The following is a 131,223-nucleotide window of genomic DNA, read 5'->3' on the forward strand; positions in this document are numbered from 1 at the left end:
GCAGCTGAGAATGGTATAAATCTACTTGATTTTGTCTCAAGAAAAAGAATAGACTAAATCAGGGCTGCTTGTTCAGCCAACCATCAGTAGATTGCTTGGACAATTTACCAAGCCAGAAGCCAGCTGTGACCTGGGTGAGCCATTTGGGGGTGGCAGCCTCTGCCCAACTCACAGTTTCACAGAAGGCCCTCTCATATGGTGCATGCATCTTGGCTTCTCGGACTGGAGAAGGACCAGAGCCATTTGGGGAGGATGGTGGTTGGGAACAGGCTGCTGCCAGTGCAGTTTGTCTGCTCAGAGCTCATTCCCTGCTCAGGTCTGAGGATTACCTGGAAAAAAGGAGAGCCAAGAACACTTGGTGTGAAATACAAGGGTATCAGCAGCATACACCTGAGTCTGCAGCAGGAGGAGGTGACTGAGACGCTGTTCCTGGACTCAATATTTCCATGCTGAGACACCTGGCCACCCATAAGCTTTGGGTTTGGTGGTCCATAACTGGCCTACAGGATCATCCTACAGCTATTTCCCTTTAAAGATTCACCAATAAAGCTAGAAGTAGTTTGGGAAATATGCTGAACCTTGGCACTGATCCACCGTTTCAAAATGTGTGGAAATCATTAGATGAAATGACCTCTTGAGGTCATTTTCAGCCTCACACTGCAGAGGTTTCTGTGAAATAGTGGAATAATTTCAGTCACCTTTGGAATATCAGCAGGACTAAAAATGGAAGAGCAAATAATAGTTAAAAAATGGTGTCGATTTGGTATCCATTACTGACATAGAAAGTTCATGAGGCTTTTCTATTTGTGCTACACCTAATAGAAAGTTAATGCAGGTTTGAAAGAGATGGTGTTAATTATGCCATTTGAGAATTATACAACCCCTCATCTGTAGTGAAAACTTCTGGCAAATAGCTAAACTATGTAAAATTGTATTATTTGAGAATTACACACAGAGTAATTTGGGAGGAAGGTTGTGACAGGTACAACTACTTGCCTTGTCTCCTCACAAAGGATGAGACACCTAATTCTTCTCAAATGCCAGAACTGGTCAAGGATTTCTGAAAGAATAATATTCCCTAAAACATTATTATAAATCTGAATCCCTAAAGTTCCTCCTGCCAGGGAAGAAAAGAAATGAAAGTTTCTGCATATGATATCTCACTGACATGTACTGAATTTCAAGCTGCAGGGCAAGCAATCTTCTGTGGAAAGGCCCAATTTTAATGCTTCAGGACTTCACAGCTGTGAAAGGCACATCCTTACACTAACATATAGGGCTGGTTTAAGGCACATTTTTGCTTGGGACCTGGTACTTGTGTTTATCAGAGAAATCCTCTGGAATAGCAATGCCTGGCACAGCCTCATCCACTGAAGGAGGGCACTGAGCTGGTTGAGACCCCACCACAAGCACTATCTGAAGTTGAATTCCTACCTTCAAGCCTCAGCAGAGCATGGCGGGGGTGGGGGGGAGCACCCCTGGTGCAGGGTGGTGCTTTCATCCAGCCCTAATTATTAAATTGCAGAATATGCTGCCACGTTTATTTATCCAGCCCTCACCCTTACAACGATAAGAAATCAAAGTGTTTGAACATGGTGAGTAGGAATGTAAGCTGTTTACATAATCACTGTTTGCATTCTGTTAGAGGTGACAAAATCGTCAAGAAAAAAAAAATTGTCAGTGTTGATAAAGAGCATATCAGTAAACAGCAGATTAAGGAGGACACAGAGAGCCTTACAGCCCAATTATACATAATTTGCCATGGACATGGTTTGAGAAAGAAATGCACACAACGACTTAGAGAAAATTGCTTAGCTTGGCCACATCCTTATTAACAAAACAACAGTGCCTGAGGGCAAATTGCCCTTGAAAAATAACTCCTGGGAATAATAGCGTGTCCTCACCCATTGCCTTGCAATGAAGAAGAGACCTTTCCTCCCACTACGCACCCCCTCTAAGGCATGCCACAGCCTGAGCCTCTTCAAAATTTACCTGACCCCCATGCTTGCCCACAGCTGCTTAGACATGTCCCCAGTCCCTTGGAGAGACAGGGTCTGCTCCGATCTATTATGGGATTCCAACAGTTCATTTTGGGGGATCTATGCGGTGATTTACTTCTGCCTTACCACCAGGGTGCGGTGGATTTGGGTGGCTGCAATACCTCTCCCAACCCTGGTCTGCTCTTTAACCCAGTGAGCTTTCTTGTATCCTCCCCAAAGTCTCATTCCCACCCTGTCCTGCACTCATGCATTGGCTGCAAGCATGGAGGCAAATCAAATTGTCAGAAAAGTGGATGTATGAGCCTACCAGCAGCCTCAGCAAAATGTTTCTATGGCTGTATTTTATCCCATCATTCATGGAAAAGGTTCATTTTGTTCCACCACACCTTCAGCAATGGCCCCATAGGGCATTTTGTTGATCATATTTCAGAGTGACAGTCAGCTTACAGCAAGTTTTCAAAATCAGAGAGTATCGAGGAGGATAAGGATGGTGACTTGTTGTGCATTGTTCTCTTGTAATGAGAAAGGGATTTTAGAAAGCTTTTAAACTTCATTAAACTAACATGAATATTAAGAACAGACCGCCATAAAATATATCCTAAGACTGAAAGGTGCAATGTCTCTTCTTGTGGATTATCCCTTCCTAGAAAAATGAACTATGATCCATTGCCTAACAAATCTTAAACTTAATAGCAAGTAACAGTAACACAGAAAAGGACCTGTGATGAATAATGAACTGAACTCAACTGTTCAAAGTGTCATATGGAAGACATGGGTGGTAAATACAATCCTTCACGTGGCATTGTTAGAACCTTTGGCAGAGTAATAATTCTGGTATCAGACTCCACATTTTATTAAATAGATGAGTGTAATAAGACTTTGACTTATTTTTACACATCAGGTGGATGGAATATCGTCACTGGACATTTAGACAAATGTCTCCTGGCCTGAGATCAGTGTCTGGACTGCATGACCTTTTGTGCCCGGCATTTCCACAGCTTGATTCTTCCCAGCACGTACCTTGATTTTTAAGGCAATTCTCTTTGTACCGCATTCAAATTCCAGCTGCAAGCTCTTTGTTTTGTTGGCCATATGCTTTCAAGCACAGAGCAGTCTACTGTTCTTGACAAGCTGGAAGGCTCCAGGGACACCCTGCTGGAGCAACGCAAAGAAGAAATACTGGGAAGGTGAGAGAAGAGGGAGGGAGGGATGTGACATGACAGCTCTCTGGCTTGGTGGAAGTGTTACAAATACCACCAAAGTAGAGCCAGATCCTCAGTGTCTTTGAGCTCTGCTAATGATGGGTGAAGTTTGCAAACTCAGCACAAAGGTACTATGTAATGTATATTTACGGTATCATGGCCATAGCTAGGGTTTAATGAGAATTTCAGTGTGGGAGGAGATACCATGAACAGATGGAAAGGCAGCAGCAAGCCACAAGACATATTGGTGAGGCGTGCGGGCCAACTGGGCGCTGACCAAGCCCAGCTGTCCCTCTCTCTGGTCTAGTCTGTTCGGGAGAAAAAGAGGCAGAGCTTCAAGTAACACTCCCGGTGCATGAATTTCTGGTTAGTGTTGATGTAGTGCGACCCTTTTTCCAGTGCCTGTCTTGCCCGTGACAAAGATGCCATCTCCTTCTCACTAGTTCCACCATTCGCAGCCTGCACCAGGAGGCAGCCAACTCCTTTTTCCTTTCCTTGTCAGATCAGCATGGGCAAGCCCATCTCAAGGAGAAAAAAAAGTGAAGCTAGGGAGGAGACGCTAAAAGGTGCCTGCTGTCCCCTAGCCATGATGACTTCTCAGCTGTTCTGGGACTGTAAGGTTATCAGACAGAGGTCACACCTTTGTACGTGCTTTTTCCTGTTGCCAGCCTGATGTCTCATACAATTGTTACACAATTGTTGTATACAACACATAGAGGAGCATACGGTAGGGAGTTGTCTCCAGCTTGGCCAGTCAGCTCTACAATGTCCCTGGAGATCTGGGGAGGCAGGTATATGCTCTAGGACTTTGAAGGGATCTACCAGTCTCTAAACTGATAGACCCTACAGCACAGTAAAACACTCAACATCTCAGAGATGCACAATTTTTTGTTTATTTATTTATTTTTATCTCTACATAAAACAGAGCCAGGTTCAGCCAGTCACCTCCATATGACAACTAGTAAATATTATATCATGGAACCAAGTCCTCTGCCAAGACCAAGAAACTTTGCTGTCTGCTGGTTCACAACACAAGGTATCCCTCAGCTGCCTTGCAAGACAGCTTGCAAGCCTTGTCAGACAATACCCATTTTCCGTAGTGATTGCCAGCTGTCTCCGTGTGTGGTGTCAGATCAGATGTGGGTTTTTGGCCAGGGAGATAGAGGACAATAGATTCACACAAGGATGAATTGGTCTTCAGGTAGGGCTAAGTAACTTTCCTTTATTAATTAGTCAAATGATACAGCTTCATGAGTACCACTTCTGTCACTGGTATTAATTTCAGAGTGGCTTGGTTTGGTTTACCCTAAGCCTTTTCCTGATCAAATCATGCCGGACAGAAAACCACCACATTAACACTAAATTGAGTGCACTTGGAAAGAAGTTTGCTTGTATTTAGCTGTGCTGGTCTAAGTTAATGTCTGGTTGATTAAAATGATCTACTGTCAAAACCATAAAATTAAGATTCTTACCAAAATCTCACAAGATGTTGAAATTTTTTTCTTTATGAGCAATGACTGGTAGTAGCCTGGAGGTATCCTCTTTTGAGAGCATTTTAGAAAGCTGCCGTTTCCAACCCTAGGAAAAGCTAGTATGCCAAAACTTTTGCTTGCTTGGTTTTTGTTTCATTTTGTGTTTTACCATATCATGGAGTCTATGAAGAGGTACAGCTTCTCCTTACAAGCGTGCCTCTCGTATGCTAGGACACTGGAGCTACAACAACATTACCTCATTAGTATAACATTACACTACAAACACAGAACAAAACTCTCAACGCTGCTAGTATCGGGACTAATGGTCGAGCAGCCTTTTCAACCATGCAGCTTTTAACTTGCTCTTTTTTTTTTTGTTTGTTTGTTTCTACCTGGGGCCTGCTCAAAATAAAACAAACTGACCATGTACCAGGACTTAGGAGTAAGCTCGGTAACTTCTGAGTTAAGTTATGTAGATACAGGGGAGGGGCACCCAAATGGTGTAAGGATGATCCTTTTTCTATCTGAAAATGTAGATTTAAGAGAAGCAGGAAAGTGCAAAGGCTGAATCATAAGGCGAGAGCTCAAAGACACCAACATAAGAGACAGTTTTAATTCTGGCTTTTCCACTCTTTGAATTCTTAAATTTGCATTTCTGAAAATATTCTTGTAACGTGGTATTCTTCGCATGCAGTTGCCTAGGCTGAGAAGCAAGTAAGAGCTTTGCCTTCTGTGCAACCATATTACCCTGCAGGTTATTTCCAGGGATGGTGTTTTTGGCTTGACTTCACTGACCTCTGCCCCTTGAGCAGATGCCGTAGTTGTGAGGCATCATCTAGATGTGGCTCAGCACCAGCAGTGTTTCAGAGGTGTTTTCAGAGGTGTCTGCTGGCAGATGTTTGGTGAGAGCATTGATTTCCATCCATACCTGCATCTGGAAGACCTCCCCTGAGCAGGCTATTTGCACGTCCATTTCTCACCTCTTCCAGCCTTCATCCCAAAGCCTTAGCACAAATAATTGATCCTTCTCACAGCTGAGGATTCAGCTTTGTTTCAACCTCATCCTTCCTAAAGCACTTATTTCCAAGTAAAACACTGCTCATTTTTGGGATGGCCTCCATCATGCCGTACAAAGCCACGTTCCCTCCGATGTCCCCTCACACCACATGGCACCTGCCTCACCCTGCTCTGTCCTCCTGGTGCACGTCAGCCCCCAAGGAGGCAGGCACGGCACCTTGCCTGTGCAGACTGCCTGTGACCACAGAGGTCCAAATGGGCATTTGCAGCTCTTCTTTCCAGGAATTTGGAGCCGGTTGCTATAGTGATAAACAAGTTGGCTTATTAGGGAGAGGAACAAAGCACTAGAGAAAATGATTTCAAAATGGCCTACGTGCATACATAAACATGCAATCTCATCCTTCATTATCAGCTCAGGCAGCTGGTTTCTCATTTTGGGAACAGCGCAGACCCCCTATGTGTTATTTTAGCAAGTCCAGCCTGGTCTCCACTGCCCGTCCCTTCTGACACACTCAAATCTCGTGTGTGAGTGTGGGGTCCTTTACTTCTAAGTTGGAGAACAAAATTTCTTGGTGGACAGTGTAGGGAAATGCGGTCTCTTAAAGAAAGTGTGAGGTGATCTAATAAGGCTGGAATAACTCTAAAGGACCAGATGAGGACAGAAGAAATGTCTTTGCTGCATCCTCTTCTGCTAACTTCTTTTTTTTTTTTTTGCCTCTTGCTGATGTCAAGATCCCTCTAAGCAGACAGGGAGAGGTGATCTGTGCCTGTCAGACAGCAAAACTTTACATTATCTGTAGGAAGTCTGGCTTAAGCTCTGGTCTTCCGGGCCTTTGCTGAAGTATAATAAACCTGATCTCATTTACATGCCCAGATAGTGCCAAGATCAGGCTCGCGCCCTTGAACGTACCGTAGACAGCGTACATTCATCTCCTGCGAGATGCGGCCCCGGTGCTCTTTTTTGGCTAATCGCACATTTTGATTGACTGAGTGGTGCCAAAAGGTGCAAGAAACCACACTACGCATATTTAATTTAGATAGGCAGGCTGGCCTTACTGCCTGCTGTGATTTGAGTCAGCTCGTATCTGGCTTTGCCTATCACAGAAACTAAGCTGAGGAGCCACCTTTGCATGCCAGCGCTGATTACCCATTTTCAGTTATCACCAGTTGGTGCTGCTGAAAGGAAAACCTCAAAACATTCTGAAGAAATGAACTGTCCTTGGGCTTGATCTTTTCAATTACAAACATATGAAATAGGAACTCTTTCTCTACAGTGTTTTATCCACGAGTTAAAAATAATTGCACATTTTGATATGTTTATCCAACTGGTTTTGCTTCTGTTCCTGAAGGACCGTAATAGTTCCATCAGCCACAGAACCTACAAAACAATCAATTTTAATAGCTTTTTTTTTTTTTTTTCAAATGCTATCTATAACTCTGACTGTCTTTCCAATATCTGAAGAACAGTCTGTAATGCTGTAGTTAGCTTGAACAAATCCCAGCATTCAAAAACCACGGGGAAATTCAAATGTTTTGAGCAAGGAGAGGGTCTGAGCACATCCAGCTGGGAGGCTGGGGGGTCCTAGCAGAAGCTGTGGCTGAGCTGCCCAGTGGGAGGGTGACTCAGGGTGGTAAGAGAGAGTAAAACAAAAAGAAATGAATTGTTTTAGAGCCAGTAGAGCCGTACATGGAGATAGAAACTCTCATGTCATGCCTGTCTTTTTCTACGGATGTTGGAAAGACTCAAACCAATGAAAAAGAAAATAAACAGGGGCACACAATCACAGGCTAGCAATGCAATCAATCCCTTATGACTGTGTCCAGCCTGCACAAGACAGAAGAATCTGAAATGTGCTCTAATTTGAAAGAAAGGAAGAAAAAACAGCTTCTGTGTGTTCCTGTAGAATAAAAATTCTTGTGTATGACCAGGTATATGGATACTTACACATACACGCTGCTTTCTAGCACTGTCAAGCATTCCTCTGCCAGAGCCAGGCACCCTCCGCTGGTAAGAACCGTGCACAAAACTGGAGTTTTTGTTTTGTTTTGGTTTATTTGATTGTTTTTTGAAGACAAATGAAAAATTGTGTGACAAATCCTGACACATCTCTGACAAAAATCTTTGGAGAACGGGGGCAGCAATCAGCAATCTCATAATAGATGAGCCAAGCAATAAAGTACTGCAAACAAACAGCGCTGGACTAGATCCTAAAGAGAAACACCTGCCCACACACCATCATACAACCCGGAATATGCACTGTACTGCATACTGTGTGTGAAGCCATAGGAACAACCCGAGTCACACGGTGATTGGTACCATCCATCACAAGTTAGAAACTTGTCCTTTGTTTCCGAGTTGCACCTGAGGCCCCAAATCAAATGTGACAATTTTTATAATAGCCGGAGCTAAGGTGTTTTGCAGAAAAAAACTATGTTTGTGGATGTTTGTCCACACAAATGGAATGGTTATTTGATTGGGTTCCTCCAGTGTCCAAAGGAAGAACATTTTTCTTTGCTCATCAAAAAGCAGCAGTTTAATAAATAGCAGTTGGCTTGTACACAGTGTCTTATTATCATTTACCTCCCCATCTAATGCAATCTACACCTAAAGCCAGCAGAGAATGATGTTGCTTTATTTGATATCACACCTGACGCGCTCGAATCATGACCTCCGAGTCTGTTCTGTGGCACATGGAAACACCTTGCAGCAGCTCCGGAGTGAAAATACAGCTGTAGTAATTTGTTACCCAACAGCCGAGTATCTGGAATCATTATGCTACAGATCCCGTGCGCAGTTAGGAGCAGTAAATGCTATGTTAGCAAGCACACACAAACATGTAGTTACCAGCTTCCAGGGACGCAATTAAAGAGGCGGGATAACGCCACGCAGTTCACCAGGGTATCTCCCTGGTGCTGGGTTAGTTTGTGCTCCTTCCTAAACCGCCGCAATTACACCCAGCTATTCTTATTGCTACCTTTATCAAGGTTTTATAGCCACAAACTATTAGCCATCCTCTCCAGGCTAAGCTCTGAATACGGACTCAAAGTCCACCAAAGACTATTTTTGGCCGAAAAAAGGCTGCAGGCTCTGCGAAGAGCGCTAATTAAACACCTTCATTTGTAACCCTTAGTTTCCACGTTCTGCCCCAGCAGTTTTTTAGGGTGCTGATGCAGTAACACAGTGGCTGGAAGTTACGAGCCTTGAATTCCCTTTTCCAACAGACTCCCCGCTTCCAAAGGAGCACAAACAGCAGCTCGCTGGCATGTGGCTTTCACACATACGTTGCGTTACTTGAATGAATCTCTCTGTAAGCAGGACCGTACTATAAATGAGAAAACAAGGGTATGTTCATTCACTGGGGAGAGATGTTATTTAGATTATTGTCCTCTAGATAAACTGCATCAGCACAAAATGGGCAACTGTAATTTCATGTCTGAGATGCGTTTGGTTGGGATATATCGAACTATTTGTGGCTGCTGCATTGTTCCATGTTATTTCATTAATCACATAACAAGCCTTCCACTTCCCGACTGAACATGCTAACTCCAATTACCTCTCAGCTACACAGATGTTTCCTCATTTAGATATTCAGTGCGTGGCCGTGTGTCACCCCCACTTTCCCAAGCATTTCAGCTTGTATTACATCACTTCGACGTCCTTCCTGTGGGCGAGCCCTCTGGGTTAATATGTCCTTTTGGGTAACAAATTGATCGCTACAGAGATATGAGTGATAGATGGACGCAGCATCTACATTATCTGCGCTGGTAATACACATGCAAATGTGAAGGATGCATATAAGGCAGAAATGAAAGGAGCAGTTTGAGACAAGGAGGCTGATGTGAAGACACTATCAATTTCTCTAGCCCACACCGTTCCCACTGATAAGTCAGTGCTTCGGCGATGAATCACCCTGCTTCTGATCTCAAATCGCCCAGAAGTTGGTGAGCCCACAGTTTGGTCTATAAAGGGGTAAATGTTTTAGTCAGGGAATCGAGGAGGGTTCCCCCGTTTGTAAATACTTGCTCTGTGCCCCCGTGTTTTTGTGCAAGACGAAGGCTGAAGCGTTCAGCTCCAGTTGCAAGCAGGTCTTCAAGCTGCAACAGCAGCGAGTGCTGCAAAATGCACGGGGAACTTCCTCGCTGAGGGATTATTCCCGGGGGCTTTAGATCATGCATTTCAGGCGTACTACGGCACTCGGTGAATGCCTTTTATTCAAGCTAAGTGCAGAAAGGTGGGCTCTTAGCAAATTCCCGTACACGAAAGATTTACAGAGGGGCTCTCACGTCATTCCGAGCTCTTCGGAGATGAGGCAAAGGAAAAGACGGGGGAGAAAGGAGCGAAACGGGATTCAGAAAGGTGCCGGCAGCAGGTGCTGCCCCCTGCTCCCGGTACCCCCTCTCCGAGCGGCAAGGGCCCGGGGGTGCCGCCGAGAGGGCTCCGGGCCACGGCCGTCGGGGGGACCCGAGGGGGATCTGGAGCAGGAACCGGCGCCTTATGCACAACTCGGGGCTCCTGCCGAGCTCCGACCCGCTCTGCCCCTGGAAGGAGAAGGAGAAGGAGAAAGAGAGGGAGAAATAAAATGAATTAGGCGGGCCCAGCCCGCTGGAGGGGGAAACGCCGCCGGCGGGGGGCTCGGGGCCGTCGGGGGGCGGCGGCAGAAGTTGGCGGGGGGCTGCGAGGGGTCCGGGGGGAGCCGCAGCCCCCCGGGGGGAGCCCGGTGCCCCGCCTCGGAGCCCGGGGGGCGGCCGGCGGAGCGGAGCGGGGCGGAGCGGGGCGGGAGCCCCCCCGGAGCCGCCCGCGGGGACCCTCCCTCCGCTGCCTCCCCGCCGCCTCCCCGCCCCGTCAGAGCCGCCCGGGGAAGCGGCGGAGGAGCAGCCTCGCTCCCCGGAGCCCCCCGGAGCCGCGGCGATGCTGAGGGAGGAGGAGGAGGAGGAGGAAGGGCGCTGGTAGAGGGGCGGCGGCGGCGGGGCCGCGCTGCTGCCCCCGTCGGGGGGCACCGGGGGTCTTCGAGGGGCAGCGGGGGGAGACCGGGGGGCACCGGGGGAGCGCAGAGGGGGGACACCGGCGACCCCCCGAGCCCCTCGGGGCGCCGAGCGGTGGGTTTTGGGGGCGGCCATGCGCTGAGCGCCCCCGCTGCCGTCCATGGGGCGGCGCTGAGTGGGGGGGGCGCGGGGGGCTGCAGCATGAAGTCCCTGCTCTTCGGCCGCTTCCTCCTGCTGCTGCCCTGGGTGCTGGTGGTCATCATCGTGCTGGACATCGACAGCAGCCGCCCGCCGCTGCCCCCGCGGGCCGGAGCCGGGGCTGATGGCGGGGTGGGGGGGTCCGGTGTGGGTGTGCGCGGCCCCGAGGCGGCGCTGCCCACCATCTACGCCATCACGCCCACCTACAGCCGCCCGGTGCAGAAGGCCGAGCTGACCCGGCTGGCCAACACCCTCCGGCAGGTGTCGCGGCTCCACTGGATCCTGGTGGAGGACGCGGCGGCCCGCAGCGAGCTGGTGAGCCGCTTCGTGGCGGCGGCCGGGCTGCCTTGCACCCACCTGCACGTCCCCACGCCCCGGCGCTACAAGAGGCCGGGGCTGCCCCGGGCCACCGAGCAGCGCAACGCCGGCCTGGCCTGGCTGCGGCAGCGCCACCAGCACCTGCCCCCCCCGCAGCCCGGGGTGCTCTTCTTCGCCGACGACGACAACACCTACAGCCTGGAGCTCTTCCACGAGGTGCGTAGGGCTCCCCTCGGGCAGCGTCCCCCCCCTAAAAATCTCCTCCCTCCTTCCCCCAGCCCTCTGCCCCAACCCCGACGCCCCGCGCCGCCGCGGTTTTGGGGCACCCCGCCAACTTGCGGAGGGGTTTTCTGCTCCTCCCGGCAAGTTTCGGGTCCCCCAGGCTGTGCTCTCGCTGCCCGGAGCCAAAAAACTGCTCCAGGGCCAGGCACCGAGCTGCCCCGTCCATCCTCCGGGGCCGTCCCCTGCCGCCCCGACTTCCCTGAGCCCCCCGACCCTAAAAGCAGCCCCTACGAGCAGCAGCAGGCTGTCCCCGTAAGGACTAACCAGCCCTTCGGCAGGCTCTTTCATAAAGAGATGTGCTTTCAGCCCCCCGGTGAAGGGCTTTGCTCCTTCTCGGTGGGAACTGGCGAGGATCTGGGGGAGGTGATCCGGCTTTCTGTCTCATTTCCCCTGGCAGGAAGGAGGGATGCTTAATAATAATTAATGGATGTAAAGCAGCAGCAGGATGAGCACTCGCATCTCCCGTGACATTTGGGGAGGGTAACCTTGGCAGGATGGCGTGGGAAGGGGACGGGACAGGAGGCTGGCAGGCAGGTGGGGAAGGTGAAGGGCTCGGGACGGATCCTGACCCCTGCCTCTCACCGGCAGGCGGTGCGGTGTAGAGCAGCGTGCAGCCCCGATCTGCACTTCACAGGCATCGTGCTCCCTCAGATGTTTTCCCCTTGGTAGGCTAAGAGGATCGTGGCGCACAGAAATGTGAAGCACGGGAAATTCCCCAGAGCGGATTATTTTAGAAATGCTTATGTTGGCTTGTGTTTAGATTTGTAGCGGATCCGCTTCCACTGTCTGCGTGTCGACAGGTACGAGGTCCCGTTGAGCAGAGATGCCCTAGTTCCTTTCCCAGTTTGGCATTCGGCATCGAAACTGCTGATTGGGGGACCTCTGCCTGGGGGCTAAGCCCCTGCTGTGCTTGATTTCCTTAAGATCTCACAGCTGTGCTTGGGGTGTTATGAGGTGGAGTAATCCCATATACTGATCTTCAGTGGGATGGGAGTGCCCATCTCTGCTCGGAGATGTGAAACTAACCTCATTCTTTCTAAGGGACTCTGTGAATTGATTCAGAAAATGCACTTTCACACCACAAGTAGTGTGAGAGAAAATACCTGGAGGTGAATCTCTACTTTTTTTGGAGTGCAAGTGTTTAAGGCAAACTAAAGGAACAGTATTGCATGTCACCTGAGTGGCCCACAGCTATTGGGGTCTGTGTCAGATTTATTCTTTTATTATTCCCTGTACTGTTGTTCTAATTGTTGTGGATGATGAAATGAAAAGGTACAAGTGGTCTCTCGGTCACAGAATGCATGAAGGCAAAGGAATAAATGTCTGAAGGGCTAACCTTAGAAATTACCTGTGCTCCCTCCTGCTGGCAGGAGCAGTAACCTCACACCTGCAGCTGCGCAGCCCCACGGCCTCTCTTTGACCAGGGTTCAGCCGCTGTGCAGGAGGTGTTTGTTATGAATCCTGCGAATGAATGAGCTCTCCTTGTGAGAGGTAGCAGCTGGAAAGCTCCAGTGCAGGAGCAGAGGAAGAGCTCCTGCTCCAGCTATCACTGTCTCCTGGCAGTGCCGACAGGCAGTGTGTAGGGCAGGTCTCTGGGATGCCCCTGACAGTAACTCCAGGAATGAATGTCTTGTCAGCCTGGCCAAGTTAACCAAAGTCTTCTGGCAGCATTTGCTGGCTGGATGTGCCTTTCTGACAAGTGGGAGGTTACATTTGGAGGGAGCTAGTAGCCTTGTTTTCAGTCTAGGCACTGATTGAAATTTTATTTCTTGTCTTTAAAAAAAAAAAAAAAAAAAAAAAAAAAAGAAAAAAGGATAAAAACAACTTCTCTGTGGTTACGGATTCTGGCTTGACAGCTCTGTAGTAAATCCTGCTCTCTCCTTCAGGGATTGATTGATTTATGGGGGTAAACTGTGCTTCTCTTCTCCAAGCACAAAAAGAGCAACTTCAGAACGTGTTGCATGCAGAAGGACTCCAGCAGTAACTCCGTCGTGGAAGTGGTGTAAAGAAGCCTGGGAGGGAGGTGTTTTCTGCGTGCTCTTGGTTACCTTACCAGGTGGATTCTCCAGATGGGCAGTTGCCTAATCCCGAGGTCTGATTAACTGTAGTCTGCTTACCTGGGAGAGCAGTGTAAACGTGGAGCAAGGAGAGAGGATCTCTGACTGTTGGTCCCACCTGTGTTGGCTGGGTGGCCTCCAGCTGGGTTGGTGTCAGGTGTGTGTTTCACTCACAGGTCTCCTCGTTTATATATGTAGTCAGAAAGGGGCAGGGGATGTGCCAGCCGGCTGCTGGTCGGTGTCACCATCTGCAGTAAATCTGGTGCTTTTATAATGGTTTATTTTGTAGGACGTACAATGGCGTGTGTGTGTGTAGCTTAGTGTTTGACTGGCAAAAGTACTTCCTTGCTGTCAGGCTGGAGGGGGGCTGAACATGTTTAGTTGCAGCTGGTATCTTTCCACTGCTACTGTATTCCCTGCTGGCTCAGCTCGGGCTAATCCTCATGAAAAGGCTTTGGGGAAAGGAGCAATTGGCTCAGGGGTTGTAAAATTACTTGAAGAGCTAAGTGTGGCTACGGTTATGATCAAGAAATATTTCCAGGAGTGGAGGTGTGGCTTCTTTAAGTTATCCCCAGCTCTTTTCACCTGAGGGTGTAATGGTGCTCAGGTGAAAAACCTTTTACTTCAGTGCTGCTGGGTCTGGTGTATTGTTTTGTCATTTATTCTTTTGGGATCCAGGCCTCAAAACTGATTTATTTTTTTTCCTGGCTCAGATATGGTGTTTGCCTGGAGGTGTCCAACTGCATCTCTCCATCAGAAAAGCAGACCACTTTCTGAAAATGTCTTTTATCAATTGAACCTCAGCCTGGGTTCTTAAAGCTTCTGAGGGGCCTGAAATCCCAAATTCAGTATCTGATAGGCTATACAGATGTTCCTACATGAGTCATCATAACTTCTATTTTTTACTGTAGGCTGTGCTTTTTGGAGTGACTCTGTTATGGTTTGTTGTCTTTGTGCTTCATCTTATTCCTGAATGCAAGTTATTGTAATATTGTGACTGATGCCTAGCAACTGCAGTTCTGTATTTTTAGACTTCCAGAAAGAAAATCTTAGATAAGGCTGGCATTCCACCTTCATAGAGGATTTTTTTTTTAAACGAGATCAACCTGAGCACTGGAAACTGAAGGCAGACATTGCTGAAATTCCACTTCCCTTCCCTCTTCACATCCTTCATGTGTTTGTGGGTCTCAGTTGTTTTCTCTGCCCGCATTTTGAGTAGTTGGCCAAAGGCCACCACTTGCTTGGCCCACAGATGGTTGTACATGCAAGTGAGATGAAGCTGGAGATCCATTCTGCTGTTGATTGTGTGGACTCTCCCCTGAAACCTTTGAGGATGAGGGCCATGCTGCTTCAGGAGTACAAAGAGCAGGAACAAAGGTCTTTAACATGCTAGAAGGTGAGCTTGCGCTATTCAGAAATGCATTGACTTTCAGAGGGTCCTAAGTTTTATCTGTCACCTTTGCTTGTATTTTGATCAGACATGTAACTGTGAAATTCAAGTGCTTATATCTAAAACCATTATCTCCCTCACTGCCACCCCTAGCCCTTTGGTCACTGGTGTCTAAGGTTTCATAGCAAGGTTTGCTGGGTGTCTCAAGTGTGCAAGCACACACCACTGTCTTGTCTGAGTGTGAGCTGAGGATTCACAGACTGAATCTCCTTAGAGGAATTTGCACTGTAAGGTGTGTTCTGAATGCAGACCTGCAGAACACAGTGCAAAGCATTAATCATGATTTCTAAGGGGAAAATAATCCTTTTATTTAGTGGCTTAGTTAGTCTGGTTGCTCACTGAGTTAGGGACCAGAATTCAAATTGCCACAGCTGTTGACTAAATTAGAATGCCCTGTCGGGCTAGAAGGGAAGGAGGTGGAGGAGAGAGATCTCCATCTCCTTTGCTTGAATCTGAGGTAGTCTTTATAGATAATTCAAGATTTGTGGAACCACAAAAAAAAAGATATGAATCTGATCAGTGAAGAGGACAGTCATCTGGGTCACTCTTCAAAGGAATAATTTAAACAAAATCAAAACAAAAATTCTCTAGTATTTTGGAAGTATGCTAATGCTTAGGTGGTGGCCTAAATTGCCCAGGCAGGATCATCCTCAAATCACCCAGATGGGAATGAAGATTCATGAAGAACAGAGGAAAAATAGTAAAGATCATGCCTTCGCTAATAGACACTGATAATTTCCATAGTGGCACTGTGGAGCAGAGGATGAGCTGTGAGAGTGATTCACACTGAAAACATTTTCTCATGCCCCTGCCCTTCCCTCTCCCAGAGGATTTGTACAAAGTAGCAGGTATCCTACGTGCTGGGTAGCAGTTTGTGGCTTAAAATACCCATGTTAGTAAAATCAGAACAGAAATACTTGCAGGCATTGTGTGTTGTGTAGGCATTGGATGGCCAGTGGATGTGTCTGTCAGCCATGCACAGTTCTCCTTCCTTTCCAGAGAGCCCTCTGTGATGGTGTGGGGCTTTCTGTGATGTGTGATGAGGGCAGGACAGCCTCCATCCTGTTATGGGACTGAACGCAGCATGGTGTTTCCATGCTGATGCTGTTCTCATCGCTGTGCTATGCACCCCTTGCAAGGAACTCATGAACTCACCTACCTGTTACACACTGACTTGTCAAATGCATGTGTGATGCAGGCGTTGGCCCTTATCAAAGTTAATTTTATACATGTTTCAGGGTATTGTGTTCTTTGTCAAGGGCTTGAATTGGTTTGGGTTTGTTTACATGTAGGAGGTGGCAGTTTTAATTTGCTACTTTATCCATGGACTTAAATTAGCACCAAAAGCAGACCAACCCATTCACATTCCAGGGACTTCTGATCTGATGCAGTGATCAGAGAAACCTAACGGGAGCTTTTCCCCCCATTTGAATATTTTCTGGATTAATTGAGAAGTGACATTGATATCTGCTTTGTCAAAAGAAAAAATCTCAGGAAAATATTATGAAAGTGAAGACAAAATTTCTGCATCTCTGACTGTTCATGACTGTTATTCTCTATTAGCATAAGAAGGGCAAAGGGTTTTAAGTATTTTCTTAAAAATCTTTTTTTTCCAGTCATTCTTCCCATCCCCCCAAGAAGGCTTCATATTAGATGGGGTTTTTCTGGGAAAGAACAGTGGGAAATTGAACTCAGGCTTCAGTTTTCCCATGATCTCCTTTGTAACATAGTTTGAAAGCAACTCAGAGAAGACGCACGAGAAGAATTGAGTATTTACTCAATTTACTCCAAATTTAACAAGGGAAGGGTTAGTGTTCTTTTGAAAGCTTAATAAAGTATATTCAAGTTATGACAATTATATAAAAGTAGACTTCCATGTATCTTTTAATGGATATATTTATGCAAATGACTTTAAAGTAGTGTAAATTAATCTGTTTCTCTCTAAAAACATGGAGATCTTTTGTCGCATCTCTTGGAACTGGTTGGAAAATCAGATTTTTGCCATAGCATTAAAAATAACACTCAGTAGCCTAGACAGAATTAAATATTAGCTGGCTGTCATTAGTTATTTCCTTCGTAATAAAAAAGATCTAAATATGAGTTAGCAGCACACTAAGTATCTTCCTGGTATATAAATGGTTTAAGAATACGTGACAGATTTTAAATGCACACTGACAATTCCCCTTGCACGTAGATGTGTAATACCTATGCTAAAAAGGTTGGATGAGAAAAGGCTGGTAGAGAAACAATGAAATAGCTTTTTTTGTCACTGTTTCCTCTCATTTTAAGCTATTTGAAGCAGATTTATCTAAGTGAAGGACTCTGGATTACCTTGTGCTAAGTACTGTCTATTTCTGTATTTTGACAACAGTCTTTTCCTTTTTACCTGTGAAACTAATGCCATTACTATCAAATTAATTATGAATGGTTGGAGGCTCTTTCGGGGGGTGCCTTGCAAGATGCAGGAACACAGCTGAATGGAATGACAGAAAGTAGGATAAGAAAAAGAATTAGTAAGTAGAAGAGCCAAAAGAAACATGAACAACAAATTTTTTGGAACTCTTCCCAAGTTGGCTCCTAACTGCTGTAGTTTAGTACTGTTTTTTCCCCTAGGGAAGCAGTACTGACATTTGTACCCATGGATTTAGAAGCATTAATCATTGTATCCAATACATAAAATGTTGCTTGAGAGAAGGGAAAATTAATCTATCATCTTTCCTATGTGGTGTGGATTGGGTAAAAATCAGCAAAGGAAGCTTAAGGCAGATATTTGGAAAAAGTCTAACAGTAAGGATGATAAAGCACTGGATCAGATTAGCTGTGAGGGTTGTAGAGCTTCTGTTTTTTGTGGTCTTTAAGAAAAGATAAAACAAACATCAGAGGACCATAGAAAGGCTCTGGATAAGAGGGCTCTTAAAGATCACCCAGTTCCAACCCTCTTGCCATGTGCAGGGATGCCACCCACTGGATCAGGTTTCCATCCAACCTGGCCTTGAACACCTCCAGGGATGGGGCATCCACGGCTTCTCTGGGAAACCTGTGCCTCACCACCTCTGAGTGAAGAATTTCCTCCTAACATCCAATGTAAATTCCCCTCTTTTAGTTTAATACCATTCTGCCTTGTCCTGTCTTGCTGTAGCGAGGTGGGGGTTGGCCTGTTCTCCCACGTGCCTGGTGACAGGACGAGGGGGCATGGGCTTAAGTTGAGCCAGGGGAGTTTTAGGTTAGATGTTAGGAAGAACTTCTTCACTGAAAGGGTTGTGAGGCACTGGAACAGGCTGCCCAGGGAAGTGGTGGAGTCACCATCCCTGGAAGTCTTTAAAAGACGTTTAGATGTAGAGCTCAGGGATATGGTTTAGTGGAGGGCTGTTAGCGTTAGGTTGGAGGTTGGACTCGATGACCTTGAGGTCTCTTCCAACCTAGAAAATTCTGTGATTCTGTGATTCTGTCTTTATCTGTCTGAGCATAAAGTCACTCTCCATCTTTTTTATAAGTCCCCTTTAAGTATTGAAAAGTTGCAGTGAGGTCACCTCACAGCCTTCTCTTCTCTAGGCTGAACATCCCCAGCTCCCTGGGGATCTTTGATGATCTTTGTGGCCCTCCTCTGGACCCGTTCCAACAGCCCCAAATCTGTCTTGTGCTGGGGCCCCAGCCCTGGATGCAGCACTCCAGATGGGGCCTCATGAGGGCAGAGCAGAGGAGGACAATCCCCTCTCCGCCCTGCTGCCCACCCCTCTGCTGGTGCAGCCCACGATGCAGTTGCCCTTCTGGGCTGCAGGCACACGCTGCTGGCTCATGTCGAGCTTTTTGTCCACCAGAACCCCCAAGTCCTTCTCTGCAGGGCTGCTCTCAGTGAGTTCTTCTCCCATCCTGTCCTCATGTCTAGGATTGCCCTGGCCCAGGTGCAGCACTTTGCACTTGGGTTTGTTGTACCACATTTGGTTCACATGGGCCCAATGGCATCCCTTCCTTCCCTTGTATCAGCTGCACCACTCAGCTTGGTGTCATCTGCAAACTTGATGAGGGTGCACTTGATCCTACTGTCTTTGTCGCTGGTAAAGATATTAAAGAATACCAGTCCCAGGACAGACCCCTGAGGGACACCACTCGTCATGGGCCTCCACCTGGACATAGATCCTTCAGGTCTAGTTTAAATGCCATTTATCGAGCTGCGGGGCAGGGCAGGCTAGGTCAGTGACTGACACGTTCTTCAATTTGTAGACCCTTCCTACACATTTTGTGGTGGAGACATAGACCCCTGTTTACTGACAACAGACTTGCTTCTTAAAGTTACTGTCACCAAAGCCTCACTCGCAGTCCCTGAACCAGAAAACCACTGGCACAGATTTTCTGACACAGGACCTCCTCTGAAGTAAGGAGCTCCTCTTTATGTCTAAGGAAACGAACATGGCAATGTTGCTGCTGAGCTGTCCTAGCTTGTAGTGCAGTCAAGTAAGTTTTGTTGAAGTAGAAATTGACTTGATGTGACCTGAGAGTAACGCACAACACCTGGTTGAGAACTGATAAAGAACCTGGCTATGGTCATGCTTTAAAAGACTTGTACTGAAGGAGCTCTAGGCTCTGGATCACATTTTTGGTAGTAATAAATTGGAATTTTGCATACAGATTTGTTTGAAACTCACTGGGATGGAGTTTTATCCAGGTGAGCCTGGATGATAATCTGTAGGCTGACCAGTACAGATCACAAACTACACAGGGGCTGAAGTGACAGAGAACAGAACAAAGCTTACTGCATGTGGCAGCCAGGTTTGTTTTTGCTGTCAACACTGAATCCAAATAGAAACACATCAACATCAGCCTGCAAAAACACAGGAATTGTTGTTCCTGCCTTGAAGCCTTTTCACTGTAGGAAGTATATTTCCTTCTCTTTGTCATTTACCTTCATTCCCCTAGGGCTTTTTTATTTTCTTCCTGGCTTGGCATCTTACCTATCCATCAGCACATCCCATTAAGTAGCTTTTCTTGATTGACTGTGGTGCTATTTTTGGCAATGCTTTTAACGCTATCTCTTTTATTGCTCAGCTACGTTTTGTGCATTTTCGCTTGTTATTCTTTAGTGGTTCCTATATTAGTACTATGTCTACTGCTGTATTCCCATCACCTCATTGGGATTTCTTTTGTCAGTTGTTACTGCTCTGTCCTGTCATTTCCTTGCCCACTCCTTCCTAGTTCTCAATTGCTTCATTTTTGCTTGTTCTGCCATCTTGCAATGTCCTCCACATCTTTCCCCATCCAGTACATCACTCTCCTCCTGTGTCCTGACCACCTTCAGATAATGAAAAAGTAAAGAGAGGAAAACAAAACATTTCCAGAGGGAGATTCATCCTATCTTAAGATTGCTGTCTATGCTGGGCAGGATGAATCACATTGGCAGGTTCATCTCTGCTCATTAACTATCAAAGTTTAACTAGGATTGACTAGATGCCTACCCTTCAGAGAGTTATGTGTAAGAAAGATGAATCTTATTCGTGTAAACTAATAGGACTTAAAAGTGGTGAACATTAAGATAGCATGTGCTGCCACACATTAAAGTGACAGCTAGAAGAGTAATTTAGGAAGCTGTTTGTAATTTATAGGATTTTGGCGGTAGTTTAACTCACAGTAGCAAAGCCATTTAGAATTAACATGTTTTTCAATCACCTTTTTGTGTCCTAATGATTAGTAGTGTCAAATCTCAGTTGCAAGCTGACCTTTTAATCCAAATACAGCTTTCTTCCCATCGTACATAAATACAGCCATGACACGTGAGTACATTAAATGCAATAATGCAATTCTCAGAAGATTAAAAGAAATATTCCTACTTCCATCTGCCTAGCAAATCCTGAGGCTGTAAGGTATTTCAGAATTAGCATAAATACCGGTCTAGATGTGCTCTTTCAGTTTGTACTTAAAGGGATTGCTGTATTCTTGACACCTACTTATTTCGTTCTCCACAAATGTAACCTGTGAGAACAAAGAAAGTAACACGAGTGCAAAATGAAGAGCTCTGTAAATGTGTGCCTATTTTCCCCTGAGGTATGGTGGCATTACAAACTTAACTCACAGACATGGAGATGAGCACAAGACTGTAATAATTAAACCTTCCTGGGACATTTCATGCTACTTTCTGGAGGTCAGTGGGATGCTCTTGAGTAGCAAGGTTTCCCTACAGACTGTAAGCCGAAGTACTGATGAAAATTTGTCTAGCTGTGTTAGCATAAATGCTGCAGCTAGTATTTGCCTTGCCTAGAAGCTCTGTGTGTTCGGGCTCACTTTGCAACATAGCTGCCCAAAGGCTTCCTGTGGGAGAAGGCAGGGCTGTGGTGCAGCTGGGATCCTGCCCATACCTTGTGGCAGCTTGTGATCACCATGCAGAGCAGCATGGGTGCAGGCTGGCAGCTAGCACACAGCTGTCAAAGTGCTGTAAATCCAGATGCTGAGAAGTTGCTCCTGCAGCCATGCACTCCAGAAGGTATTAGTGCCAACAGAAAGTGGGCAGAGGACACATGTCCTAACACCGGTGTGTGGGTGCGCGGCTTGATTGTGCCCCTGGAAGCCTAAGGCACACTTGGCTGCGTAGACAGGCCCGAAAGGATCATGCCCTGTGTCCATATCCCATGTGCTTAGATGTTAATGCCAATAAGCTGTTAGAAAAACTTGCAAATGGGATGTATCATTAAAACCAGAGCTAGAAGAGCTTCACGAGAAGGTTTATCTGATTTCCATATCTGAATAGTTACTTGCTAATTCTGTTTTTTTCTGAATGGAGGAGTGGGAGAGAAAAGAAAAATACTGTTAAGCAGGCAGAACGGTTAAAGGCAAACACCTTTGACAGTAGCCTGTGGAGACATTCATTGCAGTCTCTTACCGACACTGAAATAGTCAATAGTTTTGACATTAAATGTGCACAAACAAGTGGAAGGAGAAGGAGGTGTACACCTCTCCTTTGTGTGCACATACATATCTGGATTTTTAAATATGTATTTTATGCATTTCCTGTATTCTCTTAAGAAAACCTGCTAATGCGTCTAGCTTAGAAATGCCAACAAGAGTGAAGTGTTCTCTTTGTTTTTTCTAGTGGATCTCTTGGGAGTGTAGATGATACATATGATAAATCTTTCACCTTGACGGAAAGAGGGAAGTGTTTAATATTTAACCAAGGTTGTCTTTTACTTGAACATCTATCGATAGGGGAGTGCAGTTACAAATAAGTAAAATTTCATTTGCTTTTCTTGCTAAGATGAGTGCTTGGAAGGAGAAAGGGATAACCTTTCCCTAAGGAATAGGCCTCAACTGCACTAGAAGATGAGATTGTTTTAAAAATTGATCGAATTAAACCCATGCCACACTGGAATAGTTTCCTGCTTGCTTAAGTAAGACCATATTTGGCATGGTAGTTAAACCAGTGGCTTTTGAACTAGCATGTTAAAATGGTGTGAGTTGTGTCCCTGCTGTCAGTTCTGTGCTTGGCTTCTCAAGTCCTCAGGCAGACATTTTCCTGTGGGGAGCAGGGCCTGGGGCTCGTCTCCTGTGTTCTGTAGGTAGTGGTCTTCTAGCCTGTGAACAGAAGAATCCCAGTACAACATGCCTGTGGCTAAAGGAAGAGTGATCTTCCAGTACCTATAGTTCATTCTAGGATAGATGAAGACTGCATTTCCAGAATTACATTTGGTTACACTGGGGAAAAAACTCCCATTACTGACAACAAACTCGCAGCAGCACACTGCCCAACCTGCCTTCTGTCCTTCTCAGAAATGTAACGGCTCTTTCTGAGAGGAAATGTAAATGTTAAAAGGGATAACCCCAACATTTATTTATCTGTGAGCCTTTAGTTGATCTAATCTGCATCTTTTGTCCAAACTTGGTATGTTGCAGGTAGGGGAAGGGTTGTGTGTCGCAGTATCTTGTACTCCGTGTATTTGTTAACAGTCTCTAATTATACATGTCTTACTGAAATGCGTATTTGTTAATCATTCCTATAAACTCTCTCACTGGGATCTCTCTCACAGTTGATAAGAGGTCTATAGAAATACACCTACTGATAGTATGCTGTAGTTTTTTGCCTGCAACAAAGATCTAATGCACCGTGAAAAACCCAAACAAACAAGTAAGCAAGTGATGTTTTTTTCAAGCAAGTAATGTTATTTTTTTTTCATGGCTTTTAACATTTTTATTTTAAAAATAACTTGATTTAGATATTTCCTGTAGAAAGGAGGTGCCTACTACGAGGAGTGGCTGAGGGAGCTGGGCTTGTTCAGCCTGGAGAAGAGGAGGCTCAGGGGTGACCTTATCGCTCTTTTTAGGTACCTCAAGGGAGGCTGTAGCGAGGTGGGGGTTGGCCTGTTCTCCCACGTGCCTGGTGACAGGACGAGGGGGAATGGGTTTAAGTTGAGCCAGGGGAGTTTTAGGTTAGATGTTAGGAAGAACTTCTTCACTGAAAGGGTTGTGAGGCACTGGAACAGGCTGCCCAGGGAAGTGGTGGAGTCACCATCCCTGGAAGTCTTCAAAAGACGTTTAGATGTAGAGCTTAGGGATATGGTTTAGTGGAGGGCTGTTAGCGTTAGGTTGGAGGTTGGACTCGATGACCTTGAGGTCTCTTCCAACCTAGGAAATTCTGTGATTCTGTGATTCTACTAGCTAGGGAGCTGGAGATTTCACAGAAAATGAGTGGGCCTATGCAGCTTCCAAGTGTTTACTCTGTTGGGCTGACACCTGTAAGCTAGAATTCCTCGTAAGTACCTAGTATTGATGATTAATGTGTAGGCTTTCCACCAACGCTTACAGAAAAGCTTACTAGGAAAAAAGCATGCCCAAAGTCACGCTGTGCCCGCCTCTTGCAGATGCGTACGACCCGCAAAGTGTCGGTGTGGCCCGTGGGACTCGTGGGAGGACGGCGGTACGAGCGCCCCGTGGTGGAAAACGGCAAAGTCGTTGGCTGGTATACGGGCTGGAGGGCTGACAGGCCGTTTGCTATTGACATGGCAGGTGAGCACCAAGCTTCATGGCGCATGAACGTGTTTCTTGTAACACCCAGACCTACGTTTTCTGTGAGTGGGACAGAAACAGATGTCTCGAGGTAAGCAGCTGTTAAAACTTCTGAAGTGTAGCCGCTGTACGTAGCCCTTTAGCGTTAAATATCCTGGAAGTCTTAGCTTGCACATCTCGTTTAATTAAGTTGCTTCTTAGTGATAGCTGAACTTACTTCTCACTTGCTTTTAATTTTATGTGGCAGCTTGGCAGTTATGTTGTATAAATTGTCTGAAACAATTACAAGTACAATTTACAAGTTAATTGTAAATTAAGCTGTTAATTTTTTTAAAAAATTAACGAGTTAATTTTTGCAAGGAACGCCTCCCTTTCCTTGTGTCATCAATCTACTGCAGCCAGTATAAATGGAAACCCTTCTTAGACCCCATATTGTAAAATGCTACTTTATAATGAAATAATTCATTTTTTATTGGCTATTTGGAATGATGGTGATAACGGTAGATGGATATAGTATGAAATGGTGTGCTGAGGGGGGGGAAAAAATCACTGTCAGCTATAGCCTAATAGATGAAGGCAGAAAAGCTTCAAAATTGATCTACTCAATCTTCTGCTATGAAGTTAGCACACCACAGAGCTCTGTCTTGCTGTCAGTCCATGCTTAGACACTCTTTTTATATACTCACAACTGCCACATGAATCACCACGGTGCCGAATTCTGGTTGCTGATGTAGCAGCAGCTGGTTTCCCAGAATGATACGGTATTTGCACTTAAGCATATTCTGTACTCAAGGGAGCAGAGGGAGGGGGAAAAGTAGGGATACAAGGGCAAGAATGGGATAGAAATAGCCAGCAATTTTCAATTTTCTTAAAACCTTTATGCTTCAGGAATGGGAAAGGGACATTGCTTTCTCCTCTCAACAGAATGTTTTTATATGGATTGAAGTGTTTGATGACAAATACGTGCAGTATTTATAGTACAGTTGGTTAAAAATAGCACTAGGAGAACTAAGTAGTAGCAGAAGTATCAACAGGTGAATTTTTCCGCACTGTAGAAACCTTACAGGTTACTAGTATCACCTAGCATGAAAAATTTTGAAGCCTCTAGGTAGGGGCATTCCTCAGGGGGATATCTAGGTATGTCAGTCCCAAAATGCTAGCAGCCTGGCTGCAGCTCCATGCTTTAAGAACAGTCTCTGCCTGTGGATATATAGATACGTACAGATACTATGTAGTAGAACTGGTTGCTCTTGGGCATTGTAAGGATGATAGCATGGTTCATAATTCATTAGCAGCAGGCAAAAAGCCATTACATGACATTAGCTGAGGGACTCTAACCCTGATACGAAGAGATACATGGAAAGTTCATGTCATCTTTGCTTACAGTTTGCAGTGGCTGGCTGAAACACTGGCATGAGGGAAAAGCAGCTCCATTAGGAGCATGACCTGCTCTGACATGACTACAGAAGTCATGGAAGAGAGAGTTACGGAAACAGATACAAGGGCTGAGAGTATAGGAAATTATTGCAGAATCACCAAAAAGGAGGTACTACTTTGTGAAAGTACTTGTATTTTTCTTCAAAAAAGAAAAATCAGGAAAAAAAAGTTTTTAATACCATTATTTCAGTAAAGAGGAAAATGGGTGTTATGTAGTTGGGTAAATATGTATTCTGAGTCTGCATCTTCATTCCCCTGAGGAACACAGCAGAAGGGCACAATCAGAACAGAAGCTGTGAATTCAGAATGAAAAAGGTGTCTGAAGAGGTGTAGTGTACAGGATGTGCGTGAGCACTGCTTTCCAGCCTTGTCACCCCTACCACACCTCTATACCTTCAGGGACTTAGAGGACTTGCTAGTAAACTGAAGTGCATGCTTGTTGCATCACTGGAATTCCTCCTCCTACTGGCACCAACTATGTAAGCAACTAAGGTTATTTCATATATTGCACCTAGGGAAGATCAGGAATAAAAAATAAATAGTGTGTAAGTTAAGCTGTCCAGCTGTCTATAGCTGTTTCTAATTAATGTTCAGGTTCCCAAGGTAATGCTAAGGGGCCTCTGTTCTTTTACAGAACCGTATTTTCTTAGTGATTTTCACAAGGATTTGATCAGGAGGCTTGGTATGAAAAGGATGGCTGTTCCAAAGGTCCCCGATTTAATTTGTGGCTGTTCAGCTGAAGTGCATCCTTGTGTTTAACTACACAAACTTCTTATTCTCGACTTTAAGATACAGGGCCAAATTCAAATCTACCACAAGTGGAGACAGGTACTGCTGATTTCATCGGGATCAGCTGAAGACCCTAGCTGGCCAACTTCTAGTTTCTTCTTTGAAACGTCCTCACATGTGGCAGTCACATTTTATCTGTTCAGTGAACATTGATTTCTTTCGAGAAGTTTGTGGTTGACACTGTTATTCCCCAGTGCTAAATTGCATTCAGAAAGCAGAGGAGCTGTTTCCTGTGTTCCTTATTGTCTGGCAACCAACAGAGCATACAAATTAGTTCTGGTGTTTTTAAAGTACTGCCTCAGTTTTAACAGTAGGTGTTTTCTAGAGGTTGACAGACTTCCTTATCATAAGGGAAGAAAAGGGAAGGAGAATTGGGTGTTGTAAGCAAAATGTGACAGTGAGTCCAAGCTAGCAGGAAGAAGGGGTAAGAAATGACTGCAAACACATGGGAGAGCATTTGGCTGTTAGAGAAAAGGGATGTGAGAAAAAAATATGAGTTCAAGGAAAATAAGCAGGAAAAGCACAGGTTACCTGGAAGATAGATAAGTGTGCATTCAGAAAAAGGCTGGGGCAGGGGAAGAGTATATGTCTTTTTTTTCCCCTTTTTGCTCTGTCCAGCAGAAGCAGGGGAGAGCGGGGCTGAGGAGGGAAAAAAAAGGAGCTGCTCTTTGCTCTCTTGCCTCCTGAGAGCCCCTGGACTCATCCGCAGGGCTCAGTGATACAATAAGCACCCCTCTTTTTCCACAGTTAGAAGTGGTCTTCTTGCTAAAGCCTGTGTGCCAGGGCTGTATTTCCATGTTTGCAGAACTGGCTTTGGAACAGATTTAAGTAGGGAAAGCAGTGTGGCAGAACAAGCCAAAATTAATTTTCAACTTCTAAGGTAAATTTTACCTATTTGGTTTCATGAGAATGGTAAAAGGTATTTACCATTGGCTGAAATTCAACCTGTGCTTATTACTTTAGAAACGTGCATTACCTAGAGCTGTTGAAGAGTTGGCTTTGTAGTTCTCAGTGAAAACGGTACTTTACTGGATTCTGCAATAAATATTGTTTGTACTTTTACCTAGACTATGATGATATTTTATTAAATGAAGCTAAGCAAAATTCTATATCCACAACATGAAAGGTACAGAAGTTGGGCTCTTGTATTACACAAAGAATGAAATTAAGAAAATCTTCCTCCAGATACAGACAAACATTGCCCAGAGGGTAGGAAAGGAAACATACTGTCTTTTCAAACACACAGTCCTAAGGTTTTAAAAGTGTTATTAAAATCTAGGTTAAACACAAACTGAGGAAAACTAGGTTAAAAAAAAAAAAAGTTATACCATCATGTTAGGAACTAGAAGTATGGAAATGCGTTGTCACTCAAGGCAGGTTTCATCTTAATCTAAGCAAAATTTACTGCAAGACAGACACCTTTTTCATTAGTATTTCTGTCACAGGCTGAACAGGATTTGACTGTGAAAGCTGCGAAGCATCTTTGCTCCTGGTGACTCTAGCTGAGGCACTCTTTTTGTAATAGGTTGGCAGAAAAATGATGTGACAGAGCCATCTCACTCCCTTTTTCAGGGGAGTCCTGTAGTGAAGGAGGTGACACTCCAGTAGTTGGTTGCCTTGATGTAGAACTGCCTGAGGAGGCCTCAAACACTGTTCCTTATTTCACCAACTTGCCTCCTGCCACGGCTTTTATCCCTGGAAGGACGCACACCTGTTGAGTATGGCATCATGAAGTATGGCATTGTTTTTTACATCTTTTTAGGCAGTTTGGTCTGAATGGATGGGAAAATAACAACTTGAAGCAATAGCTGCTTTTGGTTTGGTTAGAACACTATTCCTGTGTACTGTCTGATAATTTCTGTTACAGATTTAGTCTACCTGTGCTTATCCTAACATCAGGCTCCACAAATACTTAGGCTGTCTACAAGGACATACTGGAATTTCTCTGGACCTAGAGAGCCTGATGCAAATACCAACTCCAGTACGTCATGATATGTTGATATCTAAAAGAACACAGGCTGCAACAAGAACACTTTGAGGCTTTGGGGGAATTTAAAAAATCCTTCCCTGTGCCTCCCCCGAAAAAAACAAATCACCACAAACTATTTTCAGGTAACAGAATCACAGAATTTCTAGGTTGGAAGAGACCTCAAGATCATCGAGTCCAACCTCTGACCTAACGCTAGCAGTCCCCACTAAACCATATCCCTAAGCTCTACATCTAAACGTCTTTTAAAGACTTCCAGGGATGGTGACTCCACCACTTCCCTGGGCAGCCTGTTCCAGTGCCTCACAACCCTTTCGGTAAAGGAGTTAACCGTAGAGGTTATCCATAGCCACCTGGGCAGCTGAAGTGAGTGCGCTGTGTTGTTTATTATAGACCTGATTCTAAAGTGACACTGTTATCGATTTACTTACAGCTTGTTTCCAGTGCAGGAGTTTTTCACCACCCATGAGAACAAGTTAGATCATGAATCTCGCAATGTCAAGCCTGGTCAAGGAAAACAGATGCATGCTTCACATTAGCATTGCAGCAGCTGCTTTGGGCATACAGATTAATCTATACCTGAGATTCACTGGGCAGGCAAATTTTGAGTCATTCGTTGTGCTCCAAGTCCCTCTGCTAGGGCCTGAGCAACCACCTGCTTCCTGGATGCTGTGGCGATGAGATCTTTAATACATCTCATCCTTCTCACGGTTCTCCTGAGAAAAAAGCCAGTCTATTAAAGACACTGCAAAGCATGGCACATTGCATAGAGCTGCTGCTGCAAGATGAAGTACAAACAAAAAAGAAAATATTGAGTGGCTACAGCAGACAATCTCAGAGCCCCCACCCCCCCCCCAACAAGTATGTAACAACTATCTTACAGGTTGCCCAGTTTATAATGGAGACCCTCTTTCAGGTGAATGAATTGTTAGAATGTTTCTCTGTCCTGAACAATATATATAACAAACAATATATATTTTTAAAAATTGAACCCAAATTTTCCATCACAGGGAGAAGGAGGAAGCAGATCCCAGGTCAGGACGTGTTTAACACATCAAAGTTGGTACTACCTCAAACTGTGTGGAAACCAGTGTATCTGTGTCAATACCAGCACCGAGCTAAATGGGCTAAAATGCTAAACATTTATCCCATTATCACTCTGGAAGTGATAAAGATGCTCAGTTTCTAGCTTGCCTTCAGCTAGTATCCTGTCTAGAGCCTTCAGGAGGCAGAGGCATTTATTGTGGCAACTCGGTCCTCAAAGGCTGTCTAACTGGGTGAAGAAAAATGTTTATCAGCGAACAGAAACTGTTGATCCAAGACAAGCCAAGGTGTGAATTAACAGATTGGTTCCACAGAAAGAAGCACAGATGCAGGTTTTGCCACATCTTCCAGAGGTCTCATCCTCCAAAAACTCATTCGTATCCAGGTGGAGATTCAGCCTGTTAGATTTTGGTCACAGCCTTGCACTTAACAAACAAAATGCCCCTTTACACTTTGTCTATGAAATTGTCCTGTGGTATTTCAAGTGATTAAGCTCAGTGTGACCTTGCAGGAATAATGAAGTAAGAGTTGTCTGAGCGTGGTGCTGCTCAGTTACGCTACACTGGAGACATTAATTCCACGTAATTCCTTGGTGGGGAGAGAATTCAGACACAACGGTGGCTCTTCACCTACTGTCCTGGGATCGTGAGCTACCAAGGGGAGTAACTAGTGCCAGCATGGCCAAAACCTCAGCCATCTATCTCTTCTTGATGCCAAAATGATCTGTGATAAAGCCAACCGAAAGCTGGCACTAGAAAATGTTTTCCAAGTCCGCTGGAAGTCTTATCTACAGAAATATGTCATGTGAAAGTAAAGCAGTTATACAGCAGAGCTGAAGAACTGCAAAGCTGGGAGATAAGTCTCCCTGAATTATTTTCAAGTTGCTGCTTACTCAGTCTCTTAAGATACCCAGAGAATGCGTGACCACTGCTCGCGAAACCAAGCCTCAGGCCAGTCAGTGCACAGCAGTCTACATCCTTATTGTGTACAACAGTTTAATAATTTGGCTTAATTTCATGTCTGAAAACATGGGGGGATTTTTGACAGCACTCTAGGAGGGTGGTTTGCAGTAACACGGTACCGAGGCTACAGCATTGTTGAAGATATAAGCATAGGACAAATTCATCCTTAGACCTGACTCCATTTCTCAATGCAGGAACAGGTTTGAACCAAGAGACCCTAGAAGGAATTCTTGTATTGATGAGTATGGACTATGGGGAATCAGAGGCCAAGTTAGGTGAAACGTGCAAAGAAATGCTAGGAAATGTGTTTCTGTTCTACCTCGGATGCTTTCACCACTCTTTAAATCTAGGCCATGGTACTAATTTTGGTGTTTACTTGGTTTTCTTCTTCACGGATGACAAGCTTAAATCTTAGAGCGTTTTAAAAGCAAACAGCAGCTCCTGCAGCTGATCAGGGCTCCAGCAAAGACTGACTTACCTTGCTGAGCAAATTATGTGGTTTTGTGCCCAAACTGTCAACCAGCATGAAGTCTGGTTACACCAAAGACTGTAATTGCTTGTTCTAATTTAGAAGAAAACCTAACCAAAAATACTGAACTGAACCAGGGCAATTCTTTACTTTTAAAGAAAAAAATCACTTTCTGGAGTCTTACTGTATTGTAAGGTAAACGTGGTTTCAACACACTTTCTTTGCATGTGATGTATTAACTGCTTCCTTTTATTTTCCTCTTTAAAAGACTCCCATAAAAGACCCAGGTAGTTTCAAGGAAAATACAGCAGCAAGACAGTTCCGGTAAAAAAGGAGACAGACCTATATTCCATTAGAGAAAATCATACTCCTTTTTAATGAGAAAAATCTTAACACTGTCTTTAGAACTTAACATGCTCACAGTTTTCCAAAGCAGATGTCAAAACTGTAGTAAAGGGACAGCAGCTTCTCTTACAAAGGGGCAGCTGGCACCACTCAGAACTGACTAAAAAGCATTTATTTATGTGGTAGTCTTGGCTATTAGACATAAGGCATTGCAAACGTATTTTTTCTCCACAAGTGTATCAGAACAGTTTTGGGTCATACCTGAAGTACGCATACGACTGAACCTTACTGAATGAACACGTACATTTCTGTAAGTAACAGCAAATGGGAAGACTAACCTTTCTGCTTCAGAAAGGGTGAGTTTGTTCAAACTCCTGATTTCTTGGTTTGTTATCTCCCTTTGGGGGGCCTAGTGTATGTTATCAGGGGGAATGCATTGCCAACAGAGCTATGCCCACAGATAAAATCCTTTGCATAGTGCAGTGCACAGATCAGCTACGGACTGTCGTGCAGGTGACTCCTTATAAACGACCTGTCTCATCAACAAGGCAAAAAAATCTCTGAAGACAACAGTCATCAGTTATGAAACTTTTTTTTTGACTCTCACCTTTAAACCTAGAAGTGTTAGTTCAGTGTCAATGTCATACATTTTATTTTAGTAAAAATTTAGTTTTATTTTCTGAACTAGGAGTAGAAAGGGAAAATAGTCCAACATCTTAGCAATAGCTGACTTCTCAGGCAAAAAACATTCTCTTCATTACAGGAAACTGATTAAACGTGTTGAAAATACAGTGCAATAAAAAAAAATGAGTGCATCTCCAGGGCAAAACAAAACAACATGGGGTGTACAGAACTACTAAATATTGTCTACCCATATAATCAAATTTACATGTTTTTAAAAGGAACATGGAGATTTCTAGGCTTAAGTGTAATCTGCAGAAAATGTAAAACCTTAAGCATTTTCTTAACCATTTTTTTTTTCTTCAAGGGTTTGCTGTGAGTCTTCAAGTGATTCTGTCGCATCCAAAAGCTGTATTCAAGCGTCGTGGTTCTCAGCCGGGAATGCAAGAATCGGATTTTCTGAAACAGATAACTACAGTGGAGGAACTGGAACCAAAAGCAAACAACTGCACAAAGGTACTAATTTCCTTCCTAAGGAGCTCTTGTGTTTTCTTTGGAGAAGGCTGTACTAACACAGATGCTGTTTTATAGGTCCTTGTATGGCACACACGAACAGAAAAAGTCAATCTAGCTAATGAGCCAAAATACCATCTGGACACAGTCAATATCGAGGTATGAACTGGAGACAAAGTTGTACAGGAGGTGCAGTACAACGGGCGTGTCAGAAGGTGTTCGCAATCAGCCAGTTACAACAGTCTACACGTGTGAGATCTCTAAACAGTCACCTGACGGACTTCTGTGGAAACAAAAAGAAAGTTGTCAGATACTCTAATAAGCAAATCAAATGGGTGTGCTTCGTTCTAACTTGTTTGCATGCATTTCTGAGCTCGTCTTAATAAACTGACACTTACCTTTATTTTAAGGCTGTTTCCACATAGTAAAAACAAGCAAGAGAAACATGACTGCAATGGAATATTTTCAAAATCATCATGTATGTACATAGTTTTTGTATTTATCCAGCTTAATGGTGTAATTATAAACTGATTTTAAATCATGAACAGTTGATCTCAATATTTGCATAAATAGCTGCTCCAAATTGAATATGTTTTCCTTCATTAAAAGCAGGCTTCTGGAAGAAATAGCTGTCCAGTTGATCGTACAATGATGAAATAAAAACCCACAATCATTTATGGATTTATCCTTTTAATATAGGGAAATAACATTTTATCATTACGAGGCACCATAAAATGTAAACACAATCACTGTCATAAACCTGGATCACTGCGAGGAAAAAATATATCTGTTCACACTGAGTTACCTTGTATACATGTTGTGCCACTAGTTCTCAGCATTAATACTGTGTACATGCCTCGTGAGCCAGATTGGGTACTTTATCACAGGAAACTCAAATGGATCAAATGCTCATTTTTTAAAAGAATAAACTATTAATTTGTAGAACTACAGTAACATCCAGGTTTATCTTTCTTTCAATAACCATATTCCCTGTTATGCACACCATAATAACATCACAGTGAAATGTATGATGAAACAAAATTTCTTTGATACACTAGAAAACATTGCTCAGTGATACATTTACATTCTATTTATATATGATTAAACATTTGTTCATACAGTACCTTCTACAGGATTACTGGGTAATTTTTTTTGGGGGGGTGGGGTCAGGGTTTATATTTTTGGATATTACTAACATGATAGCTACATCCCTTATATGCAAACATTTGATCTAGAATTTTGAGGGAAAAAAATCAGTATGTGGTTAAGCAGCTTCTTAAATACATGGTCTATGAAATCATATGCATTGTATGAAAACGCTGCCAATGATATATAAATGTATTCTTGATCTGCTTTTCACTACATCAAATTTAAATCAATATAGACCACAACACGGTCAGTCAGTTATATTCTTAATCTGAACAGCTTGGGAAAAAGAAAAAGAGTATGTACATGGAGAGAACAGCAAAAGTAAATGCATTTGAACAAGGAATGTTAGGTGGCTGTTCTGGAGGAAACTTCTATTGCAACTTTCATTTCCACAGTTGTGTGCTCAGAGTCTGACCAGAGGAGCTTCCAGTCCATCCTGCCACTGTGCTGGGGGGCTGGCCAAAGCCCATCACATTGCTGGAACTACTGAGATTCATCCCGGCCATTTGCTGATTCATCTGTGAAGCATACACAAGTCTTGTTAGTACTGGTGCTGAGAAACAACACACTATTAGCCAAAAAGCAGTAATGCCTCCTAAATTAGCAACCCAGTTAAATTATATTTTCCTAACTTTAATATTTCTTATTAAATATTGACTCAAGATAAGCTTCTGAACATTTTTCAAGGGACCAGCTTGTCGGGAACCAGTTTCTGCTCAAGTGATCATCATTATACATAGGTTGGCTGGCTGTAGCACTTGGTGTCTATGACAAGCCTACAAACATTCTGCTGGTGAATTCACAGAGCATGTGACAACGAAATCTGATGTGTTGCAGTTGGTACCAGCCTGAAGTTTCAAAGCTAACCAACAAAATGTTGGCAACTGCAATAAGGAAACACCAAAGCAGGTAGCATAGCCTTATCTACATTTGCAACTCCACATGGTTTTTGTTTCAGCAGTATTTCTTTGGAGACCTCAAAATCTTGACTACGCTTTTTTATATAAATTGTCCATTTAGCTGGCCAAAAAAGATACAGATTTATTAACTTGAGTGTTGTCTAAATCTAAGCGTTTTTGCTAAAGAAGCAACTCAAGATACCCTAACTACTTTAAAACAAATGGTTCACCTGAAATTAAGAAAGGTAACTAAAGGTGGGAAACAGTTCAAAATCAAGCACATTCATCTTAAGGACAGTGCAAAAAATACTTCTACTTTCTAAAACTATTATCTATTTGGTGTAATTTTCAGCACCCAATATAAAAACCTTTAGAAACCTCTTACCTTCTAAAAAACACTTATTGACAAGCTCAAAACTTAACCATATAGACAGAGTAAAGATGTCCCCTCTTAATAGTTTGAGAGCAAGACAGCAAATAATAATCAGAAGCAACGAACAGGGATGTTGGCTAAGCAGCATCAGATTAAAGTAAGAGACTGCATTAGGTAAAATTTCAGAGTTCATGTAAACAAAACCATGCAACACCAGTATACAAAAGGAAATTGTGAAAAACTGGTGAAAGAAGTTGTTAAATGAACTGCAAGCTAGTATTTCAGGGTAAAATTCAGTACTGTGTGCTTTCACACTTTTATCCACAAAAATGACTGACCAATCACTGAACATGGAAATTAAAAAATGCTGATGAGAACATCTCACCTAATTGTTAATCTCTTCTTGAGCAGAATTCTTAAGAAGCAAACTATATAAAGCAAGCTATTCTGGTAAGTAAAGCAAGCTCTTCCCCTTTTAACTGAAACACAGTTCCCCTACAAATTGCTGAATATGAGCATACTGGTATTATTATCTGGTGTGCAAGTAGTGCAGAAATAGGTAGGAGCTTGTCCTGTGAGCCAACTTTTAATATATATTTGATAAAAAGCATGATTTTTATGTCAAAGCTGATATGGGGCTTTTTTAAAGTCAGGTATCTTAAAAAAAAAGATACAGTTGTTAACAGTAAGACCATAGAGGATTTTTTCATTTGAAATTCTGGAATTCTCACATTTTAAAAAGTAATTTTTGAAGCCGAATGACAGCCTCTATTTTTAAATAAGGCCTATTTTATTCCTGTAAGAAATACTGCTTACCTTCATAACTGTTCGTACTGCAGGACTTTATATACATAAATCTACATAAGTCATTAAGGTTCATTCCATGAATCACTAGAGTAAGCAGCATGTAAATATTGTATTGTTCTTCTCATTAAAAACATATGAAAAAAAAAAGAGTTACTATCATCCATATTGATCTCTTAGGGAATCGTTTATTTAAAAAAAAAAGCTTTCAACTACATGATTTTAAGATGTTTAATTGGACACTGTATAAATACAGTACTAAGTGTATACTGACACTTAGAGAACCCTTTGAACATGTTTAAGAAATAAAAAACAGCATGGAAATACTACAGATAAGTAACATGGATCTAAGCAAATTATGTACAGTAGAATATCGCAGTGTAAAGCAGTGCACATTCCACTGCAATTTATCCTGAAGTCTGTAAATTAAAGTATTAACTGTTAATAGCCATCCTCAAGCAATTAAATTCTGCTTTTAGCTATACTGCTGTGTTTACACTTCAGTATGGCATGATTACAGTGAAGCTAGTAGGTTATTATTTTATTTAACCTAATTCAGACAATGGGCTGAGACTAGCTACAGTAGCAGAAAGCTGAGTTTGGTCTCCCTTGGCAAAGTTTATTCTGTGCTTATTTATTAGTTATCTTTAATTTATTTCATTGTGGATTTTTTTTCCCTGCGTGTCTGAGCAACTCATAGTCCAGCAATCTGTAACTCAGCTCCACTGCAGCTGTCTTCCTACAGCTCAACAGTTTGTATCAGAAAAGCAGCATCTTTTTTTTTTTTTTTAAATCATCCTTATTTGGGAACAGGGAGCGTTTACCTGAGTGAGGTTCCATTGAGCTTGTTGATTTTGTTGCAATCCATACTTATTTTGTGGAGTAACCATTTGTCCCACCATTCCACCTTGAGGTCCAACGACATTCTGAGGAAGTCCCATCACACCAGTTTGTGCAGTACCAGTAAATCCATTGGGCATTCCCATTCCTACCATCACACCCGTGCTCTGTCCCATGACTGGCACCGATTGTCCCATCATGCTTCCCATCATTCCAGTTGCTGCAGGCACAGGAACTCCCATGGCTGGAAAACCTTGAAAGTGAGTTGATGGTTGTGTGGTAAATGGCATAGAGGACGAGCCCATGAACATACCTGTGTCAGAGAAGGGAAGATTTCAGAAAAAGTGTTTTGTGATTTTCAACCCACGTGCCCCAAAGTTGGAAACACATCAAAATAATTTTCAAGGATAACTTTATCCAGTTGTATGTCAGCGCTGTTAATTTACTTTCTTTAAAAGTAGGAAGTTGCTTAAAATCTGTCAAAGGAAAGGGACTCACCACCACAAAATAACTGCCCAAAAGAGTTTGGCAAATGCCTGTGATCAGTGAGAATCTTTCAATTGCTGTACTAGAAGTCTTTGGTTTCACACAAATATAGCCAAAATCAAAACATGACAGCTCTGCACTCATCCTGGCAGAATTAGATGGCAGAAGCTGAATTCACAAATCTTTCAGTCAAATGCATACTTGGTAATTTCAACAGCTATAAATACATTACAATCACACTATTGTGTTCTGCAGCTTCAATACTCATGTTTCAGTAATTTTCCCATTGCTTGTAAATGGTAAAAACAGAATTCCTCATTTGAAGAGAGGCAGCAGAATACCCCACCTTGGTTGTACACTCGTAGGAGATTATTGCATTCCAAGTAAAGCTTAAAATAGGATTGCATTAGAAACGGTCACAACATGATTTACCTGGTGCATTCTGCTGCTGCATGGTTCCTGTGCCATACAGCGATAAGATGGAGTCTTTGGAGAGCTGTTTCTTTGCCGACTCTTCTGATTTTGTTGTTTGCTCAGTGAACAGATCGAGATCCCCGGATGCTGCAGACAAGGTGGCAGCTGCTGGTTTAGTGGAAGCGCTCTGGGAAATAAAGGTCAAGACAGACTACTGAAGGAAAGCAGCAGAAGTTGTTACATTAAATATTTACTGCACACCCTCATCCCTTAACATGAAAACTAGTTCATTTGTAGAGATTAAATTAAATGAGGCTTTGAAAAGCAAGACAGCAGTACATGCAGTATGGCAAGAACACCACCCAGACAGGTTATGAAACAAGACTAAAACCCAGACCAACACCAGGGATTACACATACAGGTTATTCACTCTTGGTGCTCCTACATTATTATTATTTTTTATCAGCGAGCAGCATAAATCACAAGCTCTAGCTAGATTATGAAAAATAATTAGGAAATCAATAAGGAGATTACAATTCACATCTCATTAATCCTCTCACAGAATAAATTAGAGAGGAGCTAACAAAAGATTCAGTGTTTTAGAATATACTCCAGCTAAGAGGATCGTATTTTTTGGAGAAAAGGCAGAAATAAAATTTCAGTTGATAAACTAATACAAGTTCTAAAATACAACGTAATTAGCTTTTAGTTCTTTAAGCACATTTGAGTTATTGAGAAAGCTTAATTATCTGAAGCTTACTGTAGCCCAGGACTGAAAACCTAAACCACACTCAGGCTGTCAGGCTTTTTATTGCTCTTGCACCAAGTGTTTTATAAACAAATTTCCTCCAAGTGTCTGTCAGTTATGTTACTTTGCTGTTAACACACACACTTCCATACCAGAGTTTGCTTAGGTAACAAGGCAATACGCTGCATTCCCATTAAATTTCTTAAACCAACTCATTCTGTTAGCAGTGGGAACTGTACAAATCAACTGTATGCACACTGCAAGAAAGCCAGGATCACAGCACGTATTTAAGTTATGGTCCAGCCAAACAACGCCACCCAGTTAGCATACATCTGCCTGATGCCAGAACCTATGCGATTTTTCAACCCTTTTCTACAAAACACAAAAACCTACTTGCAGTACCATAACAAATGGACTGGATTTGCAGTCAGGTCCATCTCCTTCTTCACCATCATCCCACATCAATGCCTGTAGGACAAGATGCCACCCCAAAACAAGCAGCTGCTGTAAGACATCTGTATTCTCCCTTGGAGCAACAACCTCGATGTTTTCCTGGCTTTGCTGGCAGGCCCTGAAAACTCCCCTACACATACTGACACTGGATTTGTACCAACACTGCAATACGAGCATTGGGTACACAGCCTCAAAAAGCGTATCTGACTGCTGCAGTGTTAAAAAGCTATAGGATAAGGCAGTGTTATAAATTAGGGGAAAAAAAAAAGTGATACCAACTAAATTGGTCAGAAACCATAGGGAGAAAAAGTGTGGATTCGGATGATTGATGGGCAGTATCTCCAAGACTACTGTAGGAAGGGCAGAGAGTAAGTAACGGGAACTCTTTGGCAACTGAAAACCCTGCATTTATACAATAGTCAATTTGGGCAAAAGTCAAACTGAGACCCCATGGAAGCCATCCTACAAAGAGTAGGATGATGGCACTACAAAGGGGAAAGAAGACAGAAAAAGACCGGGAACTGTTTAACTCCCATGAAATCATCTCTCTGGCCGACACGTACTTAAATTATCAACTTCCTTCAGCACGTATTAATAAAGCTGGTGCCTCCTGCTTGTAACTGACAACAAATTGTGATTGCAAAGCCAAAATAAGAATTTTGTAATGGGCAGTAGGAAGTCCTCTCAATCTGAGAGCATTATTTGTCAGGCTGGTGTGACCTTCTTTGAAAATACCAGAGATGAATTTAAATGATGTATTCAGGTAAAAGTCCACCCTAAATAGTTGCACCTGTTTCCCATGCATCCACGCAGGAAGTCCCATTACCGAATTATTGTATGTTCTCCCGTTACCAAATTATTAGATGTTCTCCTCTTATTGCATACGATAGCCTCTGTACAACAGCCATGCTCAGCATACTGGAGAAAGATATTTTAATAGCAGAGGTGAGTTAACAGAGGCATCTTCTTCTCTGCCACTCATGCTGCAGTAAGGAAAAGGTTTGCTTTTTTCTAGGAGGGAGAACAGTAGTATCTGTGTTTTTTCTGGTTTTTGTTTGTTTTCATGTGCATTTTAGTTTGGTTTTAAATAAACAATAGCATCAGAGATAAACTGTTCTCATCTGGGATGACCTCAGGTTAAAATCGTCTCCAGATACATGAAATATTGCTACCTGGAGATGCTTTAGTGAAATAAAGCAAATCATACATGTGTGCACAAAAGAGAAGAGACAGCTAAAGACCATGGGGACTGATCAGCTGCTACATTTGAAATGAATGTTCAATGAATGTCTGTTCCTTCAGTTTGTTTGGGGAAGATTGTAAGAGGAGCCAAAGGCACTGAACAACCACTGCCCTAAGTGTTCAACAGCTAAATAGATGGAAGATAATGCAAAATACATGGCAAGAAAACAGCAGGTGGCATTCAAGTTAAAAAAACATTGAGATCATTTTCACATACCTAACATTCTCATGCTCTCCAAGGCCTCTAGATAAGCATGTCTTGAATACATATAGTATCAGGCCTTCAAGACAGGCTACGTGCAGTACTCTCAGTCGCTGTATCAAAACTAAACACTTGTCAGGTGGTTAAGAAATAACACTGCTGAGCTGTTTAATACAGCACAATTTATCTGAACTACTAGCAGTTATCTCAAATGTGCGTCACGTTCAAATGTAAGTTGGTTTAGTTATTGACAGCTTATTTATTACCTGTAAAGGTAACACCTAAGCAAGGGAAATTTTCACCATAAAGTATCTGTCAAATGTGTCAGGACCACAAATCTGGTAGCTGAATCCATCGCTTTACCATCTGGCTACACAAATTGCACGTGGCTATTTTCACAGAATCTTGCACATCTACATTATTTCTCCCTTAGACTGTAAGCTTCTTAGCACTGTTACCTCCACTCCGAACTGTACAGCATGCATACTAATAAGACAGCTTTCAAAAGCACGCCAAGATACAGACTTATATAAGGAGTTCCTTAGTTCCTTCTCTTCCCCCAGGCGCAGAGTGATGCAGATCCTGTTACTGTAATAACATCCATCACATCTAAATTCCAGCTCTTCTTCAACAATTCATTAGTCTGGTATAGCTTCTGCACTGAATTATGTACATTTTTACTCATCACGGCCCAGAATGTAAAGTTACTGAAGAGAAAGTAAAAAAGTAGTAGTAGTATACTGCGAAGTATAGGCTGGAGACACTTCATAACGCCTACAAATTTTCAGCATGCAGAGAGGTCCAAGAACAAGCACCTTCTACTCTTCATTCCCTGTCAAGCCTCTTCAGCTGGGCCATGTCTTCAGGAAACAGAGGGGAACCTGGGTCACGATTCTGGTTTGTCTATCACAGACGAGGAAGAAAGTGTAATTCAACTAAAACCACAAAGATTGCAACATTACAAGCATCCACTGTTCTGCCAGTTCCCCAGGAAGAAGAGATGTCACCCTACTGCAGACTTCACGGTCTTCTCTGAAGCACTGCATTCTTTAAACATAAAACTAAAGAAGCACAAGAGTAGTTAAAACAGGAGAAAGGTAAACTAAGGAATTTCTGTATGTAGCTTGAAGCAATCTTTTTCATCAAGAATATAAAAAAAGAGGGCACGTTCTTGCTACTCAACACAAGAACAATTGAGACTTGTATCAGAAGTTTCAAGAGTTTAAAACTGAAAAAGGCCAACACCGAAGAACAGAAATACAACACTTGGGAGAACATGAGACGGCAGTGTGCCCAGGTGGCCAAGAAAACCAACGGCATCCTGGCTTGTATCAGAAATAGTGTGGCCAGCAGGACCAGGGAGGTGACTGTCCCCCTGTACTCTGCTCTGGTGAGGCCGCACCTTGAGTCCTGTGTTCAGTTTTAGGCCCCTCACTACAAGAAAGACATGGAGGCCCTGGAGCGTGTCCAGAGAAGGGCTATGAAGCTGGTGAAGGGCCTGGAGCACAAGTCCTGTGAGAAGCAGCTGAGGGAAATGGGGTTGTTCAGCCTGGAGAAAAGGAGGCTCAGGGGAGACCTTATCGCTCTCTGCAACTACTTGAAAGGAAGCTGTGGGGAGCTGGGGGTCGGCCTCTTCTCATAGAGAACTAGTGATAGGACAAGAGGGAATGGCCTCAAGTTGCTCCAGGGGAGGTTTAGGTTGAAAATGAGGAGACATTTCTGCTCAGAAAGAGCAGTCAGGCACTGGGACGGGTTGCCCAGGGAGGTGGTGGAGTCACCGTCCCTGGGGGTGTTCAAGGAAAGGTTGGACATGGTGCTTAGGGACATTGGTAGTAGGGTGATGGTTGGGCCAGATGATCTTGGAGGTCTTTTCCAACCTCAATGCTTCTACGATTCCATGACCTCAAAATGATTCAAATCTTGTGCATCAATGCTTCCAGCAATATTTGAATTACCACAACATGAACACACATATAAAAAAAATGAACTTAGGACCAGCGCTAACCAATGTTAGTTTATACTAAACTGTGCAGAAATCCTCTTAAGCTTCTTTGTGAGATAAACAAACAGCTATTGGCACCAAAACAGATAATTCAATAATTTAAAGATCATTTGACCACTTCTATGTTCCGTAATCTGATCACTGACACTGCATCTAAACAATTTGCTGAAGAAGGGCCAGGAGCAGCACGGTGCTGAAGAATTCCCAGTGACCAACTTCCCAAACACAGACTAGAGATCCGAATAGCTTCAATTTGTGGATACAGACAATAATTACGCAGGATTTCAGCTCTGCCTACCATATGTAAACACACAGCGACTGCCTGAGTAAGAAGCTTCAGTGTGAACCCCAAGTCCAGCCTGCCACTGAACACTGCCAGTCATCACCAGACACCACAGATTGTATCAACGATGATAAACTGGTCAAGTACAGCAGACTAGTGATTAGGAAAGGAAATAAGACAACTTTCTACAGTTAGAGACAGAATTTGGTAAGTTTGGTAGTAATTAATTATAGTCACAGTGAAGAGTCACTCCACGTCCCCCACGTTCAGATGAAGCAATAAACTTATCTTTCAGATTACCTCAAAATCTAGAGGGATAAAATAAACATGAGCAGAAGCCACAAGCAATCCAGCAGATCATAATATAACAGAACTAAACAGCTCCCCAGTAAGGCCTCACACAAAGAACATTCACCTTAAAGCAAGTTTCTGAGTAAGTCATTTTCTGTCCAGAAAAAAACAAGGACTACGACACATCATCATTACCACAACTTTTGTTAAAAAGTTAAAGCTTGTGGGCTGATTGATAGCAGCCACAGTATGTGCATACATCTGGTCTCAGGGAAAAATGAGTATTTGAGAATGCGTAGTTATCTAAACCACATCACTACTTTAAAGTTTGCCTTCAAACACTCATGAAGAACACATAGCATCTCTACAAAAACAATTTTTGATAGCCCTTGCTCCAATTCTCAGTTCCCAATATGATCCAAAACAGGCACACAAAAATCCAAAGTGTAATTTCAGTGGATTTTAGTATTTTGCTCAATTAAAGATGCATGTGAAGTGTTTCAGTGAATTAATACTTTTTAACTTACTACCTACAGTTCTCCACATCTCCCCCATGCTACAAGTTTCCGCAAAGACTGAGGATCACATTTTTGCTGGAGGATATTCCCATACAAAATCTGAAATTACAATCTGGCTAAAACAATTTAGGAAATTGCTTAATTACAACTAAGAGTGATAGATCGTTGTTCAATTCCCATCCAATGTTTGGCAACAAAAAACCTTGTACTAATAATTATAATTCAGCTATGCTCACTTCACATTACAAAGTGTCACTAACCGTACAAAATGTCATTTTTTCTTTTTCTGTCCACGAATACTGCATAATTGGTAAATTTTATAGCAAATGCCTTTTATCTAGCTTTATAGTTGGAGCTGGTTAAGCTAACTGAAACCCTCTTGAATTTGCTAGTCAGCAAATTTCTAGAAAAAAAGTTACCCATTCCCATATTGTGCATTTCACAAAATCAACTGTTGTTTGTGTTTTGTTTTTTTTAATATCCAGCTACATAGAGAAGTAGGAAGAAATATTTTTAGTTTTTATGGAAACTATAATAAAGACGCATCTGAAAGGAGAGTAAAAGTCTATAAAACACTGTATACTGAAGTAATGGTTGAGAACAAAAAATAAATAAATGCTTTTGTTTTCATTTAAAATCATGTCTTGGCCATGTCGACTGTCACAACAAATCCTAAGTTCTTCAGACATCACACTGTTCTGTTCTCATAATAAAACACTCAAACAGTACACTTCTGGGCTCTGCAGTGCCATAAAAATACTCATTGAATACTAAGTCCTATCTTAAAGGTTAGATTGGAAAAGAAAAGCAATCCTGTGAATAATGAACGAGCGTATGTTGCTCCTGCAAATCAGTCTGAGGAACAGAAGTTATATTTCCTTCTCTTTTGATGCCCACAAACCCTGCTGTGCTATCTCAGAAACACCTGTGCAGAACACCACAACAAATCTGGGTGAGAATGTAAGCCACATTATTTTGCATTTGATCCCTTCTTCTACCTTCAGTTTTTGAAGTCAGTTCATTCTATTATTAGATATTCAAACAAGTGCTACTCATCCCAACTTCAGAATTGGCCACAGATTTCTACTCTGAATTTTCCAATTCCAAATGTAGGAACTGCACAGTAGGGTTACTCAGCTACTGGACTCCATGTCCACCTTCCCATTTGCAGTCTCATACAAAATAATTACAGAACATAATCACACCACCTCTTTGCTTCAGTACATTAAACAGAGAGAATCCTTAAAATCTCATAACAAAGCATAGTTTCCAGCCTCCAGTATTTTCCTGACACTTCCTTGAATCCCATCCAACTTTTAGGGTCCCTGAATCCCATCCAACTTTTATCCATGTTGCAAAATACCCATCCTGCTGCCAAATGAGAGGCACCCTCAAGTCCTTTCCAGAATCAGTGCCCAAACTAGATACCACCATCCAAACATCCAAGACCTGCAAGGCCTTTTTAGACCTAAAGGAAAATGGAATATTCACTTTACCAAGCAAGCCATTTAATCAGCACCAGAAACCCATCCTCTGCTACCTACCATTTCCCTGTCTCTAATCTAGGGAAATTATCTGTTTATATCACATTTTCTTTGAGACTACTGATTAAAAATGGAAGACAACCAAGAATTAAATCTTGCAAGATGCCATAAGGGCCATTTATTTGATAAAAGTTCTATTTGCTGCTCCTGATTATGGCTCTCAGAAAAAAGCAAATTATCACTAAAAATCTGGACTGGTTTGTTAACTGCAAGTAAATATAGCCACGCTTCCCAGGATACAAACAAGTTGATACTTAGCAGATATTGAGAATATTTTCCTTTTTACTACTTTGTAATCTATTTAATAAGTGCTATCCTTGGTCTACAAACTAGCACAATCACAGATAAATTATAAATATCAGAACAATCTTTATCACAGAAATGCACTTTCTTACCTTTAACTGCTAATACGTTTTATTCAATATGCTGTAGCAGCCACCCCATTATTTAACGCTTCAGAAATCATCACCATCCAGATAATCACCCTTCACTTAACTTTTTCTCATTCTTAAGCATTTAGCCTTCTTTTTGGCTTCCTGAACTCCGCAGCTACATCACTTGTTTAACCAGCGGATCTCACCGCTTGCTCATGGAATGGAATCAAGAGAAAGCTGCAATTCTGAAAGCTCCCTGAAAAGACTGATTGGGCAATGTTAATTGTACCCCAAAAATCTTTTCTCCTGTGCAGACAATAACTACATATAGGGGAAATCATTTCCAGCATCAGAAAGGCAGGAAAAGGGGAAAAACACAAGTCAGCCCTTCCTATTACACGTGCTACTATTGCTGGTCTGTTTATTATGGGGTTGAGTGGAAACTGCATGATTCTAGATTTCAATTTACCCAATCTACACCAAAATTGGATACATTAAACAGCTCAGTGAAGCTGGAAATGGGCTCCTGCTTTTCCCATCTAGCTCTACAGGTAGGTTTATCTAGATCAATTTTGACATAAGGCGGTAGAATAGCAGACAGCGTGCACTTAGATATCGTCCTTTCTGGTACTTTGAACACAGACATCCACAAGAGCCAAGAAAATCCATACCAACAATTTCCTTTGCAGTCTGAGCTAACACATCCAAACCACTCATCTCTCACCATTTACAGCTGGCTGAAGGCATGCTGGGAAGCCTGCCTTATCTGTAGTTTTTATGCTGAAAAAGAAGCGTGATTTCAGGCTCTAAAACCCTACCCAGCATTTTTCAGAAAGCCAGCCCTCAGCAACAACTAGATGAGGGGAGAGTAAAATATATAGAATAACAATTACAATCAAACCTTGTGACAACAGCAATTGCTCCTCAAGGCTTTGAGGTGACCACAGTGATAAACGGATCATTTGGGAACAAAATTACAATAGGCCAGTCCAATCACAATTACTTTCCATCACCATTCCTTCCAGTTTATATATGATCGGAACTACTGGGGAAGGAAAAGTAAGTACGGATCATAGGTCCCAAAGCATAAATTCAAGAATACAGACGACCCTCCTGCTTCAGCTGAGTCAGGCAGAAAGCCTTCTGCAAGCAGAAGCCTCCAAATAACCTTAAAAGGTCTCCATAGATGGGGCAAAACCTCCCTGTCAGAAGCCACTTTGGGTAAGGAAGTCATCCCGTGTGCATTCTCATCTGTACCTGCCACGTTCAGCACCAGCACTTTGTTCTCTGTGGCTGAAAGCTACTTTGATGGAGCTGCAGCATGAAGTGCTTTCTTTGTGCATCCCAAAGCTGCCTTTCCCAGCTACGGCAGGCAAGGCAATGGGGTCTCTTTCGAACTGTCATGGTGCTATGACAGGGAGGAGGCCAGGTGTAGGGGTTTCATGCCACCCCTTCCTTGAGGAAGGAGGGACACACAAGTTCCAAGATGAGAAAAAGACAGATCAGTCCAGGAAGCAGTATTAGTTTTTCTTGGTATCCATTCTTGATTTTGGGTATGATGCTTGAGACCCCAATTTGTCAGCAGCTTTAAGATAGAAGCATCTGCTGTAGCGTTTCCTAAATATCCCTCTTAGTTCTATATCCAAGCGCAGGGAAGCCTGAAGAAGTGTGAAAAATGTAGTCACTATGGCTAGAGTCTCCAGCTGCAAACAGACACATTCCTTCTCTCTGAATCTCCATGAGAACAACTCCTGGAAAGAAACTATGCGCACCAACACACAAATTGAGGCACACATATGGCCAAATAAATTTTACCTGAGCAGGAGATACAGCAGCTGCTGGTAAAGGATTAGAGATCATCGGACCGAAGATATCCAGGTCATCGTTCAATGCTGCGGCAGTAGCAGTGCCTCCATTTGTAACAGATGCTTCAGCTGGACCATCTTAAAAAGACAATGGAATTGCATTTGAAGTGAAAATTGTTAATATTTTAATGGGTAATAAATAATTAAAAAATAATTAAAGCTGCCCATCCTCCCCACTGCCATCAAATATGTATTCAATTCCTAAGATAAGACTGTTCTCATTATTCAGAGTAAGTTTCTGTAAAGCAAATTTTAATTTATGTAGAGTTCTAATTAAAGGATTTTTTTTTGAAGTCATACAATTACACACAGGTAGCTAACTTCAAATATATCTACCAGAAACTTCTGAAACACTTACAGACTCTCAGTAATATATTCCAAATTTAAAACACAGACTACAGATCACCATTTTTAAACTTAGAAAACACCAAAAACCTTCAAAAACAGTTAATATTTATTTAAGAAAAAACAGTCACTTGCTCCTTTTTACTACAATGTATGGCGATTTTTTCCAATATCCTACAACCATGAAAATTATCAAGCACAGCGAAAAGATCTATTTCCAGAGCAGAGGTCGATCATTGGAATATCAGCATTAGCAATCTCGTGATAACACACAAAGCATATGCCTTGCTACCACAGAGAAGTATGTAAGGCAGAAGGGAGATGTGAGGTTTTGGTATATTAAAATTTCTACAACTCTAATAAAAGCACAGAAGCGGTCTGATTAGTGAAGAGCACGGTTGAAATGCAATGTTTAATTAAAAGCAAATCATAAGAGGCTTCCAACACTTATTTAAAATAATACAAGTCCATCTCTTAAATAACTGCAGCATTCTTTCCCATCTGGAAAACAATCATAAATGAATTGGCATTTTGTTTTATTAAAGACAGAATAGAATAAAAGAGTAAGTTTATTAGTTAGAAATAAGATCTCCTTTTGCTCCTCTATTTTTTTTTTTTTTTAGAAACACGAATAACTGGCTGAATATAGTAAAATCTGTCATCTTGCATGAAGAATATTCTCATTTTTCATTATTTTGTTCAGTCACATGAAAACTTGCTGCAGTGCCAGCAGCTGGAGACTACTGCTCCCAGTAGCCCAGGATGCTGACAAGTTAGAAGAAGCCTGAAGGCATCACCAGACACTTCATCAGTTTCCTCACTCAAGTGGTTTCTAGGCTATCACAGAAGAGCTGACAAGATTTTTAGCTGTTAACTCGTATTAGAAGTCAGTGCATCGGAAACAGTCCGTCCGAAATATCCCCACAAGATGTCTTCATGTTTCAATGATGCCTGCCTTCAAACTCCGATGGCCCACCGTCCATCCATGACACCCCCACCCCTTTGGCCACGCTGCTCGTAAATATTTATTTTAAAAGCACAGCCTGGTACTGCTGTGTGTTTGAAAAGCTGACACTGAAGTCACAAATGTTAAAATCTGGCAATGTGGAATGTGTCTGAAGTTACCGCCACCCACCCATATCCATCTTTTGCCTTACTTTAGAGATGCTAACCTTTGTGTCTTTGTAAGTACAGAAAATGTGGCATGGCTATAGCTGCTACAGAAACTGTAACAGAACAGGCTGTGGTATATGTAAAACCCCCAGCATACTTTAAAGCACTTTCTGCACCCTTTTCATGCAGGGAATTAGGAAACAATCACGTGGAAGGGTGCTGGGTTGCAATTCTTTGAAAGCTGTATGCTTGCTTTTGTGACTCCTTCAGACACACAACGTGATTTTATGCCTTGATTCAGTATCAAGCAGGAACATTAATAGTTCCTAATTCCTGTTTGCTAATTCTCAAATCCACTTCCTATCAATAGGAAATTCAGACCAAATTGTGCACGCCAGCAAAGGCACGCAGACCCACTAACAAGACCAAAATACCTACAAGGCAGGGATACAGGAGGGATGCAAGTGAGCAGCATTCTCCAGAAACTGAACCTCAGCATGTGTGTTTATTGCCCTAAGTTCCCCGAAGTCTGTGAGGATAATTATGATATCTGCAAGGACTAAGAAAGACCCCAGAACTCCACAGAGGCAAAATGGCCATGGGAATGGCTTGGCCATATTAGACCTTCTGTACTAAATAAGTTAGTGACTTGAACAATGACGACAGGACTGCAGTAGCCACATCACAGTTAATTCCTATGGCATGATTTGACTTTGCTGGGAGGATTACCACTTCAACAATTCTGAAAACCAAAGTTACACAAAGTCATCTATGATCATGGCAAACCTGCTTACATCTTAGATATGAAGATCTCCTTTCCTTATTTCTGTTCTGATGACTGGAAGCCAGCAGACACCGTACAAATAATCTGGTCCACCATTCATCCACACCCATGCTTTAAGATATGTGCAGATAAACGTATTTGCACACAAGGAACAAGCTTCTGGCAGTGCCAAGTGTTCTATTCATTTAAGGTCATTCTGCAGACAGGCAGTTCCAAAAACATCTCCCCAAAAGTTGACTGTTTCAGATAAATTTAGGAATGAACAGTGCATAATTTTCACGCAAAAGGATTTGTCTAGAATTAATAATTTAACGTTCTCATTTTCTCAGTGAGACACGTGTATTAAAGAGAAAATCTTACATTCCAAAGTGGTGCAGTTTCCCTGAATGTAAAAATGTTTAACGTAAGACTTTAAATTTTAAATTTAAACATAGTCATTTAGTAAAACAAACATTTCATATGTTTGAGCATTCATTGGAAGAACACATTTGCAAGAGCACATTTTCTTTCAAGTATTTAATAACCTGCTTATAAGTTAGTACTACGAAAACTTAGGTTTTCATCAGATCAATCTAAAGCTGTTTTAACAGCTATACGTATTCACAAAGACTTTTATTTGATAATGTACATACTTTCAACCTCTTACTGAATTTTACATTAAAAATGAGCATTTCCTTGTCTGTATCAGTGCAGAAGCCAGCCACTCTGAATTACTGTTTACAACATAATTCAACTCTGGAATAATATGAGATCCTGTATTACTAATTTTTCAAAAACACAATGGTTGGAATATTTATATCTATTAAAAAGTACGATTTGTAAAACTTTTTTTCCACAATGAAACTAGAAGATTTCAGAATGTGATTAATTTCAGGATATAAAAAAAAAAAAAAACTAAGTGTTTTCAATCGTGTTTACCATTTGTAGCAATATGAGTGTCTTCATTTAAATATATGCATGCAGGCATACACAAACTTGTGTTTCAGTGCAATAGTTCACATGTTGGGTATTCTCAACTGCAGTGCACCAGACCATTGATTTGAAAGCACTTTCTCATTTCTCTCCTCACTTTAAATTTCGAGAAATTTCTAGCTTTAACCAACAGAAGTCTTATGGAGACGATCACAAAGTTGCTTGGAAAGCACTTTTAATCAAAAGTACTCCCATCTCTTCATCCTTACCAGTAGCTGCGGGTGAAGCACAAGATGTGGCACAACCCCACCGCAGTAGATGCTGGTTTTCATTGCTGTTCCTATCTGTGGTCCCAAACTTGCTCTTTCTACATCTATGACAATGTGACAGGTAATATCCGACTGCTGTCTGCCATGCTACACAACAGCAGATGCTGCTTCTGCTTTCAGATTAGGAAGTCTTATTTAAATTGGCTAGTAGAAACAAAAGCCATTTACCAGGATATATTCAGTAAGCAAAGGATTTACCATTATAGTGCTTTTCTGTATACATTTTGCTGGTTTCTGACACTTTCCAAGTCATGCTGCCTTTTGTTATGAAAGCTTTAATACACAGCATTAATGTGTGGTATAATTTGCTTTGCCAACAGTGGAAATGACCAACAGAAGAGATTCAAGGGCACAGCAAGAAGATTTATTCTTAAACTTCGCATTATGTTTCTGAAGCTGATTTTCTATGGGGCAAGCTATTTACAAGACCTTTGCTACTAAGCTGCCATGTGTTTTAATATCTCTCTCTATATATACTTATGACAGCCATACTAAAACTTGCAAGGAAAGGAGAGAGGACTTTGAGTATGCATATGATTATTTATTGCAACAAATTATTAAAAAGGCAGAGCTGAGAAAAATAGTCGAACACTTGAAACAAAATCTGGGACAGAAATATTGTTTATATCCCAAATTGTTGTGGAGTTATATACTGCATTATTAAACTGATGTTTACTGCTAAAACCTTTGCAGAAGTGAAAAATCACTCATAGGAAGGTTGTTTCTATATAATACTTCTCAAAATGAAATGTGGAAAGCCAGAAAGCTAACAATGCCACATGCCCCGAGTGGTTGTAAACATTTTTGTTTTGAGTGGAGACCTCCTAAACATGATCTTAACATAGCAGCAATACCATAAATATTAGCATGTATTTATGTATGCAAATGATATTTATGTACTTATAAATGTCTTTTTTTAATTTCATAAATGCAGCTTTCCAATTTATGACCAACGATGCTGCTTTGGTACTCGCCAGACAGCACTGACACAAGCGCATCTCTCTCATATGCAACACCGTTCATGCTATTTCATGCTATGATGAGGCTCTCAAAACTTCACAGAAATCCTTCACAGAATGTTTCCCCCTCACAAGCAGACAGATATGCAGCTTTTGGCATATCCTACTTTACCTCCAAGCACATCAGATGAGTGCCCCACACATCTCATTCAATTAATGACAGCTTCCTTCTATGATGATACCACTTCCTTTCATAATGCTACCTTCCTTCCATTCAATTAATGATGCTGTATTCTGGTTCATTGTATTAGAGCTTCTTTCCAGCAGCACAATAATTATGGTATATTTAGGAGTATCTTAAATAAGCATGAATATTAAAAAAAAAAAAAAAAAAAAACGACAAACCATGCAACATAATAAAACTCAATTTCTCCTGATTATTTGTAACAGCTTACTACACTGATTAATCAAGGATGTGCAATTAACTGGTTTATAAAAGGCATGTCTAAACACAGTAAATGGTGCAGAATACGTAAAATGAACTTTCCTTTTTTCTCATTATTCTGTAAGATAGCATAGTTTAAAAATATTAACTTCTCACTTTTTTCTGTATTCATGTAATACTGAAATAATTTAAGAGGCATACGCTGATAGTATTCAGGAAAAAAAAAACACCTCACTATCTTAAATAGCTATCATACAACTTTTTTACAAATATTTCTTTAAATTGTCTTATTTCTATTGATCTGACATAAATGGAGAGAATTCTTGTAAGAAGAACCCCCAAGGCACCAAGCAGCACAGAATACAAGATTAACGCCGCTGCGATGGAGAGAGCAGTGACAGTGACTTCAATGCTGAGCAACTCTGGTTTACATGCTGTGACTTTCAAACTGAAAAAATGTTTCCTATAATTCCCCTATTAAAAATTAATGTTACAAAATCCCATGCTACCGATTTTGGCATTAACTTCCAAGTCCTATCATTCTCAATAGGGCACTCGTTCAGTGTGGGCAAGATCCAGCTAATTGTAGAGATCAATAACAAAAAGCGACAGCAGTTTTAGCCTGCAGAAACAGGCTGTGATTCCTCATAGCTTGGGAAGTAAGGGAAAGAATTTGAGGTAGCACAGCATGAACGTTAACTATCGCTATTGCTTGTGAAGAATGTAAGAACATTGTAGAGCTTAGGGATATGTTTTAGTGGGGACTGTTAGTGTTAGGTCAGAGGTTGGACTCGATGATCTTGCGGTCTCTTCCAACCTAGAAATTCTGTGACTCTGTGATTCTGTGATTTAGCTTGTACACGTCTGTTTCCCACCTTTCTATGTCTGTGGATGACTGAATTAAAATCTACATTGAAACAAAAGGCCAAAAGGCACAAATGTTTATCTAGCTAGATCATCAAAAATTGAATTTTGAAACACTATCTCAGTTAATAGCCTCCTGAACAGGACAAACTCAAGGAAACCACATGAATCTATTTTAAAAGCTCAGAAGAAATCCTTGGTGACTGTACTGTTTTTCTGCATCATGCTTCTGCTGCTGTTACAAGTTTTAAAGATGCAATTTGCCCAGGCATATTACCTTGAGAATTTTGCTTTTTGTAAAGAAAAATAATAATAAAAAAATGTTTCCAGAAAATTATATTGTCTAGCTATAACTGCCGCTCGTTTTCTCAGGGTAAGTCCTACTTCACAGGATGAGGTTTACCTTCTGATGAGGTGATGAGGTCACTATTAAAAAAAAACTACTGGAGACAAAAAAAAAAAAAAAAAAAAAAAGCAATCACCCATAGGTTAACTTCATACCCAAAGCTGCTCTTTACTCAAGAAAATACTCCCCAAGAGGCCAGGCTGTTTTGAAAGCCAGAATTCTTCTAGCATGAATTGTGATCCATTAAAATTACTTAATCTGCTATTACAAGTGATTCTGATCCATCTCGTGAAAACTTCTATCGTTCTCCATTTGCAGAAATAAAATCCCGAGGGAATGAATCACTGGTATTAGAAATGTGACCACTCAGTAAGAAAAATGAGCTATACAATCGTGTCCACTCTATTCTTGTTTGATATGGCATATAGATTGTTTTGAAGTGATCGCTCTTTTAATACCAACAAATTAACAACAAGTAGTCCACTGCAGGAATTAATTAGGAGACAACTCTCCAAATGAAACACGCAGGTCTGCTCTCATTAATCCACCTCATTTGTAGCTCAGCGGACTCTAAGTGATACTGGCTTATTACACTGCCTTTCAATTTGTTACTGAAGAAGTCTTTAACACCCCCTCCTCTAAAATCATTTTATTCTACAATACAAATTATAAACCCTGCCCTTTGTGTATCTCGCTGTGCTTCCTTACAATGAAGAACCACAGCTGCTGAACACAATTCCAATTCTCTTTCTATTGCATATTGCATCTCGATGTGATCCGAGTTCATTACCACATCATGAAGCGGCATTACCAAGATGCTTTTCAAACAATAACTAAAAGGATACAGAAGTCTGACAGCCTCAGAACCACATATTGATTAAATTTTAATTCTTAATTAGGTCTGGTAAAGGAAAAGAAAGGAGGACCAGTTTTCCGTGACATCTGAATTACTTTTGTTTTTAACAAGTTCATTCTATATCCATAATCTAACTTCTACTGTGTTAATTAAGATTTGCTTGCCTATAGTAGCAGATTACTTGGGATGAGATACGGACCACAACACACATGCATAACCAGTACAAAAACAGTATTTTGCAGCTACTCTGCATACAGAGGGAAAATAAATTGCATTCTGAATGCCAGTGTAAATTCGAAAATAGGGAAGATGCTTTTTGCTTTGTTGCAACATTATTACCTTAAACCCCAAAGTGTGTTTTTTTTTTTAAAAAGGCAACAAAACATTTTCCAACAAATTCCAGATTGTACTATAGACTAGAAAAATAATTCCATTTTAAAAACTTATCTGCCTCATTTAACACCCTGTAAACACTATGTAGAAATCTAGAATAGTTTAAATTGAAAATACTAATATCCACTCCCAATTCATAAACAATATTCAAATTAATAAACAAATAATTCAGACAATAAAAGGGATTTAAAGTAATTACTGTAATTGTTTTTCTAGGTTTTGTTTCTATCCAATGGGCAAACACATATATTATACAAATATGGCCTTCAACAAGCAGAGGAAACACATAAAAATTACGGAGTCTGAAACAGTTTATTTACAAGACAAATGGATGGTTACCTGCCAGTCAAGAAAACAAAAGCCATATCACATAAAACTGAATGACTGTCACAGTCAGTACACAGCAAAGCAGTGCCCAGTGTATTAAATTTTACAAGATACTGGTCAGTTGCAGTGAGACACTTTATTATTCTTTTAACAAAGACAGGAGTTTTAGGATATAAGGCATTTTAGAGAAATACAATTCAGATTACCTCAGCATTTCAATTAAAAAGTATGCTTGTACCATAAACTCTGAAATACCACCATCCGCAAGCCCTTTGAAGATCACTTTGATAACTTCCCCTTCCCACAGGAGCTCATTACTCTCCTTAGCAAAACACAAGTATTGATATACACACGTCCCCATGGCATTTTCCTTTATAGTTTCAAATTCATAGACTCAATCTTACGATTTTCAAATTCAGCTAACAGCATCAGTAAGCAGAGAGAATATTTATTGAAACATAAAATGATGTATCCGTATTTGATAGAAAAACAGGTAATTATCTATTGCTTACCAAGTCCTAAAAGGTCAATAGTGGGTTCTGATGACTTTTTGGGACTTGCTTTAACTTCTAATTGCTGATCCTCCTTCTTCTGTGGCTTTAGAAAGGAAAAAAAAATCACAAGTAAATTTTCTGATAAGTATAAAGTGCTTAAAAAATCCTATTACAGTGTCAGAAATAAAAACTCTTTTCTCTATTTGTTTATTGTAATGAATTTGATTTATAAGGAGATAAATTACAGTTTTGGTATAAAGGACAAGGTGTACTACTCTAAAACATTATCCTTATTCCTTCACTGATATGTAATCAATTTTTAAATAAAACTTCCACGATAAATTAAAAATAAATTGAAATCTTAAACTGAGCCACTGCTTATCATGCACCAGCCAGAAATCTCTCTATGCTCTTATTTATTGACTTACTTCAGCATCCAAACTACGCCGTTCTGCATCATTAAAGAGAAAAGAGTTCTATTTTTCAAAAGCTTGTAGTAAAAATTCAGAAGCAGACTAGAGACAGCCACTATTTACCCTTCTTGAAAACAGTATCTGCAGAATGTGCAGAATTCATAGTTGCTAAGTGCAAATCTGCTTCCACACAGATGTGTTTTCACGGTCCTTCTTTGTAAACCTGAAGGCAAGTGACACCATTTGTCTCCTTTGGAGAAGGAAACTTCTCATCTTTTCTTGCCAAGAGACTTCTAAGAGAATGTAAGATGGTATTGACATGAAATTTGACTATGAAAATGACTTCATAGATCTATTTATAGTTTGTCTCATACTAATATCAATTGACCATCCTAATCCATCTAAACATCACTTTTTAAAATGAACATAAACTGGTTTACAGTAGTGACATGGAAAATGTATCCTCTTCTATGTATCTAATATGCCTTTACTCCATACTTAATCACAAAAAAGCACACCTGAAGTGAACTGGTCAATCTTTTGCACAGCTTTTAACAAGAACGGATTCCTGATGGATAGCAGTAGAGTTATCAAGCTGGGCACCGGGCTGAGATCAAGAAGATGTGCTTCGCTCCCACCTTTATCATCCCTATAGCTGCCTTTGACAGAGCCACTGAGTCTGCTGAGGTCGCTAAAGTCCTTAAATCTTAGCATTTAGTATTAGGAGAATTTCACAGTTCTGTAACATACATCACTGCATGGGTACGGAGTTATCTTTGTTTACATCATCTTTTCCTTTCCTCTCCTGCAAACTGGGAATAAAGAGTAAATGAGGCTGGTGTCTGTGAAGAGCAGTGAAGGAACTCAAGACTACCACAAACCCAACATACCACTGATGCTCCTCTGAAACGAGCATTGAAAACCTCTAGGAAATATCTGCAGCGATGGGAAACAGGAACCTGCACACCCAAACTCATCCCTGCTCATCTTTCAGAGAAATACTGATTTGCTCTAGCAAAAAAATCCCTGCACGCAGTGTGCACAGAAGCGTGCAATGGGCTAAAGAACTGCATAACAAGGCAGTGAAATTGCTTTAACTTAGTGTTTCATTTAGTGACCTGCTTGAATTTTGTAGCAGTGTCATAAACCGTGACAAAAGGCTGCTTGGGACTTGTGCTGCACTCAGATTCATCTCAGTCTATTACTATAACTAGTCTGCTAGAATATCACAGCAATTATTGTTAATTATCAACACCACTAATAGATTAATTATTCTTTGCAGTATCTTTTGGAAAAAGGCTGCAGAAAAATAGGAGACAAAGCAGCATCAAATAAATAAAAAATGGCATAAAAACCTGCTATAATGGAGTCTGTATGAAGGGACAGTAGGCAGTATTTCTGTATTTACTTTCAAGTGAAGTCTTCACAATTACTGGGGCTACCATTTTAACCATATTCCAGGCTGGCATAGCAGCATGTGTGGTTTCGTAAGTCAAGTACACAGTTTCAGTGATTTCTACATACATTTACTTCAGATCATACATAAACACCTTCGGATTGAAAAATTAAATCTTTATGATACTAGTCTATACCCCTGAAACACTGTCCTTGCAAACAGCAGAGCAAAGGTCTTCTATACACATGCCTTAAACTTCCATTTTTCACAGTTGTCACAAATGGGCACTACACTTTACGGTTGTTCTCATTTTCAAGCATCTACTGAAACCAAGCAATGTGGTAAGCTTTAAATTATTCCGAGATAACTGAAAGCGGATCATTTGCAAGTGTCATGGAGAAACACCTGAGGCCAGAACAAGCTTCTTGGAAGTCAATTATTTTGCATCCCCTGTGCTATCAGCCTGGTATCCAACATGACTTGGAATTTTCTACCTTAAGAAAAACTGAGCCCCTGTTTTGAAGAGGGCAACAACAATCCATTGAAGTTATCGCTTGTTCAGCAGGTATTGCGTACTTCAGCTCTTTATATAGCTCCTCAGATTGGCAAGTCTTGCAATTTTCATCCATAAAGCAAATCTCTTCAGCAGAGAAGCGGGGTAACAATCATTATTGAGATCTGGTATTGGCATCATGATTCTGCAATTGCACAGATAATATCTAGCTGAGATACAGTAATCCTCCCCAACCCCCATTATATCCTTTTAACCTTTTACTTAAGCACATTCTCCTATCCCAGCTATCTTCAAGAAGGGCATGGAGGATGACCAGGGAACTACAGGCCAGTCAGCCTCACCTTGACCCCTGGGAAGATGACAGACCTGCTGGTCCTGGAAACCATTTCTAGGCACACGAAGGACAAAAGGTGGTTAGGAGCCAGCACAGATTCAAGCAAGGAGAAGTCATGCTAGACACATCTAATAAGCTTCTGTGATGGAATGACTAGCGTGGTAGAAAGGGGAGAGCACTGCATACTGTCTGCCCAGACTTCAGTAAGGTCTTTGATGCCATCTCCTGTAAGGTCCTCATAGAGAAGCTAATGAACTATGAGCTGGATGAGCAGTGAAGTGGCCTGAAAATTGTCTGAGTGGCTGGGTCAAGAAAGTGGTGATCAGTGGCATGAAGTCTCCTTGGAGGTCAGTAACTAGTGGTGTACCGCAGGAACCCAAATTGTGTCCAGTCGGGTTCACCATCTTCGCTAAGTGTTTGGGTGATGGGGCAGTGGATGGTGCACTCCTCAGCACGGTTGGAGATGACAAAATTGGGAGGAGTATCTGGTACACAAGACAAAAACTGGCTGGTACACCAGAGGGTTGTGCTGCCAACCAGACGGACCTCAGCAGGCTGACAGGAACCTCATGAAGCAAAGTCCTGCATCCGGGAAGCAACAATCCCAGGCACCAGGACAAGTTGAGGGCCAACAAGCAGGAAAGCAGTTTGGCTTTACTTCTTTACTTCAGCAATAATGTAGGCAAAGTGTTGCCAACAGGTCCAGTGAGGTGATCCTTCTGCTCTGCTCCAAGTGAGGCCACGCTTGGAGTGCTGGGCCCCTCAGTTCAAAAGAAACATGAACTGACTGGAGAGAGTCCAGTGACAGGCCAGTATGTGGATTTAAGGCACTTCTCCTATAGGGAAAGGCTGAGAGAGCTAGGACCGCTCAGTATGAAGAAGAGGAGGCTCAGGGGCAATCTCATCAAACTCTATAAACACCCGCAGGGAAGGAGCCAGGCTTTTTTCGGTGGTGCCAAGTGCCTGGACAAGGCTGAAGGCTTTCCACAGTTTCAGGCACCCTAACAGTGTTTTAAGTTCTCAACAGAAGGGGGTAAAGCAGTCTTCTGTAGAAGACTATGGGCAAGTAATTCTTAGTATCAAACACTGATTTCTAAGCCACTCATCGATCTTGGCTGGTGTGATGCTGAATGCACAGACACCACTGTTTTAGGATTGGTTTTACACCAATGAGTTCTCTCATTTATAAGCAATCAGTCCTTTGTATTGGATTTTGTTTCATCTACTAGAGCCTATTCCTGAAGCTCTCTCTGAGAGATCGTTTTTAGTAACACCTCTGAAGATTGCTTCAGCAATGAAAAAGTATCTACTGCATACATATTATGTGACATTCATTTTCCATACTTAATAAAAGTGGGAACAACGATCAAGTTCAACTGCAGCAGAGGTTGCAGTTGCTATGAGCATCCCAAGAGGCATGCCAGGATGTAGGGGAAAGGTGAGTACTGAACAGGACTTGAGTAAGAATAGACAGAGGTCAAGAATAGCTTTATCTTATGTTGTCTGGTCAGAATTTCCCTTTATTATTCTCTGACAAGAACACGTGATACAAGAGACTAATGCAAGTGCTACTCCTTCACAGAATACCTGAATGTTGGTTTATTATTTAGGAGGTAAACTAATTGTCAGAACCTCAGATAATCACAATACCTGTGGTGGCTGCATTTTAATAAGACAAACATACATAGCTGTGTGCTTAAAACTGATCAAGTTGCTCTCACTGAATCAGCTCCCACTTCAAGTTTTTGCTTCCACTCCATTCTCTATTTACTATCCAGTGATGAGTGACTCCCAATTTTGTTCCCAAATTAATCTCCATCTACAATACAATAAAAACATACCATGACAACATAGCACTAAAACTTTATTCATAAGTAGTCCTTAGGTAACAAGATAAATAATCTTTTAAAAAAAGATTCTTTCTTTTAAAATTAGTTGGGAACTTCCCATAACTTTACTTCTAACAAACAAAATCAACAGTTGAGAAAATAGCTTCTACAGATAATAAGAAACATCTCTTCCTTGTTTATGTAAAATGGAAATACAGAAATGACTATATGGATCTTAACAATTACCTCACATCTTCACTCGAAGTTAATTGGCTTGAAATTATCAGACAGAACATTATGTGCTGGCAATCTGCATATACCTCCACTTTGCAACTTGGTCAACTTTAATATTATGTGCTCAGAAGCTATCACAAACAGAATTCTTGTCCTAATGGCTGTAAAAAGCAGTCAACTGTGGATAAAATCAGGCCATCTGTAATTTATTACAATTTTTAAGCAAGCACTTAAGCCTGCCTGAATAATTTTATGTAATGTAATTTTTCCTAAGATTCACACCGGTCTGCTTCTAATCCATAGCCATACTAGGTATTATATAATCAAAATCACTTATCCATCTAGCTCCTTTCCTAGCATTTTATGGCTAAGATTATTTTAAAATATTTGTACTGAAATCAAAGTTTTGAGTTGTGTTTTGCTCAAAATCAAAAGAACATCATTCTAGAGAACTGCACTATTTTCAGAGGATGAGAAAGTTTTCCATTCCATTGTGAAAAAATAACTCATAATTTAGCAACCTACATTTAATGATGCACTGCTGTTTTCTCCTCTGCTATTCTTTCTCTTCTCATTCTGTGCAGTAATAAAGGTTTAATTTGAAAAACAGGTTTTGTAAGCATACTAGTTTAGACCAGCAAAAAATAAATCATTTTATTTGTCCCTACCAGGTCTCAATTCAAAAAGCAAAGCTTTTATATAAACCAATATTACATTTTATTGAACTCTCACAATGCACTGCTCTCAATATAATACCAATAACACCATTCTAGTTCAATCTAATTTATGTGAAACACTTTTTTTGAATTAGTTTAAACCAAATAAATCAGCAAGTAACAATGTTAATTACTCTATCACACATCAAGGTCTAGGGTAGATTTTAGAGATTTGTTTCTCTCTTATATGTTCCTCTAAGGCAAATCTTCCAGTAAATATAAACATTTCTTTGACAAGGACAAGAGAACTGAAATCTGATTTACACCATCTATTTTGCAAACAAATTGCCTGTATGGGTCTGGCTGGGGTGGAGTTAACTTTTTTCAGAGAGGCTACTGTGGTGCTGTGCTTTGACTTTCTGACTAGAACACTGTAGGTAGCACAGAAGTGTTTTTGACTATTGCTGAGCACCACTTGCACAGCCTCAAGAAAGTGCAAACCACAAATCACAGTAAGTTCCCAGTCTGTTTTCCCACTGAAGCTTAGCATATACAAGTCTCAAAGCTCTGAATCTGAGCTTAACAGTTTCTCACTAGCCTCATCCAAAGGTGAGCTCCCACTCCACTGAACAGCAGCCATGTGTTGTCCCAGAGACTCAGCAGCTCTGCAGAAGATGGGGTTGTGAAGAACCCCACAAGTAGCACTGAAGCCTAAGTTGCATACTGTTGAAAGTCTGCTGTCTCAGTCAGGCACTTCATCAGATTTTGTTCAGCCAGCTATTTTTGAAGATAACCATTAAATGAATAATTCATTCTGTCTCATCAGAGAAAAGAGAAAAAATGAAAGCATTGCCAAGTCAATCTTCCTCCTTTGCACAAAGATTACAGTTCAGCATGTACGATGTTGTCTACAAGGATATGGTTATCTCATGGGCAAGACAAGAAGGAAGGTCAGTACCTGACCCTGACCAACAGGCACACACCTATTACATTCACAAAAGGAGGATGCTACAAGGTTTATTGCTGGAACCCAAGTTCCCTTTCTGAAAGTGCCCACATGGATGTTTGACTATGAGGTGTACAAGAAGGGTAGGGGAATGGGAAACAGAAAGCTTCATCCCAGCTGGCTTGGTGGACAATGTGAGGTCTTCCTACATGAGTTAAACCCTGAAGAAGAAAAACTAAGAATACTCAGACCCAACAACTCCATTGCTTGTCAGTTACTCCCACATTTTTTTTAATCATTATTGTAACAAAATAGGAAATCAATCCAAGTTTGTGAAATGATTTAAGGACACACTACCCATACACTGCAGTCCTTTCAGAACATTTTCAGACGTGACTACACGTTGCAGAGCCTACAGGTCAGTCTGAACTCTGCCTTTAAGAGCTACTTGTCTGCATGTTCCTGTTCACCAGATTGCTCTCCTCTGACAGAGGCAGCTGAGGACATTTTGCATAAAACTCACAATGGTGAAACAAACTTGTTTGGGAAGGGTAGGTTCGAAAGAGCCAGCACACAGAGAACATATCGTGGTTATTTTTCATCGTAAATGACTGGCTTTGGGATAAAAGAATAATGCTGGGTAATTCGAGTGTCCATTTTCTGCTTCTGTAACTTCATGACAATTACTTTGTATGTACAATTTTTAAGGGTTCAACAGCTCTAGAAAGGAAGTGACACCCAACAGAAATGTAAAACTGAAAAAACACTTCAAAAAACAAATGGAAGTTTTGCTGAATTCACTACCACAAGATATTCATGCAAATAATTTAGTTTCAACAGCAGCATTTAGGATTAAAAGTTACCTTACTCTCATTTACTTTAGCTAAGAAGTATTGCGAGGGGTAGCATACATGGTAAGACATAAGCCACGTGACTAGTAGCTCTGAAGTAGAAAAAGTTTAAAGTACAAGCAGTCAGAAGTTACTACTGTAAATCCCTCTTCTCCTCCTTTGAAGCAAGGAATCAATCACTGTCAAAGATTGATCCATCAGCTGTCCAGTCCAGTTATCTGCTCCTATTTTCATACTTAAACATTATACACACAAGAAACCTCTCTGAACATTTTCCTCAATTTCATGCTTCAATGAAAAATTCACATGAATCTAGAATTTAGTTTGTTTCATATACATCAGACCCACTCAGGCATTTATTCCTGTACTCTACCTTAGCTACATGAGGGTTTATGAAAGCCGAAGATCCATCAAATAATTTAGTGAAAATCACTCCTAACCTACTTAAAAGCAATTTCCAGTTTACTCACTAGAGCTTATAGATGCCTCTATGCTTACTGAACAAAAGTCCTCCTTTGCTCTTTATTAGGTAGGAACTTCATGCCTTGTGCATAAAGTAATTGGATTCCTTCCTTCTTCATTACCTGCTTGCAATAAAACTTTTGAAGACAGCATAAACATTTGAGAATTTCGATATGAGAAAATAATGTTAGTCATTTACTATAAGCTTTCAGCAGGTGGGATTTTTCTGACAGCTTATATACTTTCACTATACAAGTTAGTTTGGCCAGTATCTATTTAAAGCATCACTCACAGAAGTCCCAGAATTTTTAAAGGACATTTTACAGCTTTTGTACTTTTTGTACAAGGAAATAAGTAAAAACTAAATTCCTCCATAATACTAAATTTAAATCAAGTCAAAAATGAAAGGTGTTGTTCTGTTTACCTTCCTGTAAGTTATCAGGATTTTTCTCAGACTTGTAACTATATAAGATGAAATTCAACGAGAATGACAGATCAAAAACTTAGGATACCTTTAATAAATGAACTTCCATTTTGACTAAATTGAAAAAAAATAATAATAATAATAAAAAAGAGCCAGAAAACAAGTATACTGCATTGAAGCACAAGAGACACTACAATGGTATCACTCTGAAGTTGTACAGATTGCAATGTCTCAGCATGTAAACTCTGACGCGTTTCTAATCAAGAGAAAAACCACTGCATGTCAACCAAACAAAAAGCTGCAACTCTTCTTTAAAGAAGAACTGCCTCAAACTAACAGTTACTCCAAGGAGAAGTCCTGATTTTATTATTTATGAGTCTATTGCGATTATTCTAATGAATCACTCTTGGACACTGAACTACTCATGCTGATGTAGGTAATTTAATTTAGAGTGTTTGTATCAAGGAAACCAACAAAACTGAAACACTTTTTTTTTTTTTTTAGTTGGAATCTGCACACTTGTAGGCCATTCAGTCTGAAGGAAAACTTTTTTAAGTTGTCCTTGATCTAAGTTTCCATTTTGTAAACCCGAGTATTTGGATTTTGTTAATTTTTCACAGTGTAGGGCAAGTACTTGCCCAGCTTTTGGCTGGGAAAGAATTATTTTTCTTCCTAGTAGCTGGTACGGTGCTGTGTTTTGGATTTTTGGTTAAAATAATTTGATAACACATGGGTATTTTAGTTGTTGCAGAGCAGTGCTTGCACAGAGCCAAGAAGGGACACGGTCAGGGCAGCTGGCCCAGGCTGGCCAAAGGGATATCCCACACCAGATGGTGTCATGCTCAGCAATAACAGCTGGGGGAAGAGAGGAGGAAGAGGGGGGACGTTCAGAATGATGGCATTCGTCTTCCCAAGGAACCACTACCCGTGATGAACCCTGCTGTCCTGGCAGCAGCTGCACCCCTGCCTGCTGATGGGAAAAAGTGAATGAATTCGTTGTTTTGCTCTGCTTGTGAGCACAGCTTTTTCTTTAAGCCATCTTTATCTCAATCCACAAGTTTTCTCACTTTTACCTTTCCGATTCTCTCCCCCATCCCACTGTGGGGGGAGCGAGCGAGCGGCTGTGTGGTGCTGAGCTGCCTGCTGGAGTCAAACCAGGACAGCCCTAGCAGAAGATAACGTACAATGCACTGCATCTTCAGTCACCTGAATGAAAATCTTTGTGGCGGAGCTATCAGACAGCTGCACCTTAATCTTGTCCCATTAATATAGGTTTATCAAGGCTAAGAGGTTATTAATATCTATGAAGTGGATTAGACTATTCTTTTGTTATCACTTCTTGACCACCCGGTGCTGCCATTTTAACAGAACATAAAATGTTAGCTCAGGTCTCATTTACTTCAGTCGATGTATTCCAAGAAAGCTTAAAACCTTTCATGTCTCATACTGAGCTCCTTTCTAGTACCTGCATCAGATGCTCCGAGAGGCCCTTTTAGCCTTGTTCAAAGTAACACAAGCAATGTAGAAGCATCATTTCTTAAAATGAAGATGTCTGGTTTTTATACTTATTGCTGAGACTACATCAGGCAAAACATCTAAGATTGAACACAAGAATTTCAAGGGCAAGTACAAGATTTACTTATTAAAAAGATTTAACCCGCATTTGGTGCACTAATTGTATGCATTCGTTTTCGAGGTGACAAGTCCACAATAGGGTCTGAGACAAGGGGACAAGTTCTTTCTCCCAAGAGTTTGAAGAAAAGCATCGAAAGACTGCATGTTCACTAGGTTACAGTCACAAGGAGTAGGAAGCTGAAGAGGGAGGGATGGCAAGACTGCTGAGAAGGAGAGACCCATAGCCTGCATGCAGAGGTAGCAGTTTTACAGGGATTCTGGGGGTAAGGAAACAGTTTTATAGGGATTCTGGGGTTCAGGATGTGAGCAGAGTTTGCTGCAGCTCACAATCTTTGAAATGACTGCATTTGAACCTAGAATTGAGGACCCACTTACAAGGATGTGTAAAGCACTAGGAAAAGCTGTTTATCAACCCTTTTCCTGTTTTTTCTTAATCTGGTCATGAAAATTAGTTAGATAAAGCTAAAGCATTCTACTTTTAATCCAATAAAACCTGTTCTTAAATCTTTGATAAGTCATTTTAAAGCAGAAAATCTGGACAGATCTGTCATAAAGCTGGGGTTGATCCAGTGTCCCATTACAGCATCTATAAATCAGATTAGAGTGGGAGTGTTTTAATGCACCTCAGTTTGCAAGCTGTGAAATGCAATACACGTGCCTTGCATTTCTATAAGCTGTTTTAAATATGCCTTCAGCTTTAGAACCACATTCTGGTTACACGAACTCTGTTAAAAAGTATTTCGACTCTGTTTATACAGAGCCTGTATAATTAGCCTGGACAATATTACGGGAATACAGCTGTATGAGCTCCAGTTCCTCAGCTCATTCATAACCATGTGGCACTGTACTGAGTTTTGTAAATGTATCCTAGAAAGGATTCAACTGTTTTTCCATTCCTTTTTTTTAATAACTTTCCTTCTAAAAATCTTTAGCCATACATGATACAACATCAGTGTATCTGAATAGATAGATAGATAGATAGATAGATAGATAGATAGATAGATGGATGGATGTGTAATTCCTTGTTTACAGACCTCCAGACAAGAGTAAGCTGTTGTGGGCATGGCACTTGACTGAACTCATAATTAAAAAGCAATCTAATAGGAACCTTGCTTTCTATCCCTATTTGTGGTTTGCATTCTTTTCCTTGACCACAACAGAAGTGTTCTTCTGCTGAAAAAATGCTTTTTGCATGGAACTGAAGTTCATCTGGCATCAGGACCCTACACCTGCAGCCAGTCCCCAGCTCAGGCCTTGGGTCTTTCCAGATGCTGTTTTCCTGCTCACTGGCTAACTCAGCTTGAGGTTTGCTAGCTCTTACACACCTGCCTGTGTGAGCATGCCGAGTGTCTCCAGTTGCTGACCTTAAGGTCCTCTGACCTGAAGCCTTTCTTGTGTCCAACACTAACCTCTTATCCTACTTGTCTGGTAGTCCAACTTGAGGTGTGCTAGTGTTCACACAGGTATGGAAGAAGGAATGTCATGGTTGCAAACAGAAGTTGATACAAACACAGGGTAGCCTGCAGTGATCCTCAATCCTGCTTGTCTGCTCTGATGAGCACAGCGCCCAACAACCTGCATCGAACCTGCATGCATGTGAGTAGCCCGTTATATCCCTTTCTCCCTGCGTATCCTCATGCTTGATCCACCCTCACCCACCTTGATGCCTTCATTTCTCTGCTTTTGGTCTGTCACCTAATTGCATAATTAACCTGTCACCTAATTGCATGTTAATTGCATAATTAACTTTTCACAATCCCAATCCCCTCTGCCCAATCCCCACATTCTTTTCTCTCTGCATCCCATAAGAACTGTTTAATAAATATTTAAGCATCATTAACTTTTCATGTCTATGACAATGTACTAGTTTTTCCTGCATTTTTTTCCCTCAGTTTTGCTCCCATTTCAAATTTAACCACTTTGAAACAATTATTTTAGAAGCTAATTTTAACCTATCACAATCAATACCAAAATGGATTTCGCTCTACTTGAGTAAACTCTATTTTCTTTCTCTTCGCCCTTCATATAACTGTAATTTTTTTAACACCTGCTAAACTGCAATCCAGCCTCGCAGTCTACATCTGTACTGCAAATGGGTCAAACTTCTTTTTGCTTTTATTCCTCCAGCTTAAATAATATGAACCTGTATGAAATTTGTGTGTTCTGAAAATGAATTGTTTTAAAGCATCCCTACTAAATGTCAGGATCACTGAAACTTTAGATTCATAGCTTCAAGGGATTCTGAGCTTTTACAACTGACCCTTCAAAGCGATGTTACAAGACTCCGATTTGCTTATTTGTGCAGCCATTTCAATATTTATGCTCAGATGCAACCAAATCAATTTCTTCTACACCACTGGGTTAGTCTGTTTCTAACTGAAGGCAAAGGATATTTGGTATGTACGGACTGTGTAAACTGAGGATTTAAGTACGTAAGACAAAATCCATAGGTTATCTTGAGCAGAAGTTACCCACGCTACTCCACAGTATAAAATGCACTATTTGCCTAGCAGCCAAGTCTGCAGGATGAACTACAATATCCTCAAGCTGGGAGATAGTTTGGATTAGAAGATCCTGCTCTCTACCTTGTCTTGCTTATATCCCTATCACAGCTAGAGCGGTATCTTCCAAATACCTTTGAGGAAAGAGTGTGAAGACATAATTAGGTAACAGGATTAATGCCAGAGCCATAAAGATTTTTATGCAATTGTTCTAGTGTCACAAGCAACTACCAAAACATAGTAAATTCAGTGTGAATAGCCTTCTTGCCTTTTAATAAAAAGCTGCACAATCAATACCTACGTCAACTGTTAACCTAAACTGAAAGGCTCTGAAAATTTCACGACAATGCCTGTTAACTTCTTATTGAAAACTTACAACACACTATTTAAAAAAAGAAAATACTAAAAGCTAAAGGTTACATTGGAGCTGTTAACATTGCCAGTGGCATCTAAAATTATTTTTATAAAAAATGGGTTACCATCTTTACTCTTAAGAAAGATTTACACATCTGACAGCTCTTCCTGCTACCCAGTTGTCCCATCTCAAGGCCCTGTCTATGCCTTACACTGTAGTATGGATCCTCCCAAGGATTTTAAGCACGTTCTTCTAGCCTAAGCACAGTAAAATGAAAACGAACATAAAGGCACTTTGCTGCTTTGCTCATGATCCAATATTTGTATTATATTAGAAAAACAAAGGAAGCTTATTATACAAAACAAGGTAAGGTTATTATTTTGAGCAACATTCTTTAAATTCAATTTATTTTCCCTGTTCTCAACTTCCTATCTCATCCCATCCTTACTCTTCCTTATATTCAATTTTGCGTGTCAGTACCACTTCTGTAAAAGCATCATACTTGTTTTTGCATGTGATTGATTGTACACAATTTAACTAGTACTGTAATTTTTATAATATGCTTTACATGAGATTGCATATTTGCACTTTCAATCATGCATGCTGCTACGGTTCATATGCCTCAAAATGTGTAAGACTTGGTCATACAGATGTTTTTAATCTAAAGATAATGTCCATCTGCAAATAAGGCTGATTTAGTTCAAGCTAATTTAAGTGCACATTTTCTTTTTGTTAAATATATGTAAGTATATGTAAATTTGTAAGTAAAATCATGTCAACAGACTAAAAGTAGAACTAATGTACCTCAGCACTTATTCCAATTTAAAAATCAATGCATGAAAGTGAAAGTTGCAGTCTAACATATTCCAGCAATTCTGTGTGAGTTGCCTTCCTAACTGTCTCAAGGTCGTACAGAAAAAAGATGAAGCTTATCACAAGCAAGCAGGAGAAACCTGAAAATGCCATCTGTTAATATGTATTGTCAACCCAAAACCCAGGCCTGTTTTAGGTTTTGACTCCATATGCAGGAAAAACAACTGAGGATCAACTAAAACGAAGCATACTTAAGAATACCTTTTGGTTAAAAATAGTTTAAGAAATTAAACAAAGGCAAATTTAACCAAAGTGGCCCAAACCCAAGCTCGTTTTCATAGCTTTAAGATTCCATTTATTTAGAAATAATAACGTGAAAACACTGTTATGCCACGGAGCAGAGTTGAGAGAATCAAGCAGATGCAGAGAAAGCACACTGCACTGAAGAGAAAACATGTGATACCCTTCCTGTGGCTCTTTTTCTAGAACTAAAAAAAACAAATGTCCTTCCTCTCTCATCCCCTATATGACAAAACAAGGCTCTCTTTCAATTGCTTCAACCTACAATATTTATTTCTTAATATCTTTGTCTACAACTCTAATAAATAATAATACCCATGACGGATTACTTCTGTGAAATAAAGACTATTTTTCAAAGCAGTCCTTAAACACGAGTAATCCTTTGTTCCCTGCACAAAAAATGAATTGCACAGCTTTGGGAAGAAGAATCGTGTTGTAAACCATTCATCAGAAGCAACAGAACAACTCAAAAATAATCCGTTCTCTTCCAAAACACTGGAAAGGTATGATTAGAAATATAAAACCAGTCTGCATAGTCCATAAAATGCAGAGCAAGCATAGAAAACAGAACAAGCCTGAAAACTCTTCACCCTCTGTGGAAGTAGGAGGAAGGGAAACAGGTTGTCCTATGTCTTACCACTTACTCCTGACTCCTGAGCTTTAAATCAAATCTACTTTGTTTGAATTTTGAGACAAGCACTATGTATATAAAACAGACTAGACAGTCATAGTGCAAAACCTGTTTATTTCATAGTGCAAAACCTATTTATTAACATGAATCAAGTTCAAGTGATTTAGCAGATCTCATCAATCATATAATCAAGAAAACATTTACAATATCAATGATTTAATTCTGTAGTTACATTTTATTGTTCGTGTCAATATCCATCAAGTCAAAGATACTCCTACAGCTTAAAAGTAAACACCTAAGTACACCACCTCCATCAAACTGGTGTTTAAGTGGAGACAAAAATTTTAACAAGTTTTCCTTCTTCCAGCCAATGGGGACTAATACTCCTCTTGCCTCACTTGCATGGATGGATTGGTTTTTGTGGGAGTTTTACCTGTCTTTGGAGGGTGAGGGGACAACACAAACAACAACAATATGTTCTTCCTCTTCAGTGAAAGAATATTTGACACCATTTGTGCCATATGAAGTGGAAAAGCTGCTAATATATGCCCCCAATTCTACTTCAGGGGTTTGCAAGAACTTTTAAAGTGCAAATAAACTTGTCAGTACCACCGTAACACTGGCCACCTGGTGCAAGTTGGTCCTACCTGGACAGAGGCAGCAGCTTACTCTTACTATTGAGATTAAACTGGCAATTTAGTCCTCAGCTTGGGGAGGAAAAAATAGAATTTGATTGACTGCCACTAAAAGACAGCCTCTAACTTACCCATTCCTGTCACTTATCTCAACTCTATACACAAGAGCCAATTTCAAACTCAAAATGCGCTATAATAAAGCAAATTACACTCAGTGTCAAACAGTACTTCAATTAATCAAGTTAACTGCTGCAGTCCTTTAGAAACATTCATCCTGATATGTTCATGAGAATGAAAAACTTAACTGTGAATATCATTATTAGTTTGCAAAAGCACAAGTAGTTGGTGAACACAAAAATAGATTACAACCCTTAATATGCAGTATTTTACAGAGAAATCATCACAATGTTATCATGAAAGCCTTCGACTGATGCAAAGTCTTTAAAATAAACACCATAAAGAGCTATACTGTGCTGAATCCAAGCACTTAGAAATCACTCAGTGCCATGGGCTTCACTGAACTTTGTAATTTTGGGGATGGTTTTCCAGATCACTACTGGCTAAGTTCTGGATTGCTAGCACACAAATACATCAGATTTCCTTCATTTAATTTAAAAATTAAATCTCTAAAAAAGTTGAAACCTACAAAAATCTGAACATTCTAGTTACATGGACTCTCTCTTCCTTACTTTGGAAGTGCTTGAACTTGAAAGCATCATGCCTGGTTATGCTTATTTTTGTCTGAATTTGTACTGCAGGTGGATATATAATGTATGTTTTGGAACAAAAAAATAGAATGGTCTTAGTCACTGCGATATTCAGGAAGTCTCATTCATAAAACTCAATCCAAGTTCTGTTCTAAATGAAGCATTGTGCAACACAAGTACCTTTACTAAACGAAGTATTGTATCCTTAATAGGCCTCACTTATTAGAAGTCCTGCCAAATGACGAAGAGTTTCCTGTCGATTCTGCAGAGATCAGATTCCATTTGATTATCCCCAAACACCAACTTCCTGGCTCCATTCTGTGCAGCCTTAATGACCAGGTTGCACTGTACCCCATCCCTCCTTTCAGTGGAACAGGTACGAGATGGATGGGGTGCACACTGCTTGAAGCAGCAGCATGAACTTACCTCAAGTGCTCCTTTGGGCTACAAGTGGAGGCTCTACACAAAAGGAACACACAGTTTAAGTTTTACTTCCAAAAACTACTATTGAGGCTTTGGTAGCTCCCTTACACAGTAGTCGAATACTTAGGCTAGGTATTCTTCTCAAAGTTACCAAATGACTAAAATGAACACATTCAATTTCCTGAGGATGAAGAAGTCCTCAGTAGAAATGCTAGAAATAAAAAGGAGTTCAGTGTTTTGCTCCCCAACTAAGAACTAGTTCAATCAGCTTTGGCATAAAAGGAAAACTAAAAGTGGTGGCTCATTTAGGAAAGTTCACCTGCTTTGACTGTGCAATGGACTAATTAATAAGAAAGGAAAGCTACTCAGCAGCTGATGAAAGGGTGGGCAGGATGATGAAGCTTGAAAGATGACTACTGAAAGCTTAGCTGGTTTTTCTCAAAGAAATTAAAAATTTTCCTGTGTTACCATCAGTGGAATACATAGGACTAGTGGCAGACTACAGACTTTCTTCCCTCTCCCTTCACAAACTGGCTCTTAATACATCAGATTTTTTTCAGCTAATTCAAAATCTTAGTAATAATTGCGTTTACAAAACATCTAAAAATTTCCTTCCGTGCATGACAGTCTCTCTTGTGCTATTACTCTTGCTGTTGGCCCTTAAGAAACATTAGGAAACACATGAGTAGCCCCATTTATTTTTTCTTGCAATTCAAGACATTTTATATTGCTATTTATATTGGCATTTCTGTTGCTCGCAAACAAGCTGGGCTTTGGCTGGACACCTCAGCTCCACGTGCTCAGTCCGCGGTTTTCACGTCAAGGAGAACTGCATAGTGATTGTTCCAGCAGTTTTCTTACAATCTTTTCTCAAAGCAGCTGTAAAGGTAAGGTTATTTAAAGCATGAGGAAAAAAAGGCAACTTGAAGTCTGTAACTGTGGAAATGGCACAAGGAGAGGGGGAAGAAGAACCCTGGGTTTCTGAGAGACAAGGGCATTCACTGAAAGAGTGGTGTCGGAGTGCTGGAGATGGCAGAATTTGGTCCCTGCCGGCTTCAGAAAAGACATTAATGGAAGACTTTAAGCTGAAAATTGATGAATGCCTGAAGACCTTGCTGGGAGACACTACAAATGTGAGTTCCTGAATACTGAGCGAGTAACGTGACAAGTAGTTCTGCTTTTATCCTTAAAGCATCATCTTGCTTATTCTGAGCAGAATCAGCTGGCAGTGAATGAAAGGAAAAGAGGATACGAGATATCCCCAGAGAGTCCAGGCCTCATTAGGTCAACCGCTCCCAGAATAAGCTGCCAGATTTCTGAAGAGTATTCGTTCAGTAGTCCCTTACTCCTGAAATATGTCCCTTTATACTTACTAGGTGGTTATTTATCGTGTTCAAGGAAGTTTGCAATTTCACACAAAACGAGAGATTTTATTTCCCGTTCCTTATTAAAGTTAGAAATTCAAGAGCTTCATTCCTCATGCTCCAGTTCTCTGCCCACCCTTATACAGAGATATTACTTCCCTTTAATTTTGGAACTGCTTTATTTAAAATCCGGATATGAATTTGTGAAAGGAGTGTGCTGGCAAAGTAGCACCCGTCTCCTCTGACTGCCAATACGATCTGCCAATAGTTAGAGCCCATGAGGCCTTCAAGTCACTTAACTTCCCATTTAAAACTGCATGCCAGTCTTCTGTGTTACGAGAAGCTCTAGCTCAAACCATGGAAATAATATTTCATTGAAAATTAGCATGATTTGTTCTTGGAAAGCACCCTCTTAAAGCCAAAGAGAAGTCTAAAAGGACTAACATTCACCCAGACTTTACTTTCATCTTCCCGAGGTGTGCCAATAATTGGATTTTAACTGTCCAAGTAGCAACGCCCCAAAAAATTGTTTTTCAAACCTTTGCAGAGATGATCTAACAAAGGCAATTAACCCCTCAGAGTACAATTTTGACATCCCAGAAATAGTCATTTTACTGATTAACTTACTGTAATTTAAAACACAAATTGGAATCCAGACAGATTACCATACCAGCCCTAATTGAAATATTTGGCCCATATTAGAAATTCTGAAAGCAAAGATAAAATTCTAATTTCCTGACATGATAGGTTAGTGTATAACCTCATGTATGCTGATCGTCTAGTATTCCATTTATTATTCAGTTTTCCTGGAGAAACTGAAGAGCGTTGACACTGAACACTGTAGTTTGTATTGATAGGTTAGTTATATTTTAGCAAGTCTTAAACATCATCTTTAGAAAGACACAAACTACTGCTGAATCAATGAAGCTTTCAGTATAAACTTTGATATCTACTGGTTACAAGAAGTTTTTTATATAGGAATAAGAACAGTTTTATCAACTGAGACCCATGACCAACAAGCATGCAGTACTAGAGGATCAAATGAGCACGTCGGAGGAAAGCTAACTCCCTGTCTTTTCTGACTGCTATCAGCCTATTACCAACACGAAAAACCTTCAGACCACTAGACCAGGCTTTATGAAGCACCAGAAGCTATAATTAATAACAGCAAGGCTGACAACATTACTATTCCATAGTAAGATTTCATGAGGTAGATCTCAATTAGACTGAAAATAAATCATTACAACTGCCAGTAGCTTGGCAACATCACCAGTTTTTAGAAACTGCAGGATCTGATGTGGAACACCACAGTGTTGGCTATTCCCAATAAACCACTAACCACTGGGCTAGACTCATTCTGCAGCTGACATAACAAGAGCCTGTTAAAATAGAAATTACCCAGCCGTTTTGTCACAGAAAATGGAACGGCCCAGAAAAATCGAGTCAGAACCAAGTATCCTTGCTACTCACTGTTCTGCAGAAGATCTCGTTTGGACCTTGAAGAAATTGCTAATTACCTGACACAGTAATACAATACTGAAATAATGCTGTTTACTAAACCCATGTTATAAGCATTCAGCAGTATGTGAAAATGCAAGAGAAACAGGGCTGGATACTCAGCTTGTGAAAGACTAAAGATCAGTTAGTCACCAGTGAAAAGCTCTTATATGCAACCACAGGAGCAGATCAGTTGGTTCCTTGACGCAGAGACCAGAACATAAGCACTGAATGTCAACATTTTGCTTTTTTTTCATTTGTTTTAAAACTCATTTCCAAAGCTAACAAATTTGAATTCAGTATAAGATACAAAAATGACACTAGGAACTTAAGGCTCATAGAGGTACATCACTTTTGGAAAGCTATCTGAAGTTTTCTTAATAGTTTCATTTCCAACTTTTTGCTAGCTTAAAGCCTCCTCCTCCCCCCTAGTCTTCATTGATTCTTCTGTAGGATGGCTAAAACACTGCTTGAATCATCTTAATCAACAAAATTCCTGTAAAACTGACAATTGCTTGGTTGCATGCTTTTACTTTATTGACTTTTCAAGCCTGGAATGTCTACACTTGGTATACAATGCCTGATGAAGGTGACCAGTGACTGCACATAGGAAGTGCCCAAAGAATTCTTAAGTTGTTTCCTCTTCAGAAAGCTCGGAACTGGGATAAATTGCCATCTGCTGCTTGTGGTGGTTGCTGGGAATACACTGTGGTCAAGACTCCATCCTCCTCCTACTGATTCAACACGCAACATTTAAGATACCCTGCAGTCAGTCTTAACTGGACACAAAGTCCATCATTATTAGTCAAACTAAGAAGAATATTATTGTTTATGATCTCCTGAAGCTGAATCATGAAAAAAAACAGCGATGTATGACTCTATACACATAAATAAAAACCTTCTGATCCTCTATCTCACCACACCACTTTCCAATGGAAACACAAACATTCAATATAGGTCTCTTTCCCTTGGATTCTAGAAACTGACTGCAATTTTAAAGTAACATTTACAGGTGGTATCTAAAAATAGTGTATTTTGAGTGATCCTTAAAAGCCTTGAAAAGCCCCAGCTTAAAGAATCTTTTAAATCAAACAGACACATAGATGAGTTTCATTTGAGCAACCAGTGCTGTTGCATTAATAATGAAATAAAATGCACTGCATGCTCAAACACTTTGCAGCTGCTACAACAGCACTATTACCTAATGCAGATGTATTTACAAAATGCCACGTTTTGTAGCACAAGCATTTAAAATCAAAATACGTCTTTTTCTTGCTTAATCATTAAACTGGTAACCTAATGACAGTAGACATTAATGACATTGGGACGTGATCATGGATATCTAATCATGTTAATATAAATCTTGTCAGTAGCATTTGATTTGGGCTTTATGTCAAGTGTAAGGGAAGCCCCTCTGCTCTAACTGTGCACTGCTGTTCTTTCTTCTCACTTAAATCTTGCCATGTGATTACCCATGGTTAAGGGTCCCTTGCAAAAGCAACTTCTCCCTCCCCACAACCAACACTAGACCTCTAGACTTTAAAAAGTTAACACTTAGAAACCACAGCAATATTTTTAGCCCATACAACTGAACAACGTTGTTCTAATCACGAGAATAAAACACTTAATTTGGCTGGATGCAAAAAGCCTGTACTTCTACAAAATTTCAAAAAATAATAATTTTAATATTTGTATTACCACCCTTAAACATGCTTTGACCTCCTAACATATGTGTAAGGACATCCTTTCCCACTAGCTCACTGAAGACTCATGCTGTCATAACAAACTTGCTTTGTTGTTCCAAAACTGCTTTCCAATTCCAGAAAAAAAGATATTTAAATTGGGGAGGGTTTTTTCCTCATCCACAGATGCGTATATTTTTGTACTTATTTTTGGTTATGCAAAATAAATATAAAATATGTAGAAAATTAATAAACAAAATAAAAACTGAACTAGAAATATACCCACAATTATGATTTATGAATACACATTTTTCATAGTTGTAACACAGCACTACTGGCAAATTAACTGACAAATGGGAGTCCCCACTGTGTTCTGTGGACTACGCAGCAGATACGAACATACTAATGGAGTCACCTAATTGGTGAGAGGACATTTGTCTCAGAAGAAATTGTTCTATCTAATACTTAAATTATCCCTTCCATTTCTGTTAATATTAACTCTACAAGCAGTGTACATCAGTGCACATGAAATTTTAAATGTACCTATGTTGCTAAAACTGCTCGTTACGCTTTAATATAGTTGCTGAAAAAAGCAGCTTAAGCTGGTTTGTCTGTCACATTTTGTCGAATGCTTTCAAGTTACCTAGATTGAAGTTAGTAATTCAATTTTATAATTATACACCTGTTCAAAATGATTCATTTAAGAAAGACAGCATTAAATGATCACACTGTGCTCAATAAAGCTGCAAATTTTCTATGTAAGAATGTTAATGGCACATGTTGAAAACCTGAATCATCTGAGCTTAAATCTTAACAAATCCTAACTCACTTCCCTGCTCCACCAAACACATTCCTCATCAAATGGTCAACCAACGTCTGTACGCAAGCAGAAGTACAAACATTAAGTACACCATTCATGTGGTTATCGAGGTAACTATTCATGTGTGCGCATGTGTATATACATTATTTCCTCTGCAACTAAAAATTTCATTTTTTCAAGTCCTCACACATCTAACACTACGTGTAATTTTTAAGAAACTGGGAAAAATATTCTTACCTTTTCAATTGCTACTTGTTTTGATGTTTTTTCTGATTCTTTCTCTCTCTTTTTCTCTTCTTTCTTCTTTTCTTTTTCCTTCTGAAAAATGAATAAAAGCATTTTGCTAGTACTCAATAACAATACATTCGCAAACATACTGAATACAGAAAAATCTTCAGCTAGTCCCTTTCAAATACAGAGGCTATGCTTTTATCTGTTCTGCTTCCAGAAGTATCTTTTGTTCAAATAGTACTACCAAAAAATCCGTGGTTTTTTTTTTTTTCCAAATTTAAGAAAATACTATATTGCCTTCTTATTTGCATTTCTTCTTGTGTATAAGCAGAAAGTAAAAGTATCAGTGTTGCTTTTTCCTGAGCCAAGGAGATCTAAAAAGAAAAAACATTTCTAGCTGCCCACAGAAAACCATTCAGGAAAGGCCACATAGTCACAAAAACAAACAAAACTTACTAAAGCTTGCTTCTTCCTTTTTACCTGATTTAGCCACCCTACATAACCTAGTAAAGAAGTCTTTCCACAATAACTTTGTTTTTGCAACTACCCCTTACTACTCACTAATAGTGATGTCCCGTGCAAAGAAGAGAAAGAACCAGGTGTGCCATCCTTGACTAGTACCAACGATTCTTAGCATCAGAGGAATTACTTTCCTTGCATCATCCATAATTTCATAAATCAGAATCTGCCTTGAATTTCTGCTTCAGAAATATTGAAAAAAAAATATCAAAAGGTACAAGTAAGTAGGTTTTTATAAATCTTGCAATCTTGGTTCAAAACAGCAGGACATCGTCACTTCTAATGGTGGTGGCAGCAGTCGCCGTGTGCTGACCACCCAGCTCTGGGGCTGTGGGGAGGGCCTGGCGCTGCTCCCTGAGGTGGAGGGTGAGGGCACACAAGAGGTGTGCTTGGGCAGATGGATTGCCCTGCCTGGTGGCCAAGATTCAGGAAGAGCTGGGGAGACGGGGAAGCACCTGGGAATCTGAAAAGGTGATAGATGAATGGAGCCATGCTCTGCTTTCTCAGGTATGCACGTGCCAACCTGGCATCTGATCTGCATCAGGAGCAAGGCAGCACCTTGAGGGACATGAAAGAGTGGAAGCAAGTTACCACATGGAGCTGGAAGAGGAGCTGTCTGCCTGCTCAGTTTCCACTACCGAAGAGGTGCAAGGTTCTGGGAGTGGCAGAGGAGGAATGTGCAAAGAAGGAAGAACAGACATCCATGCAAACTCTCCCTCCATGGTCAGATCAGCCAAGGCCTCACAGCAAGCACAGCACCAAGACCGGCACCGTGAAGAAATGACAGAGGGTTGTAGCTGTAGACGACTCCATCCTCAAGGGACTGGAGGCTCCCATCTGCAGGCCAGACCCTCTCCACGGAGCAGTTTGCTGCCTCCCCAGGGCTCAGATCAAGGATGTTACCAGGAAACTTTCAAGTGTAATGCAGCCTTCAAACTATTGCGTCAAGCTATACATTCACTGCAGTGAATGGAGCTCCATATGGGTGGCATTCACCAATGGTGTTCCCTATAAACAGCTCTGATACCAGAATTTTTGTTTTAAGGAACTCCAAGAACACTCTTTCTTCACAGCTTCAAGTAATGCTTCAAAAATGCTTTCAAAAGCTTCACTGTGTTTACCAGATGGATTGAGGTTATTCAACAGAGGTTTCTCAAGACCCAAGTAACCCCTGTGTATTATTTAATCTTGTATTAACTTAATCTCTGACCCTGAAAAGCGAGACTACCACATAAACCAACCTGAAGCACAGGCAGCTGTCAGTCAAGCAACATGAACTGTTAGGAACACAAAATGCAGTCCAAACCAGGGGACCAGCCAACACTGCACCTCACCTGTGGCAGTGTCAGGTACAAGAGAAAGCTTACCGGGACAAGTATTGAGAGCGGGGTTTTATGTTGAAGCCATCATAATAACCTGAAATTTGCAGGTTTATTGAAGTAAGATTGCAAATGCACAGCCAGGCCTTTCAAACAAAGCTTAATCTTCCCATCATAGCTGCATTACTGATTCCAGCACCAACTTGCATTCGAAACACTCCCCAAATCCTGTGACTGCAATAATGTATAGGGCACAAATACACCATTGGAGCAACAGAGATTTCTTTTTCCAAAAGTCTTTTATCCCTTTCCTCGCTGCTTTCTCAAGTTGAATAATTTAAGTACACTTAATCTCCTCCCTTATGGAAGCTCTTTTATGTCTTAGACGCTATTTGTTTCTTCTCCTCTTGGAAAAGGTTATTGGAAGTATCATAGCAGTACTTACTTTTCAAATAGAGTATTTTAAGTTTACTACAATATGTCAAGTGAAAGAAGAGAATTTTTTTTTATATATGATCTTCTTCAAGATGTCCTGATTTCCAGTTTGACTTTAATATTTTTTAAAATATATTTTGTTAGAGAAATTTCACTTTCAGAGGGAGAAGTATCAGAAAATTTTAATTTTTCAGACTTCAGGAAAGAAGAGAGCTTGCATTAAGCTTCATGTGGCAAACACTCCATAAAGGTGACCAAATATAAATAAGAAATGCCTCTCAAGGCCTTTATAAAACTCCTGCGTTCTTCATAGTGAAGATGTGAAGACAAACTGTACACTCGTGTTTCCACCTCCACACCTCACAAAGCCCACAGGACTTCTCTCAGTTCCCAGAGGCTTTATTTTTGCTAAACACATTTTCACTGAGGACTTAAAAACCCATAACTTCATCTTCACACTTCACAAGTCCAATATGCAAGCTTTCTGCTTCAGCTCCGTTAGATAAAAATGAATTCAGACTAAATAAAAGCATTTCTCAGAGGCTGTATTCATGCCAGAACTTCAAGTCAAGTGTTTCATTACTTGCAAAATTAGTCAAAAGACACTATCAAGATCATAATGTGAAATTGTCTTTATACTGGTCCTAAATTCTAAGCAAAAATCATTCATTTTTCCCCAAGATTCATTTCCAACAACACGGTATACGAGTTACATAGCGGAACTTTTAAATTGGAATACAAGAGAGGAGGTTAATAAATGAAAGGTGAGTTTAGTTACAGAATGGCAGCTGAGATTCCTGCTACAACATTAAGAGCATGTCACATTCCCCAAGGCTTGTGGTCTTGTCCATGACACTAACTTAAATTTTAATTAATGTCAAATATAGCTGAACTGAAATCATTTATAACATCTGGTCACATTTTCTTTGTCTAGAAGAAAAAAGCATGATATACATTTAGATCATAACTTTTTTCATATACTGTATACAGTCTCAATTTAGAGTGAAATACACAAAAGAACCCAGCAATCTCATTTAAAAATATGCATTTCATTATTGTTATGAATCGTAACATTTACCAAACTTTCAGGCAAATGATATCTCATCCCCTACCTGGGTATGTGTGAAAATTCAAAGGTCCTTCTACACAGTAAATATAACTTTAATACATGCGCACATACCCCAAGTAGAAGGGATATTAAAACCACGTAAGTTAACAGAAATACAGAATTAATTCCATGACCCTCATCTCCAAGGAGACTGAAGTCACTGGCTGGAATAGCACTGATCATTTAGGTTCTGAAACAATTAATATTAAGAAGTTATCAAGAACTATTCCTGAGGAGAAAGGGCAAAGTCACTCAAGCCCATTAGCTTGGAATGAAAAAGTTTTTCCACACAGCTCTGAGACACTAAACCAGAGCAAAATCTGAATTTTGACACGTAAAATCTGAATTGTGACACGTAAACGTTAGCACATATCACTCATGCATATGTTTTGTCCCACTCTATCAGTTCTTTTAATTTATCAAGCCCTGGAAGCGAGGGGGGAGAGAAGTACTTTAAATGCCTTAAGTATTACTAACAATACAAATTACCTGGTTAGCTCGCTGAAATTACTCTATAGCAATGCAAACATTTGTGCAAAGGAGCAGATTAGATAACTTGACAAGAGTTACAGCAGAAAACCCAATATACCTCTGCTTTGCTCTTCTCAGCAGCAGCTTGCAGAGGAGAGGATGTCAAAGGTTGAGCAGTATCAGAAGAGGATATCTGTACAAAATAGAGGAAAGAAATGAGAAGGAAAATAAGCAAGAATAGGTGGGAAATGGGTGGATGGGGAACAGAGGCAGCTAAGACATGATTTTCATTCTCTTTTAATAGTTTTGAGAGTATAGAAAAAAGAAACATACAACACAGAAAAAGCAAAAGTAAGAAACAAAGTATTTCCACTTAACTTCATAAATTTTCTCAGTACAATTTCTAAAGGAGATCTGTCAAGTAGGAACGAGTGACTCCTAATGAGGTTCACTAGAACAGCATGTAAGCAAATGAACCTGGATATGATCGTATCACAGGCCTACGAGAAATAATTAGGTTTCATCCATTTTTCAATTTTTTCTAACGTGACTCCTGAAATATTAATGTCCTGAAGCATGAAGGCATACTGTCCCCAGAGGAGGGGGGGGAGAAAGAGTGCCTTTGTTCTTGTTCACTGCCTCAGTAATTTTATTAAAAACAACGCAAAATAACTCTGGAAGTTATTCAGTAATTAAAGTTGTAATTAACTGTCCTCTAAGAGCACTCCAGAGGAGTAAACAGCTTAATGCAAGGCAGCATCCTAGGGGTAGGATGCCAGACCTGCCAGTTGATGCTTCTTTCCTAGGACCCAGTACATAAATTTGCTATAAGCACTGCTAGACTTGCAGAGTGGTCCAAAAGGTTTAAGTTTGATATGCAGCCGATGCAGTTTGCTCAAGAAAATGGGATTTCTCTAAATGCATTTCCATACATCTTCCTATTCTGTTTCTTTATGCATAGTTGATCACTTTAATGGAAACATTATCTTTCCGTTACACTTACTACAAAAATGCAACAGAATTACCTTTACCAAACAGGTAGTAGATCCTGAGAGCTATAAAGGTGACACTTCTGCTATGTCTTGGATCATCTCAACTATCTACAGGGAAAACTTAGAAGTAAATGAAGCTATTGCAGAGCAGGCCATTATGCTGGATCAAAACAACCAATTTAGATGACAGTGTTTTTTTCCTGTAGCTTTCAGTTTCCTTTTAGTGCCTTTTTTGTTGTTGTTAAATAAAAGTATCTTATATCTACATACTTCATATTTGCTACAAACAATCCTGCCAGTGCCATAGCCCATATATCTGGATATTCATAGAGTATATATATACATTTTTTTCACAAACTCAAACTATACTTAACCTGGAAGGTGGTGTAGTTTCAGCAAAGCTTTTTAAAGCGTTCAGTTTTAAACCAGATTTAACCTACAGAGACATGGAACAGAGTCCTCTGTTTTGAATTTACTGTTTTAAAATCCTCAGGTTATCAAAGGAGTTAGGGATACATCTGCTGCAAGAAAGCAGTCCTACACCGTAGCATTCAGTTGCTATAGGAACACAGGGATCCTGGTTATTCCAATTACACCACGCTGCAGCCATATAAAGGTGTCAGAAAAATAGGTAGGTACATACCCTAAACAATGAGCTCTAATAACATGCTCTTCATCAACATTTCACTTAAATGCAAGTGTGTGAAACCGTGATACCATCTTATGTATGGTTTCTATAGATAAAGTACAATTTTTGCTTTCAAAAAATTGTTTGGAATTCTTCAGCTTTTAGAGAATTTGACAGTTGCTCTCACAGGTGAACAGCAGGTAGCAGTTACTCACCCCATAGAACCAGATGAGCAGAAGTGCATTTGGGTGTTGGGGGATATCAGCACTATAGATGCTTGTGTCACATTTCTGTTTCTATAATAGTTCTTCTCGATCTGTATTTCATCTTCAAAAATTAAAGGATCATCTAACCTGGGATGTGATAATCCTACAAAGGCCTGAAATTATTGTAGCTTTGCCTATCAAGTAATGGAGAAGTGGCATGCAAGTTGTAAGCAGCTAGACAGGGACGAGCAGTGGCAGTCTGTCCTGTGATAGGATCAGGACGTACAAGCTGAGAAATGCCCAGAGGAAGCATTTATAGACACACAGCTCTGCATTCACTTCAGGCTAAACACCGGCTCTTCAAAGCACACTTGACATATGCGAACACTTGACTGAGCAGGAATACAAAAGGTGTATGAGTGAATATAATTTTTAAAAGAAAACGCTTTACAATGTATAGAACTGATTAAATTTATATAGTGGAAGTAATGGTGTGAGTTCAGGCTGCCTAACAGTTTCTATCATCACTGCATCATGTTACATTGTTATCTACCATGCTGCACCAGATAAGGAAATCTGAATTAAAAAAAACATCGAGTCAGACTGGGTGGCTGGATAAAGCTAAACATGAAACAGGATTGAAAGACAGACGGATGCAGTCTGCTGTAGAGTTGTCAGGGTACCAGAGAAGCCTGGAGGATTACTTGCCACTGGTACAAATGGATGCTTGAGGGACCAGCAGCATCCTGTTACCATTCCCAGCTCGCTCTGAACAAGCCCCTCCTGAGCTAAGAGCAGCCCAGCGTGGCACTGACTGCAGAGGAGCCTTAATGAGAGCTGGAGCAAAGCAGCCAGCATCAGCCCCGGCAGAGCCAGCTATTTTGCCCCTAGCTGATGCTCAGGTGTTTCCCTGCGTCACGTCCATATACCAGAAGGAGCACCAAACACGGCTAAGAACTGTAATAATGCTGCAATGTACGGGCATTTTGTTATCTTGGGATTCTGAATTTTGACTAGTATCAAAGTCATTATAAAAGCTGATCTACTCTTCCAACACAGATGATTCTGTGATACTGTCTTCAAGCATAAAGAGACAAGACTCAATCATCAAGAACTTGTTTTCCAGTTTGCAAAAATTTTAAGTCAAACTCAGCCACATGTACTGTTTTTGCAAATCACTAAAGTTGCCTGATGCTCTGAGATCTCAATAAAACCTTGTACTGTCCCCGGACTATTACTTTGCAAGGTCGTGGTGTGCTCTTGTTCTCAAACCGCAGCACACTCCACAGATGTGCATGTTATAATGTACAGCAAAAACCTCATCAAATAATCCTTCTCGTTCGCATAAATCATCCTTAAACAACTTCAACACTATTCCGATGATTTTATTGCAAAAATGCATGTTTGAGCACTCTCAAAGTTAGCATTGAGAGCTTCTAGACCCTGCCTGCACTGCTGGCACACCACTAGTGAAGTTCATAAAGTCACTGAACAACTGAAACGCTGACGAGGAACAGTGGCTAACAAGTTGTGTGTTGCTGCCTTACAGTTCCAGCAAATCTTTGTTTTTAAAACCACTACAGTGCTAAAGCAGCACATGAAGCTGTCCCAGTTTGTTGGCAAGCTAACGAAGCTCATTTGACTAACAAATGGCAACTGAAAAAGCATCTGCTCGGTGACCTACTTCCACGGTTGTGCTGATAGCGCCGGCTGGCCAGCAGCGTGAGTGCTGAGGTTCAGAGCAGCTCCTGGATCAAACCCGTCGCTCACCCAGCTCCGCAGTGCTGCAGGCTGTGCTGCTCACACTGCCCCTAATTAGTGGAAAGCCCCAAACGCACCTTGAATATTTATAGCTGATCACCGCGCAGGATGGCCGACCACGGTTTTTAATAATGATTTTAAAACCTTTTTAGTAGACTGAGATCATTGCAAAGCAGCACTATGTGATCCCATCTCATAGTAATACATGGTTTCTGTTTGGCATTTACCAGCCTTTCTTAATAATGTTCTGTGGGGGTGATCAGAAACATCGCTAGGGAAGATCAGCTCTCCAACTGAGAGCAACTTCCAGTCCCTAAAATACTGTTGTTTACAAGCAGACATCCCCCTCTGTAGAGTGCCAAAAAAAACACGGTTTGCAAAACCACCACTCCACAGCAATAATCCTGTTACCACTTCCCTGATTTGTCAGTTTTAATTCACTTCTTACACTCCATTGGAAGCAAAAAGAAAGTTTCTAGAAAAACAGGCCAGTGCTGATACCAATTATGAAGTCTGAAGAGCAGACAGCAGGACAATGGCAAATATCTTTGTATTTAATTCAGATGCAACAGAAAGGCATTTGAGAAAGTAGGTGGTAGGAGTGAGGTTTGTCACCAAAGCCATTAAAGATAAATGACCGAAGCCTTTTGGCCACAAGTATAAAACATTAAATTCATCTGAATTTCTATATCAAAAACCTAAAAGCTGTTTCTAGCCATTTTCCTGAATCCAAGTAAAGCAGCACACGCTGATCCACTCCAACAGCATATGCTAGCATTCTGCTCTGGAAAGCTGTCAGCAACAGTTGATTGTTGGCACTTGAAACCACCAGACAAAACCAGTGGCAACCCCTACAACCAACCGTACATGCTGCTGGGAAGAGGATAAAACTGACATGCCTGTATGCATTAAAAATGTATTACAAACTGACAACCAGCATCTGAATATTTCATTTTAGTTTTTAACCTAAGAATAGTGGGGCCTTGTGATTGAGAAGTGAATTCAGAAGTGCCTAAAAGAGACAGTGAAGTATGGAGCTCTTTATTAAGGCTCTGCATTTATATACTTAAGATCATAAAATTTTAATTGAGTTTGAGACTTAAGGACTTGCAACCATTTCATTTTAGCAATTCTTGAATCTCTTTCCAGTGTTTGTTTTGGGAGTACTTTTAAGAAAGCTGGTATTGGCCAAAACAACCCTTTTGTGCAATGAAACTCATCAGTGTCTTTTAAAACACCAAGAATATTCAGTGCAGAACAAGAAAATACGTACATGTGTAATGGTACCATAAGACTTCATTTCCAACTATGCTCTCTAAGAGGCTCTTTGGTTCAGAAAGAAAGAACAGAAAAGCACGGACCTACAAGTTTAAAATATTAATCCAGTTCCTTGTCCTTCTTACACAGAAAGGGGTTACCAGTTTCCTATTTTCTCCATTAAAAGCTTCTATAGGATTTCTTAGTAGTAGCACTATCCGAACACACACCGTGGTAGTAGTGCAATGGGAAGGCACCAATACAAGCAGTCTTTGGCCCTACAGCTTTGCTACAGCCTACACACCAGAAACTATTTCAAGTGAAAAGTAAGGTTAAAAGAAATGAAGCTATCAGAGAACATGCACAAAATCTAACAATGATTTTACTTAAGCTTTTACTAAGATATTTCTGGTGATAGGCAGCAGTCATACAAACACTTACGAACATTAATGTCAAAAGTTTTCATCAACTTTTAGTTTCAGTTTTTCCAAAATCTTTCTCTTGAAGTACTGCATTTGACTATTTAACTTTTTATTAGAGAGTTCAAGTTAAATCTTTAGAAACCTGTAACAAGCTCCCATTACACCTGACATTTATGGTGCTATCATTCAGAAGATTCAAGATATTAAAAAATGAGTCAATTACCAAACCAGGTCAATACATTCAGGAAGTTAGCAGCTGAACCAAATGCAAAGGTGCCCTCGAGTGGCCGTTTTAAATGCACACAATACACAGGGAAATAACTTAAATCAGGGGGACTACTCCATACTCTTTTGGCAGGTTTTAAGTTTGGCTACTAGGTGTGTTTCTCATTGTCTTTATTACTGCACATCTCCAACACACATTGAAAAAACAATTTCAAAGCAGTAGCAATCACTGAGTCCTAGCAGATGTGCACACACAACTGCTTACCACTTTATAGTATTTCAAGAGTAGATCTCTTTAAAAGAAGTACAAGAATGTTAACATACTTTTATTAACGCTTATCTCTGAATCCTTGCAGAAGTTCCTCAGGCTAACTGCGATGGCTTTTTGCCAGTAAAACATTTCTGCCATTCACAGCTGTAGCTGCTGGACGCTATGGAGAACAGACGCAATGCCCCACGTTTCACAAAACACAGCAGTCGGTGGCTTTTCAAAGAACCCAGTAATGCTGTGCAGCCACTATTTTGAACAGGTTTGTCTCTCCTCCATTCCTTTAGAGTGCTTGCATCTCATTTCAGGAATACAGCAAAGCTTGTGCAAAACCTGCCTGTAGTTCTTTTAGTATGTGTGCAGAAATACAGACACTCAGAACATTTACATCACATAGAGACTCAATGATCTGGAAGTTTGTTTTGCTAGTATTTGACTTCAGTGCAAAATATATATTTTTTCCCAACCTCACGAGCATCCATACCTATGGCTGCCCATGTTTCTTTAGGTTACTTAGCTTCTCTTTAGGTATCTATCCTCTTGGGATGTTACAGAGTCAACATGGCTTGATTAAAGGCTGACACTGGATGAACAGAATAGATGCTTTTAATCTCTTACTGGAGCACTCTCCATTTCCCCTGTCCAACCCAACAGATGTTTCTGCATTTGTTCCGGGGAAAAGAGCTCTCTTCGGTGAGAGCTTCCCAACACTTCACAACAAAACCTTTTTTCCTCCGGAGTGGCAATGCCTGCTCCGCTGCACACCAGGATCGTTTACATTTTCATGACTGACGTTGAACTGGCAACTCAATCACTACCGATTTCGGCTTTGGCAGAGTTTTTGTCCACATGGACATAGGAAGTTGTAGCTAGGCAATTCACCTGTGTTAACTACTCCTCAAATGAAAGTACTTTATTCCTTATGGAAAAGGGGAAAGCAAGACACCACATGTGACTACTGCTGGGAATGCAGCTGCACACAGAAAATTCACACCTTGGCCTCTCCAAACTATTTGCTTAACCACTGTTGGGTGATGTCCAGCTCAAGGCCAGGTACTAGTTTTATGCCCAGGTGTTGACGCTGGGGTCAGTATCACTGAACTTTTTCATCGATGACCTACACAGTGGGACAGTCCATCACCAGCAGCTCTGCAGAAGAGGACCTGGAGGTCCTGGTGAACAAGCTGGGCAGGTGTCAGCAACGCGTCCAGTTCTGGGCTCCCCAGCATAAGACAGACATGGGCTGACAGGAGCAAGTCAAGAGCTGCTAAGGTGATTAAAGGACTGGAGCATCTTTCAGGCAAAGAAAGGCTTAGCAAGTTGGGACTGTTCAGTCTGGAGGACAGAAAGCTAATGAGGAGGAAGAAATATAAGCAATGTGTACAAATACCCAGTGGCGGAGAACAAAGATGACTGAGGCAAACAGCTACTCTGCAATTCTGTAGCTTAAATCATTCCAACAGCACGATCTTGCAAAATAGCTTTATCCCTGCCCTCAAGTCATTATCATATGGTGTTTCTGTGCTTCCTCATGTTTAGCATATTTCAAAGATGCTTTGTATCACTTGATTCACACATTTTCCATTTTGGAAAAACATTAAAAACAGCAGGGAGGTGGTGAAGTCACTGTCCCTGCGGGTGTTTAAGGAAAGGTTGGATGTGGTGCTTAGGGACATGGTTTAGTGGGTGACACAGGGGTGGTTGGACCAGGTGATCTTGGAGGGCTTTTCCAGCTGTAATGATTCTGTGATTATGGTTCTTGTAATATTGGGAGCGGAGCTGTTTTGATTTTTAAGCCACCAGTAACCTCTCCCCAAGCCAATGACTCTGAATGCTGCTCATTGCTCATTACTATAAAGCAATTGTTCACCCATTCTATCATACCCCAATTTCTCCATCTTAAATTGCCCATGCGGTATATTTTAAATCCATAATAAATTTACAACACTAATCTCCTTTAAGATAACTTTCTGGAAAATGTGTTACCACATTCTTTAAATTCACATCACATTTTATCCAGTTGCCTGATTTCAAAGCTCTTAAATTATACACAGCATCTTAAAGCATGGAAAATGTAGGCCCATTATTCTTTTCTTCCCATGAACTTAAGAGTTACGTAGAACTTCTGCTGCATACATAATTCACACCCTTTCTAAAATGCAGAAACTTTGTTTATTATTCTGAGTATCATCAGTACATGATAATATATTCACACTACACGTAGTGTGAATAAGTTGTACCAGTTCATTATTTCCCCGAGGCTGAAAGTATCTGGAGGGAGCTTAAGCTGATTTACCATCCACCCTTACAGGGCAGTTTCCATAGGCATTCCGAGAAGTCGTGCTGTTTCTTCTTATATACTTTTATTAAAAACTGCAGAGATACTTGTGTTAATAGCTACACCACTCATCTTTATACACAACCAACACAGTGACCTCACTGCTTCTTTTCCTCGTTACTCATATGACATAAGGGTCTCTGCATTTGATATAAACAAACGTTTAAACAAGCTTGTCTTTTCATAGTTTTTATTTTATATCAAAGAGAGGTGCTATTTTTGTTGTTGTTGTTGTTAGGAAATAGGATGGCTTCAAACTTGATCTCCCAAACCTCTGTGCAACTTGAATAATTTCTCCTGGCCACTGCATCTAAGAACCTGGCCTCATTATCAGCTTTCCTGCCACCTTACCAGGTGTATAGCTTTGATTACAAGTATTTGGAGCTCAATACAGAGATCATCAGTTGAGATGAATGCTCTGTTCAGAAAAAGCTTTCAAAAAGATTTTGCAGATGCAGAACGCCTTTTGCCTCTTTCCAGAGTGAACAAGTAACTTCTGCTGAAGACGAGACTAGCTACCCTTTGAGCACTTCACATTGTTGGGTATAATCACAGCACTGAATCATTCCACTTGTGACCAAAAATCAGGCAGCAACTCATGCCCGAGCACAGACACCAATCAACGCTCTTTCAGGAGCTCTGTTCAGACCTTTAGCAAGCCCAGGGCTCTGACTTTTCACAACACCTTCCCTTCAACAAGAGCAAATTCCACCCACTACTGCCACCTCAGACATCATTCCACATACTGGCGACAAACCTACTAAAGGCTAAGCAGAAATTATATATAAATATTAAGTACAGCAGCAGCTTTGGTATCAGATAAATTGTTTAGCAATGATAGAAACACAACACGCATTCATATTCCTATACAACTAGGAACCACCTACCTATTATTTGAGCAGATAATGCATATCTATTTCTTAGGATAACAGTATGGAGGGGAAGCAATCGAGTCTTAGTTTTCACGTTTAGTTATTACAGTTACTAATATTGTAAGTCTAATCTCTGAACTTCTTCCAGGCTAGAAATTGATCTCTAAAAGCACTCTCCCCATTTCCACTTCTGTTTTCAAGTAATTTGTCTTTGGTTGGTTAGAGAATTAAGGGAAAGAAACAAGGCCAAAAAGTGCACTTGACAAATAAGGGCTTTGTCTTGATAGTCACAAAAATGAGTTAATACTTGGAAATGTGCTCTACTTCACTGAGAAAACTGGCCTAACATTTGTTGTGACGTTCTGAAGAGATTCCTGAGAACACTCCTCAGCCTGCATTCAAACTAAGCTGCTCCAGTTGCAAACCAATCTGCTTTCAGCGCCATACAAGTGTTTCAAAAGAATCAAAAATTATGATAGTTCAACTAAAAATACCATTAGCTGTAAATACACTGTTTTCTTTTTTTCAGCCTCTATCCTAAGTTTTATTGATGAACTGCATACAACCCATTTTCAACTCATTGAACATCTTACATCATCAGGCGGCGTTACAAAGCCTACGGCAAATGTTGTTTCTGCAATACAGAGAACAAATTTCATACGAGCTGGGAAAAAGAACCCGACCTCAAAGTCGAGAATAGCTGTATCTGCCACAGCTTCAACAATGAAAATATCACCAGAAGAAATTTATAATAATAATAATAATCGCCTTGCACAATCACATAGGCTGGACAACTACAGGCTGCATCTGGAAGTCTTAACAACCAAAGTTTCTTTTTCTGGCTCTTCATCACTGCCTGCATCCACGGCTTTCTTGGAAGTAGCAGGAATTGGTATGAGGAAGTAAGAGAATATTAAATAATCCAGAAAGATATCAATATGTACCAGAAAAAAAATAAGAATAATAAAAGAGTATAGTCAAAAATACAGAAACAGAAGAATTATCTGCACTTGTACTAAAGTCTGGTGGGAGGAATACAGTAGAAAAGCCCAACCAGAAAAAAAAAAAAAAAAAAAAGACTGAAAATCAAGGGAATTAAAACAGTCAGCTGCCTTCTCTGTACAGTATTTTTCCCATTTAGGAACCCCCTTTCATACCCAACTTTAGAGCTAAGTATGCTCTGCTGTAACAGGGAACAGCCCTCAAAAATAGTAAGGCAGTTTATTCTCCTAAAAATAATGACAGTTTTATACTACGTTCTCTTGGAATACGTTGTGTCTCTGACTAGGCTTACATCTGCTCCACTTCTATTTACTGCAACAAGTCTGGCGAAGTCCTCCAAGTCATTAATTTAAGCAGACAAGTTCAGATTTTTGTGGAAAGGTGTTTGTGTAACTGTAAGCTGTGCTCGTCTAAGAACGCTCCAGGAAAAAATAAAAGAGCATAAAGAGTTTAATGAGAGCCTACAGCAAACAACAGATTTACTAAGCAACAGTCTTTACAACTGAAGGAGAAACTACTCTGCATGCTTTACCCTTCATGTCTCGGATTGTTCTGTACAGCAAAACCACAGTATGACTACAGAAGGATTTGCCTTTGCTTTGTAGTGAAACTCAGGTGCAAGTCTGAAGTGGAATGATATTCTTGAACAGCTTCATATCAGCACCCACCTGAGGAAGAGCTTTAACATGCAAAATTACCTCACACCACCTGACCTCTGGTAAGTATCTGTAGTTAATTACAGAAGCCATGCAAGCCCTCAGTTGCTCTGCACAAGCTTTTGGGGTAAATCAAGTCGAATACCACAGCACAGTGCACAGCAAGTTGTTCACATGACTGTCTTAGATGCATCACATTCATAAAGACCCCGATCCTTTGGCTATGTGAAGTTTGTTTTAACAGATTCCACATTGCACGTGGCATCCTTTACAGCTTACATATTGCTCAAAAACTTGGGGGCTTGGCAGAAAAGACTTAGGTGGACAGTATTATGTTGGAAGTATTTTAAATTAGTCAAATTGTTAACAATTACTGCTGCTCTCAAAGTGATTATTCAATAAGCAAAAAAAGTTCCTACTGTCAAATCCGACAGTATTCATACAAAGATAACATATTCCTAAGTAACATAATCAGCTTCACTTGTTTCTATCTGTATTATTCCTCAAGTTTTAGAATTCAAACATGAAGTCCTGCATGTTTCAAATTTCCATCACAACAAAGCAAACCAGGAAGGCAGCCGGTCAGATGGACGCTCGGCTTCCTTAAGCAACTGGCCTTTCAAAATCTTGACAAACCAAGGTCTCACCACAGTAAGGCTATGAAGTACTTCCTGAGAAAGGAAGTGGTAATCTTTTATACCAGCGTGACTAATTAATGTTGAAAGAGAAATATGATGGGCACCGGCCTGAGAAATCCTACTTCTGTCACAGGCTACGCTGCTTACATGGAATATGCTTTGATAATAAGGATACATTTTTCTGAATACAATAAATACCATACAGCTGTCTTGACAATTTAGTCTCAGTCAGAATCCTACAACTGTATCTAGACATTTACAGATCATTACAACAGTAACGATTCCTCAAAGAGCTGACACACATTAAGTTACTCTGAAATTCCCAGTCTTTGGGCTGGCTCAATGATAATTGCTTTTGCAAATGAAAACCACCTGCCTTAAAGGATTCCTGAGGATTACGTCTCCCTAAACTACACCTTAACTTCAAAAAAAGATGCTCTTGCTTATAAAGCTTGAATTGAATTTGGCTGTGTGGAGCTTACAGAAGTTACTGCCTCCTTCCATGCTTGTTGGTCATACCTTGCCCTCTGAGCAGATGCTTGAAAAAGCAGGAAAGGAAAAAAGGAAAAAAAAAAAACCTCAGTTGTGCAAACTCAGCACCATGTCATATGCACCCAGTCTATCTGAGGATGCTTCCATGGGGCACAAAAAATAAAACAGTTTGCCTCATAGCAGGCTTATTTATTCATAGTTTTGTTGTCCTTGTTTTCCACCGATCAGAATAAAACAAAGTCAAATAGTGCAACATTAGCAGAAGCTAAACAGAAGAAAAAAAAATATATATATGACAAGAGTCATTAAATTTTTCATATTTGCTTATTTTTGGCCTGCGTGTTTGATGGCAGTACAAGTCTGGCCACTAGAGAAATTTGTTATTATAGTCAGGGTCTCTCAAAACTCAATTTAGTACTACACCAGTCTTCTTGTCAGAAAAAACACCTCATGTAATTAACATTTTGATACAAGAATCCTGATAACCACAGTAGCAAGAAGGGAGCCTTGACACTTAGACTCCTGACTCCACCAGACAGAATACATTAACACAGACACTGTGCTGTTAACAAACTTGAAAAGCTTCTGATCTTGCCAAAACTGATCTATGAAAAATTGTGTATGGTTTTGAACAGATTCTCTTAAAATGTACAATTTTTACGCTGCTTGAAGCTTTTATCACAAGCACCTTTAACGGTGAATCAAATCCAGGGAAGTCCCTTGAAGTTTTAAACACCACTTCAGCAAAATCACTTGATTAAGGAAAGCAGCCCTGAAGGTCTAGCTAACCGATTTTTGCACTTGTTTTACCTGCTCAAACCCAGAAGGGGCTCCTTGTACCAGATGACAATACACATATGCATCTCCAAATTAAACTGTTCACAACCAACAGCTCCTGAGAGTGATACTGATAAAAGGCTCTCCAGGAGGAGAAAAGAAGTGCATCAGACATGCACAATATGAAGGCCCACCTTCAGTTCACCTTTTCTTCCTCTTCCCTGTCAGTCCAAAAGCCCACAAAGAGGTGATCACAGAATACCAGGCACACAAACACAAGCGTGCACAAGCTGGACTGGGATCAGAGCCAAGCAGAGCAACTGAAAACAAGCAGCCGACCAGGATGGCAGGCACTGCACTAGTTCAGGGAATCTGTGTGCTTTTAGGACTTTGCTACTACAGTAGCAAAAAATTGCCTACCTCAAACCCAATGTCTGATGGCCCTGAAGAAAAGCAGGTAGATACGAGTGTGCAGGATTTGTCTGTTTGTTAAAGTATTTCATAATCAGATTTTGGTCCTAATCAGAAAAATTACGCAATTTATACTAGTCAAGGAAAGAAAAGTCCAGGTAGGAAGAAATAAAATGCTGTTCCCTACTCAGCAGTAACGTGAATCTCTCCAGCTTACCTGGGTTCTATTCTCAATGCTATGTTAAAAACGATTTATATTAGTTTGCAGTATTACAAGCAAAATCTGATTACTCATTCAAATCTACTAAAGCAGCAGTAGACTACTATACCAGACACATAGGCTTTGTGCTTAAAAGTACGTTGCGAGTCTTTTGAGCTTTTTATACTAGTTTCAACTGATTGTTGCTATTTTCTACTTTGTAATTAAAATAACAGAGGTAGCTAACAGTAATTCAAGAGGTAAAATATAAATTGTGGTTTAAGTGAAGCGACTTTTCCCCTACTGCAATAATGCTTGATGAAATTCACTTCTCTGATTTCCACATTTTTCTAAATTTTCTAAAATAAGAACATCTTTTGAAGACCCATTTTGTCAAACAGCAAAGGCAGCATAAATTCGCAGTCTACTCCCATCCTTAGGCTCATTTTGACAAAGTTCACTGCCTAGTCAGATGGACTAGTAAGTTTTTTTTGTGTTAGGCCATACTTAAATAATGTAGATATACGGGAGTTTAAGTATACATATACCTATACAAAAAATGAGATGTATAAACTAGATTGTACACCCCATGAACTGCTTTATCAAGAAAACAAATGAATTCTGAATTTCAGTAAGGACTGATATTCTCAAAACTGCTTTGCAAGGAAATCTCTCACCAGCTTACTCTGGTGAATGTATGACTATTTCATTTTTTATTGGCTTATTACTCATTTGCTATTACAGTGCACCTCACTGGAAGCAAGGTTCTAACATTTTGGCAGAGCAACAAAACCCTCATAAAAGGGACCCAAAACACCTTAGGACCTCTCATCAAGATATTACAGAGAAAGAGGAAAACCAAGGTATGCAGGAACAGTAATTCTGTTTTATTTCTATGACAGAAAAAGATACTCAGAAAGGACTCAAAAGTATACTGTTAAAGAACTATCCATCACTGAAAGAACAAAACACCACAATATAAAAGGCTTGAAGAAAGTTATTACAATCCACCAGTTTGCTGTTAAAAATGCAATAGACAATGCATGTTGTACTTACAAAATCTAGGAATAGATTTCAACAGATAAAAGAAATTTTATCTGTTACATTTAGCTCTGTATCAAAAAGTTTTCTACTGTGAAAGACATTTTAACGTGTGTAATGTTTTCTACATTTCTCTCATATAGCTCTCAAGTAAGAAAAGTGACACAATTATTGGTGAAACTGTTTACTTACATTGAAGGTGTTTACTGCATTTTTATCATAATACTTCTTCTTTTCATACTTGTCCCTGATGAAGAATTCCACGGCTCTGGAAACAGCTAGATTAAGGAAAATACGCATTCCGATAAATAGCAACAGTAAGTTAAATGGCTGATAGGTTATTCAAATGAAAGAACTGCAGATTTTGTTCCAAACCATTTTGTCATTTTAAAATAATGGAACAGAAACTACTCTGCACAGATCAATTGCTCTTGTATTGTCCAAAAAGAGCTGCTTTTTACTGCAGAAAAGTAGTCATTTTCACCTCTTAATGAAGTATCAGAAAGATATACTAGAAGTAACCCAGCGTTCCACAGTTATGATATTTGCACTTTGTATTTATAAGCTGCAGAACTGTAGCACTGCAAATACTTGCAAAGGTACTCGCAGTAAATACAGTAAATAATTAAAGGATCATTTATCATCGTAACTTGGAAAAAACGCTCTCTGTTCAGAAAAAAAGGTGAGATGTATGTTCTTGTTTCTTGATTTGCACAAATTCTAGCATACATCGAAAGCTGATCATAAAAAGTCCTCTGGGATCAGCAAGTCCTCTATAAGAATATTCCACTACAACAAACATCTCTGTGGAAGGGAAAGAAAACTAAAGCAGTGATAAAAAGGTATTGAACCACAGGTGGAAATAACAGCAAGCATCCTAACAAGGAAGACCAGAACAGACAACTTGCTAGCTCGAACACAGGAAGGACAATAGTTATTTTCTTCAAGTATTATCTCAGCTTAATAAAGCAGCTCATCCAAAGCAGAGTAAATACTTGAATTTTAGTAAAGCTGACTCTCTGGTATCTATAGAATAAATTTTAAATTTTTACTTATCTATTTGGCAATATGATTATCCATTCAGAAATCAAGATTTCAGCTGTGAAAGCTGAGGTTCATTGCATCTTTAATTCCCGTACCATTTTTTCCTCAATCAAGGGAAAGGTACCTTAGTTCCCAGTACTCTTTTGTATCTCTTAAGATTAGCACTGAGCTCAGAGCACTCAGTTACTTCCTTTCACACATCAAGTTTTATATTCAACAATAATACTTAGTTTCAAAGGCATGCAAGTGTCACCTAAACACTTGCCTCATAAAAAAGCTGCAAAAAGAAAACATTACTTTCTTTCTCTTTTCAAATGTATCTACATTCTAAAGGGTATCTCGAGCTCTTTAAAATATTAGTTCCAAGCTATACATATGTTGTTCTTTATACATACCAAACACTCGGAAGTTTTTAGATTTCAGAAGGTTTACTTTTTCAGGATGCTATTACACTGGGGTATGAACTGGTGCATTTTGAAAGATACCACTTTATTCAAGATAACCCACGTTAATGTATGCCAAGTTTTGAATGATGTCTTATGTCAGGAACCCACCGTGTCCTTGTTAGCAGAGTACTTTAATGCAACCTCAACAGATGCCAAAACTGTTTTAAGAGACAAGTAAAACAAAGGGGGGAAATTAATTTACTCTTAGAACAAAACCGCTTTCAAACAGTAAACTAATGTTCACATCAAGAAGATCCTCAAAGCCAGCTTCCAGGCCAGAGGACCCCTGTCAGGTACAAGAGAAAATGAAAATGCTCAGAAAGGTCAGTCTTGTGATCGGGGGACCTTTATCAGGAGACTTTGGGCAGATTCCAACCCTGCAAGCTTCTCCATTTCTCCATTCATCTACCCAGAAAGTAGAAGAATGTACATTATAGTGCTACAAGAAATTAAACGCTAAGATAAAATAATATATAAAAAAACGATCACTGTAAGGCAAAGGGTTTTCACAGCTCATCCAAAAGCTGCTTCAGAATATTAAGAATATTCACAACCAGAATACTTTCGAGACCATAATGATTTTGTACTGATACAAAAGGTCAAAAAGATGGCAAAAAAGTTCATATCACAGCAGTTATTACCAATGTCGAGCAGCTAAGAAGCTGCCAAAATTGAGGGAGAAGAGAATTAAAACAGAAAACAGTCATCATTTTTCCTAGCACCGTATTTTTAATGAGAGGACATATGCAATTAAATAAATTCAGTTTACCAACTCAACCAGTTAGAAACTGACAAAAGACTATATAATTATCTCGAGGTATACACTGACTTTTGATTAAGTTTTAACCTAAGTATTACAGCTGGGACACTACAGTACTATGTGGTTCCAGTTGTGTTTTTTTTGTTGTTGTTGTTTTTTTTTTTTTCCCTTAAACTTATGTACATTTAATGCAAAACCTACTGGAATGTCAAGAAACACATTTTTTTTTCCCCAAGTGCTCATTAAAATGAAGAGTGTTACCCTTCAAAAAAATCTTCAGCACATTACATATCAAGCATAGTATCTAATAAACAGAAGAACCAAGATCACTTTGGGATATAGAAAAAGAAAATTCAGTTCCAATTACAGCTAAGTCAGTTTATCAGCCTCTATAGCCTGTGTCAGGTTAAGAGAGCTGGGAAAAGATTCAGCTCACTTAACAGTAAGTGTTTAGTATCTCATTACAGTTAAGAGTTCCAGTAAGATCAGGTGAAGCAAATCCTACCTGCAGAGTGCCATCAGTAAATCAGAGGCTAATACAAACCTAGGTTAATGCTACTATAAATTATCCAAAGGATTCAGTACATTCCAGAAAGCTAATTTTTGAGTAAAGCCATCCCATCAGTGGCAGACAATTTTTCCTCCAACCCTCCCCTTCCAGGTACCTAGTGACAAACAGGCACCAACACAAATGGCAGCTCTCAGAGATGTTTGGTTTATTCAGATATTCCCATACTTATCATCTATGCTCACGTCATAGTCATAGACTGCACACACTCGAACTTCAGAAAACTGAACTATACTTAATCTAGAGGAAGAAATCTGTACTTCACTTTCCATAGGATCCAATGACTTGTTTTTCTCTACTGTTCAGCTCATTATTTCCTGTTCAAATGCTTCTAACTTCAGCTGGCAGTTATTCAAGATAGGGACAGAATCAAGAGCTCTTTGGTATCACTCTTAACTTCTTACATACATGGACTTTATGAAGTCACTTCTTTTGACAGTAAAAATAAATGGGGCTTGCCAAATCTCATTACAAAGTAGATTTGCTATAACCGAAGTAATTTAAACCTTTTCTGAACCGTACCCAACTTCCACTGCTACTTCTTACACAACAGTATCAACAAAATAACGAGATGCCAAAAGCAGATTTTTGTTGAAATAGTACTAATTTCTATATAGCATTTAAAGTCATTTCAATGTGAAAACTAAAGCAAAAAGGATACTGATCTGTTTGAGGTCTTCTGAAGTTCTCTGGGAGGTTAGCTTCATAGAGTAGTCTTGCTTTAGTATTTCCCATTTCCTGCATGCACTAAGGAAACGTGATAGAAAACAGTTAGTTCTTGACCATTTATACTTCAAATCATGATGGTCAGAATGCTAAAGGTGTGCTTAAATGATGCTGTAGGTTTTAAAGAACTCAGATATCCCAAATTTATAGCACTTAACAAGCTTCAGCTTCTCAAACTCATTCAGCATAATAAAGATTCATGTGAACATGAGTATTTCTGATCCCTTGCTCTAGTAATTCAAGTTGTGTACCAAGATTATATTTAAAAAAAAAGGTTTAAATAATACATTAGGTATTTGTGAATAGATTGTAGCTGACTACAATCTGTTCAATCCTATGGAATGAAACCTAAAAAATGGCTTGCAATATCTATAAAGGACACAGTCTCTTTACAATGAATCAGAAGAGCTAGAGAGTACATTCAATATTTTATTTATATAGAAACACATTTGAAAGATTCGAGGATAAAGGAAAGTAGAATAAATACTCTTAAGTACACCTCCTCAAAACTGGAGGCATCTTTCTTTGATTCTGTAGCTTTTCTGTGCACATAGGGATATTAAGTTACCTTGCCAGACAGTTAAAGGTGCCCTTAAACATTTGAAAATCACAGTAGCTCTCCTGTCTCTGTACTTTGACTGTAAAACATTCATGATAAACTCAATCATTCAAAAAGGATTCCTTGAATTCCTTCCAATTTGAAAACATTCTAATATTTTACCTGTATTTGTTCTGGTGTCCACTGGTCCAGGTTGACAGATTTGACCCTTGATATATGGACCCCAAGATTTCGATGTATTCCAGCACATCTGATGCAAATGAAAACACCAGTGTTCCAGGAAGCCCATCTTGGACCTAAAGGAAATAGGGAAATACATGAGTTATTCTCAAAATTCCATATACTGTGACAATCTTCTTTGGCATGACTCTGTTCTCTCCAATTAAAAGCCACCTAAGACACGCACCTGTACCAAACTTGAAATAAAATGCAGAGCAATCATATATGAATGCACCAAATCCTTTGATACCTCACATATGCAACAGTAGCGTACAAGCTTTTGGGGAATGATTATACAGAGATTTACACAGCCAAACGATCAAAATACCCAAGACAAAGTACAGTAGAAAATGAAATATGTTCAGTCCCCTTGATGCCTGAACTACTTAACGAGGTGCCATTCACAGCCCGATGAATTTTCCTATAGAATCAAGATGATTTATGAACTTTATCACTGTTAATGCAGCTGAGAAACATGTTGACACAGACCTAGAATACACTGACCTGAAATCTCACAGACACTTGGGATATTTGGGACTGCAGTAATTTCGTTTCAAATGCCCTTTAATGTTCTCTCTAACGTTTTTATAAATGATCTGGATGCAGGACTCAAACCCATACTAAGTAGGTTCACAGATGATATTGAACTGGGAGGAACTGTTGACTTTCTTGAGGGTGGAGATGCCTTGCAGAGAGATCTTGAGACAAATTAGAGGGCTGGGCAATCATCAAGCACCTGAAGTTGAATGAGAGCAAGTCCAAGTGTCCAATTCTGCACCTGGATGAGAGAGCAGCCCTGCAGAAAGGGATCTGGGGGGTTCTGGTCAACAGCAAATTGAATGCGGGTCAGCAGCGTGCCCTGGAAGCCAAAAGGGCCAACCATGTCCTGGGGTGATTCCGTGACTCTCACTTACGTTGTTTTACTCCAACTCTGAACACTGCCAGCATTAAAGGCAGTGTTTTAAACTCCATCTAGTTCTGAACTCTACACAATTAAAGTGATCAAATAATTAACACCCAGAAGCAAAGAAGACACACACTGAAGAGCTGGAGCTTGTTTGGAGCAATCACTTTCCCTTCTGTAGGACAGATGGGCACCCAGCCCATTACCATAACTGCAGCAGTTTGCATTACACCACTAACACACTGTTAGCACATACACCGGGCCCTGGCTTTACTGCCAGAGGTGTTCCTCTTACTAGCTACAGCAGGAGTAGCCACTCTGCTTTTAATTTGTCTTGCTCATGACCTTAACAAGTCAGACCCCTGATGTCCAGCGCTTGACCTTTAAGACCAAAGTGATTAAGGTGACTGGCAGTTTTACAAAGAAGTGCTACGATGATAAAATTAGATTTCAGGGGTCAGGAGAGCTAACCATTACTCACTGAAACTAATGCTGCACAAACTACACTTCTACAGAAGTACTCACCAGGTACGAACTAACAGTCAAACTATTTATGATATACATCTGAAAAGAGCTCAAAAGCTAGCAGCCTCCGGACCTGCCATTCCCCCCATAAAATACTCCATACACAAAGCACCCTATTCAGTCAGTCCATATAGTGCATAGGGTGTGCAGGCTGCTGGCATCCAGAAACCAAGTTTCAGCTGAAATGCACCATATGCACCAGATGAAACATATTACAAATACTCCATTGTGGTTAACGTACCTTAGCTTGTGCAGCTGCTGAATGTAGCCAAGATGTTTTAAAACAACTACAGCAAGGTCTTGTGCACCCAACTGCTTGTCCAGTTTTAGGTCACCTATCTAGTTTATTCCTCAGATTTCTCTCAGTTATAGTCCCCATATACATCAACAGGGCAAGACTGGGATGAGGTTTCAACATGACCAAAATCTATTTTAACAAACGAGGAGGGAGACTGCTAACTTGGTAGTTTAATAGCTTAGCTTAGAATTGCTAACAAACAGTAAGATCATAATACGTAACAGCTATTCTTCTCCTGGAGAGGAATGGTTTTGTTTTTTTCCCAGAAGCTCAAAGTTCATTAATTTTTACTTATTTCTGAATAACTCAGGGAAATAAAACTTCACTGAGCAACGGAGTAACAAACTAAGCAGTGGCATAACACTAATAAACCTGAGGCCAGACCAAAATGCATATATGTAATCCCTGAATTTATTTCAGACTAATGACAATGTGCAGTATTATGTATTTCAAATAAGAAGTAATTAATACAAATCAATTGTGTCACAGTAAGCAGTAGAAAAGAGAAGTTTTAAAATAATTTGTCTGTATGGGCACCAAAACACTTGCTGTACGTGCAGTAGGGCAGTCTGAACAAAAAGAACCACTCCGACTGTGTGCTTTATGCCACTGAGCTTTGCTCAACTTTGCCAGAAAGTTGGCGGCCTGCAAACCTTTCCGTGTCAGAGACATTCAAGGTTAAATTGTACTGATTCAATAAACAATTTACAAATTTAGAAAAGTAAGCTAGTTTATCTGCTGTACATATTCTGCTACTGACATAAGAAAACAGGCGTTTGGCTTCAGCAATGGAGACTGAACATTAGGAAAGTCGATGACTGCTAATTGATGTTATCTAAAACACCTCCACATGGCAGTAACAAAGATACCTCACCTCTCAAGAACTGCAACTCCAGCTGGCCAACATTAGTAGGAAATGTTGTCTGGTACAAGTTTTAACACAATAGTTAATTTTACTCTTTTGAAAGCCATTTAATACAAGCTTCTTACTGGAACGGCTGGGCTGAACTTCACCAACTTTCTATGCTGCTGCTATCGGGGTACCATTTCTGATACCAAATCCACTTCAAATACCTTCTGCCGTTTAAGATACAGTTAACTACTTAAAAATATCTTCCACCTCTTTCATCACGGCTAAAGACAAGACAGGTAGAAAAGCCACAAGATTTTTAGTGCAACGTGCTTATGGTGGCCCCTTCCAGCAGTCCATGAAGCCTCTCAAACACTATCTGGGTACACCCAGGAAAACACTTCACTAATCCAAAGGCAGACTGCTGCTTCAAAGATGAGAACTATTTGTTTCATTTAAACTTTTCCTCTTCTATGTTGTCTCCTGATTAGACTTAAGTTTACCTTTCAGTTCTTACTAGGTAGTTAGGTAAGTCCAGCTGCTACCTGCTATTTTCTAAGACAAGGTTTTGAATGCACTAGGTTATTCTTGTGAACATTTGGCAGTCTTTGTTAGGACAGTCTGACATTAGCAATTAACCATTACAATAACCAGTACCAAATACAACCACACGTGGTTTATCGTGCAGATTTAGTTGTGTTTGTAGCTGCCATTCTTCTTCTGAAGAAGCAGAACGGGGACAAAATTTCAATTTGAAATTTAAGCTTCACAAACTTCATAAAACCCAGACAGAAACTTGTATTTGCGATGTTACACATTCACATAAATTAATTTGGATTCCTGGATGCTAACTGGAGAAAAGCAAACGACGTTTCCCCGGGGCTGGCTGTGGCTGGGCCAGCCAGCTTTCTCTGGGCCACATCCTGCACTGTGCCACTGCACCCAGCAGGAAAAGCCCCAGGAGAGGAGGAGGAAGAGGGGACAGATGTGGTTACGGGGCCCTGCCTTCCAGGAAGCAGCCAAACTGCTGCCTGCCGATGGGAAGCACTGAATGAACTCCTCGGTTTCCCTTGTGCACAGGGCTTTTTCCTTTCCTTATTCAGCTGCCACTGTCTCAACCCTCAAGTCTGTTCGCCCTCCTGTTTTCTCCCCATTTCACAGGAGAGGGGAGTGAGAGCTCGGGTGCACATTTGGCTGGTCACCGGGGTCAGCCACAGCCAGATTCACTGGCATCCAGGAATGGGGTCGGGTTGGGATCAGAAACTAGAATTTAACCAGATGCACAGAAACACCACTGACTGCGACGTACTTAAAGTATTTAAGTAGTCTTTTATTAGAGACCATTTGGACTTTTAGAATGAAATTAGTAGAGCCACAGGGCTCCACATTGCCCAACACGTCTCAAGTGTTCTTGCTAGAAATTGCCAAGTAACTTGGGAATTTCAGAAACAAACTGGGGAGCCTTCCCCCCCCCCCTTTTCCAGTAAACACCCATGCCCCTACAGTTACTGCACAGAACTTCTCCCTACTTGCAAAAACATCCACAGCTCCCAAAAGATGAGAATATTTCAACATCCGAATTCAGCTGCTTTAAACCTAAGCAATAAAGCGCCTGAAAGCCACCGACAATTTTAAACACAAATCTTCACATAAGTTGATTTTCGTCCAATTTTTAAGCTGCTGAAGTGATCTGTCTTCACACAACGCATATTCTAAGATGATTTCAAAGTATGAATTTTGTGAAAAATAGCCATCATTTTCATGTGTTTTTCTGTTGAACCAGATGCTTTCCCCGAACAGCTTTCAAAGATCTTCCCACTTTTCCCTTTCCAGGGCATGATTTCTGATGGTATGTTTCTCCTCCGTGTTATTTAAACTGGACGAGTTCCAGCGCATCACAAGAGGTACCGTGGGCCGAGGTCCATCAGCTCCTGCAGGTCCAAAGTCGAAGTACAGCTACACGCTTAGCCAAGGCGACGGCAGGAGCACTTCCCACACAGATATATTAAAAAAAAAAAAAAAAAATCTAGAAGGAAAAAAGGCAAATATTACAGGTAACAGAGCACTAACTCCTGTGCATCTCAAAATAGTCCACAGCAAACTTCTCCAGGCCAGCATCATCCATGTCTTCTGCCAGACTCCGGCTCCGTGGCTCTTCCCTTTGCTCCAATGTCACCGACTACGAGTACGCTGCTCTGCCTCCAAAGAGCACAGCTGGCTGACAGACTGCATTTGTCAAATAACTGGCTCCATCTTGTGGAATAGAGAATTAACTGCAAGGAGATTTACACAGCTGATGGTCACCAGCCAGTTCCTGAAGAGTCACTTCTTCTGCCAAAGCTTCACCAAAGGCTGGGTGGCTGCACCACGTCAGCATGCTCGTGCAGTGCTCTCTCCGTGACTTCCCCACACAATTTGGGCCGTGTAAGTGCTCTGCTACTCCAGACTTCAATGAAGTTATCCATGAACATTTTCCAGAAGCATTATGTATCAGATATACCAAAACAGAAAAATATGTAAGCAGCAGTTGTGTTTTGTGTGGTTCAACAAGCAGCACCACTAACACTAGAGTCCTGCCTCCACTGGCCACACGGGGAAGAAGAAAAATACGAGGCAGAACCACAGAGGCTCCTATCAGTTCCTCCCCTCAAGGCAACGCACTCGAGACAGGGATTAAATCAAGATGAGACTAAAATGCTCAAAAGCAGCACTAGTACTGTCACACACGTTCAGTATTTCCCTGCTCTTTCAGAGACTCTCTTACTAGCCTCACTGGAAGCTGCTCAGATCCCCTGAAAGAAGAACCCCATCCACCACCTCCTACCACGTACGGTTCAGGCTCTCACACACACAACACAAAACACGCACACAAAAAGCACCCCAGAACCAAAAAATAATGCAACTACGATCTTAATCATGCCTATTCAATCAGTTAAGTGTTCAAGTCAGGAAGAAGAAGAAGCCGTGAAGAAATACATCGGATTTTGTGAATTAAGGACCGGATCTCAGAAAGAGCAAAAATCTTGAGGATCTTACACAAAGGCCTTTACGCAAGGGAAATTGTGCAAGAACCACAACACATGAATCTTTACTCTTGAATAAAGACTTCTTCGAGGACCTTGAACCTTTAGTCTTACAAACTGAAGATATGGGACTATTTACCTACCACCTGCTGCACTGGGTTAGTTCCTGATTAAAAGGAACAAACAGCCTGAGGCAGTCTTGTGTCACAGTACGCTCATTCTTCTGCCTTTCCCCACAGTAAGCTCTTTCTTCTCCTGTGCAGCAGAGGCTTCCCTGCTTTACCTTTATACTCAAAGGCTAAGAAAATCATGTGAGTGCACTCTTCTTGTTCTTTTCAGATGTGAAGGCATCCAGCAAAAAGCTCTTTTATATCGAAAAAAAAAAAAAAAGGTGACAGAAGTCTGTAGCTTAAACAGATCTGCAGAACCACAGAACGGGTTGTTCCAAGTCGTTATGAGAAATCTCTCGTAGCTGGCTTAGTAATAAGCCTGTACTTTGACAGTTGTGTCAAACATGACACTTGGGACGTTCAGTGACCAAGTAGGAAAGAGGACCAAAGGCAGATTTACAACAGGTTTCACTGAAGCTCAGTCCTGATCACGAGACTCTTCCTCTATCAGGAAAAGGAGAGGTCACGTCACCATTTCCAGCAGGCTACATACAATTACCAGCAAACTATGTAAACATCTCGTGGTGTTATCACACCAGTTACCTTCTCTCATCCACGTGCAAGGCAGAGCTGCTTCTGCCACGGGACAGGTTCAGGTCTGAGGGTGGCTCCAGTCCTTAGTTTATGCCTCCCTTAGACCTTGCTATTCTCAAAGCAGGATTTGGGGTGATTTTGACACAGTCAAGGCCAGAACCTGAGAACAAACTTAAAGTTTGCTACTGCTAGCCAGAATCTGGTAAGTGGCGTAGAGCTTCAAGGACAGGATTCCCCCAAGTTTCTCTCTCCCATCTGGATAACCATTTTTCACTGAAGTCATCCACAACAACGCCCCTAAGCTTGGTTTTATTCCCAGCTCTGAAGCAGCCACGCAGCCACACAGGAAAAGTCAGTTTGTTCTTGCAATGAACAGCATTTTACTCACACCAAATTGCTACTAGATAAGAAATTTTGTAAGAGATGGAATCCAAGTATTTTGGCCTTGCTGACAGCCAGTTACTAAAAGTCTGAGTTTGACTGGCTAAGACCACGAGATGTCTGCTTTTCCAAAATAAATAACAATAATAATGTCACCACAAATTAGGGACTGATTTGATGCAAACGCTAAGTTGTTTACCAAATGAAAACGCAGTATTTCCAAGTTCAGTGTGAAGTTATACACATCCATCCATCCCATACGTGGCTGGCCAGTCTTCGTGGGATATTAACAGAAAAGAGAGATCAATAATGGCTTTTGGGAGGTTTGTTCCCAAAGTATCACCAAGATTTCCTGCTCATCTTATTTCTAAGATGATGATGTTTAAATAAACACATTCCCCATTGAAACACTGTGCACGGGACACTGCCCCAGCATTCCTCTCAGCCTCACAGGCTAGGAGCACGCCGCAGCATCCCCTCTGGAAAGGCAAAAAGCAAACCCTTCGGCATGGGAAACATCAGTGGTGCCAACCCGGCCACGTGCAGTAAGCCAGCAATTCCAGAAATCAAATTCCAGTTTGGTTAAGGAGCAGTGCTCTGACTTCACTCGGCCTGTTTGCTTGCAAAGAGAAAAAGCACTGCTCGTGTCAGAGTTCAAGCCGCGAGAAAGAAGCGTGCGAGCTGTCATTTCCTCTGAACAGCACCTGGGGTTTTCTAAGAGGACACGGCCATGGAGCACATTGCACACTGGTAAGAGGCTTCTGGAGGTGGTCTTGACTGCAATTTTTCCCTTGTCAGCAAGGAAATACTGAAAGGCTTAATTGTTTTTAAAGTGAACAATTTATATTCCTTCTGTAATTCAAAAATAAAAGATAATTTAGGGGATAGTAAGGTCTCACAAAAGTTTTTAGAAATTGATAGCTAAGCACTGAGAGCATCGCTGATACAGCACTGATAGCACGTGGGTGTTTTAGTGGCTGCAGGGCAGTGCTTGCACAGAGCCAAGGACTCTCCTGCTCCTGGTGCTGCCCTGCCCACAAGGACACCAGGGGTGCCCCAGGAGCTGGGAGGGGACACAGGCAGGACAGGGGGCCCAGGCTGCCCAAAGAGGTGGCCCAACAGTGTTGTGCTCCTCACACAGGCTCTAACTAGATTTGTATTTCAAAAGGATAAAAAAAAAAAAAAAAAAAAAGCTCATTTTTTTTTGAAGCTTTTTCACCCCAAACATGGTTACTACTTCCTCGAGTAGTAAGACACAGAGTTGTGGCTGGAAAATACTTGTTGCAAAATATCCGTTTCTTCAGAAGCCAGGAAGAGAAACTGAATAATCCACCAAAGTAATCAGTTGCCTTTATTTTCACATACACGATTTAAATAAGTGTTTAGAGTGGCATCAAGGGTGCTCGAGAAGTATCAGCTCTCAAAATGTATTCCCAAAACTTGAAAGGATCCTCCAGCATGTAATCTGGAGCCTGGATTTCTTCTGTTGTATTCTTAAGTCTTGAAGACCAAACACATGACAATCTTTTTGCTAATAAAGCACATTTTTTGAGTAACTTTTCTTAAAGAGCAGCAACTCCATGGAAATTACAGCGAGCCAGACAAGGGGCGTTCAGCATCACTCTCAGAGGCCCTTTGCTGTGTGAGCAGAGCACCCAGGCAGATTGCTTAATAAAGGAGTGTGAAGCCTGGAGCTTAGGAAGGGATTGTGATTTTAGGAAAGGATTGTGATTTTCTGAAACACCGAAGCAGCCCTCAGCAGCTCAGTGAGCCACTAGAAAGAGCCACGTAGGTGTCGCTTGGTAATCAGACCAAAGTCCGCCTGGTGGGGGTGTCTGCGGCTTAACCAGCCCCTAGGAAGGGAGCTGAGATGCACACAATTTCTGCTGAAGGTCTGAAGCGTGAATGTTAAGTATGGCATTTGTTATGTTTGAAGGAACGGCTGTTTTTGCCCTTATCTAGAGGTAACAGGCAACAGAACCAATGTCCCACAGGTATTTACCCTGTTAGAGAAGTCAGATGCTACACAGAGAAGCACTGGGTTTTATTCACACACTGGCTGTTTCTAGAAATTGTCATGGATGACAAACAAACCCAGCTGACTTGAGCACACAGCACAAAGTTTATTTGAGATTTATTACTTGAACCCAGCTGGACTCACTGCCACACTCTGACTCCACCTGCAAGCTCTGCTGCGTTCAGGTTACGGGCAATAAATCACTTCCACCTCCTTCTGCAGGAATTCCTACAGTACTACAGCCTTTAATCCTCCTGAGGAATCCTATCAATACATCAACAGCATACAAGAGAAGCACAGCAACCAGCCACCAAACCCAGACACCAAATTCCTTTCCCCAGCCACGCCAGGAGCACGGCTCCTCCCCAGCGTAGCCATTTTCTGCCAGAGAAATCAGAGCCAGGCACAGCTTCAAGGAACAGAGCCACTTTTTTCCCCAAATCACAGCTCAAAGTTAGCTGCTTGGCAACCCTGCTCCGACAAGCCTGAGCGGTGCTGCTGCTGCTCCTGCTGCTCTGGCCACGTGCAGGGTGTCAGCGCCTCCCTCGGGGCAGGCAGAGCTGCTGAAGGGCCAGGTTAAGGGAGACGCTGGGCGAGCTGACCTGGGCACTTTCTCACCTTCCTCACAGAAGTCATCTCCGCTTTTGTCAGCTGCAGGATGAGAGCTCTCCGTGCCTGGTACAGGCTCGGAGCACTGGGATGCTCTCCACGCTGCCAAGCTCTTCCTCTGCCTCAGACGGTGGCCCCACAGCACAGCAGCACCCGGGTGCTCTGGGGAGGGGACACGGAGCAGCTTGGGGTGCTTGGGGTAAGGTGGGAGCAGAGCAGGAGCTCAGCACCCGCTGCAAGCACCCTTACACCAAGCAGGAACGCCTCGACACCCGCATACATGCTTATTGCCTGCTGAAAGCAGTGAGGGATTGATGCAGGAGTGGAGGGTAAGCAAGGGTTTGCTCCATACCCTACAATCAACCACTGTAAAGAAAGATAAACATAAAATAGATAGCGAGCTTCGATCTGAATGGGTAACTTTCCACAAAGAGGGTGAAGCAGCTTTAAGTTGAGTGAAGTTGTTGAGGCAGAGCAGAGGGTATCCCTTTTAGTCACAACCCAGAGAACCAACCAGGAGTTTTAAGATCCAGGGAGATTTCTGACACCTAAAGAATTCCTTGAAGGCAATTCAACAAGTAAAGACCAGGGTGAAGAAGGCAACGGATGCCTCAGCCTTTATCTCATCACCAGGTCCCCTGCCCCATCCAACAGCAGGGCCACATTTTCTCCAGCCCTCTCTTTCCTGCTGATGTGGTTTGAGTCCCCCACGAGCACCATGGCTCATGAATGTCAGCCCTCAAGCTGCCTGAGGAAGGTATTCATTTCTCATTCCTGCTTTTGCCTGACCAGGTGGCCAGGAACAGACACCAGCACCCCTGCTGGGCTACCCTCTAGCCCTGACCCGTAAGCCCCTAAGCTCATCAGGCTCGTGCTCTGACAGAAAAAGACTTCTGGTAGCCCAGGGCTACTGTGCCTGAATCCTGGGCTGGATTCCAGCCGTTGCAGACCCAACAGGGATACTCCAAGAACCTCAACATGAGACTAAGATCTCACCAAACACTACCTGCTGGCAAGGCAAACTCATTAAGTCTCAGGGAATTTACTTGAAGCCGCCAGAGAGAACAAAACAAAGCACCTCTGTCAGTACTGTAGGGCTGAATCATGCTCAAATGAACCTGCGTGAGCCAGTGAGGGAAGATGCAACACCTGAGCTAAATTAACCTCTGACTACCCCAGAGTAATAGCTGCTAATTGACTCTATGAAATCCCCTCAGGAAATCCGGATTAAGGAGGGAGCCACCCCTCCAAGAAAGGTCCCTCCCTGCAAGCCTACTTGTCACATAACGTGTCTAAGTGCTTCCTCTGTGTTTCTGACAAGGACTGCTTCAGGCTGCATCAACGCTGCTCTGCTGTTCATCGGGACCAAGGAGGGAAGATCTCACAGCTTCACAGCACGGGAACAGCCTCAGCTCCACGAGAGGAGATCTGGGAACAGAGCAAAGATCAACATCTGGCCTCAGCAGCGTCCTGCAGCGGCCCCTTTCTCGTGTCACCGAGGAGTGACAGGGCCACAGGTGAGGTGTGGTTAGGGGGGAGACACCGGTAGCTCCTGGCCAAGAGCTCTGGGACCTCCTGCACTGAAAGGCCAGGAGATGGGCCCACCAACACCACTGCTCCAGAAACTGCCCCACTTTTATGGTCGGCACAAAGGCAACAGCTCAGATCGCAGAGGCCCGTGCTCCTGCATGTAGGGCTGCAAACCACGGTAAGGACGGCTGCAGCTGTGCAAGAGCACCAGCTACACAAGCCCTGCACTTCTTTTTAAAAGTCAAAGAGAGATTTAAGCTGCGAGGGATCTCCAAAGGTCAGCTCGCCCAGCCTCCCGTCAAAACAAGGCCAACTTCAAAGCTGCACCACGCCACTTGGGGTCTCACCCCATCGAGCTCTGCCAAGCGCCGAAGAATGGGGCTTCTACAGAAACACCGCTGTGGGCTCGGGTAAAACGCCTTCAGGCAGCACGCAGAACTTCAAAAGCAGGAATAGGCATTTGCAAACAAGCCTTGTTCTATTCCAAGTTAAACAGATTTCCTGGGGCTCGTGTCAGGATATTTTTCTTTACTGAGAGTCAGGAGATAGAAACAAACCCAAAACAAGGGTAAAGAGACCACCAGTGGAGTCACCCAGCATTACAACAACCCCACTGCCCCGTTCCACCTGCTTATGGGTTATGAGCCAGTGCCACCACGCTCTCCCAGCTGGGAAGAGAAGCGTCTCCTCCAGAGCTCGTATCTCACCCCAGGCAGTTAACTTCCCAGCTCTCACTCTTAAAGTTTCAGCCTCATGCAAGCATGAGACAAGCAAAAGGTCAGAGAGAACAGAACAAAAATCAAGGGCTGGCACAGCTTGTAGCAGCAGAGGACCAGGAAAAAGAAAAACCCTACAGACACAGTGGCAAGAGAGCACAGAGCTTCTGGTCCCTTAAGGTCTTCGATGGTGTGATGTCCTGCGAAGAGGTGAGAAAAAATAGTAATGTAACCAGATGAACTGCGGGATTTCTTGCGGCACAGCTCCTTCCTATTGTTAGAGGTCAAAGCCCACCCTGGAAGGACAGGGGCTGTAGAAGCCCTCAGCTAGGACAAGGTACCACAGTGCAACCACGAGCTGCTTGGTTTCTGCTCCGTGCCTGACCTTCAGGCTCCACCTGAGCTGTCAGTTGTGGACTTCAACTCCCATCTAAGCGAACTCTGCTCCACTTGCCCTCATGTCCTGCTTCAGCAGTTTCTCCACCGTTGGAGGCAGGAGAAAGCCTTGACCCCGGGAGGCAGAGCAGCCAGCACCTCATGCTACATCAAGCTAATAGCGTTGATGAGCTGACCCAAAAGTGTGCTGACACTGGCAGCCAGAGGCAAAAGCTCCAGCGCTGCTGCAGTGGGCTGAGAGTTAGCCATAAGCTTCAGGGTACTGCCTAAGGAGAAGCAGTCAATTAAAGTATAGAAGCAAGATTAAGATGCTGAGACCCCCGGTCACCAAAACAAGCAAAGAGCAGAAGTAGCTTCAAAGACATTGAGGCTTAGCTGCATTTAAGTTGGTCTCCCGGACACAGAAGATAAACCCAAGAATCGTTTGTCTGCAAAAAAAAAGGAGTCTGAACAGCTAAGCCCAGCAGGAGCTTGGTTTGACTGCTGGTTTGTCCATTTCAATTTCTTTTTTTTTGTTTTTCGAAAGGCAGGTGATTAGGCAAATTAAAGTTAGGTTTACTTAAAGCCAAGTTTGTAGAAATTGGCTTTGACTGCACAAATTTCAGCACCGCGATTTTTCTTGTTCGGTCTCTCCCCACATTCCCTAAAAGCCCATACTTGTTTTTCTTCAGACAAAAAAGACCAAGTCATCGCTCATAGACAAATATCTAAGAATTGTACAGTACAACTAGAATGTACTGAAAAACACTTAATACTGTGATTGTATCTGGTTTAAGAAGCAGTGTCAATGTGTCCTTTTCTGCCAGAGCTCAGGTAAGGGATCGTTTATCCAGGCTTCGTACCTCATCGCACTAGACGCAAACATTAAGAAAAAATGATAAAACAGCTGACACAAGTTTATTCACCTCTTCTGATGGTCCAAAGCATCTCAAATTGTCTATACAAGATCTGCAAGCTTCCAACTACTTCACTGTAACTGCTCCAGCTTAAAAAAAAAAAATCGAATGGGGCTGCCAAGCCAGGTAATTGTCTTCTTGACAGACAGACACGTGAATTCCCCAGCAGAGCTCACAAGTCCACACCTTTGGGTTAAAGCCAACATCCAAATGCAAGGCATGAGAAAGACAAGATGCTGGAGTAGGCTCACACTGCCTTCAAACACGTCCCACACCTGCACGCTGTCAGGAACAGCCAGCAGAGCCTCCCCAGCACGAGGTCTCCTGCCTTCAGCTTACTGGGCAGACCTTCTTGCTCACGTGGCTGTTCCTTTGATAGCGGTGAGCACCTCGACCCTTTCTAACAAAGGGCATCTCCCCGGGGGCTCTGTCACGCTCTTCAGATCCCCAGTACTCGAGGCGCTGCTGTTCAATGGCAGTGCCCAAGCCATACCTGCTGCCAAGCAGGTCCACGAGCCTGGCAGACTTCTGGCACGCTACAACGAGGCACTAAATAAACGGAAAGAGCAAACCCTGATAGCCAAAGGGGGGACAGAAGGTGATGCTTTCTGACTGTGCTTCCATTTGAGAGATCCGTAAGGGCTGGTTTTGCTTGGGAGACTCAAACATCAGCACAAATAGCAACAATGCATTTAGACTCGCTATACAGTGGGGAAAAAACAACACAAAACACAGGTGCTTCAGGGTGGCTTTCGGCACAGCCTGCCTCACGCATCTGTAGCTATTTCTCTCTCCCAGAGCCTTCCAGTTCCTGCCAGCTTTACCCACCCACACACAGAAAAGGACTGCGAAGAGCTGCACCACGCAGTGATGCACTAGAGGGAATTTCAGTTGCTCGTCTCTTTCAGAAACTCAGGATCACTGAAGTTACTGCCTACATGCCTTAGCATTTCCTCCAAATACTAGGAGTAGGTAGTACAATATTAGGAAGACATTTACAGCCTACAGCTGCTCAGACAGGGACACCAAGACCAGTCAGCACGCAGACAAGAACTGTCACAAGTCAGCCCGCTCTCCTCACTCTTTCACAAACCTCAGTGGCTGCAGAGACAGCTCCAGAGCATTTCATTTGGAGGTTTCTTCCCCACAGAGGTGGCATCGAGCCTTCCTGTGCAGTGGGGAGTGTGACAGTGACTGCAGCCCGGCCCTACAGCAGGTAGCTCCCAACACGTGCCAGCAGTGGCAGTCAGGTTCCCAGCAGCTCTTCCAACAGTTCAAACAAATACAGAATAAGAAACGCTTCCACAAGCTGTACCCAGAGTCAGCAGTCCTAATTATTGCTTCGTGCCTACTCTGGCAGATGCATCCTCAGCTGTATCTCCACCTTCTGAAGGATTTGCAGAACAAAGCAGCAAGGAGGTATAATCCCTAACTCATCCACGTACCTCACACGTTAAGAAGTAGGCCAGAAAGCCATGGATGGGTTTCTTCTTGATACACAATCACTATTAATAATGGCATTATCATTTTGAGAAAGACACGTTTTTTCTTAAAAAGAAGAAAGATCCTCTTACACAGAGCAAGCAGGCAGTAATATGGGAAAGGTGCACGCTCAACACTTCTTCATGAGCAGTGCAGAAGGTCCTCAGAGAGCAAGGAGCCAACTCAGGGATTTGGGAGTGGATCAGGACAAGTTCCAAAGATCCCCTTTCTGATGCGAGATGTAAAAGCCAGCAGAGAAGCCTTAGTGGTAGCTGTGGTCAAAGCAAAGTGTGATAAAAATGCAAGTGGGACCACGTTAAGTTGGTTAGGGGCTAGAGGATACTCACAAGGCTTTAGACGGTATCTAGCTGCTGGAGAACTCCCAGGGCCTCAGAGAACAGCAATTAATAGAGATACACAGGCACAGGGTGAGGTTACAACATCCCCTGGATGCAACTACTTGAACAGAAGCCCAGGGTAAATAGAGCACCTGAGGCTTCAGATCCAGGGGAAGACTGCAACATCTCCAGCGAGAGGAAGGAATCTGCGATGACAGGCACTGCGCCTCAGCTCGGAGCGCGCTGAATCTGGGCTGATGCTAGGCAGCTGCAAAGCCCTACCAGGCAGAAAGGTTTTGAATATCGGCAGAGGAAGAACCAAGGTGCAAGTGCAACTCATGGAAGCGTGAATAAACTGAACTCGGGGAATCCTAGCCAACAGAAAGGAGGATGCCAGACAAGGAAGCAAAGCTTGCATGAAGAGGAAAGTAACCTAAGCCGAAGCAGACAATAGCTCCATGAAAACAGAATCAGTAACACCACCAAAAGGAAACAGAAGGTCTGAACTGGAGCTCACACCAGAGAAGTCCTCAATATTTCATCATGAACAATTTCACAGGTCAGTTTCCAGAAGGTAGGACTAAGGGAAGTCAGTTCCTCTAGTGCAACTGGCAGCGGGGAACTCCAGCCTGTAATTACACCTTTGGTGATGACAGGGGTGCTGCTAGCCATGCAGTGGAGCAGGCCACTGCCAGAGCCTGGGGAGAGCTCACAGACCTGGTTTCCTCGCAGAGCCGTTCTAAAAACTGCTGCCTCAGACATCCGGGTGCGCCATGACTAACAAAACCATACCTCTGCCAGCCACCAGCACGTATCGAAACCACGGGTCAAGTGTGAAACATCAGGAGAAAGAAAAAGCTGGCTGTATCTGCAAGCAGCAGCCTCCACTTCTTTTCCTCAAGAAGTTTCAACAAGGGAATGGTACAATGAAGGAGTTCAACAGCGTCATTACATTTTGATGGCGGGAAGGCTTGATTTTCAGCTGGCAAACCAATTTTGCTTTTTCTTCTGAACCATGTCTTCTGGAAAGATACAAAACTCCAGACTCCAGGGTATAACGGAGGCACCTCAACACTGCTCACACAGCTCTGCTGCCTGGAAGGAAACTTCTTCAACATAAGAAAGGAAACCTACACGGCATCTCCACGTATAACCACCTCCTGTCAGGAGCTCCCAGGACAGCTGAGGCTCAGCTAAGTTCACCACTCCACCTTTAGCACGCAGAAAGACTGCATGGGAGGAAGAGGTTTTGTTGAAATAGAAAACAGAAGACTTTAGAAATGCAGTCAAATTTTGACTTACTTGGCTACCTTATCTAACTTACTAGAAAGATGGAAGACAAGTGGCAGGTATGGGCAGAAGGCATCTGGTTAAGGGACTGGTAGGTGCTCCAGAACCTGGACAGAAGGCACGGACTGAAGTAAGAGCTTTCTGCCAGTTCCTTTGCCTTGGGACAGGTGAGAAGCTTGGAAGCATCAAAGAAAGAACAGTGCAGAGAAAATGCTTGATAACACAGGTAGGGGGAGGAGAAGGCTGGAAGCATCAGCATTGCTGGACTGAAGTGGCAAAAGATACCAGGCAAGGACTACAGAGACTCATGAACAGCTTGACCAGGTGGTGGCTGGAAAGAGCAAACATCAGCCAAGACAAAACACAGCTGGAGAGCTGGAGGCACGACTGGAGGAGCACCCAAGCTCCGAGGCCTGTGCCGGGGAGCAGCACCCGCGCCGAGCTGCCAGCAAGGACCGAGCAGCGCCCAGGACTGCATTCCCAAGTGCCAGAAATGCACAAAACACACGATTTTTCCAGAAAAGCACAGCCTGGGGGGCCCGAACAAGCTGTGCCAGCAAACGGGTCCGGAGGGCTACCTGCGAAATACCACAGGCCTGGCACCTCTGGCAGGCAGCGCCCTCGCCCTCCCCGTCCCCGTCCCCTCACCGCGGCCCCTGCAGCCCGGGGGCCGCCTCCCGAGCCCGCAGCGCCGCCACACGCCCGAGCCCGGCCGGGCAGCACCGGGCAGGGCCGGGCCGGGGCCGGGGCCGCCGCTGCAGACGTGGAGCGGGGCGGGGCGGCGCTGGGTGCCCGCACCCCGCCGCCTGCGGCTCCCTCCTCGCCCCCCGGTTGTCCCCCCCCTTCTCCCGCTGCCCCCCGCCGTACCCTTGGCCTCGCAGTCGGCGCAGTACTTGTTGTCCTCCTCCCGCAGCAGCTTGGCCAGGATGGCCTGGTGCTGCTCGTTCTGCTTCTGCGCCTTCTCCCGGCACGAGCGGGTGGCCATGGCGGCGGCGGCGGGGCCGGGCCGGGGGAACGGGGGAAGGCGCCGGGGGGGGAGGCGCCGCCGCTGCCCAGCCGCGGCCCCCGGCAGCCGCCAGCGCCGACTTCCGCGACCGGCGCTACTTCGCGGCGGGCGGAGGGATTCGCTCCTCCTCCTCTTCCTCCTCCTCTTCTTCCTCCCCCCCGCCTCCGATCAGAGCCGCAAAATAGTCCGCGGGGTGCTGCCGCCGCCTCCCGGGAGCCTTGGGGGGTTTTGGGTTCCTCGCGACCTGGCCCGCGGAAAGGGCGGGGTGGGCGCTGGGACCGGGCGAGGAGGAGGAGGAGGAGGAGGAGGAGGAGGAGGAAGGCTCCGTCCCTTCCCTCCCTCAGCACCGCGTGGCAGTGCCGCCTGCCCGCCGCCATTTTGTGTGGGGTCCCCTCGCTTCGCTCTGTGCCGGCTGCCCCTCAGTAATGGCCCTTTGTCAGCCCCTATCAAGCTTTTTTTTTTTTTTTTTTTTCTTTCTCCTTTTTTTTTTTTTTTTTTTTATTCCTAATCCATCTCTTCTGGAAAGAGCTGAAGCCTAAATATATAGCCTATAAAATACTTAAGTGAGGCACATGGGAATTCAGGTCTCTTCTCCCTCAGACGTTAAACTCCTGAATCACACTCTGTATCTTTCTTATACTCAACTCCAATGGTTAATTAATTATCCTCTAAATTTGGAAGGTTGTGATAGAAAGAACTAAGAAAATGCTTATCACAATAATTTAGCAGTTAAGTTGGTATCACAGAATCACCGAGGTTGGAAGAGACCTCCAAGATCATCGAGTCCAACCTCTGACCTAACACTAACAGTCCCCACTAAACCATATCGCTAAGCTCTACATCTAAACGTCTTCTAAAGACCTCCAGGGATGGTGACTCCACCACTTCCCTGGGCAGCCCGTTCCAATGCCTCACAACCCTCTCGGTAAAGAAGTTTCTCCTAATATCCAACCTAAACTTCCCCTGGTGCAACGTTAGCCCATTCTCCCTCGTCCTGTCACCAGGCACGTGGGAGAATAGACCAACACATGGGAGACCGTGTTTAGATCTCCCTCAAATAAATAAAGACACTCACAGTGCCCTGGTATTGGGCATGAGGCCGCAGGATGTGGACATGGTACTGATGTATGAGTCCAAAAGATGGGTTCATATCCTAGTGCTGCCATGCTTCAGTGCCTGAATCCAAAGAGGTACTGCACCAGAAGGATCGTAAAATTAACAGCAGTGTAGTTTGGTATTAGCCATGCTTTGCTAGGGACTTGGTTATTGGGGTGCAATAGTCCCGGCTGTTTCAACATGACATTAAACAGGGGTGAACAGTTCCAGCTGAGTATTTTACCTGTGAGCATACAATTGTTCTCCTTTTCTAGCCCAACGTATCTTTAATTCTTGTGTCTTTTGTAGAGAGAAACAGCTCCAGCTAGAAGGGCAGAGGATAAGCCTCTGCTCCTCGCCTTCATCCCAGGGCTCTGGGGAACAGAACGCTTTTCAGAAAGGCGAGGACTGTGGGCACAAATGCCCTCAGAGAGGAAAGGAAACGAGCTTGCGTTTTATATGCTTGGTAAGTTCTTCTTGTGTTCTTATATCAAAGGACTGTGGCAGCAGCACTGCCATTTTAGAAGGAAATAGTACTTGCTTGTACATTTTGTGACAGACTCGACCTGTACGTTACATATGCTCTGAAAACATCTGCTGTGCTGCCAGAAGGTGTCAAGTTCAGCAATCGGCTTAGCTTAATGTGCATCAGCTTCTCTGATCCTAAAATGAATACAGGGATACTTGCCATGAAAAGTGGCTATTGATCCAGTTTCTGTGTTTGAAAAAAATTACAGAAGTGCAGAGTAAGTGTATTTGTTTAGTCTGTGCTTTGGCCTTAGTGCCTTAAACCCAGATGTCCCAATTGTTTATTTTGTGGGACTAACGCCCACTTTGCATGCATGCTTGAGTGGATTGGTATGGGATATCCTCTTCTAACTGTCAAGCATTAAGATGTCCTTCATGTGTTCAGCTCTGAAAATTATCCTTTCCTTCAATATACTTATCCATGCTTTCTATAAAGTAGTGGAAACATAAAATTTCCTGCTTCCCTAGGGGACTGAGATGAGTAAGCTATTAATATTTTAATAGGTAGTGCTTTGAAAACAGCATGCTGTAAATGCATTATTAGGTATTTCCCTAAGAGCTTAAATGAATGTGAAGAAGATGAAAGGATATCCCCTCTGTGCCTTTGCTGCTTTTCCTAGACCCTAAAGAACAGCAAAGTATTGTATATATGAAGTTACCGCCAGAAGCATTTTTCAGAAAGAAAATAAAAGGGAAGATGTCTTTCAGGATATGGTATGGATTTTAGAAAAAGCTATGGTCTGCAGTGAAATGGCCAGGCAGTGATTGTAGTGCACAGAGGCCAGAGATGGCACCACCTCGGGCTACTTCAGAAGGAGAAGACAGGCAGCTGTCTCACTGAGCCTGTCAGCCTGGTGCCCTTTGCTTCACCTTTCATAAAGCCCTGCAGAGCACAGCCTATACAATCCGGCTTGGGAATTGTTAAAGGACATACTCGGATGTTTGAAGAGCTGTATCTTCCAAAGCAAGCGAGTTTCACGTGGCTAAGTGAATTTTCCATGAAGTAACTCAGACACCGGAGTTCTGCCATCATTGGTGCTAGAAGTTGTGTGGTGTTCAGTAAAAATGCACACATCGACCTTGCATGAAAAAAAGCTTCTCCCAGCTGTTGCTACTTGTCCTCCTGTGGGCAACCCCGCTGTTCTGCAGGGGTACTTACGGGCAACTTCTGAAGCTCACGTTGTTTTATAATCTGATAGCTGATGTTCACTGCATATAATCTTCCTGGCTGAAATTCACCAAGTCTAAATACTTACTTTATTCAGAAATCTCCATATAAACCAACTTTAAATAGTATTTGCTAATCAGGGCAGTATTAGCATAAATTTGACTTAATGGAGGAGGATGTATCAGGTGCAAAGTTATTAACTGAAATGAAACCAGGTGTTAAAATAGCTGTGTTTTCCTAGTGTCTCATCTGCAAATATCAAAGTCCAGAAATAAATGGGTTCCAATTACAGAGCTTTTGAATTTGAGAATTTCCTTTTCATAAGAAACCTCACTCCTTCAGAGATTTTCATGCTCTTATGGAAAAAAAATAAAAATAGAGAGAAATAAAGAAAATAAAGATCTGTATCTTTCTGGGAAATGGACATCTCAGTAATGTTCCTGAAACTCAGTGCTCTGAAGATGGCTCCTCAGGCTGCAGAGCCTGGGATGCCCACAGACTCAGATAACGTGGTAGCTGCAGCCCGTGGCTGTCAGAGAAAGGCAAAACCCAAAATGTTAGTATTAGCCACTGTGTTTCAGAAAGCACTTCAGGTGGAATTTCTTTCACAAACTTGAGGTGCTTAAGGAAATCTTTATTTAGCAGTGAGCTGGCCACCCTTTATAGTCAGCAGAGAGAAACAGATGCTCCAGAAGGTGATTTGTCTTCTTCTGAGACAGGCGTCTAACTCGGGTGAGGTGAATTACCATCTGGAAGAGCTGGCGTTAGAAGGAGGCGAACCACTTGCTGCATCATTTGTTTCCCCATTGGCTGTAAAGGGCAGGGAGGGTGGCTGTCTTGTACCTGAGTGTACAGAAGTTGGTCATTTAAGAAACAGATTGTAAGTGTTGTTTTTAATTAAGAATTTTCCAGCGCTGTTTAGGAAAATTCCTGCCCAGCTCTACTTCTGATATCTTCAGACAAAAAGAAGAAAGGAAGCACTAGTAACTTCATGGAAAATGAAGTAACAGCTGCACAAAGGCATCTAAACCTATGCCAGGGGATTTTGTTATTTTCCTTCTTTGCTTATAAACAAAAACATAATTCCATAAACAAATTCAACAAAGTGTTAAAAAGCAGTATTTAATAATAACAATAACAATAACAATAACAATAACAATAACAATAACAATAACAATAATAATAATAATAATAATAATAATAATAAACAAGCCTTTGAAAATCAGAAAGTTTAGTTTTCAAAGCTCAATTTTAATTCTGCTTAGATAAACCTTTTTAATGCTAACATTAAAATGTTAAACTATACGTATATTTTAACATACTACTTGCATTAATTTATGCTTCACAAAATTTTAACAGTACAGAAGGTATTGATATGGAAAGACATTCCTTATGCAATGATGCAATGCAGAATTTATTAGGACAAGACTGTCTGAACTACAGCTGAATACAGTACAAATATAGTAGTGGAGCAACAAGTTTATCTCACTTCTTCCCCAAACAGGGTATTAAATGTTTGGCAGCCCTGCATGATCACTGCAATTGGAAGTCTGATATAACCATAGCACACTTGCCCCAGGAGCCGCAAGAGTTACTTGTTCACCCCATAGTTTCAGCACTTAGTGCCTGCCCAGTGAAGCAAACAGTAACAGTGTCATGCCCGAGGTGGTTAAAAGCTATAAAAGAAGCCAGATTTATAGGGGAGGCAGTATTTTCAGTGACGACTTGTTTCTGTACAGCAGCTTGACTGGAGGGATGAGATATTAGAGGTAATAAATTCTCCTTGCAGTTTCTTGGTTCTTCATTTACATCTACGAACAGCGAACAAGCAGCAGGTACTGAATGCAGTTAGGGACATGATGGTATCACAGCTAATGCAGTCTGATCTCTGTAGGTGCTGACTGCTTGAAACACACTGAAATCTAAAGATTTCCGAAAATTAAGAGAGAAATCATTAAAACTAGAAATGGAGCTCCGTCTCTTGCTAAGTGGCATCGCTTAGTGGCATGCCAGCACATGGTGACACCCCACAAACAATCTTGTGTTCTTGAGAGTTATTAGTAAACCTGCATTGCAATTGTAAATACAAATGAGTACCTGGCAGGAAACTATGAATTAAATAGACGGATGCAAATGACTAAGTGCATTTTAATGAGCTTTGCTGTCAGTCATAAATTGTGTAAGCTCAGAAAAAAAATCATTACTGTACAGCTAATAAGCATGTATGCAATTATAATTTAAACCACTGCATATATTTGGCCGCTGTATGCTTGCGTGGAATGTCGTGCGGAATAGTGTGGGTGTGCAACGTAAGGGAATGGAAGCTCCACACGTTTCCAAAGCAAGAAGAGATCTTAAAAACGAAATGCTTTGCACTTCCCCAGCTCCCTGTGTATTTTCAGCTGTTGAAAGCTATGTGTATGTTTCAGCCTGAGCCTTTTCATTTCCATTCTAAGACTGGGATTTCTGAAGGGAAGCTCAAAAAGAGAGACTATTAGATGAGACTTTGTGAGTCATGCATTTGGCGCACTCGGGCTTTTAGGATAAGAATACCAGCCTTAGGTATCAGCAGTCCTTGATACCTAGCCAAGAAGAAGAGCAACAATCAGATGTAAAATTGGTTGCAAAACCATACATTTGAAAGATTAGGGAGAAATATAAAAAGAAAACATAGTGAGACAGCTGAGCTCCATTGTATTTACACCTCCACATGCAATAGGTAGTCTTAGAGCTTAAAAACATTTTGTTGACTCAGTAAACGACAGGATAGACCCTACAGCTAGGAAAGGTTTTCATTTTGGCTTCACATGGAACAAATCCCAGTTTTAGCTCCTTAACAGTAGAAGCTGTGAGTCATGTAGCACGCTTCTTCAGCCCTCTGAAATCACGAACTTGTGGAGAGCGCAGGTTGAAAACCAGCCGATGAACCACGAGTTTCAGCCTGTTGCTATCAAAAGAATCTGTCTGTACACAGATCTGCCTCTGTAACAGCATGTTTTTCCTACGATTTTCTGTAGCGCTGCTTAAGTATTAGTGTAAATAAACCTGTGTTAATCTTTTCAACGAGGAACAATTAATAACTGCATGCTAGATCTTGCCTGCTTGAACATTTGCAGTGCTCCTTGCCAATGCCACCTGTTTTGTCTTAGTGTTAGAGTATAATCATCCTTAAAGAAGTGAAAATGTTAAGGAGAAACATTTAAAGTACTTTCACTTTGCTGTCTCCTTCAAGATAATTTCTTACTGGGGGAGGCTGAAGTGGCTGGGTCATAGCCTTGGCTATGCAAATCACACTGGTTTCTGGATTTCTCTGAAGTCCAGAGATGCCGGAGAAGTATCATTTCTACTTCAAAAGCTGGTTATTTTTAGTGAGCAGTGAGCCTTTTATCAATAAAAGAATGTCCTTAGCACTCGCAAGCTGAGCTCCTATCTGCAGGAAAACATGTTTTTTTTTTCACTCGGTGGATACTTAAGAAATGAAAAAGTCTCTTCCTTCAGCCCTCTGTGACTGATCGCTTGAGAAACAGGCTTGGCTGTGTTCACCGTGCTGTGTCTGTGTCTGGCAGCTGGGTGACTGCCTCTCCAAGCACGAAGAAGTCTGCGATGGTTCCTGGGTTGCTTCCCTTGTCTTGTGTACAATGTAAAGCCCAGCTACACTGCACAGAAGGTGTAACGTCAGGAGAATGGGAGCTCTGATGCCAACAATTTGCAGCTCTAGGAGCTGACACGTGTCCAACTAGGTATGTCATATAACAAAAAAGAAAAAAATAATGTTGCAATGTCTGTACTTTTGTTACTACAGCATCTTTGATGACAAAGTCCTGCTCGAGGTGTTAGTACAGTAAAGCAACAAGGATTGGCTAAAATCAATATTGTTTGGATTTTTTAAAAATAGACTTCTATCTCTAGAAAGAATTGAAAGAAAGAATTGAATTTTCTCCTTTACAGCTTAATGATTTGCTGTTATGACAGACTTAATCAATCCGATGGGTCCACATTCAATGTTCTGGCAGGTATAATCAGCCCTGGAGTGTTTTCTTACTCCCCAGAGGACATTGTTTCTGTGTTTATTTCATTCGGACGTCTTATCTGGAAAGCATATTTCATTTTCTTGAAGAAAAGTGTACAGTTCTGAGACATGCATTGAAATCCATGCATTGACTTCACTGAATGTGAAATGATCTTTTAACTTAGGAATTGAGCAGAAAAGGTTACAGAACAAAAGGTCCAGCTCGGTAATGGGTGCAGAAATTACAGGGAAGAAAAGAAAAAAGATCATACAAAAATCACGGGGCAGATTGAAGACAGTTTGTAGTAACAAGAAAGACCGTTAAAGGTTCCCAGACAAGACCCGTGTGTCATTTCTAAAAGTGTGCTACACAAGGTCCATTTGTTTGACTGCAAGATTAAGATCTGCTTTCCATAACTTGTTCCTTGTTTCTGAATCTTCATGTTGTGTTCTGTAATGTCACTGTCTGCCAGATGCTTCTAGAGCCTCTGAAGCGCAGAAGGATGGTCTATTTTCAGCCTCTACTCCCATGCAGGCTTCCAGAATGCGCTGCAGGTATTCAGTGGAGCTCTCCTGCAAAGAAGGAAGCGTGTCACTGAATCGGATGGAATAGTGAATAAAAAAGAAAGCTGAGAGATTCTAGACTGTAAAAAGTTGATGTAAGTATATATCCTATGTGATGTTACACCTGCTAAGGGGGATCATTACTTAACAAACACCGAGTTTTTAAAAAAATGTCAGTAGCTGCTGCTGTGAAGACAGAAGTAAGTGCACGGAGCAGTAGAACTGACTGCTTCTGTTCCTCGAAAGTGCAGTTCAGGGCATGTTGTTCGGAGTGGTGTGGACCTTTCCTACTGTGGGAAAGGCAGAAAAAACTGTAAGTGATGCTCTAACAACTGCTGCTTCACGCTAATGGCTTTATGACATTGCTAGACCCTGCTTGTGTTCATGCATGCTGTGGGGGCCTTTCTTAACTGGATCAGCTGCAGGAACAACTTGGAACATGCACCTTGTTGAAATAAGGTGTCCAGCGTAACACTTGGATACTTCGTGTGTCAGCACAATTTGGACTGGGAGCTCTATTGAAATGTTGTTTTGCTTACGCAGCGCGTTTAATAATAGTCTAGTGCTAGGCAGGACACAATCATTTGTTCTTTAAAGGATGGTTTGTAATGAGCAATGTTGTCCTTACAGCCCTGATGATGTGAAATCATCTCTGAATCTGCAGTTTAAATGACACACCCAAGGTCAGCCGGCATCCCTGTGCGTTCTCAGCACCAGGCAGTCTCTTGGGAATTGCCTTTAATATACAAGCTTAGAGCATTCATGTCCATGACAGCTGTTTAATGTCAGAGGACTTTTTGTTGTGAAGTAGATAGGATAAGCCCTAGCTGTAGGCTTTTAATAGTTTTGACGTTTTGAAATGTGAATTAACGATAGTTCACTTAAACTCCGTGAGCATTTTATGTTAATTAAGTAAAAAATGTATATTTTAACAAATCTTTGTGCTTACCTAATTCCAACGGGTCTTAAATTCAGATAATCGTTCAGGTATGCAAATAGGGACGTGGCTTCTTTGCATCCTTTTGACACGCTACTCAGTAGGAATCCAAAGTGGAGTGCAGAGATGTGCCTCTGAAGCCCTTCAGCCCAGTCAGTGGAGACTGATGATGATGGTGTGGCTTTTAATCGATGGAAAAATGCAAAATAAAACTGGACGACATTGTACTGGCGGAAGTGTGCTGTTGGACATGGAAGAGGGTGTTTTTTAGTTTGATCAGACTTAGATGTTAATATTTAGTTTCATTTCTAGTTTGGGATTGTTTTCCGTGAAATCCCTCAGATCAGCAGTGGGTTCTGCTGTCTCCCTGACGGTTCTGAAGCCACCCGTAAGTGCAAACATTGCAAGCAATCCACAGCTTCCTCTGCTTTCAGATGAGTTTCACTGGCTGGGCCTCACATAAAGGAGCAAATTTCCCTGGGTGTCACAGCAGTATTGAGATTTACCCATGCCTGTGTTATACAAGTTCCCTATATTCTCTGCTATTTTCTCACTTTGCAGTTCAATAAAGACCAGGTTTCATGTCCTTTGAGCTGCCGCTTTCAGAGATCCAACACATTAACGAAGCTCTGTAAGTGGCTCTCTGATTTCAGGGTGGTTTACGTGACATTGATGGTGTAATTTAAAACTACAATAACCGAGCCTTTTATCTTTTTTTTTTCTGTAGCACACACTTCTATTACCTATTTGTATCATATAAAAGGGAAGAAAAAAATAATTTCCTGTTGCTTATTCTTTTGGACTGAAGGCATAACTTACTGGTACCAGTTACATCAATCTCACTCCTGCCCCGCACGATACCGTAACCAGGCAGACTCCTCAGCACACATCATGTGGGTTTTCTTGTACTTTTCTTTGACGAGTCTAGCAGCTGTAGTCAGAGATAGCATTTTTGCCAGGATGAAATGGGTCTGATCCAATACAGGCAGACCCAGGTCTGGTTCTGGCCAAGTTACTCCACCTCCCCTGGCTTAGTTTCCCCTTCTGTCAGATGAGGATGAAGTACTGGCCTCCTTTTAAAGGTTAATTCTGATTTATAGGAGCGAAGTGCCAAAGAACATATTACGTCTCGCACCCCTGGAGCTTGGATTGAGGTGAAAGTCTTTGCCTTGTGCTCATGTGTTCTTCCTGAAATACCTACCTGCTTTGTCTGTATTTTTAGAAGATGGCATGGATTTTGAGGTTTAAAGAAGCACTTGCTTTCTGCACTTGAGAGCAACTGTCTTACTTTGTTGACCCTTTAAGGCACTAAGCTGTCCCAAACACGGAATTGTATGACTCCTCCTGGAATCACAGCTCCCAAATCTACCCATCAGAGCAGCAGCATTGTAAAATAAGGTTTTTTGACTTCTGATCCCACTTCTGGCTGAGACTGAAAATACCTCATGCACAAGTCCTTAACCCTCCAAGGTAAGTATCTGGGAGGAGGTTGCAGGACCCTGTAGGAAAAAGCTGGCTTGTAGCCAGCAGTATTTGATGAAGTTTCAGAAGCTCTAGCCCCTCAGAAAACCAGAACAAAGACTGCAGAGCCAGCAGAGGATGTGCACAAAGGAAAATGTTTAAAAATAGATCCGATGAAATCTACACAGTTGGTAGAATTTGAAGCCTTATTATTAGTGAATGATTGCTGTGAGGAGTCTAACACTTTTTTTCCTGTAAATTTTCAAAGATAAACAGCTTTCATAGATGCAATTTGTTTGAATGAAAATGTTTTTAGAATAAACACTACGAAAAACTATCGGCTGTTATTACAGAATTGAAGAACTCGGTAGTAAATGGAAATTAAGAAGCAACTGAGTTTTTCCTCCTTCAAATAACCTGAATTTAATGTTAATGAAGCCTTGACACAAAAATAAATCTACAGGAAGGGTAAAAACTGAGAAAAACATTGAGTGTTAAAGAAAAGCATTACTCTAAAGTGGCTAAAAGAGCCTAAGGTGTTGCAAAAGCACTGATGAGATTGCTCCTTTTGAGAATGGATTTTATTCAAGTCATGTGCAGAAAAACTTGTTCTGAGAACACGTAAGAATTGACAAAGGACCCCATGTGTGTCTGTTTCTACCTCAGTGGACCTGATGCAGAGATGCAGTGACTGGCCTTCTCCCAAGTTTCTCTCTCCGTGTGGCCTTTGGTGTCGCCCAGTTACCTGGCTTTTCCAGACGTGTGCCCTGGTGCTGTATGAAGTAGCCTGAACATGTTGGCTGTCGGGGAGTCTCGGAAACAGACCTTCCCAGCCTCCTCCACAAACAGGGTGACCCCCATCTGGCTGAGCAGCGCCATCTCAGGTTTTGTTCACGTGTCTCCAGTTGTGGAAGCTGTTGTCAACTTTGGAGATGTAAAATACTCGAACACACTGTGTTTGAATTGTGACCCTTACAAGGAATCGCACAGAGTCACAGAATTGTCTAGGTTGGAAGAGACCTCAAGATCATCAAGTCCAACCTCTGACCTAACACTAACCAGTCCTCCACTAAACCATATCCCTAAGCTCTACATCTAAACGTCTTTTAAAGACCTCCAGGGATGGTGACTCCACCACTTCCCTGGGCAGCCCGTTCCAATGCCTCACAACCCTTTCGGTAAAGAAGTTCTTCCTAACATCCAACCTAAACCTCCCCTGGCACAACTTTAGCCCGTTCCCCCTCGTCCTGTCACCAGACACATCAACATCAAACGAGAAAGCATCTGTCGGGAGAAGTGGTATGTGTACAGGTACGTTTCCAAAGGAGTTTGTTCATTTACACAGACATTCTTCATTCTTCTTGCACTCTCCCTTGCTCCTCTTGTTCTTAAACACCTTTCAGCCACCACTGGCATGAAGTTTAGTTTGGATGACAGAGTGCTCTGAGTACTGTTGTGCATAAACTGAGAAAACTTTGATTACCAGCCATTAGGCTCATGTGTTTTCCACATTCTTCCCATTGTTTAGTGATGATGCAAAAAGGAGCATTTTGTGCCGGTTCTGTGACTGCTGCAGGACAGCGATACAGCCTACAAGTAGGACAGCAAACATCACAAAGCACAGGAGCTGCACGAGCCTCAGCAGGGTAAGAGAAGTGAGACATGAGTAAGAAGTGGATAAAAGGAATAAGAAGTATGACTTATATTTGGCCAGGAATTGTTTTCTAATGTCAGGGGATACTACACATACCTGGGGAGAAACCAAGAACAGCCTCTTGTTTTGGTGCATGTGATTGGAAGGCAGGATATAGGTCATGAAAATTAGATGCTGTATATATTAGAATTTCATGTGGAAAGACAAGTTAGAAAATAGCCTGAATAGGACTGAGCCCCTTATGAACATACAAAAGTACGTGTTCACCTATGAGTGTAAATTTTGAAAGCAAAACTAAGCAGAAGGTTTACCCAGATGTAGCTGATAATAACCAGGCGCTTCTCCACTGAGAAATGTAACTGCATCTGACAGCATTTCAAATCATGCTCTAGAAGAATAATGACATTACTGTTACAAATGAAAAATGCCAACGTCTTCTTTTAGCTTCAGTTGAATATTTGCAGAGGAAAAAATATCTTTGTTCACATTGAATTCAGTCTCACATCTGTTAAAGTCAGTAGAAACATTACAGTTGATCAGGTCCGTAGTATCTCAAATGTATTCTCTATATTACTTTCTTTAATGACGTTTATCTTTTTATTGACTTTTTTTTACTTAGGAAACACTCAAGGCCTCACAACTAATCAGAGCATTGCAAGATAAACTGTAGGAAACAATTCAAGGAAGCTGATCAAATGGTTCCTTAAATCTTTTCCTAAGCGAATTTATACCTTTGTATATCAGTTCTGTCTCTTGACAATTGATTTTGTGTACAAGGTGTGGGCCTGTTTGAGGAACATGGGGCCTTGAAGGGAATTGTGCTGAAAAGTTGAATGTGCTTAAAAGCTAAACTGCAAGACCACGGTAAGCTCTATGGAGGGGTGAATCAGGAAAATGTCCCGCTATCATCCCACAGTGCCTGTTAGGAGGGGCTTCTGCCAAAGTGCCTGGCAATACTTTCATCAGTCAGCTGAAGGCTGCTGGCCTTGCTGGATTTGGGGTGTGCTTCCAGCAGGTGTTACCATGGTGTCTTACAATTTGGTGTGTCCCATCAGGATTCCTCTTTCATGACTGCGAAACAATGTGCATCTGGTAAACAGCTTCTCAGGACTGGAGACAAGACATCAGCCTTTGCTTTCTACTTCAGTAACTTTCTCAGTTTTCAGAATGATCTAAAATATGTATAAACTAGCCAGACTCCAAAAGAACTATTAGCTGTAGTTTTACTACATAAAATATTTCCTTATAATTTTTAGCTATTGAGTTTTGATGCATTGTGAACTGGTTTCATGAAGTGACAGCCTCCCACACAGGGATGGAAGCTGCAAACACTTCTGCATTAGGCTATGGCAGTGGATGTGGATATTCACATTCTAGAAATGGTTACGGTTTTCAACTTCAGCTGTGTGTAGGAGGCTGTTAGTGAAATAATTTCCTTCCATGGAGAGAAACAACACACACATTTTGTCTTGCCACAGGAGAACAGCATGCCTGTACTCAGCGGAAAGTGCTCGGAGTCCAAATTGCTGCCGATGGGGTGGCTGAGAGCACTCGGGTAGTTCAGAGGACAGCCTACAGACCACGGCTGCCCCTGCAGTGGACAGCGCTGGGACGTGAGGCTGTAGGTTATCTACGTGGGACAGCGGGGAAGCACGGCGACTCACCCGTTCTGCAGATGTTTGCTGGGGTTTGCCTAGCCAAGGAATGGGGGGAGAGAGCTAACAGTGCTGGGAGAGAGGCCACAGGAAGACAAGATGAGTTTGGGATGCAGCAAAGGAGTTATGCGAGAGGAAATTGTGACATTTAGCGATGTACTAGGTCATGCTGTACATTCCTTACTGCTCATAGGAAATTAAGTTGTATTAAGAGTGGCTTCCCACAGAACTTGTGTGTGCCAGCCCTGCTTCGCTACAGCGTGTTCTACTCATGGGATAAGTAAAAATAACTCCCACATACCCAGCAACGTTACCAAATTACCGAGGCTTCAGTGACCAGTCTCCAGTACACCAAGTCCTTCTCAGGACTCATGGTAAATCTCCTGGTAAGTCTGGGCCTCCTGTCCTTGAGGCTAGCAAAGCAGCTTATTTGTGCTGGGACTGGCTCTGATAAGGCAACTCGGAGATAGCCTAAATTAAAAAAAAAAAAAAAAAAGAATCATCAACACGGGCTTAGAAGAAACTTATTGTGCATCCAGGAACAGTGTGAAATCCAGACCACTTCTGAAACTCTCTGAACAGATCTGGCTGTTGGAGTACAGAAGAGCAGCTGGAAAGGCTTCTGTGGGCTACAAAGCTGCTATGCCCAGATTATGTTACATGAGAATTTCCTGCAGAGCAGGCTCCGTCTGTACCTTACCATTTCTCTCCCAGCATTCGGCAAACGATGAAAATCTGCGCATTCATTTTCTTCCAGACCAGAAGCAATTGTTCATTCCTCTGCTCACAGATAAAAAACTAACTTCATGTTTTCCAGTGCCAGTGTGGTCTAAAATAAAGCAAGCACCAGCAGCAACTATCAGTTTCAACACGCTCTGAAATGACACAAACCTTATTCGTTCCCATAAACTGAGAGAAAAAAAGCACATACAGTGTTGTGACAGCAAAAACCCTGGGACTGTGTCAAAGCAGAGACAGAAGAGATAAGAATTGCAATTTTTATTGTGGTATAGAACAAGTAAGTTTTCCATTTTGTTCTGATAACCAGACACAAAGGGCGCACAGGGCTGTCAGTAGCTCTGGGCTATCGCTCGCCTGAGCTGCGGGGGTTCCTGCCAGCCCGGGACTCACTGCCACAAGGAAAAGGCCAGGAGGGGTCAGCTGGATTTGAGGGTGACCTTGCCACTGGTGAAGCCCACTGGGCACCTGCTTCGTGACTCACCCCCGCCACCTGCTCTGCTGCCCGTCTGCCCCATCACAACGAAGCTGCTCGTGGTGGTAGCTACCAAATTTATTTTTTTTTTCTCTGCCACCCCAAAGTATATGAGGACACGGGCCAGAAAACAGACAACACGAGGCATGTCAATGCACAGGTAAGTCAGTATTGTCACTGCTTCGTAATAAACACTCATAGAAAGCATTATCTCAGGTATGGGGACACAGCTTGCTACTGTAATGCTCCAGTCACCTCATTCTCCCCCCTTATTTATCAAAAATACAGTGAAATAACTCTGCTTCCCTTGCGTCCTTGTAGTGCTGTGTTTTCTGGCTTCCTGTGAAGCCCCACAGTTGCTGCTCAGATCCAGCTCAGCGCTACCCCGCTCTCTCCCCACATAGCCTGCGGAGCACAGCAGGCCTCAGTGACACGCCTGGTATTACCCACACTTGGCTGCAGATGGGAAATATTTTCAGAGGAAGGGCCATCTGCTCTCCAGCTGTCCAAGCGCGCGTTTCCCTGCCCTCCTGCACCTGTTCAGCGTGTCGGCCAGCCTCTCCCTGCCAGGTGCTCGCACACCAGAGGTCCTTCTGAGCAAGGGGATGGGATAAGGATCACCCAGTCCCATCCCCCTGCCATGGGCTGGGACACCTCCCACCAGCCCAGGCTGCTCCAAGCCCCATCCAGCCTGGCCTTGAGCACCTCCAGGCCTGGGGCATCTCTTTTTTTTCTCTCTTTGCATCCTTGACTTCCCGCAAGAGCTACATTTTACTGTAATAACGAATCCGAGCGTGAGACTCAGACACAGTTCTGATGGTGGAGTTCCAGTTCATGGGGTTACCTTTTTTATTTGTCTGTCAACAAGATCTTCAGATACAAAATACAAACTGTCAGATTTCCTTCAGAGAAAGAAGAAGAAACATCTGCAATTTGCGATTCATTTTTGCGAAGCATACTGCCACCACTCGAAAAGGAACTAAAGGTACCTATCAAAAATGACCCAAATGACAAAAATTAAAAGCAGGATTCAATAACACGTAATTACCATGAGAAGACCTGTAGCTGGCATTACCAGGCTGAAGAAATGGCATCCCCATATACAAGAAGGACGAAGCAGTGTGCCTGCCAGACCAAGCAGTTACCTGTTATTACACTACATTCCTATCTCAAGTGG

At 41.7% G+C, this 131,223-nt stretch overlaps 2 protein-coding genes across 2 annotated transcripts; one reads left to right on the forward strand and one right to left on the reverse strand.

The window, feature by feature from the left end:
* The first annotated feature begins 10,732 nt into the window (after positions 1–10,732).
* On the forward strand, positions 10,733–33,076 carry B3GAT2 (beta-1,3-glucuronyltransferase 2). The gene is made up of 4 exons (XM_032184098.1): positions 10,733–11,406; positions 23,820–23,964; positions 31,986–32,134; positions 32,210–33,076. The coding sequence occupies exons 1-4, from the start codon at positions 10,876–10,878 to the stop codon at positions 32,294–32,296; spliced, it is 912 nt and encodes a 303-aa protein (XP_032039989.1). The 5' UTR covers positions 10,733–10,875; the 3' UTR covers positions 32,297–33,076.
* SMAP1 (small ArfGAP 1) lies at positions 32,805–115,963 on the reverse strand. Its single transcript, XM_032184099.1, has 11 exons — positions 115,624–115,963; positions 98,741–98,874; positions 97,955–98,040; positions 94,668–94,743; positions 80,409–80,483; positions 76,445–76,525; positions 54,804–54,888; positions 46,569–46,696; positions 37,115–37,283; positions 36,181–36,509; positions 32,805–33,798 (listed from the first exon to the last, which is right to left on the reverse strand). Exons 1-11 carry the CDS (start codon positions 115,739–115,741, stop codon positions 33,664–33,666), a joined length of 1,416 nt encoding a protein of 471 aa, XP_032039990.1. The 5' UTR covers positions 115,742–115,963; the 3' UTR covers positions 32,805–33,663.
* Between the last annotated feature and the right edge of the window lie 15,260 nt (positions 115,964–131,223).

Source organism: Aythya fuligula, chromosome 3 (assembly GCF_009819795.1).
Source record: "Aythya fuligula isolate bAytFul2 chromosome 3, bAytFul2.pri, whole genome shotgun sequence".
Taxonomy (NCBI): domain Eukaryota; kingdom Metazoa; phylum Chordata; class Aves; order Anseriformes; family Anatidae; genus Aythya; species Aythya fuligula.

What these genes read in the sequence shown, in the direction of transcription:
- B3GAT2 (XM_032184098.1), top strand. Translation starts at nt 10,876, where the DNA reads ATGAAGTCCCTGCTCTTCGGCCGCTTCCTCCTGCTGCTGCCCTGGGTG. An exon ending in GCCTGGAGCTCTTCCACGAG is followed by an intron (nt 11,407 to 23,819) that starts GTGCGTAGGGCT and finishes CGCCTCTTGCAG; the next exon opens with ATGCGTACGACCCGCAAAGT. An exon ending in GTTTGCTATTGACATGGCAG is followed by an intron (nt 23,965 to 31,985) that starts GTGAGCACCAAG and finishes TTTTTCTTCAAG; the next exon opens with GGTTTGCTGTGAGTCTTCAA.
- SMAP1 (XM_032184099.1), bottom strand. Translation starts at nt 115,741, where the DNA reads ATGGCCACCCGCTCGTGCCGGGAGAAGGCGCAGAAGCAGAACGAGCAG. An exon ending in CGCCGACTGCGAGGCCAAGG is followed by an intron (nt 98,875 to 115,623) that starts GTACGGCGGGGG and finishes TATTTCCTTTAG; the next exon opens with GTCCAAGATGGGCTTCCTGG. An exon ending in TATTGACCTTTTAGGACTTG is followed by an intron (nt 46,697 to 54,803) that starts GTAAGCAATAGA and finishes TGTCTTTTTAAG; the next exon opens with ATGGTCCAGCTGAAGCATCT.